Source organism: Thalassophryne amazonica, chromosome 15 (assembly GCF_902500255.1).
Source record: "Thalassophryne amazonica chromosome 15, fThaAma1.1, whole genome shotgun sequence".
NCBI lineage: Eukaryota > Metazoa > Chordata > Actinopteri > Batrachoidiformes > Batrachoididae > Thalassophryne > Thalassophryne amazonica.
Genome location: NC_047117.1, coordinates 6,085,943 through 6,229,640, shown reverse-complemented (window position 1 = coordinate 6,229,640; position 143,698 = coordinate 6,085,943). Strand labels below are relative to the sequence as shown.

The 143,698-nt window shown below is 41.2% G+C and overlaps 4 protein-coding genes and 1 long non-coding RNA gene across 9 annotated transcripts; 3 read left to right on the top strand and 2 right to left on the bottom strand.

Annotated features, from left to right (window-relative positions):
- The first annotated feature begins 22,122 nt into the window (after window positions 1-22,122).
- On the top strand, window positions 22,123-28,003 carry atpv0e2 (ATPase H+ transporting V0 subunit e2). Its single transcript, XM_034188617.1, has 4 exons — window positions 22,123-22,336; window positions 23,680-23,727; window positions 25,807-25,905; window positions 27,833-28,003. Exons 1-3 carry the CDS (start codon window positions 22,233-22,235, stop codon window positions 25,898-25,900), a joined length of 246 nt encoding a protein of 81 aa, XP_034044508.1. The 5' UTR covers window positions 22,123-22,232; the 3' UTR covers window positions 25,901-25,905; window positions 27,833-28,003.
- A 10,736-nt stretch (window positions 28,004-38,739) lies between these two features.
- LOC117526021 (CREB3 regulatory factor-like) lies at window positions 38,740-88,847 on the top strand. 2 transcript variants are annotated; one of them, XM_034188011.1, is made up of 10 exons: window positions 38,740-38,966; window positions 42,461-42,537; window positions 55,091-55,155; window positions 55,235-55,351; window positions 59,037-59,511; window positions 76,112-76,285; window positions 77,692-77,881; window positions 80,530-80,603; window positions 86,060-86,188; window positions 87,118-88,847. In XM_034188011.1, exons 3-10 carry the CDS (start codon window positions 55,147-55,149, stop codon window positions 87,234-87,236), a joined length of 1,287 nt encoding a protein of 428 aa, XP_034043902.1. In that variant the 5' UTR covers window positions 38,740-38,966; window positions 42,461-42,537; window positions 55,091-55,146; the 3' UTR covers window positions 87,237-88,847. The 2 variants fall into 2 exon arrangements, with proteins under 2 accessions (XP_034043902.1, XP_034043901.1); XM_034188010.1 differs by lacking the exon at window positions 42,461-42,537.
- On the bottom strand, window positions 80,345-94,660 carry LOC117526025. The gene is made up of 4 exons (XR_004565194.1): window positions 94,190-94,660; window positions 90,284-90,289; window positions 86,154-86,160; window positions 80,345-80,356 (listed from the first exon to the last, which is right to left on the bottom strand). It is a non-coding gene; the product is annotated as an uncharacterized LOC117526025 (long non-coding RNA).
- An 8,319-nt stretch (window positions 94,661-102,979) lies between these two features.
- LOC117526020 (ectonucleoside triphosphate diphosphohydrolase 7-like) lies at window positions 102,980-114,466 on the bottom strand. Of its 4 annotated transcripts, none has more exons than XM_034188007.1 (14): window positions 114,276-114,466; window positions 113,128-113,233; window positions 112,746-112,931; window positions 111,352-111,557; window positions 110,296-110,446; window positions 110,069-110,172; window positions 109,852-109,911; window positions 109,234-109,382; window positions 108,470-108,636; window positions 107,360-107,561; window positions 107,004-107,123; window positions 106,717-106,802; window positions 105,246-105,407; window positions 102,980-105,143 (listed from the first exon to the last, which is right to left on the bottom strand). In XM_034188007.1, the coding sequence occupies exons 2-14, from the start codon at window positions 113,133-113,135 to the stop codon at window positions 104,927-104,929; spliced, it is 1,818 nt and encodes a 605-aa protein (XP_034043898.1). In that variant the 5' UTR covers window positions 113,136-113,233; window positions 114,276-114,466; the 3' UTR covers window positions 102,980-104,926. The 4 variants fall into 4 exon arrangements, with proteins under 4 accessions (XP_034043898.1, XP_034043900.1, XP_034043897.1 ...); XM_034188009.1 differs by having other exon boundaries at window positions 113,128-113,229; XM_034188006.1 differs by having other exon boundaries at window positions 114,296-114,466.
- Window positions 114,467-118,035: 3,569 nt separating this feature from the next.
- LOC117526022 (mitoferrin-2-like) lies at window positions 118,036-131,566 on the top strand. The gene is made up of 4 exons (XM_034188012.1): window positions 118,036-118,424; window positions 126,345-126,573; window positions 126,818-126,874; window positions 129,174-131,566. The coding sequence occupies exons 1-4, from the start codon at window positions 118,113-118,115 to the stop codon at window positions 129,758-129,760; spliced, it is 1,185 nt and encodes a 394-aa protein (XP_034043903.1). The 5' UTR covers window positions 118,036-118,112; the 3' UTR covers window positions 129,761-131,566.
- The last annotated feature ends 12,132 nt before the right edge of the window (window positions 131,567-143,698 follow it).

The following is a 143,698-nucleotide window of genomic DNA, read 5'->3' as shown; positions in this document are numbered from 1 at the left end:
AGACCAAGCAGAGGAAAAAATATGGAATCACTCAATTCTGAGGAAAAAATTGTGGAATCACCCTGTAAATTTTCATCCCCAAAACTAACACCTGCATCATATCAGATCTGCTCGTTAGTCTGCATCTAAAAAGGAGTGAACACACCTTGGAGAGCTGTTGCACCAAGTGGACTGACATGAATCATGGCTCCAACATGAGAGATGTCAACTGAAACAAAGGAGAGGATTATCAAACTCTTAAAAGAGAGTAAATCATCACGCAATGTTGCAAAAGATGTTGGTTGTTCACAGTCAGCTGTGTCTAAACTCTGGACCAAATACAAACAACATGGGAAGGTTGTTAAAGGCAAACATACTGGTAGACCAAGGAAGACATCAAAGCGTCAAGACAGAAAACTTAAAGCAATATGTCTCAAAAATCGAAAAATGTACAACAAAACAAATGAGAAACGAATGGGAGGTAACTGGAGTCAACGTCTGTGACCGAACTGTAAGAAACCGCCTAAAGGAAATGGGATTTACATACAGAAAAGCTAAACGAAAGGCATCATTAACACCTAAACAGAAAAAAACAAGGTTACAATGGGCTAAGGAAAAGCAATTGTGGACTGTGGATGACTGGATGAAAGTCATATTCAGTGATGAATCTCGAAACTGCATTGGGCAAGGTGATGATGAAGGAACTTTTGTTTGGTGCCTTTCCAATGAGATTTATAAAGATGACTGCCTGAAGAGAACATGTAAATTTCCACAGTCATTGATGATATGGGGCTGCATGTCAGGTAAAGGCACTGGGGAGATGGCTGTCATTACATCATCAATAAATGCACAAGTTTACGTTGATATTTTGGGCACTTTTCTTATCCCATCAATTGAAAGGATGTTTGGGGATGATGCAATCATTTTTTCAAGATGATAATGCATCTTGCCATAGAGCAAAAACACTCCTTGCAAAAAGACACATAGGGTCAATGTCAATGAGCAGATCTGATTTGATGCAGGTGTTAATTTGGGGGATGAAAATTTACAGGGTGAGTCCATAATTCTTTCCTCAGAATTGAGTGATTCCATATTTTTTTCCTCTGCTTGGTCTAAAAAGTAACTGTTACTGACTGCCACAATCTTTTTTTCTTGATTTCTTATAGTGTTTCTTAAAGCCAGAAAGTTGCCATTTGAAATGACTTTAGTTTTGTGTCATGTCTGTGATCTGCTTTTTTTCTACAAAATTAAACAACTGAATGAACATCCTCTGAGGCCGGTGATTCCATAATTTTTGCCAGGGGTTGTAGGTGTCTTTGAAGGGTCTTTGGGTCCCACTGGACTGACTTTGTGTCAAATGAGTGGTTACAGAGAGAGACAAGGATGAGGAGGATCACTTGCATTGTGAGGGAGCGTCAGCTACAACATTTTGGCCATGTGACCTGTTTCTCTGTGCATGATCCAGCACGCACGCACCTGAGTGTTGTGGACCCCAGTAGACAAGGGGATGCCCATGTTTCACCTGGCTGTGGCAGATGGATGGTTATTTTGGAGATGTGGGAATGGACATTCTAGGACCCAAGGCTGTTCCCTCATTTCATGGATCCGGCAAAGCACAGCACCAGCGCATGCTCCCAGAATTTACTTGATTGATTCTGTTGCAGAAATGAACAAAATCATCAAAAGCCAGATGATTACAGGAATATTTATGTCCATGACGCATGTATGTAAACATCTGGCCACAACTGCATTTGGGAAAACGATATAAAAATAAAATTAGTATTATATCTGATGGAAGGTAAAAAAAAAAAAATCCCACATAATCTTCATTAACCTCTGTTGGTTACTGGCAGTAATAATTGTTGGTGATTCGTGGAAGTCATTATGACTGACGGCTGAGTGGATCCTTGTCATTTGATTGGTGGGTTGTATGTCATGTGACACTGTTTATTCGTACCAATTGCCATTGTGTTTCATTGACCGTGCAATAATTATTTTTTAGCGTACAATTTTGGTCCTATATGAAATGTGCTATTGCACACCCCAACCACCGCGCATGGTCACACTACCGGGGGCAGCGTTTAGCTAAACATGGAGGAGTTTGTTTTGCTGGCGGACAATTTGAAGGAGCTAACTGACGCTGCTCATTCTTCTAACATACACACACAAAAAACAAATCCACCAAACCGTAAGCTGTCTGGAGGCATGACATGAAGTTAGGATGAAAAGCTGGACAAGTTTCTGACACGATTTTTCGCTGGGGTGAGAATTGATTGATTGATTGATAAGAAATTAACGACACTACCAACAAATAAATGTCATATAAGTGTCAAACAGTTGCCAAATATTCACTTGGAACATTATCTATCATCATAGGTTAAACAGCAGGTTATCAGTAGTTTAGGAATGCGACTACTTCACCGGGATAATTCCCTACCCTTTACGACAAATGAAGCAGGTACAAAAGGTGTGTCTCACCCTACATGGGCCTGACAGCTGAAAGTCTCCTCCGAAAAACTAGGCAACTGGAATAACATACCTTGCCCAAAGATATAACTGGTGTGACTGGGAATTGAACATTTTCCAACTTAAAACCTAATAAAAAGATTAATCTCTAAGAAAGCTTACAAGGCGTGATCATGAAACATCTCTAAATAACGTCTTAAGATCAGGAACGTCATAAAAATTCACACGAATATGAGCAAAACCAACACATTCAAGCAGGACATGTTTCACTGTAAGGACGCAATTACACAGTATACAAAAAGGTGGGTCGTCTGCTGCAAGAAAATATGCATGTGTCAACTGTGAATGACCTATACGAGCAATGTCTTCCCGCCGCTTAGCTAGTGGTCGCTGGGGTGAGGAAAGCAGACGGCGGTCTGTACACGAAGTCAGTGGACGGCATCAGGGACGACTGAGAACAATTCTGGACTCCTATTTAAAGTTCATGTTGGACTGTTTAGCAGCAGTTGAACACCAAAATGTAAGTCCCTTTTCTGTTGTTAATAAATTAATAAAATATCAAATGACACAGATCTATTTTCACCATTATATAAGACAAATAATGAATGTTTTTCCATTCTTTTAATGGAATGAATATTTAATTTGGATGCAAGATGTAACATATAGGTTCCAGCTTTCACCAAATTAAATATTCATACCACTGAACTCATAAGTATTCATTATTTGTATACGATTTCAATCCAGTCCAGATCCCACTGGAAATATCATATATCAGTTCTTCATTATTGATGATGAAGGGTCCAAACTCATCAAATGGGCAGCTGTGAGAAAGGTTGTGTGTTAGTTTAGAACTTCATGGTATCACCTGCTCTGACACGTCCTCCATCCTCTCCTCTCGCTCCAGTTTCTTCCTTTCTTTCTGCCTCTGAAAGCAGAGCATGGACATGGATGGTAGCGAGGCGTGTGAGGACACACAGGTGTGAGGAAGGCTGGGTGTGGTCAGACAGGTGTGCAGGAAATGGCTGATGCAAATTTGAGTTAACAAGTGTGGAATGTTGAAGAGAAACTATCAACTTCGACTGGCAGATACGTCCTGAAAAAAATCATTTAGCTGTGTTTGATCATTTTGTGATTCAATGTGGGACAAACAAGACAAAGTGAAGCAGGTTTTGGCACCGATTTTGCAGCCAAGGTGCAAAAGCAAATACTGCAGAGAAAATCCGAATCATAATTTTAATGAAGCACAAAAATTTGTCAAACATGGGCTGAGTCTCTGAAACTAGACCAAAACTTTAATTTGTCCTAGTGATACTGATCTTTAAATAAATGAATAATTCTACTTCTAAAACAATCATCAAATAATTGACCTCATGCAAAAATCACTGGTACAAATGGTTTAGTTCATCAGTGGTGTCTATGAATGATTTAAGAGAATCCACCAATTTTCTCATATTTTGAGTTTTCTCAAGTTACAAATAAAATCTGTGGTTGGCGTAATAAAGGTTCCGAACAGGTTCTCTGGGCAGTGCTCCCTCTCATTCACACAAACACTCAGTCTTGCGCCGACTGATTTTCATTCCCCTTCTCTCCATAGTGTATCTCCACCTCTTCAGGCTAATCTCAACCTGCTCTGTGTTCCCGCTACAGATCACAGTATCATCTGCAAACAGCACAGCTGATCATTACTAATCCCACCTCCACTATGAATCATCTGACCACTGTCACTGTCCTGGCTTCACATACTTCTCTTTGTGCGCGTGTGGTATTTCTATGATATTTTGTCATATGTGACTTGCAGTGTATTTATATACAGAAGACGTGCATCTCTTCTTGCTTACTTTCCTTCTGGCTCGCCTTCTCTCTGCTCTCCTTCTGGATTTCTCCTCATAGTTTAAGTCGTCTTCAGTGCTCATCATGACCTGTACGATACAATATCACACATATATTAAATGCTAAATGGACTGCATTTATATAGTGCTTTTCAAGAGTATTCACACACACACACGCACAAACACACACACACACCCTGATGTCAGGGTGCTGCCATGCAAGGGGCTCACTACACAACGGGAGCAACTTGGGGATCAAGGACCTTGCCCAAGGGCCCTTAGTGATTTTCTGTCCAGACGGGGGTTTTGAATGGAGGATCCTTTGGTCTCAAGCCTAATGCTTAACCACTAGAGCACGTGTACGTCTCAATCATTTCATCTCCACGCTCAGAAACGATAGTGACACAGTAATATACAGAGGTGGGAGTAAGTCACTGTTAAGTCATTCTCAAGTCATCAATCTACAAGTCTCAAGTCAACTTGCAAACAATTGGTGGCCTTTATGACTTGAAACTTGACTTGGGACTTGATGCATGACTTGAGAGTGACTTGATGGCAACTTACTCCCATCTCCGGTAATATTACTACAACCCCTGGCAATAATTATGGAATCACCGGCCTCGGAGGATGTTCATTCGGTTGTTTAATTTTGTAGAAAAAAAAGCAGATCACAGACATGACACAAAACTAAAGTCATTTCAAATGGCAACTTTCTGGCTTTAAGAAACACTATAAGAAATCAAGAAAAAAAAATTGTGGCAGTCAGTAACAGTTACTTTTTTAGACCAAGCAGAGGGAAAAAAAATATGGACTCACTCAATTCTGAGGAATAAATTATGGAATCACCCTGTAAATTTTCATCCCCAAATCTAACACCTGCATCAAATCAGATCTGCTCGTTACTCTGCATCTAAAAAGGAGTGATCACACCTTGGAGAGCTGTTACACCAAGTGGACTGACATGAATCATGGCTCCAACACGAGAAATGTCAATTGAAACAAAGGAGAGGATTATCAAACTCTTAAAAGAGTAAATCATCACGCAATGTTGCAAAAGATGTTGGTTGTTCACAGTCAGCTGTGTCTAAACTCTGGACCAAATACAAACAACATGGGAAGGTTGTTAAAGGCAAACATACTGGTAGACCAAGGAAGACATCAAAGTGTCAAGACAGAAAACTTAAAGCAATATGTCTCAAAAATCAAAAATGCACAACAAAACAAATGAGGAACGAATGGGAGGAAACTGGAGTCAACGTCTGTGACCGAACTTTAAGAAACCGCCTAAAGGAAATGGGATTTACATACAGAAAAGCTAAAAGAAAGCCATCATTAACACCTAAACAGAAAAAAAACAAGGTTACAATGGGCTAAGGAAAAGCAATCGTGGACTGTGGATGACTGGATGAAAGTCATAGTCAGTGATGAATCTCAAATCTGCATTGGACAAGGTGATGATGCTGGAACTTTTGTTTGGTGCCATTCCAATGAGATTTATAAAGATGACTGCCTGAAGAGAACATGTAAATTTCCACAGTCATTGATGATATGGGGCTGCATGTCAGGTAAAGGCACTGGGGAGATGGCTGTCATTACATCATCAATAAATGCATAAGTTTACATTGATATTTTGGACACTTTTCTTATCCCATCAATTGAAAGGATGTTTGGGGATGATAAAATCATTTTTCAAGATGATAATGCATCTTGCCATACAGCAAAAACTGTGAAAACATTCCTTGCAAAAAGACTCATAGGGTCAATGTCATGGCCTGCAAATAGTCCAGATGTTTCTTAAAGCCAGAAAGTTGCCATTTGAAATGACTTTAGTTTTGTGTCATGTCTGTGATTTGCTTTTTTCTACAAAATTAAACAACTTTTTTTTTTTTTTTGCCAGCTTGCACTCTCTCGAGACGGACGCACTTTTCTCTTCTCCCTCCCTCCTTATCTCTCCCGCTTCTGTGGCATGTTGTCTGTGAGGCTGCAGCTTTGCTCTTCTGGAAAACGACAAAAATGGATCTGTTAAAGTGGTCTCTGAACGTAATTGACACTATTTTTTCTACAAGACATTAGGGGGCGGAGGACCCGACCTGTCCTGCCGGGACGCATGTGATGGGTTACGTGATGGACTCGTGGAGGAGATGGCAGGTCATGTGCCTTTACATGCTTTCTGTGGAGGACGTCGAAGATGTGTACATATTCGGCTTGATGGTGACCGGCTTTCTGCTGTGTGGAGCGGGCACTCTGCTGGTTTACCGGAAAATCAAGAAAGTGGAAGCAGCTTTGATTGGTCCTTCCAGGCTGCCCTACATGATTGATTCGATTGGGAAGGCAGTGGCTGCGCAGTGTTGGAAAACATCTCGAATAGAATCGCAGCCCTGGAAACCCGCTCTGACCGTCTGAAGACCACATTCTACATTCAGATGCATTGAGAGCCACTCTGTTCTCAGAACTGTGGAATCTTTCAGGCGTCTGCTAATCTGGCTATTCATTTGGCTTCCCCAAATACAGCTGCACTTCAAGGTCGCTGTGATAAAACCTCCTCAGAAGATCAACACTTAAGCCTCGCTCCCTGGTCTTCCCCCCCTCCCCTCAGCTTCTCCAGCTCTGACGTTGACTGTGCTCAGGACTGCTCAGGGTTGCCCCTCCCCCTCCAGGATTGTCGGACAAGGCCGTTGACGGCTCCAAACAGGCTGCCTCCGGAGTGTTCTGCTAAACTGGACCTTTTCAAATCTCAGTTGTCGTCCTGTGTCCTTGTTTTTGTCTGTGTGATTATTGTTTTCTGTGCTGATGGGGATTTTTTTCCTCATTGCTGCTGTGTAATGCAGCGGCTATGAGGTTTTTTTTTTCTCCTTTTCCCTCGTGTTTTGCTTTTCATATATATGTTTATGTACCGGGCCGGCCTATGTGTTGTGTGTGTGTTGTTTGTTATGGGTCGGTGTTGGTTGGCCAGACAAACAGACAGTGCTTGAAAGGATGTGCAACAGGTTAGGGTGGTAAAAGATGCACATGGTAATGTTCTGACAAGTGAGGTGCCTTGTGAAGGTGGAGGGAATATTTCAAGGAGCTGATGAATGAAGAAAATGAGAGAAAGAAAAGGCTGGATGATGTGGGGAGAGTAAATCATGAAGTACAAGAGATAAGTAAGGATGAAGTGAGGACAGCTATGAAGAGGATGAAGAGTGGAAAGGCAGTTGGTCCAGTTGACATTCCAGTGGATTTAATTTAATTTATTTTCATTTATATAGTGCCAAATCACAACAGAGTTGCCTCACGGAATGAACGAAAAAAACTATACCAGTATGCTACCCATACGAAAGGGAAAATAAGTGCGTCTTAAGTCTGGACCTGAAAGTCTCCACAGAATCCGACTGTTTTGTTGATGCAGGGAGATCATTCCACAGAACAGGGGCACGCTAAGAGAAAGCTCTATAACCTGCAGACTTCTTATTCACCCTAGGGACACAAAGTAGTCTTGCACCCTGAGAATGCAAAGCCCAGGCCAATAAGTAAGGTTTAATTAGGTCGGCTAGGTAGGGAGGTACCAGTCCATGAACAATTTTATAGACAAGTAGCAGAACCTTAATATTTGATCTCACTGGGACAGGAAGCCAGTGAAGAGATGCCAAAATGGGTGTAATGTGGTTGAACTTTCTGCTTTGTGTCAAAAGTCTGGCTGCAGCATTCTGAACCAATTGGAGAGCCCTAATGCTGGACTGTGGTAAACCAGAAAATAGAACATTGCAGTAGTCCAATCTAGAAGAGAAAAACACATGGATCAGGGTCTCAGCATCAGCCATAGACAGGATGGGACGAATCTTTGCTATATTTCGCAGGTGGAAGAAAGCAGTCCCCGTAATATTTCTAATGTGGAGGTCAAAGGACAATGTAGGATCAAAAATTACCCCAAGGTTCCTCAGTTTGTCAGAGTGATGTATGACAAAGGAGCCTAGGCTAAGCGTTAACTGGTCAAATTGATGCCAGTGTCTCACTGGACCAAGAACCATAATTTCAGTCTTAGAGTTTAAAAGTAGGAAGTTTCTAGACATCCAACTTCTCACTGATGCAAGGCAATCTTCTAAGGATTTTATGTGAACGAGATTACCAGCAGTTATTGGCATGTATAACTGAGTATCATCTGCATAGCAGTTAAAGGTAATCCCAAAACACTGCAAATGTGCCCAAGGGGTGCTATATAAAGGGAGAAAAGCAGGGGGCCTAAGACAGACCCCTGTGGAACCCCAAATTTCATGTCACTAAGGTTAGAGGTAGTGTTACTGTACAAAACACAGTGAGAACGACTGGTCAAGTATGACGTCAGCCATGCAAGAGCACTCCCAGTAATCCCAAAAAAAATTTCACAGTGGAGGCATGGAAATATTGAGGAGACATGGCAGTGGAGTTTCTAACAGATTGTTTAATAAAATCTTGGAAAATGAGAGGATGTCTGAGGAGTGGAGACAGTGTGCTGGTTCCTATTTTCAAGAACAATGGTGATGTGCAGAACTGCAATAATGACAGACAGGAAGCTGCTCAGCCACAGCATGTAGTTATAGGAAAGAGAAGTAGAAGCTAGGCTGAGCAAACATGAAGATCTGTGAGCAGCAATATGGTTTCATACAGAGAAAGCGCACCACAGATGCAATGTTTGCTCTGAGAGTACTGATGAAGAAGTATAGAGAAGGCCAGAAGGAGTTACACTGTGTGTTTGGGGATTTAGAGAAAGCTTATGACAGGGTGCTTTTTATATGTGTTCATGTACCGGGCCGGCTTATGTGTGTGTTATGTGTGTGTTGTCTGTCGTTATGAGGCCAGTCAAGGTTTGCTCAGCCCTGCTGTTGACCTAAGGCAGGGATATACATCTGGAGCTGGTCCCCGGGCGCCTAAAGGCGACTTCTGCTCCTAACTGGCAATTAGGATGGGTTAAATGCAGTAATCACATTTCATTGTGCAGGGAACATGTTCCTTTGTGCATATGACAATAAAATTCTTTTGAATCCTTTGAAGAGAAGAGTTGTGGTATTGTATGAGGATGCCTGGAGTGGCAGAGATGTATGTGAGGGTAGTGCAGGACATGTACAAGGACAGTGTGACAGCGGTGAGATGCGCAGTAGGAATGACATTCATTCAAGGTGGAGGTGGGATTACACCAAGGATCAGCTATGAGTCCTTTCTTGTTACAATGGTGATAGGCAGGTTGACAGATGAGATCAGACAGGAGTCTCCATGGACTATGATGTTTGCAGATGACATTGTGATTTGTAGAGAGAGTAGAAAGCAGGTTGAGTCTAGCCTGGAAATGTGGAGATACGCTCTGGAGAGCAGGGGAATGAAAGTCAATAGTAGCAAGACTGACTACATGTGTGTGAACGAGAGGGAGCCCAGTGGAATAGTGTAGTTACAAGGAGTAGAGGTGGAGAAAGTAGATGAGTTTAAATACTTGGGATCAACTCTCCAAAGTAACGGAGAGTGTGGTAGAGAGGTGAAGAGAGTGCAGGCAGGGTAGAGTGGGTGGAGAAAGGTGGTAGGAGTGATCTGTGACTGAAGAATATATGTAAGAGTGAAGGGGAAATTCTACACGACAGTAGTGAGACCAGCTATGTTGTACAGACAGTAGGCGGAGCTGAAGATGTTGTGTTTCTCTTTGGGAGTGACGAGGATGGACAGGATTAGGAATGAACATATCAGAGGGACAGCTCAGGTGGGACGGTTTGGAGACAAAGTCAGAGAGGCAAGATTGAGATGGTTTTGACATGTGCAGAGGAGGAACCCAGGGTATATAGAGAGAAGGATGCTGAGGACGGAACCATCAGACAGGAGGAGAAGAGGGAGGACAAAGAGGAGGTTTATGGATGTGCTGAGGGAGGACATTCAGGTGGTTGGTGAGACACAGGAAGATACAGAGGACAGAGTGAGACGGAAACAACTGATCTGCTATGGCACCCCTAACAGGAGCAGCCAGAAGAAGAAGAGGAAAGATCCAACTACTTGTTGAATTGATGCAAGTTTTTGTTTGTTTGTTTGTTTTAATTTGGAGGTGTTCTGGCTTTGCTTGGCCACTGCACAAAAACAGACAAGAATGAAATTATCAATGCATTAAAAGTTAAATCCAGTAATCATTTATTGTTGCTCCGACTGACTGTAGTTTCTGGAGCCCCTCAAATACTTCACATTTTGAGCAGGAACATAAGAACAACATCAACATGACAACACAAAATGAGCGCTCAGTCAGATAAAAACTATTTCCTTCATTTTGAGAAGAAAATAGAACAGTGGAGCTCGTGGCTTTAAAAGATATGAGGTTTGCGAGAAAAATAACGTACCTTTTTATTTTTTTCAAAAACTATATGGATTTGAATCACGTGCGATTATGTCAGCCAACCTTGAACCCTCGTGTGCATGCGTGAGTTTTTTCACGCCTGTCGGTTACGTCATTCGCCTGTGGGCAGGCTTTGAGTGAGGAGTGGTCCAGCCCTCTCGTCGGAATTCCTTTGTCTAACAACTTGCTGAGAGACTGGCGCTTTGCTTTATCAAAATTTTTTCAGAACCTGTGAGGCAGATCAAAGTGGACACCATTCGAGAAATTCAGATGGTTTTCAGTGAAAATTTTAACGGCTGATGAGAGATTATGGAGTGTTACTGTCGCTTTAAGGACTTCCCACGGAGCGGGATGTCGCGCAGCGCTCCGAGGCGCCGTCGTCAGCCTGTTTCGAGTGAAAACCTCCAAATTTAAACCTCTGTTGACCCAGGACGTCGTGAGAGAACAGAGAAGTTTCAGAAGGTGCTCAGGATCAGCAGTTTATCCGGACATTCCACTGTTAAAGGAGATTTTGTAATGAAAGACGTGCGGACGGATTGGCGCGTTGGCAGGCAGCTGGCGCGGCGCGCCGCCACAGGAAAAACACCTCTGTGTTGATAACCATTTGTAAAAACCAGGCAGCTTTTGATGGCTTTCAGTAGAGTGAGTATCTGAGAAATTGTTTAACAGCTGGACATGTTCCAACTTGTCCTTAAGGCTTCCAACAGAGGTTTTTTTCCTGTGGCCGGCTGCCTGCCGACGCGCCAATCCCTCCGCACATCTTTCATTACAAAATCTCCTTTAACAGTGGAATGTCTGGATAAACTGCTGATCCCGAGCTCTTCTGAAACTTCTCTGTTCTCTCACGACATCCTGGGTCAACAGAGGCTTAAATTTGGAGGTTTTCAGCTCGAAACAGGCTGACGACGGCGCCTCAGAGCGTGGCGCGATATCCCGCTCCGTGGGAAGTCCTTAAAGCGACAGTAACACTCCATAATCTCTCATCAGCCATTAAAATTTTCACCGAAAACCAGTTGAATTTCTCGAATGGTGTCCACTTCGATCTGCCTCACAGGTTCTGAAAAAATTTTGATAAAGCAAAGCGCCAGTCTCTCAGCAAGTTGTTAGACAAAGGAATTCCGATGAGAGGGTGGGCCACTCCTCACTCAAAGCCTGCCCACAGGCGAATGATGTAACCGACAGGCGTGAAAAAACTCTTGCATGCCCACGAGGGTTCAAGCTTGTCTGATGTAATCACACGTGATTCAAATCCACATAGTTGTCCGATACTTTTCTCACAGACCTCGTAAATACAGAAGAAAAGCTGTTTTCCTAAAACCTGTTTCACCGCTCGAATTGCTCACATGCACAGAGCCGCCTGAGGAAACAATAAATCAAAAATAACACCTCATGACTGATTCACTGTTTTTAAGTTGGTGCAAAAGCGCCTGAATAAATATGTGTGCCCTGGAGAAACGCTGATAAGTTTATCCTTCAGAAGTGATGCTTGTCCATAGACTTTTACAGAATACAGTTCAGTGATTTTGACCTTTTGACCCTAAAATCAATAGGCCTCTTATGGTTGATATGACAAACACACGTACCAAGATCAGTGACAATCAGGCAATGAGGAAAGACGTTACTGCGCTCACAAGATTTTTGCAAAGTACGCTCCAGTGACCTTGACCTTTGACCACCAAATCAGTAGGTGTCTTGGGGTCACGAAGTGTACTCTGATTCTGAATTTGCACGGCTTCAAATTAAACACCAACAGGAGACAGATTTTGATTTTGATGGTGCACCAAAGCGATCTGAAGCCGGCAGCTCCTGATTCATCACCGTGTGAGTTCCACTTCCCAGGAATCTCATTTCAAGTATAAATATTGGCTTAACATGGTTTTGTTCTTAAGAAGAACATCAACAACCAAATTTGTATTATTATTATTATATTATTATTATGTGTCAGGAGGTAACTAGTTCAAACAGTGATTAAACCATTGAGCCTACACTGTAAAAAAAAAAAGTGTGAAATTAAAACTGAAATCCTGTAAAACCTTGACATAAAAAACTGAGAAAAGAAAAAACAATGGAGTAGAGTTTAATTTGTAAAATGTGGAATGAACCTGAATTGTGAATCAGTACAAATGTGTTAAAATAATCATATACCACTGTGGAATTTACAAATGACTGTAACTTTAACTTAAACACAGAAAAATTGTATTACCAAAAACACAGCCACAGCAGATACAACCAGATCCGCATTGATATTTGGCACAGGTTTACAGATAATAATTTTCACAAATATGGTAAAACACTGTAAATTAAGGGTTTGAAAAAAGCTGATGTCTGTTTGACTTCATTTTGAGGATATTTAAACATAAAATGACCTTTCTGCAGAGATTTTATCTTCTAAATAGACAATTACTAGCTTATCTGTTCCATATATTTGCATTATAATAACTAGCAAGCAAAAATAAAGAACAGGTTCATTCTGCATTGTAATTATTATTTAATAAGCGATAGATAGATAGATAGATAGATAGATAGATAGATAGATAGATAGATAGATAGATAGATAGATAGATAGATAGATAGATAGATAGATAGATAGATAGATAGATAGATAGATAGATAGATAGATAGATAGATAGATAGATAGATAGATAGATAGATAGATAGATAGATAGATAGATAGATAGATAGATAGATAGATAGATAGATAGATAGATAGGACTGTATTTGTTAGTAAGTAACATACTTTTAAACATGACAGTAACAGAATTAAATCTGGAGGCGCTCATTCTCCTCAAATCTCTGTGACGTGGACTATTTCTGTTCTCTCAGGCCAAGTGGTTAGTGCACTTGGTTTAAGTGCGGAAGGTTCCCCGTTCAAACCCCACACCTGCCACATTTCTCCATGTAATGCGGAGATGCATCAGGAAGGACATCCGGCATAAGACCTGTGCCAAATCAACGTGCAGACCCACCTTGGATCGGCTGTGGCGACTCAGAGTGAAAACAACAGAGCTGAAGGGTCTTACTAAATGTGTAAATATTACAGATAAAAAAATATTTTAATAGCAGCATGGCCATGCTAATTCAGCAGGAAAGGAGCATTAAAATTACAGTTTTAAAATTGATTTTTTTTTTTTTTTTGTAAATCACAGGTTTAAACTGTAAAATATTTTATGTAAAACCATTTACATATTCACTGTAATTTTTACAGAATTCCCCCAGCAACCACAGCTGCCAGAATTTTTCAATAAAAACAACTGAATTGATTTATTTATTTAGTTACTTTTTTTTTTAACAGTGCATCGCCAATAGATATGCTTGTAACTGGAGGTCTGGCCCTCTGTGCAGTTAAATATCTGGTAGATATTAAAGCTAAAACCAAAGTTTATCTTCCAGCTGCAGCCTCAGAATTGAACTCCATCTCATCAGCAGATGGAAGACTGGAGCCTGGAGCACACCTGAGGTGTGTTTAGTCAGCAGACGCCTGGCTGGCGTTTGGCCACAACTGTTGGGAAAGTGTAGTGACACGGACCCACAACAGGGGGCGCAAATGAACGGTCAATAGATGAGCCAAAATATAACAATTTAATGTTGTGAATGTGCACAACGAACATACAGACAATCACAGAATATCATAACAGTCAATACACAGAGGTGACGTGTGGGCAGGCTCGAGGATAGAAGACGTCTGTCCTGAGAAGAGCCGGAACCACACGATTTCCGCTGCCACAGAACCTGGTGAATACTGGAGCCGCCAAGTCCCCAATTCCCAGGTGATCACCGTCCCCGACTGTCGGATCTGGTACTGCTGGCGAAGAACAAAGACAGTCAAGTGTGGGTGTGTGTACACCCAGTAACAACAACGGTGGGAATGCCACCTTCACCTCTCACTCAACACGTTGCAGTGGTCTCAGAGGAAAAGGAGCGCCGTCATGCACAGCCTCCACCAAAACGACCGGTTCTCCTGCAAACACTCACAATCACAGATTTATAAATCTCAAAAAAAAGGCTGAGAGTAGTACCTCCTATGAAGTATGATATCTCGGCAACGAGGTGGAGATGACGTCTGGTCTTTATGGAGTGAGATGATGTTGAGTAGATGGGTGACAGCTGTGTCCGTGGCGGCAGCGCCCTCTCGTGCCTGAAGCCCGCACTTCAGGCAGGGCGCCCTCTGGTGGTGGGCCAGCAGTACCTCCTCTTCTGGCGGCCCACACAACAACTTTTTACCTTTTGAACTCCGTGTGAAAAACACCATCTGTGCTTCGGCGTTTTCAGCCAAAATCTTCAACCTCCAGCTGTCTGTTTGTGTTTGACTATGAGGAGATATGACTACAAAACACCCTTTTCTCTTTCTTTTTTTTTTTTTTTAGCTCTAAAACAAGCTAAAAACTTAGAACTTGGACTTAGAACCTGACTGATGTTTGTGTTCTGTACTTCCCACGAACGTTGTTCGAACTGAAGCTGAATTTAGGAGCTCAAGGATGTCGGTCCACAAAAATATATAAGATCCAATAGTTTATCACATTTGATTGTTTAAAGATATTCATGCCGGATTATTATTAAGTTATGAAGATTGACTCCTTCTGTGTCTCGTTTTCAATTAACTCATTTTGGCTTCATTTAAACAAAAATATTTGCTTTAATGCATCCTATTTATTGCTAACTGAAGGATGAAAAACTTGAATAGCACTTTTTTTTTAGCTTCCAGACTGAGCTACTTTATCAGGATTGACTCCAATGTTTAATAGCATCTTTTCTCAGCCAAGTTTCTAAATATTCCTTAGCAGTGTTACCAGTTAGCCATCACTAATTTGAAGTAACAACAAAACGTTTTGGTACCGGTTTTCCTTTCCCATTCTGTTGTATATTTTGGATTGTATTTACCCACATAGAGAGTAATCACAGCGCGTATCACAATATATGGTGAATCTGGAAAAATTCACAGCGCTTCACTTCTTCCACATTTTGTTATGTTAAAGCCTTGTTCCAAAATTGAGTAAATTCATTTTTCTTCAACTCACAACACGCCATAATGACAACATGAAAAATGTTTTTTGGAAATTTTTGCAATTTTATTAAAAATAAAAGCTAAGAAATCATGTGTACATAAGTATTCACAGCTTTTGCTCAATACTTTGTTGATGCACCTTTGGCAGCAATTACAGCCTCAAGTCTTCTTGAATATGATGTCACAAGCTTGGTGCACCTATCTTTGGGCAGTTTGGTCCATTCCTCTTTGCAGCACCTCTCAAGCTCCATCAGGTTGGATGGGGAGCGTCGTGCCGTGGTTTGTCTTTAGTCTTCTCGGGATGTCGTCTTTTAGATAACACAAACTAATTGCAAGTGATATGCTAGAAAAGGACACAACACTTTAGAATAATTCAGCCTTAAGCAAGATAAAATGCACAGAGTTTTTAAGTTTATTTAAGCCTTCGACACAGAGCTTAGACAAACTGAGTCCTCTAGAGAGACTGAATATGTGACAACCGCGCTCATCTATTTATTGGAGACCCGCGGGCATCGCTCCTCCTTCGACTTTTTTATTTATTTCATTCCCAAGACATGGTTTTCTATTGGAAGCGTCCTCTAGTGAACCCTAAGCAGGTGTTAGGCCATTATTTCAATGTGACAAACGCTCCCATTAAAACGTGAAGGATTTACAACTGATTTTTTTAAAAGACCTTCAGCCACAGGTGCAGCTGGCCTGAGGCCCCCCGCACGTGGCCTCAGCCACAGGTGCAGCTGGCCGAGGCCCCTCGCACGTGGCCTGCGGGAAAGCACCTAAGAGGCCTTGGAAAGCCCCTGACAGACTGAATGACTAATAGAGCCCCTTTTTTTTGGGGTTGAACACCTGCTAGTTCAACCAGAGGACATACAGTTCGGATCAGGACACTTGATAGTTCATCATAGTTCAAATAAGGACCTAAAAATTCTTCTACAGTCGGTACACAGACATTTTCAGATCTCTCCAGAGATGTTCAATCAGATTCAGGTCTGGGCTCTGGCTGGGCCACTCAAGGACATTCACAGAGTCATCCTGAAGCCATTCCTTTGATATCTTGGCTGTGTGTTTAGGGTCATTGTCCTGCTGAAAGATGAAGCATCGCCTCAGTCTGAAGTCAAGAGCGCTCTGGAGCAGGTTTTCATCCAGGATGTCTCTGTACATTGTTGCATTCATCTTTCCCTCAATTCTGACTAGTCTCCCAGTTCCTGCTGCTGAAAAACATCCCCACAGCATGATGCTGCCACCACCATGCTTCACTGTAGGGATGGTGCCTGGTTTCCTCCAAACATGGCGCCAAAGAGTTCAATCTTTGACTCATCAGACCAGAGAACTTTATTTCTCCTGGTCTGAGAGTCCTTCAGGTGCCCTTTGGCAAACTCCAGGTGGGCTGCCATGTGCGTTTTACTAAGGAGTGGCTTCCGTCTGGCCACGCTACCATACATGTCTGATTGGTGGATCGCTGCAGAGATGGTTGTCCTTCTGGAGGGTTCTCGTCTCTCTACAGAGGAATGCTGGAGCTCTGACAGAGTGACAGGTTCTTGGTCACCTCCCTGACTGACAGGTCAGTTTTGCTAAAAGGTTCGCTCTCTGTTAAAAATTCATTCAAGTTCAAGGAATTTCATTTCAACCCCATCTGGTCCAAAAGGTCGGCCAGAGGTCAACCATTTGGCTGACCTCTGGCTTTCATTCACACACTGCATTTTCCAGGCTGCTTGCCTGAGCTTTTACCATCATCTAGAAATAAGAGGCAAAGGCTGAACAATCACACAAATTCTTAAGTCCGTTTAACTGTGCGTGATCTTTCATATGGTCTTTTAAACTTTAAAGACAGGACTGATGTTCTCACTAAAGGTTGATCACATGACAAATGCTGCTTTGGTCAAACTCGTTTCTGAAAATTGTTGTTGAATTAGTGCACACTTATTTACCAGTCAAATTTTGATGGTCTGGTGAGTTCACGCCCAGTCCTGCAGCCAACTTACTGCTGTCAAACAAACAGTGTGAGCGACAAGGACAGAAAGTTAGGGCGGTGATGGCGGTGGGCTTGAGACCTGAGGATGCTCGGTTCAAATCCCTATCAGACTGGGAAAAAAATCATTAAGGCCCCTTTGGGAAAGCTCCTAAACCCTGAGCTGCTCGTGGTGAGCATTTCAGCACTTTGCATGGCAGCACGCTGACATGTGACTGGGCGACTGTGAGGCATCATTGTAAAGCACTTTGAGCATCTGCTTCAGATGGAAAAGCGCTACAGGAATGCAGTGCACATAGCCCCTAAAGTTTAAGGTCAAACAATTTCCTTTGGGATTAATAAAATTATTCTTAATCATGCAGAGAACTTCATCTGTCTTTCTGAGGTTTAATTTGCATTTCAGAATGTGACGCATTCGTTTATTGTACCAAAAACACTGACTCTCTGTAAAAAGTCAGGGTAAGCTAACAACAATTAGCCTCATGGCAAACAAAAGCTCCCTCATTGTAGATATAACTTGAATATTTAGAATGTGCTTGAGTCATTCAGTGTCAGAACTGTTGCCAGATCACCTCAGCTTTGACAGATACATTATTTTGCACCAAAAACTATGTCAAACATTTTGGCTGAATTTTGAGCATTTAAAATTTGTTCACTCGTGGAATTTTAATATTTCCTTAACTTTAATATCTCCAGAAATACAACCCCGACAGATGTAAAAAGTTGATGAAGCACAGCAGAGACACAAATGAGTCAAATGTCCAAACACAATCCAAATTTTTTAATTACTAGCCCTTAAAAATTAAACAACAAAATAAATAAATAAAAATACAAATTCTTTGTACATTCTGAAAGAATCAGCATCTCAAATGCAAGAAACTCTTCAATGGTGATGCATCTTTAATAGGAAGACCATATGTGATATTTTCTTGTGGCTCAAGAATTAATGAAATTTTTCAGGACTTGTTTTTCTAAAAACAACATGCAGGCAAACTCACGTTAACTACAACCTCATTTCCTCTGAACAGAGTGAAGCAAAAAAGGAGATGACAAATTAACACTGACATACTCCAGTTGCAATTCACCCCATAATTTAATAATTTTACATGAATGCTGTCATGCTTTCAGTTTTATTTTCAGTAAATATCTCACACTCCACTATACGGTTTAGTTAATAACCTCCACACACAAGTCAGACTGAGTTACACAAATATCACATTAAGTATCGACAAATCTCTCACTCAGGTATCGGTAGAATTCAGCAAAAATATCTGATGGCAAGTTTTACTCACAGCCTGTTAAACCCAGCAGCCGGCAGATGTTTCTGGTGAAATTCATCAGGTTTTACTGCCATCTGACATGACAGCTGCTTATTTTAACTAAAATTATAGCTTTAAAAAACACAATAGATTACAGGAGTCAGTCTTCATAAAACACAGAAGCGCACCAGTGAAGCAGCAGAAGTTTCTTCTGCCCAGTCACCACACTTATTCCTTTCAAAATAAAGCACTGACGGCCACAATGACTTGCTTTTAGGACCTTCAAAATAAAAGTATTGCCTTTTGGAACTCTATTTAGTTGTAGGCCTCCTGAAATTCAGTTTAACTAGTTATTATGATTATTAAGTCCATTATATCACTTAGCAAAAGTATTAGGCCCGTTAAACTAAATGGGGACTCAGAGATCACGTGTTTCTGTCTAAGTGCTTGTAATGTTGCATTTAAATGAACTACAGTTAATGCATGCTTGTTGTCCTGTTTCTTACAATACAAATACTGACATCACTGCAAATGTAAATTTAAATGTATCAGATCTGAATCCGAATCCAGATCAGCCCAAAATTTCAGTTATGTATTGTGTGTCGTAACTTTTATTTGTATGTGTGGTTTCATGACGATCATCAAGTTATTTTTAAGCTTAATCAAAATATTGAAAAAATATATATTTTTCATCACTATTTACAAGAGCAAAAATAGATAAAATGATCTACAATCCACATCCAGATCTTGATTACCACTGATATTAAAGCATTATTGTGAATATTATCAACTGATCAAAACTAAAGTATTGATTTCTCTTTATGATGTGTTTCATAGCTCACACAAAGCCAGATTTTGACTATAATTCTGTGGTGAGAGAGCATTTGAGTTTAGATACACTTTGCTTCTGAAATGGGCCTACTTCAAAACGTCTACTTTTATTTTGAAATAGATCTTCCTTTTATTTCTGACTTGTTTGCCTTGTGGCATCACAAAGAGCAGTGCTGGTACTTCCTGGTTTTTGCTTATATTTTAAAGTAAAAGTCCTACTTTCTGAGTCTTCTGTCTCCTGCTGTGTCTGCACCTGAATTTGATTGATTGATTGATTTTTTTATTATTATAATTTTATTTTATTTTGCTGCAAATTAAATTTACCTTGGAGCAGACTAAAGATAAACTTGCCACGTCACTTCCACCTGCCCCCAACTGTTATCTGACTCTCAGGAGCTGCAGATGGGCCCTGAAGCTTTGAGAAGCCAGGTGTAAGACCCTCTCACCTCTAACAAAAAGACACTGACTCGTGGACATCAGGTACATCTCTGGCACGCTGATCAGATAAAACCAGCACAAATTCCAGGAAACTGCAATGGGAATGTAAACATTTGTCCACTGAAACATTTCCCAGTCTCATACAAAACACTTTACTACATTCATTTATTTAAAAATGTAGTACTGTATAACAAAGTGCTGCATTTTTATTTTTAGGTCGACCTACATTCCTTTATATATACGAGGGCTGTCCATAAAGTATAGGTCCTTTTAATTTTTTTCAAAAACTATATGGATTTCATTCATATGTTTTTACATCAGACATGCTTGAACCCTCGTGCGCATGCGTGAGTTTTTCCACGCCTGTCGGTGACGTCATTCGCCTGTGAGCACTCCTTGTGGGAGGAGTCGTCCAGCCCCTCGTCGGAATTCCTTTGTCTGAGAAGTTGCTGAGAGACTGGCGCTTTGTTTGATCAAAATTTTTTCTAAACCTGTGAGACACATCGAAGTGGACATGGTTCGAAAAATTAAGCTGGTCTTCAGTGAAAATTTTAACGGCTGATGAGAGATTTTGAGGTGATTCTGTCGCTTTAAGGACTTTTCACGGTGCGAGACGTCGTGCAGCGCTCTCAGGCGGCGTCATCAGCCTGTTTCAAGCTTAAAACCTCCACATTTCAGGCTCTATTGATCCAGGACGTCGTGAGAGAACAGAGAAGTTTCAGAAGAAGTCGGTTTCAGCATTTTATCCGGATATTCCACTGTTAAAGGAGATTTTTTTAATGAAAGACGTGCGGACGGGTCCGCGCGTCGGGACGCAGCCGGCGCGGTGCGGCGGCACAGGAAAAACACCTCCGTGTTGATAACCATTTGTAAAATCCAGGCGGCTTTTGATGGCTTTCAGTGGAGTGAGTATATGAGAAATTGTTTAACAGCTGGACATGTTCCAACTTGTCCTTAAGGCTTCCAATGGAGGTGTTTTTCCTGTGGCGGAGCGTCGCAGCAGCTGCGAGCCGACGCGCGGACCCGTCCGCACGTCTTTCATTAAAAAAATCTCCTTTAACAGTGGAATATCCGGATAAAATGCTGAAACCGACTTCTTCTGAAACTTCTCTGTTCTCTCACGACGTCCTGGATCAATAGAGCCTGAAATGTGGAGGTTTTCAGCTTGAAACAGGCTGATGACGCCGCCTGAGAGCGCTGAGCGACGTCTCGCACCGTGAAAAGTCCTTAAAGCGACAGAATCACCTCAAAATCTCTCATCAGCTGTTAAAATTTTCACTGAAGACCAGCTTAATTTTTCGAACCATGTCCACTTTGATGTGTCTCACAGGTTTAGAAAAAATTTTAATCAAACAACGCGTCAGTCTCTCAGCAACTTCTCAGACAAAGGAATTCCGACGAGGGGCTGGACGACTCCTCCCTCAAGGAGTGCTCACAGGCGAATGACGTCACCGACAGGCGTGGAAAAACTCACGCATGTGCACGAGGGTTCAAGCATGTCTGACGTAAAAACATATGAATGAAATCCATATAGTTTTTGAAAAAAATTAAAAGGACCTATACTTTATGGACAGACCTCGTATATATATATATATATATATATATATATATATATATACTTAAAATTAAGAAAGTCCAGTATTTTTGAATGTGGTGGGGAAGTGGGCAGCTTCATATAATAACATATATATTATATGATAGATGTTGATTTTGTGATCCATTGATGGAAAGTTAATATACTGAATTATAAAATAACTTCATTGACTTGCTGAGTTGAAAGTTATTGCACTGAATTTTAACATAATCTAACTTTAGTGATTTGCTGAGGGAACGTGTATTATAATATTTATAGCAATATTTTTTAGTTAATTCATTATTTTTATGATTAAAATATCGATTAAACGAGTTTCATTGTTTGGGTTTCGTTCCTCATCAGCCAGTCTGTAATAATGAAAGACAGCTGGCTGAGCCAATCAGATAGCGCTATATGATGGATACGGACCAATGAAATGGCAGATAGGCTGTGTTGGGCGGGAGCAGTGCGGAAGTGACGGGCTGGCTCAGCAGCCATTGATGCGTTTTATTTTTCACGGATAGAATTCGTCCTGAATTAATATATTTGCGGTTGTGTGCGGCTGAAATCATGGTGTCTCACTCTTTGGCCCTGCCGATGATTTGCTTCACTACATTATGGGCGCTGGTGGGGGTCGTGGGACCGTTTTTGGTGCCCAAAGGACCAAACCGGGGGTAGGTGGCTGAGATCCGTTAATTAACTCTTAATGATCGGCGATGGGTTTTTCCCCTTTAAACCCGTTATTATTATTATTTTTTTCTTCTGTGTTAACTCACAGGACAAAAATAAAAACGCCCTTTAATGGACTCCCGGCTGACTGTAGATGTTCATATATGTCTAATATGTTGCTACAGAAGCATCTTTAGCTGTTCAAGGCCTCTGCATCCATAAATGGCTTTGTATGCTCATATTTTTAGTTTATGTTTGAGCGTTATGATTAATTTCTAATTAATGGCTTTTTGAAATATTTGCCAAGTATTTTCTCCTCTTTGTAGGGAAAATGCGCATATGCAGGTTTTTGCAGATGTATGTGTACAATATCAGAATTCCAGTCTCGTCTCAGACTTCCAGAAGTGCATAAAATGAAGTGGCGTTTTTGGAAGCTGTGCCATATTCAAATGGTTGGATAAAGATGACTTCTGACAGTTATTAAACCTGAACACTGACCTTGGTCCGTTTCAGAGAATGTGATTTTGCAGCGACGTTAAGCAGGTTAGACTTGTTTAGAATCCAAACTTGTGCAGCACACATTTGGAAGTGGCAGCCAAATTCAGAATCATAAAAACTACAGCAATCTTGTGCAGAACACCAAGAGATTTTGTAGGAAAGATATCTGGAGAGGTTTGAGTTATTTGGAACTACCTCTAAATGTTTGCTGTTATCTCATTTTAATTTGAATCTGTGTGTTGGCACTTGTGATGGAAGATTGCACTTTTTTTTTACGATGATCCTGATTTCACATTTAACCTTGAGGATCTTCGGGGAATCCTGATGATGCCATTGGGATTCCACAGCAACAAAAACAAAAAATATGTCTGCTTGAGGAGAGATGACTGAAATTGCTTCCATGTCATGTCCCAAAAAACCCCTTTGTATCATGGTAATACCTCAGCCAAATCTAAAGGAGGTACTTTTCCTAATAGTTGTCACTTATTTGGAGAAAGAGGGGCTTTCTGCAGAGGATTTTTATTGAATTTTTACATTGATAAATAATTAGAATATGCTTCTTCTTTGTAATGCATTTACAAAGGATGTGAAACACGAGGCTCTCTCAAAATGAAGCATTTTGAAATGTTGATTTATACACTGAGATACTGTGAGTCTGGTTTCATAACCCTTTTTTTAATTGCTTCAAACATCTTCTCTGCTAGTGAGTCATTTGACACGTCTTGGTCTGGATTCAGATCCAGATTAAGAAAACACACATTCAGGCAGCTGTATATTAAGATGCAGTGATAAGTTTCTGCTCGACGTGCTCACGTAGCGTTACTCACTTCATTTACTTTGTTTTTAACAGTGTGATTGTCACCAGTCTGATCCTCACAGCCATCTGCTGCTACCTGTTGTGAGTAAAAACGGTTCTGCTTCTTCTTCTGTGGTGGGACTTTGGTGCCATAGTCCTGTTGAACTGATTCTGTTTACACTGTGATAAAGTAAAACAAATCTGTTTTGCACAGATTCTCAGCACACTGTGCAGAAAACCATAACTAAGCGATGGGTGAATTAAGATTTTAACTATATGATTACTCCATCACATGGTGTTCCATGGTATTGCACATCTCCATGAACAGTTCTTTCAGTTTTGATGCATGCGTTCTTTCCCTCCTTCCACCCAGCCACAGTTTGTCACTGTTGGGTAAACCCATCTTTTTATTAATGCAGACTCACTGAGCTAAGCACTGAAGTTTATCTTTAAGTAAAAGCAAAGTGTCGTATTGCAGCATAAATCCAGTGATCTTCCTGTGCCTGCACATAACTATAATTCATTTTGAATGTGTCTCGATCCAGTGGACTTGTTCTGACACCAGCAAAGACAAAAAAAAAATTTATAGATCATACTATAAAATATTAAAAAAAAAAATAACTTAAGGACTGAGAAGCTTTTTTTAGGAAAACTTAGTAATCATCCCCCCCCTTCATCTGTGTATTTTAAAATGAACAAGACTGATGGGAAAATATAGCGTAACGCCACTGTTCTCCCAGTGAACTGAGCATGTCGCCACCAGGGGGACCCAAACCCCACAGAAAGATCACAATCTGAAAACAAGAAATGGATTTCATTCACGTCTGCTGGGTCAGTCGTTTCAGAGGCCCTTTTTGTGTTCAGTCCTTTTTAGTCAACTTGGCTCATCGAGTGAATTATTTTTAATTGACTTAGCTCCTCCCATTTATGTGCATCAACTGCAATAATTACATTTCTCGTCCAGTTTGTTCATTTCTTATACTAAAGCTAAACATAATGGTATCTCCTCCAGGCTAGATCAGGCCTTTTCACCACATTTTATGCACTATATACACTCACCGGCCTCTTTATTAGGTACACCTTGCTAGTACTGGGTTGGACCCACTTTTGCCTTCAGAACTGCGAAACTCTGCTGCCAGAGTTTTGACAAGAAGCAGAAAGTTTGACTACACTGATTTTTGGTGTCTCTTCACTGGCTTCCTGTATCTGTGAGGTCAGATTTTAAGGTTCTGTTACTAAGCTACAAAATAATTCACGGACTCGCACCTCCCTACTTATCTGACCTAATTACACCCTGTGTATCAGCCACTGATACACAGGGACAAAGATTCACGACTTTGTGTCCCTAGGGTGAATCAAACGTCTTCTCTTATCATGCACCTGTTTTGTGGCATGATCTCCCTGTGGCGATAAAACAGATGAGAGACATTGAAGTCCAGACTTAATCTGTTCTCCCTCTTGTATGGCTAGCATACTAGCATAGTCTGGAACTATGCGTCTATCCCTTTAACTCATGTTATTAGCAATGGAACAGGTCTCTGCCTCACTTCATCTAAATTCTGGGTCTATTAGTGAAGCTCAGTTCTAGCTGCTGGCGATCACCTTAGTATTCTCCTCGGACATCAACCAGGCATTTTTGGCAACATAACTGCCGCTTACTGGATATCTTATTTTTGGACTGTCCTCTGTAAACCCTAGAGATGGTTGTGCATGAAAATCCCAGTAGATCAGCAGTTTCTGACATACTCGGACCAGCCCGTATGGCACCAACAACCATGCCACGTTCAAAGTCGCTTAAATCCCCTTTTTTCCCCATTCTGATGCTCTGTTTGAAATTCAGCAAGTCGTCTTGGACCCATCTAGATGCCTAATTGCATTGAGTTACTGCCGCGTGATCGGCTGATTAGCTATTTGTGTTAGTGAGCAATTATACAGGTGTACCTAATAAAGTGGTTGGCGATTGTACACTATTATAATAAACTCCATTTTTAATTTATTCACGCAATCCTGGAGACGGTCACAGGTGATGACACAAGTTCAATTGCAGAGCCTCAGAAAAACTCTGGTCTGCTAATCTGCACCAGGATGCTGCTGCTTTTGGATAAGAACTAAAATCAGTTTTGCCATCAATAAGAAGAATATTTTATAGCATTTACCTTCTCTCTCTTTCTCTGTCTGCAGTTGGTTGATAGCCATTCTGGCTCAGGCTAACCCACTTTTTGGTCCTCAGCTGAAGAATGAGACTATCTGGTATCTACGTTACTTCTGGGAGTAAACGAAGTGAGTTTGTCATGGCAACCCTCAAAATGATAAGTGACCCACCCACCAGCAAGCTCTTACACTCCTCTGTGGAAGTGAAGCTTCAGTTGGTGTCGGTGGCCCGTCCTAATCCAATAGCCAAATCGCTGAGAACCACTTTGTTGAAAATCAACCTTCCTGGATAAATTCAGAGACAGCTTCAGGTTCCAGAACTGTTCAGAGAGTTAAAGGCGCCATTGACTATATTTTAAAAATATTTTTGATGTAAAGATTTAGTGCCGTAAAGGTGTCTTCTGCAGAGAATGTGGGTGTAAACTGAGCTTTTCTGTTCCTCCTTTTCATAGACTGTCAGCGTGTTTACGTTAAATGCATGCGAGTTCTACCCTGCAAAACCGTCGTCTCTCATGATGTTCATACGGAGCTAGTAGTGACAGATCACATGCTGCTGTGTGCGCAAGAAGGCAGAGAGTAGTGACTTTCCAGAAATTCTTTCCACAAGAAACCACATTTAGAGGCTAAATGGGCCTGGACCAGAATTGGGAGTGGTCTTGGGGATGCTGGTGCTTTAGAGCGACATCTAGTGGTACTAAATATTTGTTGGTTCGATGACAAAAAGAAATAGTCCAGCACCGCTGTCAGATCAACATTTGTCCTACATGCATGTAAGACAAAAGTTTAAAATGTTTCACTTTCTGCAGTGACGATATTGATTTATTCTCAGCTGTTTTTTGTACAGATGCACCAAACAAGCATATGAAGCATGCAAACTAAATCCACATTTTATTTCCTGTTAAACAATATTCTATGTTTGACGTCTGCTAACATTGCTGCTGCAAATTGATTCTACTTTAAATGTTGTTGTTGTATTGTTTTTTTTGTTTGTTTTTTCTTCAATCTGCATGTAAATGCAGCATTCCGACCTCGGTGATCCTGCCACTCATTCCGGTCATAGCAGAGAATGTTGCGTTGTTATCTCTGACCACCGTTTATGTTCATGCTCCGAGACCTCGCTCAGTGCGGTGATGAAATGTTTCTCCTATCTGTCCCATGTTTGTACATTTCTGTCATTTCTGAGCATTTAGAACATCGTTTGTGTGTTTGTTTTGGGTTATCTCAAAACTCAGCCTTGTTAAATATCATGCTTGGAGAGTCTGTTTTTAGAAATAGATTGTCGTTACAGTGAGTGATGCTGTTCTGAGGCACTGGAGGTTTTTTGGCAGGTTGAAGAGGAATGTGACTGTTCCACTTTGACCAGCTTCATCCAGTGCTTCCAAACGTGGGGGGTCAAGACACATAAGAGGACTTAAAAAATAAAATAAAAAATACACTAGAACAGTGGTTTTCAAACTGTGAGGCGTGTCCCCCAGGGGGCGCCAGAGTTATTCAGGGGGGCACAAAAAATAAACAAGATGTGAAACTAAATATGTATAAGTTTAATTAGCATTTATGTTAAAATGTTTGTTATGCCAAAGGTTTTTAAAAACACAGAGAATTTTAAATGTCAAAGATGTTTAAAATATGACAAAAGGTAAAAATTGAAGTTTTTAAAAACATGTTTGAAAAGGGTGTAAAATGTGTGAAAGAATGGAAAGTTCTTTAAAAATGTTTACAAAGGCTGTAAGGTGTGTAAATGCATAGACAGTTCCTTAAAAACACATAAATATATTTAACATGTGTAAAAGAATGAAAAACACACGATGTTGAAAATGTGTGTCGTGGTGGGGCCTCACTCTCCCACACTTTGAAAACCCCTACACAAGAAGGATTGTATGATGACTGTTTAAAAGGCATCAAAAGAAACACTGCATTTACAATGAACAAAAATATAAATGCAACACTTTTGTTTTTGCTCCCATTTTTTATGAGCTGAACTCAAAGATCTAAAACAATTTCTATGTACACAAAAATAAACCTGACACTGCTGACGCTCTGTTGTTTTCTCTTCCAGGACTGTATGATGTCACACCTCATCATTCCTGCCCCTCAACTTTCCTCTTAACTCAGATCCAGTAAATCCCCAACGGGAACCCGGACACAGTCTGCAGACTGACGGGAACTCGGGCTGCTGCACTTTGAAGCTCAGAAATCAGTTCTGTTTTTATTTGTAACTTTGGGACATAATGTAGATGTTGGTCATAATTTAAATATTCACGAGGCTCAAATGGAGCTCGATTTCATCTCGGATGCGCTCACAGTTTAGCTCGCTGTGTAAAATGTTGTTTAAACATTGTGACTATGTGTAATGAAGGAATTTAGTTTGTGCGTTTGCTGAGTTTTTGTTCTTGAGGAATCTCATCTCTGACATGTGCAATCCTTAACCACTCAGGGGTTCCCCCCGGTGCTGGTTACATTTCTAGTTATTTATTTTGTTGGTCTCATTGTGTAAAATTAATTTTGTTGTTTATTTTGGCCTGTGGGCCTTGATATCATCATCTCAGCATCCACACAGCTTCTTATGTAACTGTTATTATCTGTGATGGTGTGTGTGCTGAGCATTGACTCTCTGGACCGCCGCCGTGAGAATCTCTCAAAAAAAAAAACCTCTAACATGAAGTGTGCCCCCCCCCCCGCCTCCACTTCAACCAAAAACTCCCTCCTACATTCCTCTCTGGAGGTCCTCGTTGCCATGGTGATCTCAGTCCCTTTCCACTCGACCCCTTTTGATGAAATCTGGCCCGTTCCAGCCTGCTGGTGTGCAGCCGTACTGTAGTCGGTCCACTTTTCCACCATAACATTTTTGGATTGAAGTCTTTGGTGGGTTTTGTGTCTGTGTTCAGTTTTAATTTTATTATCACACAATGTATTCCACTTCTGAAGTACAAGTGAACCCAGTTAACTCACACGTGTGTAAGTCGTGGTTCAGCTTTACTCGTGGTCTATTTGTGGACCCCGAAAATTTAGACTACTGTATAAAACACTGTATATTTGTTTTATCAACTTCATTAACTCGTGGTCCGATTTTTGTGGACCCCAACTTGTGAGTTCACACGGCTCACCTGTATCTAGTGTTTACAATTGAAACAAACAAATTTAGCATTTAACCTTTAAAGAGTTCTTTGAGGTTTTGGAGCCCTGGCATTTGTTCGATAATAACAAAACAAAAATGTCATTTGTTTCAGTTTCTTTCAGTAGCTGTATGGAAGAAACCTACAAGTCGAGTATTGAACCACACACCAACAAAAGGTCAGTTCCTATGTCGTAAGGCTGTAGAGCTGTGTATAAATATTTATCTCAGTTAATTTGTAAAAAATATTGAACTTGTTCAAACTGAAAGCATCAAACAATGGCGTCTTTGCTTTAAACTCACTTTACTGATCATCAAAGTATTCATCATCATTAACACCGTCGTGCATTTTCAGTCTTCTATTTCCAAAGATGTCCACATGGGATCAGTTTGACCCGTTATCAGCCTCCTGATGGCGGTTGACATGACGAGGCTACTAGCCGCCACCACAACTACGCCTCCCCGTCCCCTCCCCCGTCGAGCCCAAGCCGTCCTTTCTTCCCTCCCTCCCGCCCCGTCCTCTCTAAATCCACTTTGCTGCAGCCAAAAATAATCTAAATCAATATACAGCTACTTTTTAGAAAGACCAAATTGTGTTGTATCTTTTCCTTCAGTCTTCTTCGTAGCTGTGGTGGCGGTTTGAGCTCGTAACAGGACAGTTGGGTCGAGCGGCTGGAAATTTGTGAAATGACACATGAAAAGTTTGATCACAAAACACTGTGAAGAAGTCAGGAAACAGTTACCGTCTGAACGACTGACACCAGTTTCGCCAGCAAGAATCAGAGAGACGGTGACGAGATAATACTTATCCTCAACGTTGAATACTAGCCCCATATTCAACATTTTTGGTGTTTAACCCGTTTGGTTCAGGCACTTTGCATTCATTTTGCCCGTATTTGGGTCCGTTTTGGATGAAATGTAGTCATACCACTGGAAATTGGGGGATGTAACCAAAGTTCAAGCTCAAATATGACCCTAAGCAAAAGAACGCAATGAAGACTGTTAAGTATGGTGGGATTTTTTTTTTTAATATATATATTTATTTAGTTTTTACAATAGTTTATATATAATATGCGACAGCAACATACGAGCTGATGATGGTGCTCAGACTTCAAAATCAACAGATGTGATCAGATCCAGCCCTTGTTTTAGTGGGTGGAGTTAAAGAGGCTAGACGCTTGAGGCTAGCATATAATCTTGTGAACTATGCCGTCTTGACCGCTGCATGTGTTTTATGGTACAAAATTTATTACAGCTTCCGCTATCATGTTTGACGTTTGAAACTTTCAAGAGGGTCTGCAGTGCCCTCTAGTGGGTGCTTTGCTTAATATGCACACCAATGTAAAGGATAAATGGAACGTGCATAAAATGCTATCCCACCCATTTAAAAAAAAAAAGTGGACATGAGTTCAGAGTCTGTCTGAGGTTGTAACGATGGTCACATTAGCAGCTGAAGGCGTTTGACGTTTGTCACTAAGTTGAAAATTACATTCGCTGTGTCTAAAGGCTGTCTGGTTTTCGTCAGCGAAGGTCAACCCAGACTTAAATTCTGACTGTGACGAAAACGTGCTTGAAAACTCATAAAACCCATTTTAAGTTTCCGCGACTACAAGTGTGGAATTGTTTTCTCTTGAATAAGATGGATGACCTGAACTGAAGGAAGGGAAGCGTTCCAAACTCCCTTGGTGTGAACGCACCACACAAATGAGTGAGGGGGGGAGTCCAGTTTTTCATTTCTGGCAGATTTGTTCTGTTGATTGGCTGCTGTTTATCTGTTAAATGTTCCTGCCAACACAGACGGATCTTGGTTTATAGACTAATAGAATTACCATGGCAACGTGACTCTTCTTCACAGCTCTCATTGTTGGTGTTTGATTGATATGGAATCCAATGTGACCTTGTGTTATTATGACATAAATGCTTTTATGTGACTGACAATATGTGAACAACCCAATAAAAAAGATACGCCTCATGTTCTGATGTTATTAATTATTAGCATACATCCCGACACCACGGAGACACGTGGACATGTGTGGGGTTTTTTTGGTGGGGAGGGTGCTTTTCTTGAAAACATAAGGGTGATTCTTTAACTACGGGCACTATTGGCCTTGTAAATGTAATTTCCACCACACCATTGTCTTACAATATAAAGCGCCTTGGGGCAACTGTTTGTTGTGATTTGGAGCTATATACATGTGCTCTGATGTCACTGTTTATCTCCATAGAAACTACCCAAACAATCTTTCATACAAACTGTTTAAAGGGACATTACAGTGTTGTGGTGGAAATTACGGCAATAGTGTGGGACAACTACATTTTGTTTAAAAAAAAAAAAAATCACAACAGTTGTATGACATTGAATACCCCAATTATGTTTTGATTATTTTACTGATATTTTATTGAGATATTTTAAAACATTAGAAAAAACGGGTTTTTTTTTCTAAGCATTCATTTTTATCATTGAAGATCAAAAGTCTGGGTGTGGGACAAGCACAAAATGGCAATATTTGCATATAATGATGCTGAAAAAAGGTGAAAAAGTCATCATAGACTACTAGAACAAATTTCTTAACACACTTTCATTGTAAAGATAACTAAAAGTGTGAAATTTCCCCTTTTTTCTGTTTTTCATACAATATGATCAGAGGACATAAGTGCCCGTAGTCTAAGAATCACCCATAAGGTGGAGTCGCTTTAAAAGCTAAATACAATTTACTCATTGGTTTAGGCCTGCAGGCGCGCACTTGCGGTTGGTTACATGCTAGCATGTAGCCAACCACAAGCGCTATTGTTAGCATGCTCTAGATGTTATATTTGGAAGCTGGCATATTCAAACTACCCTGTTTTTGTCATGTAACTTGAAACAAAAAATATGTCCCAGTAGTTTTTATTGCCACTGTGCACATTGTTATGCTGAGAGGGTCTTGTTTAAATGTTAAAAAATGGTGAATTCTTTATTTTAATCTATTTACACCAGTATCCTTTTACTCAACAATGTGGATTTGTAAATGGGTCCATCCTGCAGAGTATGACTACGAACAGTTATGATGCTAGCTAGCATCAAGGTGCGGTCACGTTAGCTACAAGCAACTGAGGCAAAGTGGTTACTTGCCATTAATTTCAATCATGGCAGGTGGCAAGAGACAACAGTCGCTCTGCCGCCAGCTAGGCGGGGCCTAAATAGACCAGAAGTCAATACTCAGCGATGCGACACGGGTACTGCTAGCCTGAGTGAAGAGGCAGCGTGATATCAGCTGGCAGCTTAATCGAGTAAACTATTCCAAGATGGTGGAAAATGCTCCAAAACAGCTTATTGCTGTATAAATCTAACATGCTTCTCATATTTTTGAAATGCTGGTGAGAAACACTTCTAAATCTAAAAATTTTGTTTTTGTAAACAAATAACACCTCTGAAGTTATTTACAAGAGATCCTATGGAGACATTAGCGGGCACACCCAGGAACGCCCATCAATCTACAAAGCCAACTGTATGTCGCCGTTGTAGCTAATGTGACTGTAGCATTAGTGCTAAAATCACCACCACCACCCCCATCTTTATCCCTCAAGTGTTAGCATGTTATAATGAATTGGCAAGTTTATTTCCATAATAGTATTTATAATGCAGCTCACATGTCTGCATTAGCTTTTAGGATTTCTCTTTGCATGCTAACGTTGGCAAGATTCAGCTGTCCTTTGAGCTCTGACGTAAGTATTACACTCGGATTCTTTCTCCAAACTGACTTCAATAAGTCATGTGACAAAATGTTTGAGAGACATAATTTGCGTCAAGGAAGAGTTGAACAAAAAAAAATTGATCATTTCTCTTTTATTTCTTCGGTTTCTTAACATTTTTTTCCTTTGATCTCATATTTACCTTTCTGTCCGATGACATCATAAAGGTTGGCAAGGGATGAAAGCCAGAGTTGTGACCCTCCATTTTATTGTTGCCCTGGTAGTTATGCACTCTGAGTGCATCTTCTAGTTTATGTTGAAGACAAACTGTTAAATACAAATTCAGCTCAGCTGTAACAGAGTAATGATATTTCACATGCTGGAGTACTGCAGCTTCTCTTTGAAATGGTTCTGGTTCAAGCTGACAAATGGCACAGATCTGCTGTTAAAATGGGTGGAATTGTCCTTTAACTAGAAATCCTGGCCCATGACCTAGATTTGACTTCAAACGGATGAAGCTGAATTATTCCACAGTATAGAAATGCACACAGTCGCCTGCAGGCCGACATGTATGAAAACAACCGGCTGTAGTGCTGCTGCACTAACCTACTTTCTGCCAGCAGTACATTAACATTTAATAACCACGTCTATATGCACTGGCCTAAATACCACGCGGCTCCTCCAAACCTGCTCACACACATTCTTCACACTGTTCTCATCACAACAGAGGACATTATACACACACAGATTATGCAAAATCCACAACAATACCTTCATAATAAATCCAACTGAGGTCGACGGTCATCACAGCGCAGACACACCCTCAAAATGTGTTTTAGATTTTTATCATCTGAAGTTCAAAAACTTTTTAACATCCGGGTTAATCGTCCCATGTTTTATTATAAAAGTAGAAAAACGTAATTGTCACATTCTCATCCTTAATATTAAAATACATAAATTCTGATTCCAACATGTTACTGAATCATGACCACAGCATAGTTCTTATTTCTGTGTTACCAATCAAAAACATAAAATTAACAACTGTGAATTCATATTAAGTCATGACCACAACATAATTATCTTGTTAAGTCATCACAACAGAGATCTCATTACCATATTATTAAGTCATGACACGAATCAAATATCTTATTAAATGTTATTATCCCATCATCACCACATTATCTTATTACCATGTTATTAACTCATCATGACCACAACATGATGTTATTACCATGCTAACTTCTCATGAGACAACATAATTCTCTCATTACCATGTTAAGTCATCCTGACCACAACATAATCTTATTACTATGTTAAGTCATGACTCCAACATAATCTTATTTTACCACATTACCAAGTCATCATGACCACAACATTGTGATCTTATTGCCATGTTATTACGTCTCAACACAAGATTATTTTATTACCATGTTATTAAGTCATGACTTGACAATTATTACCTTGTTTTAAATCACGAGGTGACATAATTATCTCATTATGTTATCAAGTCATGATACAACATAATAATCTTATTACCATGTTATTAAGTCATGACATAATTATCTCATTACCATGTTAATAAGTCATGACCATGACATTATCTCATTGTCATGTTATTAAGTCATGACTCCAACATAACCTTATTTCCCCAAGTTACCAAATAATCATGACCACAACATAATTATCTTATTACCATTTTATTAAGTCATGATTCCAACATAACAATCTTATTTCTCCACTACCTTATTCCAACAATATTAAGTCATGATGACAACATACCTGTCTTATTACCATGTTAATGACTCATTAATCTTGTTTCCCCACACTACCAAGTCATCATCGCACAACATTATGTTCTTATTACCATGTTATTAAGACATGATGTGACATAATCATCTCATTATTAAGACATTATTAAGTCATGATATTTCCCCATGATACCAAGTCATGATCACAACATAATTATCTCATTACCATGTTATTAAGTTATGACACTGACATAATAATGCTATTCTCCCATTATCCCATTCCCACATTAATGCATTACAAAAACATAATTTACTGATTACCATGTTATTACGTAATAAGTGACAATCTCCTTCCCATTCACAATTTTTTTTAACATTTTATTAAATCATGATTACAAATTAATAATCCCACATGATTACATTATGACCGTGTCTATGACATAATAATAATAATATCTTTCCTATATGTTATGTTATGACTCAAACATAATTCATTTGTTATGAGTTATTAAAATGCAGCAAAACGTGTGTCCCACATTGAAATGTTTTTCGTGTGTGTGTGTGTGTGTGTGTGTTCCCTGCTCTCTTATTACTGTATTCTGTCGTTATATGGAAATCAAGTGGTTCCAGCTGGGCCCGGATCTGGATCTAGATCCTGTTGGGGTTACTGAGTTTACGGCCTCGGTCCTCTCGGTGTCCTTAAAGGAGGGTCGTGTGACCACGCCCCCGTGACGACACTGTGTCGTCAGTACGAACCGTGTCTGTTTTCACTGTGTCAGTTTGACATACTGAGCTCGTGCGCCACCGGAAACACGACGCAATAAAACAAACCAGCAGAACCACAGAACCCGGTCTGAAAGTGGATTCAATCCACAAACTGATAACTTTATTCTATAAGAACAGTTCCTGTTGATGACAGAAAACTGTGCAGAACCACACACAAAAATACAAAAAAAAAAACCTCCCACAAAACTTTGAACCATACTTTGTTTTGCCTGATTCCTGCTGGAAGATGCATTTGATTTGACTGAAATGAAACTGAAAGCAGACAGTCTGTGGGCGTGTCACACAAACAACTTAATTATCTGTGCGTGTGTGTGTGTGTGTGTGTGTGTGTGTGTGTGTGTGTGTGTGTGTGTGTGTGTGTGTGTGTGTGTGTGTGTGTGTGTGTGTGTGTGTGTGTGTGTGTGTGTGTATATATATATATATATACAAAAATATAAACGCAACACTTGGTTTTGCTCCCATTTTGTATAAGATGAACTCAAAGATCTAACACTTTTTCCACATACACAATATCACCATTTCCCTCAAATATTGTTCACAAACCAGTCTAAATCTGTGATAGTGAGCACTTCTCCTTTGCTGAGATAATCCATCCCACCTCACAGGTGTGCCATATCAAGATGCTGATTAGACACCATGATTAGTGCACAGGTGTGCCTTAGACTGCCCACAATAAAAGGCCACTCTGAAAGGTGCAGTTTTGTTTTATTGGGGGGGGATACCAGTCAGTATCTGATGTGACCACCATTTGCCTCATGCAGTGCAACACATCTCCTTCGCATAGAGTTGATCAGGTTGTCAATTGTGGCCTGTGGAATGTTGGTCCACTCCTCTTCAATGGCTGTGCGAAGTTGCTGGATATTGGCAGGAACTGGTACACGCTGTCGTATACGCCGGTCCAGAGCATCCCAAACATGCTCAATGGGTGACATGTCCGGTGAGTATGCCGGCCATGCAAGAACTGGGACATTTTCAGCTTCCAAGAATTGTGTACAGATCCTTGCAACATGGGGCCGTGCATTATCCTGCTGCAACATGAGGTGATGTTCTTGGTTGTTGGCACAACAATGTGCCTCAGGATCTCGTCACGGTATCTCTGTGCATTCAAAATGCCATCAATAAAATGCACCTGTGTTCTTCGTCGATAACAGACGCCTGCCCATACCATAACCCCACCACCACCATGGGCCACTTGATCCACAACATTGACATCAGAAAACCGCTCACCCACACAACGCCACACACGCTGTCTGCCATCTGCCCTGGACAGTGTGAACCGGGATTCATCCGTGAAGAGAACACCTCTCCAACGTGCCAAATGCCAGTGAATGTGAGCATTTGCCCACTCAAGTCAGTTACGACGATGAACTGGAGTCAGGTCGAGACCCCGATGAGGATGACGAGCATGCAGATGAGCTTCCCTGAGACGGTTTCTGACAGTTTGTGCAGAAATTCTTTGGTTATGCAAACCGATTGTTTCAGCAGCTGTCCGACTGGCTGGTCTCAGACGATCTTGGAGGTGAACATGCTGGATGTGGAGGTCCTGGGCTGGTGTGGTTACACGTGGTCTGCGGTTGTGAGGCTGGTTGGATGTACTGCCAAATTCTCTGAAACGCCTTTGGAGACGGCTTATGGTAGAGAAATGAACATTCAATACACGAGCAACAGCTCTGGTTGACATTCCTGCTGTCAGCATGCCAATTGCACGCTCCCTCAAATCTTGCGACATCTGTGGCATTGTGCTGTGTGATAAAACTGCACCTTTCAGAGTGGCCTTTTATTGTGGGCAGTCTAAGGCACACCTGTGCACTAATCATGGTGCCTAATCAGCATCTTGATATGGCACACCTGTGAGGTGGGATGATTATCTCAGCAAAGGGGAAGTGCTCACTATCACAGATTTAGACTGGTTTGTCAACAATATTTGAGGGAAATGGTGATATTGTGTATGTGGAAAAGTTTTAGATCTTTGAGTTCATATCATACAAAATGGGAGCAAAACCAAAAGTGTTGCGTTTATATTTTTGTTGAGTGTATATTCACACGCACACACCTAAATGTTGCTAAACATGAATGCATGAGTTTCTAAGTGCACAAACGCAGAATTAGAGGACTTTGGGGATATTAAGATAGAACCATAACCACATTAACTGCAGGCAAAATTTTGCACATTGTGATGCAAAGGCGGTTCAAGCACATTTTACCTGGGGGGGGGGGGGGGGGGGGTGCTGAAGGAACTGCTCAGATATGCCACTGACTGATGCAAGCTAAATTATTGGGTAGATTCTGAATGGGTTTATTATTTGTGTATGTATTTATTTATTTGTTTTTGGTACTTGGTAGGTTTAATCATTTTTTATTTATACATTATTAACTGCATCACTGTTTACTTACCACTCAATTTTGTAGCAAGAAATACACAAAATCTGACTTTTGTTTCTGATTGTTTTGTATTAGAGGTGCAAAAAAGAAAGAAAAAACATGAAACTGTTACACAATATGTTACATGTACCAAAGAGTGGACCATTTAAACTCTGACTCACTCACTCATCTTCAACCGCTTATCCGAGATCAGGTCGCAGGACCATTAAAAAACAAAACAAAACACTGCAACACTGACTGTTTGACTGATTTATTTATTTAGGTCAAATGTGTGTTTTTAATGTGGTTCCATGAAATGTCATGTAAAAATGTAGAACAGTGCTCAGTATATAGAAACTAGATCCTCTAGACAGCTGTCGACCATTTTAAGTGATATTATTACATTTTTCCATTCTTTGTATGATATATATATATATATATATCAACATGAGGAAACCTGACAAGAATGTATGATGACTGTAACAGTACCATGACCTCAAAACCGTGTTTTCTACTGACCTGTGAAGGATGTTTACAATACACCCCCACTTCTTACAATATTAAAATGTGGACTGTTATATCACTTCCCCTGTGATAGACCGGCGTCCTGTCTAGGGTGTAGCCCACCTCTCGCCCCATGTCTGCTGGGATACAGACTCCTGCCCCCCTCGAGCCTTAAATGGACTAAGCGGTTGATGATGAGTGAGTGAATGGATGTTGGCTCTTTTGATCAGCAGATGTGGTGTACTCAAATTATTTTCTCTTTCTATTAGTCTTGAAGAACAATGTGGAAAATTTCCCCCGCCACCACACACGTCTCGTCGCTGCTTTTATTTTGAAATCTCCGTGCGGAAGCTAACTGCCCGACCTGTCGTCGGTCTTGACACGAGGTTTCGTGGATTATACCCAAACTGAATGTGTCTGTGATCCGTCTGTGAGACTTGCAGCTGTTTTTATGGAGCGGGTCAGTTTCTGGAGCCGTGCGTAAAACCGGAGCGCGCAAACGGTGCGTAAAACCAGCGAGCTGCGCCGACACCAAACAACAACAACAACAAATGTGACACAGCTCTCCGCGCTGATCCACGCCCTCCTTACGCACAGTGTGTTTTTGTCACGCAAAGTGTCCTCCCGTGCTGCTGCTGTTGTGTGCACGGCACCGCTTGACGCACGCGGATCGGCCTCTGAAAGTTTCTTGTTGACATGAGCGCAGCTTTTGCTGTGGCACAGTCTTCATCTCCAGAGGGGAGCGCGTGGACAGGGGTGAGGAGGAGGGGGAGGGCAGAGTCCTGTCGCCTGCGTCCCATTTATCCGCCATATCTTCAGACTCAACCAACTTCCTCCATGTGTCGGTAGCCGAAAGCGCGTTTGCAAAGCGCTGCTTTTGCTTTGCGCGGCTTTTGGTTTTCCTCGTCGCATGGTGCGCAGTTTCACCCAGAGAGGCTGAGGCCGACATTTTAGCCTGGGCTCGAGGAGCCCAGACGGCGAGGGGACATCCGAGGACACGCAGTGAGGTAACGCACTCACACACGCACAGCCCAAATAAGTTACTGTTCGAGGAGGAAAAAGCGCACAGAGAGCCTCTTCAGCAGGATTCTGTCACCGAAAAACGACAACTTTTACACGATTTCCTCCCGAGGTTACGTCATAAACGCACCATGTTTGTTTTATTATGACGCAGAATGGTCCCAGTGTCTTTAATCCACTTACTGTGTGGCAGCAGGAGCGGATGGTGGAAATGTTTACCAGGAGGGTTGTACAACATTTAAATACAAACTAAAAGCTTTTAAAACACAGCAGTTTGTTTACATATTTACCACTTTATTTGCCAACATAAAACAAAAATACATTTAAAATGGAAGGTCTTAAAGTCCATCACGCTGATGTTAACGCTGCCTTCGTGTTTGTTTGTGAACCGGGGCAACGTGTTTTTGTTTGTCTTCTCTCCTGAATGTGGCTGCCATTTCTGGAAGTGCTTCCGGTGTCATAATGAGAAGCTAAACGTGTCTCATCTGCCTGGCAACTTTGCAGATAATTTTATTTTAGGATAATTGTCTGGATGAGGGTTTAAGTTTGTAAAATACTTTAAATGTTTTAGGAATATGAACAACATGCTTCTTTACGGACCGTGGCTTTGCACACTTCTGAGAGTCTTACACAGGAGCACAGTTCCAATATGATCCAGGGCCCATTTGGGAATAGTCCTAAAAGTAAGACCCTTCAGCTGCTCTCTTGTTTTTCATTCGGGGTCACCACATGCAGATCCAAGGTGGGTCTGCATGTTGATTTGGCACAAGTTTTACGCTGGATGCCCTTCCTGATGCAACTCCACATTACATGGAGTAATGTGGCAGGGGTGGGGTTTGAACTGGGAACCTTCCGCACTGAAATTAAGTGCACTATAGTCCTGGGCCTGTATGCATGAAGCATTTCAAAATCCTCTCAAAGGAATGTTAGCCTAAGAGTGAGCCAGGAGGTGTTTCAACCTGTAAATTCTTGTGCTGCAATGCATTGTGGGAGTTCTGGGTTTTGGGGTTTTAAATGTTGCTATTGTTGTTCATGTTAGTTTAAAAATGTTAGTGTTGTTGATTTATTGTGTTTTTGTAGTTCAGTTGGTTAAGTGTCACCATGTTGTCACCATAAGTGAAAAGTGTATCATGTTTGATGGTGTCCCTGTGTTGTTTTAGCTGAAAAATAAGAGCACCTCCTAGTGGCAGAGTGCCAAAAAGACAAAAGCTCTCTCCTGTCTTTCATTCCACGTAGCTCACAACAAAGTGAATTGTTACACAGCTTCAAGATGTTTGAACATATGTCATTCACATGCCGATTATCTACAAATTAAAAGTGTGTGTGAGTTTATAAATAAGTTCAATGTAAGTACATAATATAATTGTAAATACGTTAAAATTGCATGCATGACACAAGAAAGTGAAAACACTTATTTCCATTGTTCATTTAAAAATCAAATGACAATATAGAAGTAATAATAAAATAAAATATCAATAATACTGGTAATAATAATATTGATGTGTGTGTATATGATAACAACAACCTAAACAATTTATAAATACATTAGGACAATAAATTAAAATAATTACGTAGATCAAGCAAGTAGTGTGTTGCTGACTCACTGTTATCCTACATACGGAGAATATCTCTGCTTCCTCTCTGTCTTTTCCACCAGCTTGTCTGTTTAAGACTCTCTTAGGCTTCTTAAAAGTCCTCCTCACTACTCTTACCAGTTTGGCGCCTTAAGAGCTCTCTTAAGGCATAAGGTGCGTTGTGGACAACTTTCATTTTACCAAGGGAAAATTCTAAGAACTGTCTAAGAATTTGACAAATTTTAAGTTTTTTCTTAGAATAACATCACTAGGAGCTATTTTTAGCCTTAGGATGTTTCGTGCATATGGGCCCTGATTTGTAAAAAAAAAAAAAAAAAAAAAAATGCAGAACAGTCACACTGTAAACAGTATGTTAAACATTGAAGGTAGTGTGGCGTTACTTCTTAAACACCTGTCAGTACAACACACAAACAGGCTCAACAGGTTTATTTATAAAACTTTAACCAGCAATCATCAACGGCCTTTGTTCTGCATAGTCTGCAAATCTGAAATATCCTACAATTGAACCTGGACCATAATGGAATTCTGTGATTACACAATACTTCTTGAAATCCAAAAAAATACGATCCAGAAGCGGAAGCATTGTTTAAATTTCCAAACCTTTGGTGCATTTCAGAAGAATTAAACCCTTGTCCTATTCCATGTAAAATAATTTGCATGGTTGCTTGGCAGCTAAGACGTCGGGTTTAGTTTCTTGTTCTGTTGCTGGAAGCATGTAATGCCCTTCTAGAAATTGCGGTTACAAAATCATACTGTCATGTGTGTGTGTGCGTTTGTTTGTTTGTTCGCTCGTTCTGCACAATATTGAAATTGATCGACATCCGAAAAGCTGTTTCACAGTTGTTACTATTGTTCAAGTTAGAAAAACTTTTTTTTTTTGCATTCCAGATAAATTAAAGCCAAAGTTATTTCAAAGAAAGTGATTTGTGACTTGGCTGCATGGTGGCTTAATGGTTAGCACGGTTGCCTCACAGTAAGAAGGTCATGGGATTGATTCCCGCCTGTGGCCTTTTTGTGTGGAGTTTATGTGTTCTCCCTGTGTCTGTGTGGGTTCCCTCTGGGTGCTCTGGCTTCCTCCTACATCCAAAGATACGCACGTTAGGTGGACTGGAAACTTTAAATTGTCCGTAGGTGTGCGTGTGAGTGTGTATGTGTTTGTCTGTGTGTGAGACCCTGTGACAGACTGGCGTCCTGTGCAGGATGTACCCTGCATCACACCCCTTGACTGCTGAGATAGGCTCCAGCCTCCCGTGGCCCTTATTATTTGGAGTAAATGATTGAAGATGAGTGAGTGATTTGTGACTTTCAGCAGTTTAAACGTCATCTTAGATTCTTGTTGTGATTCCAGAAAAACATGGTGCATAAACTTCCAGTTTTGTCCACCTTCTGATAGTGTGCAAAACAGCTGTTTTATAGGAAAGCAGGGATGCAGTCAATACAATGAAAAGATTGTAAATATTATGGATGTAACTATCTAGTCAATTCACGATTCGATTTGATTCATGATTCTGAGCTCACAGTAAGATTTTCTCATGATTTTTTTTAACAGAACGCGCTGCAGACAAATTATGACTGAAAACAATTCCTTTATTTCTGTAAACTGAAAAACAACACAACATCTTGAAATTGCAAGTGAAAAGTATATCTTAAATAACACAAAAGAACATTAGATTTTTAACTAAAATCAACACTGAAAAAAGTGAATCACAGCGCACTTCATTCAAAGTACTTATTTACATTGGTCTAATGGAAAATTGTGGTTTCCAGTTTAAATCTGCTGGAATCACTTTACAAAATCATAAATATACATTGTGAGAAACTAAAAAAATTAGCTGTAAAATTACATCAATTTTTTTTAAGTTGATCCAACGTATCATTTTTTTCAGTGAAATATTGCTGCGTTCAGAACCCTTGGAAGCTCGGAAAGACCCGATGTTACCTGATGTCCCTACTTCTGGAAAAGGTGCGTTCATGAGATTACCTCAGAGACAAATATGGATCAGCTCCTTCGCCGAGCTCTGCTGCTGTAAATGGTCTGCATTTATATAGCGCTTTTCCATCTGCATCAAATGCTCAAAGCGCATTACAATTATACCTCACATTCACCCATTCACACAAACACACTCACGCCATGCAGACAATGAAGCACCAGCAAAGAGTCCAGTTACTCCTTTGTTTGGTTCATTCAACGACAAGAAAAAGTGTCTGAGCTTCGCTGATAAAAAGTGGAAAATTAAAACAAACACACACAAAAAAAACAGTGTCTGAGCTTCACTGATGAAAAGTGGAAAATTAAAACAAACACAAACAACAAAAAACAACAGTGTCTGAGCTTCACTGATGAAAAGTGGAAAATTAAAACAAACACACACAAAAAAAACAGTGTCTGAGCTTCACTGATGAAAAGTGGAAAATTAAAACACACAAACAACAAAAAACAACAGTGTCTGAGCTTTACTGATGAAAAGTGGAAAATTAAAACAAACACAAACAACAAAAAACAACAGTGTCTGAGCTTCACTGATGAAAAGTGGAAAATTAAAACAAACACAAACAACAAAAAACAACAGTGTCTGAGCTTCACTGATGAAAAGTGGAAAATTAAAACAAACACAAACAACAAAAAACAACAGTGTCTGAGCTTCACTGATGAAAAGTGGAAAATTAAAACAAACACAAACAACAAAAAACAACAGTGTCTGAGCTTCACTGATGAAAAGTGGAAAATTAAAACACACAAACAACAAAAAACAACAGTGTCTGAGCTTCACTGATGAAAAGTGGAAAATTAAAACAAACACAAACAACAAAAAACAACAGTGTCTGAGCTTCACTGATGAAAAGTGGAAAATTAAAACAAACAACAAAAAACAACAGTGTCTGAGCTTCACTGATGAAAAGTGGAAAATTAAAACAAACAACAAAAAACAACAGTGTCTGAGCTTCACTGATGAAAAGTGGAAAATTAAAACAAACACAAACAACAAAAAACAACAGTGTCTGAGCTTCACTGATGAAAAGTGGAAAATTAAAACAAACACAAACAACAAAAAACAACAGTGTCTGAGCTTCACTGATGAAAAGTGGAAAATTAAAACAAACACAAACAACAAAAAACAACAAAGTGTCTGAGCTTCACTGATGAAAAGTGGAAAATTAAAACAAACACAAACAACAAAAAACAACAAAGTGTCTGAGCTTTACTGATGAAAAGTGGAAAATTAAAACAAACAAACAAAAAAAAAAACCCACAACAATGTGTCAGAGCTTCACTGGTAAAAAAGTGGAAAATTAAAAAACAAAACAAAGTGTCCAAGCTTCACTGATGAAAAGTGGAAAATCAAAACAAACAAAAAAAAAACACAAAGTGTCTGAGCTTCACTGATTAAAAAGTGGAAAATCAAAACAAACAAACAAAAAACACAAACAAAAAAAGCAAAGTGTCCGAGCTTCATTGATGAAAAGTGGAAAATTAAAACAAACAAACAAAAAAGCCCACAACAGTGTGTCAGAGCTTCACTGGTTAAAAACAAGTGGAAAATTAAACAAACAAAACAAAAAAACACAACAAAGTGTCTGAGCTTCACTGGTTAAAAAAAAACAAGTGGAAAATTAAACAAACAAAACAAAAAAACACAACAAAGTGTCCAAGCTTCACTAGTAAAAAAAAACAAGTGGAAAATTAAACAAACAAAACAAAAAAAAAACACAACAGTGTGTCAGAGCTTCACTGGTTAAAAACAAGTGGAAAAGTAAACAAACAAAACAAAAAAACACAACAAAGTGTCAGAGCTTCACTGGTTAAAAACAAGTGGAAAATTAAACAAACAAAACAAAAAAACACAACAAAGTGTCCAAGCTTCACTAGTAAAAAAAACAAGTGGAAAATTAAACAAACAAAACAAAAAAACACAACAAAGTGTCCAAGCTTCACTAGTAAAAAAAAACAAGTGGAAAATTAAACAAACAAAACAAAAAAAAACACAACAGTGTGTCAGAGCTTCACTGGTTAAAAACAAGTGGAAAAGTAAACAAACAAAACAAAAAAACACAACAAAGTGTCTGAGCTTCACTGGTTAAAAAAAAACAAGTGGAAAATTAAAACAAACAACATTAGCTGTTGGGTTAAACGATGTTTTTGCTGATGTGTGCTGCTGTTAATTTAACTAACTGTACATAGAATGTGAATATATTAACAGGAGCATCTTGTTAAAAATTCATTTTAAAGATGCATTTTCAACATTATTAACACTGTTGTCTCAAACGCAGCTGCCTTGGCTGTGACGTCAACTCAGATACGTCGGATTGCTCAATTTCTTTACGAGTTTCCAAGTGAAAATTCCAGCCCGATGGAGCATTCAAGGCATTTTTCCCAGAGTTAGAATTGGGAATCTTTTTGAGGGTTTTGAATGCAGCATATCCTGCTACCCCACTAAGTTAAAGAATAAAAGCAAATAATGATTGTTTTTAAATAAAATATTATATAAATATAATTCCTATTTTTATTTTTCTTGTCGCTCATTGGTTCGACAGCGACACATGTTTAAAAAGGTGCAGTCTGATTGGCTGTCAGCTGATCCTGGTCAGGTCAGGAAAAAAAATGTAACGTTTATCACTTCATTTAGATTACGTCTTGGAATTTCATGTTATTAATGCTTTAAAATATCGTCTGTCTTGTGCTGGAATTCAGTGCATTATTGTTGTTAAAGCGACACACTGCACAACCAAAGAGATGTCTGGTGAACCGCTGTGAAGTTGGTTTAAGTTGGTTATTTGGCAGATGTTTGTGTCTGATGAATAACCAACCTAAAACCAAGTTCACCTTGGTCTCTGGCGTGTGAGTGAAAGAGCCAGGGCTGGTTTAAAAAAAAAAAAAGTCCTGATTTTTTATGTTTTCGATTTAAATAGACTTTTGATTTAAATTGACTTTTTTCATTTTTGTTTCTTTCACTCTTCTAAATGAGACTCTACAAATAATATCATTAGTTATAATCGTTATTGGCACGTTAAAACATAAAGGTGCACATACAACATGTACAAGTACCATTAATTAATGGTACTGATTTCATATTCAGTGATGTTTTAAGTACTGATTTTTTTTTTTTTCTTTTTACAGCAATTTAAATCAGCTGATTTAAATCATTCCAGTTCTGGAAAGAGCATCACGATACATTTTTTTCATTTTAATTGATTTGAATCGTCACACATTTCTATCAAATTTTTTTAACTAATTCACAATGTATTGTTACGTCCTAAGTAAACGTCATGATTTCCATTTAATAATGCATTAAAGAGTAAATGTGACTACTGTTTATCTTTTAAGCCTGAACAATGTCATGGTTTTGCAATATTATGTTGACCAATAGAGTATTCATTGATTATCAATTGACATTTCCTGTAACAAGCTGTCTTTGTTAGAATTCATTGTTTTCATATTTAGTCTTTTATTGATATATTAATGATGAAAGTCTGAAACTCTGGAGTGTTTCAGACTTAGTACTCCTTTAAAAAAAAAAAAAAACATTAGTTTATCATCCTCGCCCGCATGCCGAAATCAGCCCGCATCAGTTTTTTTTTTTTTTGGCAAATTTCATTGACGGCGGTACAGCTGGTGCAAGAACCGGCACGTCCGCTAGGTGGTGAGTGTGCTTTGGTTAAAGACGGCTGAAGTTTACCGTCATTGACAACCGCACAGTCAGTTGCTCCATGTCGCTCACACACAGTACGCATGTTTATCTCGCTATAATGTCAGTACACAGACTATTCAACACGGAAACAAGATTTACTTTAAATAATCTGATATTTTCAGTTCCTCACTTGGTATGCTTCTGCTGTATGTGTCATCTTTTGGGTTTGAATTGATGTTGTATGCACCTGTTTCTAAAAAAAAAAAAAAAAATTACAAAAAAACTTTTCACTACTTTTTTTGTGATGTCAAGGATTTTTTTTTTTTTTTTTTTTTAAGGGACCTTATTTATATTTTGATAGTGTAATGTGCCCCCCCTCCCCCCCGCCGGTCATGGCTCCGCCCCTGCAGGCTCCGTGCACAGCGCTGTGATGGTGCAGCAGGTGGACAAAAAGTTCTCTTCTGGTTTATTCTGGCCGTAAACTTTCATGTGTGAGAAACTTTTAGGCACCACGGGACACGCGTGGATCTGCTCCACACTGTGACCGCGGATCTAGCCCACGTGTTCAGAAACCTTATTAATTATTAATATTTGTGGACATCCGGTGGCAGTGCCAGCTGCGCCCTCCTTTTTTTTTTCTTTTTTTTTTGTATTGTTGTCTGCGCGCGCGCCATCTGTCTGCGGTAAGAACTCAGCTGATTTGATCCGAAATGTCTTAAATGTGCTGCTGGAAATGTTCGGTTTGTGCGGACGGACCAAACGTCGGGTTCCGTCGGTTCCGCTGCAGCGGCTCGCTGGCACCATGGCAGCGCACAGATGTGTACGCGCACCGCGTGTAGAAGGAGGCGACACGCGGAGCTCCAAGGACGCGGAGAGGAGACCATCCGTCCGTTTTCTGTCCCAAGTTTCCTTTTTGTTTATTCACAGGACAAAGGTTCCCCACGCGACACGCGGATCTTTGTGCGCCGCGCGTGGGGAGGTTGGAGGCTGAAGCCGCGCCGTGTCCTCCTTCACGGCTCCGTGCGTAACATCCATCCGCCCTGCGCCCGCACCGGAAGGTTTTTTTTTGTTTCTTGTTTTCCCGAGGAGGCCTCCGGCTGCTGAAGGTTCATTGTCTGGTCAGACTAATCCGGATCCACACGAGCTCGCGCTCAGCTGGATTTGGACTCATGTGGACGAAGCAGAAACTTCAGTGCGCGTTAAAACATCCACGACTGAATCACTTCACCCGACACGGAATCATCAAGTGATTTTAATGAGCGCGTCGTCGTCCCTGAGGCCTCACTACGGATCCTTCCAGGTCCCCGGAACATCTGGTGCTTTTCTCTTTGGACTTACTTTTTAAAATGACAGTCTGAAACTTACCTCATTATAAAGTAGCATTTAAGATTTTAAAAGTACATTTTAAAACTTAAAGATTTAGTCCCTCAAATTTCCAGAAAGTTGCGAAAATTGACTTCACGTTGAAATCTAGTTCTTATAGAGTCCGACCGATACGGATTTTTAGGGGAGCCGATACCAATATTAGGCAGTAAAAAAATTAAGATGCAGATATATCTGCCGATTGTTGTGGCAAGGAAGGTTGTTGATTCCTGAACGTGGGAATGTCGCTGCACACCGACAAACACACGGTCTTTGACAGATCTTCAGTCTGGTCTGGGGTCTGAGGACCTGCTGCAGCCTTCATCCGCCTTCATAGCCGCTGGGTTACAAACCGTCACCTCCTCTGCTGGATCATCTGCTGAGGGCTTCTTATCTCACCAGATCCCTGTTAGCTGTCTCATGTTCAGGGTTCCTGCTGGATCTTCATGGCTACTGTAGTTGCCACGAGGCACATGAGGTGTCCGCCGTATTTCACCCCAAGAGGCGATACCCCACTGGATGTGTTACCCCGGTGTCACGATACAGACGAGGGGTTGGCTTTTGATGCCCATATGTGTGTTTTCATGTTGGCATGAATAACACGGAGTATTATTCCATTGCAAATATGGAGATTTTCTTCCAAGATTTGGCAGACGGCATGAAGGCGGAAGCGTGTTGTTTACTGTCGACTCTTCTCATTGGCTGATTGGCAGAACAGTGTGCGGTAACATGTGCAGAAACATGTGTTCATTTTGTCAGTTGGTGTGATTTTGTATTTATACTTGTTTGAACTGAGCGTCTCTGCTAGTTGTGTGTTTAAGCTCCGAGATCGTCAAAGGCGCTGTTGTCGTTGTGGCGATCGATGGTATTCAACAGAAACTGGGAGTTCAGAACTTCTCATTTAAAGTTCAGAGAAATGAGAGTCTGAAAATGTTGAAGAAACATTAAGACTCTCGCTGTCTAGTTTGCAGCAAAACGAGGAGAAACGTAACTATTGTCAGCTGGCACAGCGGGTCTGTGTGACTGGGGTCTTACGTGTCCAGCAGATATCCAACAAAGCTGTTTGGAATGTGTCCAGATTTTATCCAGAATCATTCCCATCAGGATCTCTCTGGCCTACGTTTCCGACCTGTGGCTGCTGTCTTTCCGTTTCTTTAGATGTCAGTTGAAGGTCATCTGCATGTCTCCAGCTCCATGAGACCTACATTAGCATTATGTAGCATAGGAGTGCTGTTTGACCTTTTGAATGGCATGCTGGGAAACTGAGTTTCCCAGTGTGGCATGTTATCTTGTTGTCGTTTTGACCCACATGATTCAGAGTTTTAATTTATTTCCCCACAAAAGACTAATTTTGGATCTTAATCCGCATTACCATCACCAAGCACACTTTAATCCACATTATCATCATCAAGCACACTGTGATTGAATTATCATCACCAAGCACACTTTGATCCACATTATCACTAAGTACACTGTGATCCACATTATCATCATCAAGCACACTGATCGAATTATCACCGAGCACACTTTGATCCACGTTATCACCATCACCAAGCATACTTTGATCCAAATTATGAAAACAGTTGTGTTTTATATGTTTATCCTCTAATTCCTGAAAAGAGAATGTGTGTGTGTGTGTGTATGTATGTGGGTATCAGGCGATTGTGACAGAATAATTTTGACAGTGGCTCTGAACAAACAGTAATGTAGCGTCAGTTTTGTGCTCCTCTCCGTTTTCCACAATTCGTCCTCACCTGCTGATCGCTGAGAGAGTGACAGCATCCCGTTACTATGACGATACATCTTCAAGGAGGTCCACTGTTTCCCAACACAATCCATTTTTTATAAACACTGACATTTTTGTGTTGTTACTACAGAGATAAATACACATAAATACAGGCAGTGAAGGCATTCTTCAAAATAAAATCACAAATCAGAGTGCTTTTGTAATTTTTGTGTGTGTGTGTGTTTTGCGGTTGGTGGAGTTTTGTAAGGAGTCGTTACAACAACATAAAGTCAGTTTCATCAGCTGTCCGCACAGCGGCAGCTGGATGTAAACAATATTTATTTTAAGCGTACATTTTGTTGACATAAGAAAAACGTGACCTTACAGAAACACGACACACACAGAGACCCACAACCTGAGTGCACATCAGCACCGACACTGTGCGTTCTGCCATATGAGCCCCGTTTACCCGTGGAGTTGTTTGCTCGGTGTCAAGTGTCGGCGGTTATGCCTGGTTTTCACTGTGAGTGGGGTTTTTTTTGGGGGGGGGCATTTGGTATTTGTTGACGACTGTGAAGAATCTGAGTGTTTTGTCATGAAGAACGATGAATGTGGATTTGTTCCTGTGATTTGTCACTTTTTTTGTTTTGCATCATTAGGTCTTAAAGTTCCATCAAAGGCCAACAAGCTGCCAGATTGTTTGGCAAACTTTTTTTTCTCCCCCTCCCCTTTTTCAAATGATATGCATTTTTGTGCCGGTGACAAACGCGACCTCAGACCAGGCCACAGACCGCGCACCGGTGCTGTGCACGGGTGCATCCAGCATGCTACGGAACTGCTTCAGTTTCTGTGTGGTAATGACGCCCACAGACAGACAGACGGTCCTCCCATCGCACTCAAATGGTACCTGCTACCTGCTGCAGCCAGGTGAAACGTGGGCGTGTCCTTCTCCAGCTGCTGGGGGTTTGACACATTCCAGCGGTACCCAAAGAGTGACACAATGGTTAACAGTGGTGGATCTAGATGCAGGGGGGTTGAGGGTTGCAGCTCCCCTCCCCCCGGTGCTGATCAGAGGTGTGATAAAGTATGGGAAAGATTGATTGATTAATGCTGCTGCATGCAGAATTAGATGATTTCCAGTGTTTAAAATAAAAATAAATTGTGCATTAAAAGTCAGTATTTGAGTTGCCAAATTGCCTTCGAGTGCTGGAAAAAAGCTACAGATTTTTAAAAAATTTCTGGGGGTGTAAGCCACTGGATGTCGTTCAGTGCCCAACTTCTCTCTGTGGAATTTGAATGTTCCGTCCTCCATCAAAAAAAAAAAAAAAAAGGGTCGGGTTAATTTCTCTGGAGTTGGTCTCTGGTGCTCTTGCTGGTTGGTTTGTGTCTGGAATTAGGATGAATTAAACATGGGTGGTGCCGGGGGGGCTGCTAGAGCTCTCCCTGGATTTGTCATAGCACCCCCAAGAAAATAATTCTTCATTTATTATTTCAATTTAATTTCATCCCATGTTTTTAAGGCCTTGTCCAGACTGAAACTGAACTTCTATACAATCTTTTTCTTTGTCATTTTTAAAAAAGTGTGTTCCATTCAAGAAATATCTCTATTCTCACAGATCTTGTGAAACCACTTGAAAACGCTGTAGTACACATGCCAGGCCTGTATGTAGCACTGTAACGCTTCCACAAAAAGTGGAGAAGAAGATGTGGCACTAACAACAAAAGCTAAAACTTTAGAAGGCGGCTAACGGATTAATAAAGTCTTTTAATCTGACCTGTTGCCAGGATGAAAACTGTTCTCCACATGACACCCTTGTTTTGGAAGATGACGTCTGGAAAAGCGTTAATTCCTTATGATGGCAGTTACTAGTTATGGGTTTTTTTTAAAGGGGTTTATAAAGAGGTCCCTCAGTGTTTGTCTGCTCTGGGTGAGTTTCTCAGACTGAGCTGGAGAACGCCGGCACTTTGTTCCACCACCAACTAGAAGAAAAAATAATAATATGCTAAATTAGACTGTTAACATGTTACAGAGGCAGGACAATGACATCATCCTTTCAGTTTTCCACAGTAAGACACGTCTGGCATTTTCAGATTTGTGTGATTAGATAAATATTTCACTCATAAAAGAACATAAACCATCAACAGAACTGATTGTTTTACGTAAAATGAGTGTAACGTGATGTTCAATGACATCACGTTCAACAATCTCATAATAATAATAAATTTAATTTATACGTAATGCACCTTTCATGAATAAAAATCTCAAAGTGCTACAGGGAAAAAAACAAACTAAAAGGATAAACAAGAGAACAAAATCAGAAAATCTTAAGATTAAAAACAAATAGTCAGCAGAATAGAATAAAACCAAAATAAAATAGAATAATAAGACTAAGATGCAACACATTGAAATTATTGAGACCTGTGATAGTCCTGTCTAAGTAGGTATGTCTTGAGGCTTTTTTAAAAGCATCCACAGTTTGTGGAGCCCTCTGGTGGTCAGAGAGGGCGTTCCAAACATGAGGGACATCTGAATAGAAGGCCCCGTCTCCCATGGTGTGATGTTTAGTGCGAGGGGGGCGGAGTAGATTAGTGTTGTATGAATGGAGGGAACGGGAGAGTGTGTGGGGAGTGAGGAGGTCTTTCAAGGTATGTGGGGGCATTGCCATGGATGCATTGGTGGGTGATGAGAGCAATTTTAAAATGGATTCTGTAGGTGATGGGGAGCCAGTGAAGGTTATGGAGTATAGGTGTAATGTGCTCCTGTTTATGTAGTCTCATCAGAACTCTAGCTGCAGTGTTTTAAATGTATTGGAGCCTTTGAAGGTTTTTTCCAGAGATGCCAAAGAGCAGGGATTAGAGTAGTCATGCCTAGAGGAGACAAAGGCATGGACAAGTTTTCCAGCATCATTGATGATGTCGCACTGCAGAGAGTGTAGTTTCAAGTTGTTGAAATGGTTCAGTTTTTGCTTCCCAAATATCCATGAGTGGAACTGGAAAGAAGTGAAGACTGTGTCACCTAAAGAACTACCTGAGGAACAGCAGTAGGCACAGACATATCACTGACCTGGTGTCACTCGTGGCAATTAACCCTCAGAGAACACGGCCTCTGGACAGGAACCAAATCATTGATGCTTTTGCTCTCAACCACAACAACATGTGCATTGTGCTGTTATGAAGACATCAATGGTAGGGGAAAGATCTTCTCTCTGCCTGCTGTTGGCATTTTTTCCTTTAGGCTGCAGGCTACATGTGTAGGTCTGTGGATATTTGTACTGAACAGTAGCCTAGGTTTGTGTATGTGATTTTTAGTTCAGAATGTGGCTATTGTGTATGCATGTACGTGAATGTGGCAGAGGTGTAGCAGAGAGCCGTCGTGCCACACGAGCACTTATTTCATAGCACCCTCATAAAAATGCCAAGCTCCCCCAAAACACCTGCAGAAAAAAATCTCTGGAGCCGCCACTGGAATTAAATGAAGAAGACACATTTTCTTGTATGATTGCTGTTCTTCTTCTTAAGACTTGGACTTTCCTCCACCTGCATCACGAGACACCTCTGTCCAGAGACCTCGTGGCTCCGTGAACTACGTATGGCTCCTCAGTTTTGGAGGACACAATCAAGGATTTTATTTATTTTAATGCAAATGATCACTTCTCCAGCCTGTCTTCTTGAGATATGTCAGGCTGTGGATACAGGACATATTTTCAAATCACTGCATTTGTCTTGGATGTCATTTCCTGGTAAACATGTGTGGATTAGGAAGTCCTCACAGACCTTCAGGAGGCCAAGTTCAGAATTTGGCGCATTGTTTTAAAAATGAAAAAGGAATGCAGCCGAGAGCTGAGCAAGAACAGAAGGTCAAGAAGACCAATGAGGACGACACCAGCAGAGGGAGGCAGGATCGCTGTATTTCCGCAGTGAAGAAAAACTCCTTCAGAACATCTCTCCAAACCAAGAAGACTCTGCAGGAGGGGGTCAGCATAGGCTGAATGTGTGTGGCTGCTGCACCTGTATGTAACCTCACGGTCTGGAGCTGAAGTCATTCCACTGGAGCTTTAGGATTTGCTTCCATGAGCTCGGATTCTTACATCAGATACGGGAAAGCTGTGCACGCTGCCTGATCTGTGTGTGCGTGCACGGCGCGTCCACTCCGTGTGCCAAGCAGCAGTTTTCCACACAGCGTGCCAAAGCAGTCGCCCAGACGATCGTTGTTTCCTCATTCCTGCGTGCCTGAGGTCAGACCGCGGAGAGCGCGCGCCGCGCTGTTCCTCTCAGGTCCGGGGTCACGCTGGGCTGCGTTCCTGTGCAGGTACAGTGAGTTTGTGTTCTTCCTGTGCTTGTTGCTCGGTGTTACATCACGCGGCATTCTGAGCCAGTGGATCAGGACTTTGTTCTGGAAGCGCTGGAATTTTGGTTACACAAACACGACCTGATGCAAAGCTGCTCTGCAGGAACTCATCTGAAGGCTGCGTTTGTTTTTTAGCTCAACTTGGACTACGAGTCAGAATCTTTGTGGTCTAAACTAAGTCTTTGTTTCTGACCGCTGGCTGCTGGATAACTCCTTACTAACTCATTAAGGTGAGCGCCACAAAACTATCTTAGCATAGCTAAACTCCATTCTTTGGCAGGCCGCAGGGCTCATGATGTTTTGCATTTTTAACCCCCATGTGCAGCAGTTGGGCAAGCCGGGAGGTTATTGTGTTCAGTCCCAAGTGTGTGTCTGTGTCTGCGTAAAAGCATTGTAACTGAAAGGGTTTTGATCCAATGTGGACCAAACTTGGTGGAAAGGTTCAGGGTCAGCCGAGGACAAAGTGATTTTAATTTTGAGAAGAATCCCTGAAAGATCAAGGACAGGCCAGTGTCAAAATGTTGGTTGCTGTGACTTTTGACCTTAGGCAACTTTGAAAAGTCAAAGTCAATTGGCGACACAGACCTGCGGTTACAATTAAACATTAATAAATTTGTGTATCTTCTGTTGGTCGCATGACCTTTGACCTTTTTAAAGGTCAGACTCATTTTGATCGGCTGTTCCAATGAACTGGTAAAAGATAGCAGTCGTTCTGAAGCCACGAGCATGAAGTCACACACCAGCTTTCTCTTGGTCGCATGATCTTTGGTTGACCTCAACAGGTCAAACTCGAGGTCGTAACTGTTTAACTGAAACGGTTTGGAGCCTTTATTGATAAAAGATGGTGGAAAATGGTTACATTTGGGAATTGATCAGATATCAAGATGGCACAGAACAAGATATTATATAATAATATATATTATAATATATTAAAGTCTTACTGAACAACAAAGAAATTGATCATCAGTAGTAATAATAATTGATCATTTTAAAAGTGAAATGAGATTAAATTACAACTTTGTGTGTATTTGTAGCACAAACACCAGTTTTTACTTATGAGAAGTTGAACCAGAGACTATTTGGAATTTTCTGTTTTAATAAGTGATTTAAGTGACTCATTGAATAATCGGCTTAATTGGGAGATAATTAATCATCAAAACTGGTATTAATTTCTTCCCTCAGATTTGGGGGGTAATTTTTGGACGTTCATTCATTTGTTTTCAATATGTTGTTTCAGTTCTTTAATATTCACATTTCGTTTTGGTTTTGAGCTGTGTTTGATCCATTTCTGGCACCCCCACCCCCAGCAGACATTGAGACGTCAGAGCTGCACGGTTCTGTCATGTGAAAAGGGCGTGACTTTTGACCTTTGGTAACCCAGAAGCTGGCCTTCTGCTTTCTGGTGTGCGTTTTCGTGCTTCTTATCTTCTGCTCCACTTTGTGTTTTCTGCAGCAGAAAGTGTTTGACCTGGTGTCGTGAACGTGACCTGACACCCTCCTGCCTCGGGCATGCCTCAGGTAAAGCTGGAACGCCACCGAAACACTCCGTCGGCTCGGAGCCTGATTCTGAATCTCATTTTGTGTTTGTGTGGTTTAGCCGGGAATGAACGGGATGGAGCCTGCGTTTGGCGAGGCCTACGGGGGCCATAGGGCGCTGCTGAGCCCCTACCCTTTGGCCATGTCGCCACAAGGTGGCAGGACCGAGTACGACCAGGTGAGGCAGCACCTGATGAGTAGAAACCTAAACCTCAGCAGTCACATGGTTTAAAATGTTAAAAAATGAAAATACTTGTTGATTGAAAGGATGAAGTTTTTCAGTCTAGTGTCCAGTTGTTGCCAGTTTGATCTCGATGCCTTTAACAGCCATAATTAGGATTCATCAAATTTAATACAGTTTATGTGTAACTCATGTAAATCTGATGATTAGACGTAACAGTCTATAGTGTGATGTCATCTGTGTAAATTAGACGAACACAACATTCAGCAGTTATGAACCATGTTTCTATTTGGAATCTGTGTAAATAATTAAATAACAATTGTGTATAAGAAAAAAAAATGAGTTTTGACATTCTGATCTAACAATCTTTGCTTGTTGTTTATCATTTATATATAGTAGTGTTCAGAATAATAGTAGTGCTATGTGACTAAAAAGATGAATCCAGGTTTTGAGTATATTTCTTATTGTTACATGGGAAACAAGGTACCAGTAGATTCTCACAAATCCAACAAGACCAAGCATTCATGATATGCACACTCTTAAGGCTATGAAATTGGGCTATTAGTAAAAAAAAAAGTAGAAAAGGGGGTGTTCACAATAATAGTAGTGTGGCATTCAGTCAGTGAGTTTGTCAATTTTGTGGAACAAACAGGTGTGAATCAGGTGTCCCCTATTTAAGGATGAAGCCAGCACCTGTTGAACATGCTTTTCTCTTTGAAAGCCTGAGGAAAATGGGATGTTCAAGACATTGTTCAGAAGAACAGCGTAGTTTGATTAAAAAACTGATTGGAGAGGGGAAAACTTATACGCAGGTGCAAAAAATTATAGGCTGTTCATCTACAATGATCTCCAATGCTTTAAAATGGACAAAAAAACAGAGACTCGTAGAAGTAAACGGAAAACAACCATCAAAATGGATAGAAGTATAACCAGAATGGCAAAGGCTCACCCACTGATCAGCTCCAGGATGATCAAAGACAGTCTGGAGTTACCTGTAAGTGCTGTGACAGTTAGAAGACGCCTGTGTGAAGCTAATTTATTTGCAAGAATCCCCCACAAAGTCCCTCTGTTAAATAAAAGACATGTGCAGAAGAGGTTACAATTTGCCAAAGAACACATCAACTGGCCTAAAGAGAAATGGAGGAATATTTTGTGGACTGATAAGAGTAAAATTGTTCTTTTTGGGTCCAAGGGCCACAGACAGTTTGTGAGACGACCCCCAAACTCTGCATTCAAGCCACAGTTCACAGTGAAGACAGTGAAACATGGTGGTGCAAGCATCATGATATGGGCATGTTTCTCCTACTATGGTGTTGGGCCTATATATCGCATACCAGGTATCATGGATCAGTTTGGATATGTCAGAATACTTGAAGAGGTCATGTTGCCTTATGCTGAAGAGGACATGCCCTTGAAATGGGTGTTTCAACAAGACAATGACCCCAAGCACACTCGTAAACCAGCAAAATCTTGGTTCCAAACCAAAAAAATTAATGCCTCGCAGATGTGAAGTAATCATGAAAAACTGTGGTTATACAACTAAATACTAGTTTAGTGATTCACAGGATTGCTAAAAAAACAGTTTGAACATAATAGTTTTGAGTTTGTAGCGTCAACAGCAGATGATACTATTATTGTGAACACCCCCTTTTCTACTTTTTTTTTACTAATAGCCCAATTTCATAGCCTTAAGAGTGTGCATATCATGAATGCTTGGTCTTGTTGGATTTTTGAGAATCTACTGAATCTACTGGTACCTTGTTTCCCATGTAACAATAAGAAATATACTCAAAACCTGGATTAATCTTTTTAGTCACATAGCACTACTATTATTCTGAACACTACTGTAAATAATCAGATTGACACCCATGTTAAAAAAATTAAAATATGAGTTTAGTTTTGACATGCTGTCTTGACACACAAAAGCCTAGAACTCTTTCAGAGTTGTCATGGGATGTCTTGGTGGCTTCCCTCATGTGTCTTCTCCTTGCGTGATCGCTCAGGTTTTGAGAGCCTCCTACTGTGGCTGCTTAGTGAAATAAGCAGTTTGCCTACCAGTATGTAGATCTAGGTTCGATTCCCACACCACCTGTCTGTGTTCTTGGACAACACGATTCATCTGCACTGTCTCAGTCCACCCAGCTGGAAAATGGGTACCGCCCTCAGCTGGGGAAGTAACCTGGGATGGACTGGAGGAGTCGTAGACGCTCGTCCACTTTATGACTTCTCAAAATTAGACTGTGTGTAAAAATAGCAGTTATTCCTAAATGGCAAAGCAGTATTTTTGTTAAATGTCGACTCCTCAAGAACATCCTGGTGGTTTTGTTTCGTCTCCACTGTGATGGTGCACAAAAAAGCAGTTTCACAATTTCATGGATGCTTATTTGTCGTCTTTGGATGGATTTCCGTCTTTTTGCAAAATCTCGCCATCTTAAAGAACTTGCAAAACATTAATTTTTATTTCATCAAATCCATACATGTCAACCTATACGGATTGTCTGTAAATTATACAGATTTTTCCAAGTTTCAGAGTCATACGGACATACAAATATAGTCTTACGGATATTCAGGGGTTGGCCTGTAATCAACCGTTTCTGCAGCGCGACTCCACTTTGATGTGTGAGCCATTGAAGCAATGCTTCGAACCACTGGATCGTGGTTCTTTGATTCGCTGCTCTTCAGAAGCGATAAGTCCGCTTCTTAACTCCCCTCAAAGCCATTAAAATATCGTGAGTCGCTTTTGTGTTGATTAAAGTCATTAACTGGGACTCTTGTCATGTTGTAGTCAAGAAACGAGAATCGTCCTCCGTTCCGTTGACACAAAATTGCTGCTTTAAATAAAATGACACCTCTTTCCAAACGCTGTAATACAGAAAATAAACTACAATCGACTAAAACTTTTTTTTTCTTCCCAAAATGAGACGTCCTGTGTTCTTTATGAATTAAACTGATGCTGACGTGAAGCACAGCCAGCTGTAAGAGCTCAGCTCAGATATATTGAAAGACATTCATGCCAAAATGTCTGAAAGGAAATGCTTTTGAAAAAAAAAACTACAGATTGTTTATTTCTGTTTATGTCCAGAGATCAAGGATCCACCATGTAGAGTTTATTATGTCCAAAGTTTAAGGATCCAGTGACCAATTTCATATTTATTTACTTTAAGACTCAATAAAATGTTGTTCAATTCAATTTCAATTTAATCGGCTTATACAGCGCCAAATCACAACAAAAGCCGCCTTAAGGTGCCTCACATAGAACAGTTCAACATAAAAAATTTAAATAAATAAATAAAAATTAAAATACATAATTAAAAACAGAAGTAAAAGAATAAAACAGATTAAAAAATAAAAACTATTCATAAGAAAGAGAATAAAAATAGGCTTTAAGGTTTGACGCGAATAGTTGCTGTCTTTTAATATACCAAGACTTTGGATTGCTGTCTTTTTTTTTTTTTTTCATCCTAAGCATCCATGCAATTGGTTCCTGTTCAAATACGTATGGATGCACCAAATTCTGTTTTACTTCATGCATATATTAAAAAGGTTCTACTTTATAATTAATACCAAATTGCGTTGTTGTTTTTTCCCCTGAAATCCTATTTGAAAATATAACATTTAATCTGTAAATGTGAGGTTTTGGTCCAGATGAGGCAGATTAAAGCTGGTTTCTGTCCTCTTGCAGACTGTACTCCTCATGCTGGGCTCCCCGGCATCGCCACGGAAACGGCCCTTTGAGTTGCTGAGCGACCTGGTGGACGATGGCGGCTTCGGCGAGGACTTGCACCCGGAGCGGTGGGACGTATCTGCGCTGGACGAGATGGCCCGCTACACCAGGCTAGGCCTCGGGGTTGGCGGGGACCTGGCGTGTTTCGAAGAGGCTGTGCTGATGGGCCACTGGGGCCGGAACTGGGAGGAGGAGGAGGACGAGGAGAGGAGGCGGGGCAGCAAGGCGCAGACACACCCAGCACCTCCTGTTCTGGGTGCCGCCAGCCAGGAGGTCCACGCCGCTGCCGCGAGACCGGAGGAGGGGCGTGTCTCTGTTGCCACAACAACAGAGAGCCAGTTAAACTTTGCTGGGGGACAGGGTGGACAAGCGGTGAAGGAGCGTACAGTGGAGGTGTATCAGGTGGCGCAGGAGGAAGAGGTGGAGGCGACGGGTTTGGCTCTCGAGCACTGCAGCGAGGAACACAACTACTCCCTCAGTCAGGGAGGGGAGCTGGGGGCGGGACCTGGACTCAACTCTCACGCCCAAACCGAGGAGGTGAGGGCAGGGGAGGCGCAGCAGGAGGTGCAGGAGAGCGAGGAGAGCCGGGACGAGGCTGAGCTAAAGCTGGAGGACGATGAGGAGCAGGAAGACGATGATGTGGACGAGGGAGCGGAGGACACGGCGGCGGAAGCAGAACTGTCCAGCTCCTCGGAGACGGAATGTGGTGAGTTCGAGGTTTTTTTTGTCTCTTGATGCTCGATGACTTACTGAAATGCAGTTGGAGGGTCAGTTCTGCTGTTATTGTTTTCCTTTTTTTTGTGCCTTAACGGGAACTTAACACTTCAGTTTCAGACAAAGTTCCGTGACGTAGACATTTGCATCTTGTCAACTTATTTCCCATCACATTTCAGATGGTTCAACCAGCGTTGTTGACACATCGTGAGATGTGGACAGACGGTTGGACAGGAGGCTCGTCTTATCGGGCATCGCATTCTTTGGTCAGTTAAATTAGTTCGGGCAGTTGAGCCAAGTCAGTGTGACGGTTATGTTACACAAAAAAAGATAAAACGTGTAATAATGTAAACAGTAATGATTTTATTTACTTATTCTTTCCGTAATAAATAAGAGATAGAAACACGCTTCTGCTCTGTTGATGACGACTGATTGATTTATTATTTATCATCGGGGGGGGGGGGGCTTTGAAACAGAGGATTTGAGTCATCAGACAGAAAAATCACTGAGGCGCCTCTGAACAAGAAGCTTCATCTCCAAGTTGAGTCCAGTGCACATTAGAGCACCTGGTGTGTGTGTGTGTGTGTGTGTGTGTGTAAAAGAGGCAATGGCTGCATGTGGCATTTTTCAAAGCAGTTTGAACTCCTGTATTTTTATTTTAGTTTTTTAATGTAGTCTATACAACATCATGGAGCTAAATAAATAAAACGGACAAATTAATTCTGAGGACTTTTCAGCCTGTAGAGCAGGTGGCGGAGTGGATAAAGAGCTGGTCTGCTAATATGTAAACCTGGATTCGAATCTTACTCATGCTGCCTGTCTGTGTTCTTGAATGAGACGCTTCATCTACATGGTAACAGTCCACCCAGCAGTAAAGGAGTTCCAGCTTCAGTTGGGGAAGTAACCCAGCGTCCCGTCCAGGGGGAGTCGTTGGCCTTAATACATTTGACGCTGTGGAATCCGGAGATAAACCAACAGGTTTTAGGGTCTTTTTAGGATGTACTTCTGTTTATAAGGCCGAGTGAGGAATTAACTGCAGAGTGAAACAAATTCTCAAATATTATTTTGATGAATCACTAATAACATTTTTGAGAGCAGCAGATGAATCTCTACATTATCCTGAATTATTAGATATGGTATCATTGTGGTTTTATCAGTATCTGAACTGAAAGTGTACCAAACCCTGATTTTTGTGGACTGATACACCCCTATCTTTTTTTTTTTTTTTTTTTAGATACAAGTTGCTTTGGAACATAAATCACGGTCACTTCCAAACTAGGCAAAAACTTTGAGTTATAGACTGAAAAATATGATACTTACTTACTGATACTTATCGATATTCCTGTTAGTGCCAGGTGGCGCTAGCACCACGGTCTACAACTTTAAATTATTGAGCGCTAATTTAAAGCTGTAGACCGTGACACGAGTGCCACCTGATTCTTCAGCTTCAAAGCTTTTGAAGTTTCGATTTGAAGAATAGCTGACGGCTGATAGTGTCGTTATCAAATGCTAAAACGCTAACGTTAGCATGGGAAGGAATGTGACTTGTTTTAAGTGCATTGTGTTTGTAATGAACTTTGCTAGAAATATTTGAATGTGTTGACAGCCGATTGACGAGTGTTACTTTGAGGTTTCAGGAGTTCAGTGTCGCGATCGCTCGGACACGATTGAGTGAATCATGCGATGATGCACACCGTGTTCACAAACGAGCTAAGCTAACTCGATGAGGAGAGACCGGGTCGTCATGTGATTGGTTGAGTTTTCGGACAGAGTGAGTTGCTAACATGATGTTAGATCGTGAAGTTTTCAAATCAAACACTGTTTTCAGTTTGGATCAATCAGGAAGCTGTTCCTGTTTAACGTGACATCTCTTAGAGATGGTCCTCTTTTCCCAGGCTCTTCCTCTCCCTGAATGTTACATAAACGGTGTGAGGCATCTTGTTTTGAGGTCGTGCAGAGGTCACCGGAGCGCAGGCTGCTCAGATTTCGACTGTCGACTCCCGTCAGACATGGTCGTTGCTCCGCGGCAGAGTCAATGTCTCTGTTCTTCCACAGTTCGGTGGATGGAAAAATACTCCGTGTGTCTTCTTACTCGTGTGAACTGCTGGTTTATATTTGGTCACATTTGAAGATTCCTGTTTTCCTGAATGCAGCTTTTATGCTTTACATCTGCAACTCATTGGACTCATCATATTTGGGAAAACTGTAATTTAGTTTTAGAAAATCCGCAGTGGAAGTATGTGAACAGTCTGTGTTAGATTTATTTTGTGTGTGTGTGCGTGCGTGTGTGTGTTGGATCTTAAATAATTCATGAACTAGAAGGGCACTCAGGGGTCACGCACCTCCACAAGCTGCCAGAGAGGAGCAGTAGTTGCAGGTGGTCCAGTGGATAAAGAGTTGGCCTGCTAATATTGACCAGGATTCGAATCCCACTCACACTACATGACTGTGTTCTGGGGCAAGACTGTAAATGGGCACCAGCCGTCCCATCCACCAGGCGTCCCATCCAGGGGGCGGAGTCATAGACGAAGCCCGCTGCCGTACAGATTCAAATATGTTCTGCTTTATTACAGCAGCCTCAGTCTGACCTTGAATATGTTGAAGGTCATGTAAACCCACATACGTGTCTCTTCTTATTCATGTGTCATAGTTCGGTAACCGCGGTCCAATCTGTCACCGTTTAACCTCAGTAAATTATCAAGGCCTGAGCGACCTTGATTGTGACCCTCAAGGTCAAATGCAACAGTATATTTTGAAAGTACATGTATGATGTCCTGTGCAGGGGTGGTGGTGGCCAAGTGACCAGTGCGCTTGGTTTCAGTTCCTGCCCTGCTACATTTCTACATGTAATGTGGTGTTGTGTCAGGAAGAGCATCCGGTGTAAAACTTGTGCCAAATCAGCCTGCAGATCCACCTTGGATCTGCTGTAGTGACCCCGAGTGAAAACAAGGGAGCAGCCGAACGGTCTTAGTTTTTATGTGTGGCTTCCTGTCCGTGTCTCATAGGAACCATCGGTCTGTCTGTTTTAAGTCGTGAGTTACAAGCCTTTTGAAAATCTTCTTGCACTGTGAATTTGATGTTTGACCCTGGAACCTGAAAAGGTCATGGGTTCACCTTTTGGTGTAACTTAACTAAGGTACAAAATTTGGTTCTGGTGGTCAGTGAGCAAAATAAAAGCAGATGTGCGATTTTAGAAATGCATTAAAACAATTGTCTGACCTGTAAATGGTATATTTTAAAATAGTTAACAGTTTGAACAAAAACACAGTTTAAAACATTGAAAATAAATTCAGGATGGAAGCAGCTGTGTCACTGTGGCCTTGGGTCGGGTTGTGATTAGTGATTATTTTGATTTATCAATAATTCTGCTGATTTTTACTCATGGCCATCAAAATATGGCCATCGGTATTGTGAAGGCTTTGCGTCCGTCCGTCTGTCTGTGCTCAGCATAGGTCTAGTCCTCTTACTGCCAGAGTCTTCAAATTCACAGGGAACATTCTTGGATCACGGACCTGGGACAAGTTTAAAGATTGCTAACCTTGACTTATTTTAAGATGTTAAAAAGTCACATTCGCTTTCTTATTTTTATGCTATGAATCATGCAATTCCTTTATTTTTTTGTTGTTGTTGAAGGGCAGAGGTGACAGCCAGTAGAGTGGCACTGTGACATCACTGGCTGGTCTCTCTCTGGCACTTTAAAACTGCTTCGTTTATGTGTAAATATAACATGTTTCTCATATATTATGTAAAAGCTAGCAAGAAATAAACACTTCTAAAACTGATAACACTTGTTTTTATAACTTGATAACACGTCTGGAGTGATTTACAAGACATTTTGTGGACATTAGCATGTAGGGCTGGTTACCGAACTTCGGTTCTTTTGTGGCACTGACTGAAATGCTTCGGTAGTACAGAGTATCGAAACATGCCTCATCTTTCGCTGCCAAGTTTCGGTAACCCAGAGGTTAATCACGTGCAAGAAGATCGGTTTGCAGCCGTCGTCAGCATTCAAGTCTGCTTGTGGACGTTACAGAGTACGAGCAGCCTGATTCAAAATCTCCAGCACTGGACTCCGCTTCATCTGAGAGTCCCGACGACGTGCATCGGTTTGAAACTTGAAGGAATGGAGTGCTGTTCCGATCCACTGCTTCGGTTCTTTGCTTTGCTGCCTTTCAGAAGCGGCAAATCCGCTTCTTAACCCCTCTGAGCCATTAAATATATCAGTCGTGAGTCACGTTTGTGTGGATTAAAGTCACTAACTGGGACTCCTGTCTTGTTTTGAGAAAGGAACGAGAATCATCCTCTGTTCCGTTCAAACAGCTCCAGACGCAGCGCGGCTCTCTCTCATCTTAGAAAGATAGACTCCAGTCGGAATTAATAACGTCAAAATAAATCACCGTTTAAATCAAATGATACCTCTTTCCAAATGTTGTAATACAAACAATAAACTGCAGTCGATCAAAATGTTTTTACTCCCAAAATGAGACGTCCTGCGCTGACATGCAGCAGCCGGCTGAGCTCAGCTCTCAGGTACGGAGAGACATTTATGCCAAAATGTCTGAAAGGAAATACTTTTGACAAAAACTACAGTGTTTTCAAGTGTTCTTTTGCACTGGAAAATAGTATTTGTTTATTTTTCTGTAAGAAAACTGCTTGGAGTGGAAAAATATGAAAGCTGAAAAAATAAAACTCAAGATTTGTACAATGTGTAGTGTCATTTTGTTATATTACATTTTGTGTCACTTTTTGTTATAATTGATCTTATAAAACTGGTATCAAAAAAAGTATTGTTTAGGAACCGTTATTGGAATTGGTACCGTATAGGAAATTTTTGATTGATACCCAGCCCTATTCAGGGCCGTATATAGGAATATGAAAGGGGGGGTTCAAATCCTTGAGTTGGGGGTCCAGTGGGCCGCAGGGCCCCGTGGGGTAGAGGGGCAACGCCCTCGTGGGGGGCTCAGGGGAGCGAAGCCCCCCGAAGCAGAAGCTTTTTGAGGATTTCAAGGGGTAAAAAGCTACATAAATTTAATTTGAAACCCAAAATGTATCATTTTAGGAAATACATTTTTATATACAAATAGTCCTTGCTTGGGATTGGATCAGTTGCCATAAGAACCACCCAGAAAGAACCAAGATAACATTGATGCAAACTTTATACCTGCCTGTCGGTTGCGAATGACGCAACCGACAGGCGTGAAAAAACTCACGCATGTGCACGAAGGTTCAAGCTTGGCTGATGCAATCACACATGATTCAAATCCATATACTTTTTGCAAAAAATAAAAGGTTGGATAGTTTTCTAACAGACCTCGTATTTAGCGGTATTAATATTCGCATTTACATTATGAATATGTACGCATATGTATGTTATGTATTAAAATAGCGGTATTTAATTTGCCGACCTTGTTTAACTCGCGAAATTCGCATAATAAATCCCACGTCAATATTTGCACCTTTACAGTATTTGCAACAGGAAGGAGAAGCTCCCTTTATTTCTCAGCTTATACATACAAACATGTTTTTACAAAACAGACAAGTGTAATTGTGTGTCTACATGGTATTTACAAGCCTACTAATCTGTTTGATATCAGAGGAGGATAGGGACCAGGGAGCAAAAATTCTCAGCCCACATGGGAAAAGTTTATCTAGCAATTTCCCCTTTCATCGCTTAAGGGATTACTCTGGCAGAGGAAATTGAAACTTGAGGGTGTTTGATAATAGCTGTGTAACAGTTAGTGCTTGTTGCTTATTATCAATGAAAAGAAAATACATAACGTTGATATCCAGATCAGAAAAAAATCAGCAGAAAAAAATCAGCAGAATTCTCGGGGGGGGGTTCCGGTTGAATACAGGCATGCTATTAGCGTGGTGACATCACTGGTCGCTGGTCTAGCTAGATGCTAACTTCACTTTGTTTGTGTTTCAATCTAACATCTCTCTCATATGTTATGGAAAAGCTACAGACAAATAAACCATTCTAAAACTGAAAACACTATTTTTGTAACCTGATAACACCTGCAGGCATCACACACGGTAAAAGCTAACTTCCGCCGTTTTCAAAAGCTCATGTATGCACACGTACACACCCTCCTACAGATGCCGTTAAAAAGTAAATAAAATATTTTTGATTGATTGATTGAGTTTGTTCTGCAACATCAATATAAACATACAGAGGTGAATACGAGGTCTGTCTGTAAAGTATAGGTCCTTTTTATTTTTTTCAAAAACTATATGGATTTCATTCATATGTTTTTACGTCAGACATGCTTGAACCCTCGTGCGCATGCGTGAGTTTTTCCACGCCTGTCGGTGACGTCATTCGCCTGTGAGCACTCCTTGTGGGAGGAGTCGTCCAGCCCCTCGTCGGAATTCCTTTGTCTGAGAAGTTGCTGAGAGACTGGCGCTTTGTTTGATCAAAATTTTTTCTAAACCTGTGAGACACATCGAAGTGGACACGGTTCGAAAAATTAAGCTGGTTTTCAGTGAAAATTTTAACGGCTGATGAGAGATTTTGAGGTGATTCTGTCGCTTTAAGGACTTTTCACGGTGCGAGACGTCGCTCAGCGCTCTCAGGCAGCGTCATCAGCCTGTTTCAAGCTTAAAACCTCCACATTTCAGGCTCTATTGATCCAGGATGTCGTGAGAGAACAGAGAAGTTTCAGAAGAAGTCAGTTTCAGCATTTTATACGGATATTCCACTGTTAAAGTAGATTTTTTTAATGAAAGACGTGCGGGCGGATTGCAGCGTCGGCTCGCAGCCGCCGCGATGCTCCGTCACAGGAAAAACACCTCCGTTGGAAGCCTTAAGGACAAGTTGGAACATGTCCAGCTGTTAAACAATTTCTCATATACTCACTCCACTGAAAGCCATCAAAAGCCGCCTGGATTTTAACAAATGGTTATCAACACAGAGGTGTTTTTCCTGTGCTGCCGCACCGCGCCAGCTGCATCCCGACGCGCGGACCCGTCCGCACGTCTTTCATTAAAAAAATCTCCTTTAACAGTGGAATATCCGGATAAAATGCTGAAACCGACTTCTTCTGAAACTTCTCTGTTCTCTCACGACGTCCTGGATCAATAGAGCCTGAAATGTGGAGGTTTTAAGCTTGAAACAGGCTGATGACGCCGCCTGAGAGCGTTGCACGACGTCTCGCACCGTGAAAAGTCCTTAAAGCGACAGAATCACCTCAAAATCTCTCATCAGCTGTTAAAATTTTCACTGAAAATCAGCTTAATTTTTCGAACCATGTCCACTTCGATGTGTCTCACAGGTTTAGAAAAAAATTTGATCAAACAAAGCACCAGTCTCTCAGCAACTTCTCAGACAAAGGAATTCCGACGAGGGGCTGGACGACTCCTCCCACAAGGAGTGCTCACAGGCGAATGACGTCACCGACAGGCGTGGAAAAACTCATGCATGCGCACGAGGGTGCAAGCATGTCTGATGTAAAAACATATGAATGAAATCCATATAGTTTTTGAAAAAATAAAAAGGACCTATACTTTATTGACAGCCCTCGTATATCAATTGATACACAAATAACACAATGAGGTGTGAACGCTTATTTCCATTGTGGTTCTTGTGAAATTATCACGTGACAAAATAGAGGGGTTTGATTGAAGATGTATGAATTGTACAATAAGACAGTAGGATCGGATACTGTGGGGACTTTTAAATCATGTTTAAAGACTCGTTTGTTTTCCTTGTTTTATCATTAGTTTTACTGTATGATGTGCTTTTATTCTTGTGTTCTTTTATAGTTTTGTCTGTTTATTGTGTTTTTACATTTTTAATTCAGTTTTCTCTGTTTTTATTATGCTGTGTGAAGCGCCTTGAGGTGATCTCATCGCAAATTGGTTCTATATAAATTAAGAAATTTGAATTTGAGTAATTAATGTAAATAACAGTAAATGTATAATTAATTTTAACTATATATATATAAACGCAACACTTTTGGTTTTGCTCCCATTTTGTATGAGATGAACTCAAAGATCTAAAACTTTTTCCACATACACAATATCACCATTTCCCTCAAATATTGTTCACAAACCAGTCGAAATCTGTGATAGTGAGCACTTCTCCTTTGCTGAGATAATCCATCCCACCTCACAGGTGTGCCATATCAAGATGCTGATTAGACACCATGATTAGTGCACAGGTGTGCCTTAGACTGCCCACAATAAAAGGCCACTCTGAAAGGTGCAGTTTTGTTTTATTGGGGGGGGGATAACAGTCAGTATCTGGTGTGACCACCATATGCCTCATGCAGTGCAACACATCTCCTTCGCATCATCCGTGAAGAGAACACCTCTCCAACGTGCCAAATGCCAGCGAATGTGAGCATTTGTCCACTCAAGTCGGTTACGACGACGAACTGGAGTCAGGTCGAGACCCCGATGAGGACGACGAGCATGCAGATGAGCTTCCCTGAGACGGTTTCTGACAGTTTGTGCAGAAATTCTTTGGTTATGCAAACCGATTGTTTCAGCAGCTGTCCGAGTGACTGGTCTCAGACGATCTTGGAGGTGAACATGCTGGATGTGGAGGTCCTGGGCTGGTGTGGTTACACGTGGTCTGCGGTTGTGAGTCTGGTTGGATGTACTGCCAAATTCTCTGAAACGCCTTTGGAGACGGCTTATGGTAGAGAAATGAACATTCAATACACGAGCAACAGCTCTGGTTGACATTCCTGCTGTCAGCATGCCAGCTGCACGCTCCTTCAAATCTTGCGACATCTGTGGCATTGTGCTGTGTGATAAAACTGCATCTTTCAGAGTGGCCTTTTATTGTGGGCAGTCTAAGGCACACCTGTGCACTAATCATGGTGTCTAATCAGCATCTTGATATGGCACACCTGTGAGGTGGGATGGATTATCTCAGCAAAGGAGAAGTGCTCACTATCACAGATTCAGACTGGTTTGTGAACAATATTTGAGGGAAATGGTGATATTGTGTATGTGGAAAAAGTTTTAGATCTTTGAGTTCATCTCATACAAAATGGGAGCAAAACCAAAAGTGTTGCGTTTATATTTTTGTTGAGTATATATATATATATATATATATATATATATATATATAGTTTTGCACTGGCAAACCAATTAAACAACTGCAAATTATAAAGAAGACGATGCTCATATGGTTGAGAGTATTTTAGCATTGCGTTATATTTGTTGACAGAATTTGATGACAGAATTGTGACTCCTCTGTGAGCTTGTGCAGTTTTTAGAGGCGTCTTCAAACAGTGACTGTTTATCTTTGGACCTGATAAAGTTGGTCTCAAATCCAGCCATGATTCTCCTGAATCCTGCTGAGGTGGTTGTGGCTGAACTATCGTAAGAAACCTTTTAAATTTGAGGTCAATCTTGCAAAAACAACACAGAAATTATGGACCAGTTGTGATTTTTGGATGTCTTGTTCAAGGTGTTTTTGTTTTTTGTCCCCAATCTGACTCGTTTAATATGTACTGATACTGATTCTGGGCAGCACGGTGGCTTAGTGGTTAGCACTGTTGCCTCACAACGCGAAGGTCATGGGATCGATTCCCGCCTGTGGCCTTTCTGTGTGGAGTTTCTATGTTCTTCCTGTGTTTGCGTGGGTTCTCTCCAGGTGCTCCGGCTTCCTCCCACATCCAAAGACATGCAGGTTAGGTGGAAACTTATATAAACTATATGTGACCCTGCGACAGACTGGCATCCTGTCCAGGGTGAACCCCACCTCGTGCTCGCTGTGATTGGCTCCATGACCCTTAATTGGAGGAAGCGGTTGAAGATGAGTGAGTGAGTGATACTGATTCCAGATACTTGTATTTTCTTAGATATTGCACTTTAAGAAGAGAAGCTACCTTCAATATAAGATCCTCCTTGTTTGTGCGTATTTGTGCGTCTATTTACTTTTAGAAAATAATAAAGGAAACAAATGGAATTTTTAACATGGCTTCTCAATTCCACTTAGTGTAGAATTGTAGTAGTAAAACTAGAACACTGAGTGATATTGATTGACTGCTGTTAAAAAAATAAATTCACATACAAAAGTATTATACTTAAAGCTGTACGGCCTTTGGGTTTTTATTAAAGATATATAAAAAAAGAATTTTATTTGCCATCACTATCATCTTATTTCTTGGCATTTATATAAGACAGGTCATCTACAAGTGATTTAGCATCAGGTTGTCCACAAACATGAGATGCGAGGAAGGAGAGTGGCTCAGCTCACCCCACAAGGTAGAGGGGTGCCAACCGAAAATCCACGATACTTCGGTATCGCTTCGTCTAGGCAGGATTCTGACTTAGAAACATAGTATGATATTGCTAATATGATCAGATTTTGCGCTGTCTGGAAACTGTTTTGAATTCCAGCCCCTAGCGATCAGGCGCTGTGACCTACGTTTGGTATTGACGTCATAGATCACGTGGGGGCTTCCTCCGATCTGCACAAGGATGGTGGGAAGGACACGCCGACTGCCAATCAGAGTAAAGAAAGGCAGCAAAAATGCTCTGAAACAGCTTATTTCTTTATAAATCTAGTATGTTTCTCATATAGGGGAGGTGATGGTCCAGTTTAAGTGTTGGGCTTCAGACCAGAAGAGCCTGACTGGGAACCTGCGAAGGGCCCTTGGACAAGGTCCTTAATCTCCTAGTTGCTCCCGGTGTGTAGTGAGCACCTTGTATGGCAGCACCCTGACTTCAGGGTGAATGTGAGGCATTACTGTAAAGCACTTTCAGCTTCTGATGCTATATAAATGCAGTTAATTTACCATTTTGTAAAAGTTAGCAGGAAATAAACTCTTCTTAATCTAATCATTTCTGAAGTGATTTCCAAGACGTTTTACAGATTTTAAGGTGCACGCCTCGTGCACGCACATCAAGCAAGTGGGTCAGGCCACAAGTGATCTCAAACACTCAGGCTTCCTCCTGCAACCCGTCTACATGTTGGCGTGAAAAGGAAAAGGCAATATAATCTTCATTAAAATGAGCTGTAATTTTGCAACATGTTACAAAAATAAACTGACATTATAATACTTGGATTTCAGTCGCAACAAAATTTTGTCCATTTTCTGAGATTTGAAAAGCCATACAGCTTTAATAATAATATTGTTGTTGTTAAAGATATTATAACAAAAAAAGCCTTTCAAATACATCTTCACATGGGGGGGGGATGCACCGATCAACAGTTTTTCATTTCCGATCCCAATACTTGAATTTGGATATCTGCCGATACCGATACTATTTCAATACCAGAGCTCTGTTTGCTTTAATATTATCATTATTGTTGATTTTGTATGAGGATCATTTGTATTCCCAGTTATACAGCTTCATGATGAAGTGTTTAGAGGAGGATTTTCTTAAAAAGAAGACCTGGAAGTTCAGCTACAATCTGCCAGAAGGTACTTCTAAGGTGCAAGCATAGATGTGATGTTTTTGGTTAAAGAATTAAGTACTTTTATATTTTTATAGACCTATTTTTATAAACTTAAAGAGAAAAGACGGCGTTCGCTCTCTCTCTTTCTCTGACTCCCTCTCTGTCTTTCTCTCTCAATTTTCAATTTCAGTGGAGCTTTATTGACATGGGAAACATGTTTACATGTCAAAAAAAGTGTTGGAGTAAAAATTAAGTCCTTTCTCCTCCTCTGTCCCTCTCTCTCTCTGTTTCTTGTATTTGCCGATACTTGAATTATATTGATATCAGAAGCCGATACCGATACTGGATGGTATCGGTTGCGTCCTTAGGGTGGGGTGGGGTTGGGGTGGTCTTTCCAACTCCTCGCCCTTCTGGCTACGGGCCTGTACGGTGCCTGTTAGCAGACAAGATGATGAGGAAAATGTGTGTATTTGTGTTGAAAGAGCAACCTGATTGGGTGAGAAGAAGTGTTTTGCGCACTCCAGCTTGGTGTGTATTTGAAGAGAAGCAGGGCATTGATCTGTTTTTAAAATGCGCACCGCAGCGCTGCTGACGGGAAATCAGAGCGCAGTGACAGAGCGGTGGCTGTTGGCATCATCAGTACCATGCTGAGTGATTTGTACCGCTGTTCACTATATCTGATAGCAATCAATCAAAAAACTGCTTGATATTGATCATTGCGATGGAATCAGGGTGTTTGTGGTTTTGATGAGACTTTGATGTTTTCTTTTCGCTGGAGGTTTGTTTGCTTTGAGATCATCTTCTGTTTGATTACATCTTCTGTTTGATTACAGTAAAATTGTTTCATATTTGCTGATGCTCACTGGCCAGATGTGAGTGTTTGGCATTTTTATTTCTTTTATTGGATTGATTATGTTTTGTTTGCTCTTGTATTAGCATAATTTTCATAAATATTTGAATTTAATTCCGTAGCTTTGTCTCTTAGAGAGGCAGCGTTTTGACGGCTGCAGATGATGATGATGATGTCTGCAGGACAGACTGCATGATGTGGTGTTACATAAGCTGTGTGTGTCTGCGTGCGTGTGCGTGCAAACACGTACATGTGCTTGTGAACCCGTCTGCTCAGTCTAATGCTTCAGCCTTCATGGATGCTGCCTTCCAGTCTAGATAATTAATGAGCTGTCTGAGAAAATCACGCGGGGGGGTCCCGACGGCCTGACTCGGATTTTGATTAAATTTTCACCAATTACCCTTCAAATAGATTGATTGGATATGGTCAATTTTGTTTTTTCATCAGACCAAATGTTACCCCATTTTTGGTCAATTTAAAATTTGATGCCACATTACCCCAAGAATTCGTTACATTAAAATATATCGTAAAAATGGCCAACTTTGACAAAGTAAGTTTCAAATCCAAGCATGTGGTTAGAAAAACTGAGCATGAGGCATCATCAGGGAGGCCCTGAACCTCTGTAAACCACTGTTCGTTCAGTGAGACGATGAGCCAGTGGTCGGTCCAGCACTCAGCGCCGCACATCGACTTGGTCACCCGCACGTCCTGCCTATCCCTCTTCCTGGTGATGACATAATCGATCAGATGCCAGTGCCTGGAACGCGGATGCATCCAAGATGTCTTGTTGCGGATGGGGAGGCGGAACAGGGTATTGGTGATAATGAGGTCGTGTGCAGCACAGGTTTTGAGAAGCAGCAGTCCGTTGCTGTTGCACTTGCCAGTGCCATGTCTTCCAATGGCTCCATCCCAGGTCTGGTGGTCAACCCCTACTCTAGCGTTGAAGTCCCAGAGGACAAAAAGTTTCTCGGACTGTGGGACTGCTGCAATAAGGGTGTCGAGTTCTTCGTAGAACTTGTCCTTGGTGTCTTCAGAGTTTGTCATGGTGGGGGCATATGCGCTAATCAGAGTCGCATTCTTCTTCCCCCCCCAGCGGGAGCTGAAGAATCATCAGTCGTTCATTGATGCACTCTGGAAGCTTGGCAAGTTTCCTTGCGAGATGGGACTTGATGGCAAAGCCAACTCCTGCTTCTCGTCGTTCAGCGCTGCTGCGCCGCTCCAGAAGAATGTGTATCCGCCACCTTGCTCTGTGAGCTGGCACTTGTCCGCAAGGCGTGTTTCGCTGAGTGCCGCTATGTCCACATTGTAGCGAGCTAGTTCCCTGGCCACTAGCGCCTTTCTTCTTTCTGGCCTGTCTGCCTTGATGTTATCCAGCAGGGTTCGCACATTCCATGTGCCAAGATTTAATACCTTCACTTTCTTTTTTGCTGGGTTACGACCGCTGAGTGGGATCCCCCGCAAGCTTACCGGGGTGAGTTTGAAGCAGGCTATGTTTGAGGCACCTTTTCTAGCCCCTTCCTCCGTGGAGGTGAGCAGAGCAATCCTAAACAGGGCTGCTCAGTCGCCCAGGGGGGCTGCCGAACTCCACTGCTACTTGAGCCCAATAGAGAGCGACCCTATGCCCTGGGCCACCTGTGTGCAGGTTTGTGACTACAGCTCCCAGTGTATCCGCACCTGCTGCTTCGCCACTCGCCCATTGGCAAGACATAGTCAGGACGGCTGGAGATGGATCGGGATGCAGTGAATGGCCAACGGTGTCCTTAGTGTCTCACTGTGCCCTGTTCGCGCTCCACAGTGCTTTGCTGGGTCCGCCTTTCTGCCCGTTGAACCAGTCAGTTGGTTTCCTCCGCACAGTCCACCGGATACAGTCTTCGCATGCAAGGGTAGACAAGCCCAAATTCACTGAGGGTTTTAGACCTGTCAGCTACCCTCCGCCTGGTTCAGCCAGCCAGTCGAAGGCGTTGCCCGGGGTGTGGCCGTTGTTGCATGCTAACAGCTGCTAGGAGCCACAGGGGAGAGCTGAGTGCATGGTGAGGACCAAGATGGATGAACTACTCCGAAGAGCACGACATGTCCCCCCAACAGAGGTACTACCTCTACCATACACCCCATAGACGATTACACACGCACACACACACACACACACACATACACCGACATTTACAGCAAGCAAATGTCTGGATACCAACAGTGGACTGAATGGAGCAGCTGACAGCGCTCAGTTTCATTATGGACATTGTCCAGTATATGATGTCAATCAAATAAAACAACAGAATTATATATGATGGATGAATACATAATGAACAGAGTTATTCAGTTAAGTTATGTGAAATATTTTTGAACAACTTTTGCAAAAGTCTTAAAAAAAAACAAACTGGCAAAACAATTTCCTTCAGGATCAAGAATAAGAAAGGACTTTATTTATCCTGAAAGAAATTATTTATTTAAATGAAGTTAATCTTATTCTTAAACCCTCAGCAGCTTTTTTGTTCCTTAAATTCAATTTACGTCCTATAAAAATCCAAAAGTATAGTAAAAAAATTTAGTCTATAAATGTATGTTTATACACTAATATCACTACGTCTGCCACTTAAATTCTTTTTAAAACTTTCTCATGACAGACTTACAGTTGAGTTTTGGACACCAGACGTTTTGGATTTTAAGCTCCTCCTCCCGCGGTTTCCACTAACTGATAAGTTTTGTTTGAGACCAGCTCTTAGGAATCAAGGAAGGAAGTGTTTAGAAATTACAGCAAACTCTGGAGTCCAGAACTGAGCTAATCTTGTGGCTGTGGAATGTGTTTTTGTCACCGGTAATGTTTATGGAGTGACATAAGTAATAATAATAATATTAATAATAATACTTTTTTACTGTGTTTACGGCCGGCTGGGGGAGAGCGTTAATATTCCGAGTAAAAAAACTCAGAATTTGGTTTTAATCCAGAAAACAAGCTGCGATGCTTCACACCACAGACGCTGCTACACACCAGCGTATGACTGTATTACACACACACACACACACACACACACTGCAGAAGATGATGTGTCAAACCCCAAATTCTCCCAACAAGTCATTAAAATCCAAAATTTTGGTCATCTGCTGGTTTGCACTGGGAACAAATATGAAAAAATTCCTGGCGTGCAGAACATAAAGTGTGTGATGATGTCATACTGATGAGGAAAATGTGGTCAGTTTAATTTGCAACATTAAGAAAGGGTGGGGGGGGGGGGGGGGGGAAATCCCTGCTGTAAATCGCTGTCCGCTGTAATTACAGCTGTTTCATGGAGAAAACGTTCAGATATTTTACTGAAGTAAAAACCTGAGTGAGGTGAGCTGAAGCCGGTGCTCTTTTTTCTTGTGTGTCTTTTAATTTAAAAGGGTAAAAAAAAATTTGTATGTGTGTGTTCATATATACCACATGCAGTATGTTGGCTCGTCATGACAACCAGGCCCCAGTGTGTGTGTGTGTGTGTGTGTGTGTGTGTGTGTGTGTGTGTGTGTGTGTGTGTGTGTGTGTGTGTGTGTGTGTGTGTGTGTGTGTGTGTGTGTGTAAAGGAGTGTTGACCCTGAGAAAAACCCTGTCAACTGCGGCTAATTAAATCCTCTGTGTGTTTATTCATAGAAAAATGAAGCTCTAACTCGTGACAGCTTCGGGTATTTTTTACTGTTGTAGAAGACCAAAAAAAAAAAAATACAATTTTAGGAAAGTAGGGAAAAAATTTCTGGATCTTCCTTTGATGTTGGTCCACCCTCCCAGATCCTCCAAGGTTTTCCATGTTACAGAAGAGCTTTCAAATTGTGAGATTTTCCATGAAAAATGCAAATGTGAATATTCACAATGCATGAAACAAACTGGAATGTTTTTGATGTAACAAAACATCATCCTCCAGTTAAACACTCGGGTCATCATACTGTGTGTGTTGGGGGGGGGCACATAGGATTTCCTGCAGATTCATTCCAAGGTAAAATTCACCTCATACATAAATTTTGCATAAATTTGTTGTACTTAATGTAAAAAACAAAAAACCCTGGACCGAGTCCTTAACCCAGGATGAGTTCTCCCAGGGACCGAGTTACCTCACTGAGTACCCGTGTTTGTGTTTGCAGAGGTGGAGGCGGAGCCAGCCAGGCAGGCTGGCGAACGGCCGTCAAAGCGTCGTTGCTTCTGGGAATACCGACGCGCTCGAGAGTCGGCCACAAAGAAGAAGCTGGGCGGAGACGTCCACTGGTCTCTGTCGTGGAGCTCCAGCACGCTGCCCAGCACGCTGTACCGCCGTGAGGGTGAGGACGCTCTGCAGCCCAACACGCCGTTAACGAGATGCTGCGTTATTCATAGGACTGTGCAAAAAAATATTATCAAGCAAAAATCCTGCTAAAAGACCTTTAAAAAAGAAAAAATAATAATGTCTTTAGCAACAGCTTCTTCCCCCAAACAATCAGACTCCTCAACAATCAGAGTCTGGTCTGAACAGCCACACACACACACACACACACACACACAATCTCATCTTTTAAGAGTGCAGTGTTTATGGTCAATAACTGCTGCCACACTTTTCACTTTATAAAATGGTCACAACCGCACTTTACTGCTTACCTGTATTTATTATTGTTTATCGTGATAAACAATAATAATATTCTTTGTAGCACCTTTGGTCCTGGAGGAACGTTGTTTCGTTTCACTGTGTATATGGTTGAAATGACAATAAAACTACTTGAACTTGAATAACTAATTGTTTGCAGCTAACTGAGTAAAAGTAACTATTTAACTGAATGCCTGAGAGTAGCTGACGAACTTAAATTATTGAATAACTAACTAATGGTTCATCTGATAGTAACTAAGTACCTTTTACTGAGGGCAACTGTTTGTTGTGATTTGGCGCTATATAAGAAAAAAGTTGATTGATTGATTGATTGATAAAATAAGACTCCTGTGATCTGACCTGAGGTGGGATTTTAATGATCTGTGATCCTAATTATAACCTCAGCAAGGATGAGTGATCAAGATTAAAGGTCAGCAATCAAGATCAAAGTTTAGGATCAAAGATGAAAAATCGGAGGGGGTCAGCAGTCAGGGCAAAAGAATTGGATCAAAGGTCAGAAATCAGGAACAAAGACCAAGAAAACAGGTTAGCATTCTGGATCAAAGATGATGATCAAAGGTCAGAAATCAAGATCAAAGACCAGGATAACAGATTAGTAATCATGCTCACAGAATAGGAGCAGAGGTCATCATTAAGAATCAAACACCAGGATCAAAAGTCTCTTATCAGGCTCAAAGAACATGATCAAAAGTTAGTGAGCAGAGATTAGTGAGCAGGCACAAAGAATAGGATCACAGGTCAGCAGTCATTGTAACAACGCAGAGACAAATATGATGTAAAAATGATTGTTTTATGCTTTTTTTTTAATACAAATAAGAGTGGAGCCAGGACTTGTGGACCTTCTCAGTGTGTCTGGGAGATTTCAGGTTTAAACTAAATGCGGTGGAGATGAAGACAAAGAATTAGATTTGTGGCGGTCACGGCTCTGAAAATCAATCATTTAAGGAATCAGGCAGCAGTTTGCCTTCAGTGGTGATTTATTCTCATTACTCTGGATAATCCGCGTTTCGTATTGTTTTCACCCATAAGAAGAAGACATAAAAAACAACATATTTACTTTAACTGCAAGATTTTGACTGCGTGCAGGTAAAAAAGGACGACGCAAAGCTCGCAAGACGGATGCCAGTGACCTGACGCCAAACCCGCAGAAGCTCCACAACATCGGGGAGCAGCTACAGAAGCTGAACGCCGCCATCGATGGCATGGGCCCGGTCAACGAGCTGCCTGCCATGGCCCGAGCCCGGTCCAGAAAAGAGAAGAACAAGCTGGCCTCCAGGTATTTTCTTTATTTTTTTTTTCCCCCCTCGGTGTGCAGGGATTAAATTTGTGGAATGACTGTGTGTATTGTTACATATTACAATGATATAACATGTTTGACTATTAGCAGACCGTATTTAGGAAAATGCTAACCGCGTATAGCGTTAGCATGTGCAGTCACATGTTAGTGGTTAAGATTAGCACATTAGCTCATGATAACTTCCGTTATTGCAAACAGTTGGCATTAGCTTAAGTCTACGCTAACCATTAGCATATGCTGATGCTAACCACTTTTAGTGTTTTCTTTAAGCCGTTATGAACTAATATGGCTGTTTGTTTTTTTTTTTGTTTTTTTTCCATCTCAATGACACAAAGGCCATGTCTACAATATAAAGGACTCACCTATGTTGCACCAACTGGGTAAAAAAAAAACCTTAATCACTAAGATTTAGCATTCTAATAGAATTAATTTAGCACTAGCTGTGCTATCAATGGGACAATGCACTCCTTGCAGAGGTAATTTAACCTTAAAAAATTCACTATAATTCTTTTTTCTTTTGCTTTATAGACAGTCTGGTATTGCACGATGTGAACAGCCATTTAGCATACAAAAAAAACTGTGCCTGTTGCCATGACTAAACAAAAGCTGATAGAGCCAGCGTCCCCAGAAGCTGTCATACTTTTGTTGAATTTATCTCATGATTGCATTTTCTTGAAATGTCGTGCTTGGGTTCATTTTGGTCCAGACAAAATACACTTTCTGCAAATTTTCATATATTACCATGTTGTTAAGAAACTGTTATTATAAACGACTGTGAATGCTACTTTTAGCAGTCCCTCCAGAAATTTGCAGTGCTAGGATTTCAACAGTTAATTCTACCAAGATGTCTGTGTGTATCTAGATATATCTATGAATATGAGCGACAGATTGCTCATCATGTCCCACAGCAGCCTGTAATCAGAGTTCTCGAAATGTAGCAATATCTCCACCTGGTGGACATTTACCATTTATATATTAATATGTTGAATTAATTGTTGAAATCGTGGCTTCGCAAATTTCTGGAAGGTCTGCTTCAAAGATGGCAAAAAATGGTCCTAAACTGCATCAGTGCAGGCAAATGTCTGAAAATCTAGTTATTACCGGAAAACTTTCCACACTGATTCTAGGATTTATGGAAAGCAAATGTAAGGTGTAATCTGAGGAAGTACTGCAGTGCTGAGTTTTTTTATAGTCATGCTGACATCTGATTCTCAAATATCTTGTGCGTTGATTTTTTTTTTCTTTTCTTTTGTTTAAACAAATGTCATTTCATTTGTTTAGTAGGACCCGTTGTAGATGTTTGCATTTTAACCATTAGCATGACAAAGTGAAGGAAAGATAAAAGGAAGCATGGAAAAAGAGAAATGATTCCATGCTGGGAAGCGGCTGATGAATGAGAGGAAACCGGTGTCGCAGACTGAATGGTCCACCCCTAAAAATCGGTCCACCTTTTGCATCTGCACATGCATCATTTCAGACCACGCCAGCATGTCTGAGACGGAGTCTCTTCACCCAAAAACAGTCAAATTGATTAATGGGACTATTAACCATCAAATGATAAAGGTAAAACCTCTTAAATCATTCTAAAGTCAGCTTTAAGCAGAAACAAGACCATTTTATGCAGAAACTCTGCGAAATTCCGTGATGCTTTGAAATGTCTGACACACAGTGAACGCATCAGCTAGCTGCTCGTTGAGCCACGGTGCTCTGATCACTTCCGCCGCCTTTTCTGATGAAATAATGCTAACTTTATGTGAAATGATTGTTGCTGAGATAGATGATGACTGGAGGCAGTTTGAAGCAGAATTGAGGTAATAATCTGTGAACCGCATCATCAGGGGGGCCGATTTTTAGGGGGACCGTTCAGTCTGCGACACCAGGACTGAGGAGGCAGACGGAGTTTAAGGAGGAGAGGCAGGGTCGGGAAAAGTTCAGCGGTGGAGCGGAGGGAGGAGGAGATGACATTATTCAGGCACATTAAAAAGGAGAGGGATTGTGGGAATTTTTCTGATGCTGAACATGTATTAAACACAGTCGGTGCTGAGGTGGAGAGAAAACAGAAGACGGGGTTTCTGACTGTTAAAGTCACAGTGTCCGTCACCTGCTTCAAGTAATGAAGCTTTTGTTGAATCCGTTGGCTGGTCAGCTTGTTGAAGTGTATTAAAGTTAGAGTTTAATGCAATATTATTATTATTATTATTAAACCCTTTAATACTTAAAGTAGATTCTACGAGTTCATATTGACCATATTGTTTTGGCTCCAGTGTGTTGGTATACAGAGGAAAAATTACACAGTTTGCAGTGTTGTCCACATACTTATGGACCCAGCTGTAGTACCAGAGAATCAGACTTTTCTGTCCGACGCTTGAGGTCTGAGTAGAAAGAGAAAAGCTGCTGTGGTGAACGGTTCTCGTGAGATGCATACATTCTGAAAATGTATTGATTGATTCCAGTCTCAGCTTTCTTCAGTCCAAAGTACCCTGAAACCAAACCGGCTGGATCCATTTCCAGTCACTGCATCACATCGTGGTGAAGGAGAGACGGGGGACGTTCTCACCATGTGCAAATGTATCCTCCCGTGGATGGCAGGAAACAGATTGACCGTGATTTCTTTGCTTTGGTTCCAGGGCCTGCCGGCTGAAGAAGAAGGCCCAGCACGAAGCCAACAAGATCAAGTTGTGGGGCCTCAACCAGGAGTACGGTGAGTACTGTCCACCTGCCGCACTCCATCCCGCTGCAAAGCCTTTGTCCAATCACAGATCACTACAAGAAGCTACAATGTGACTTATGGTCACAGTGGAATCGTACTTACTTCTTTAAGGTCCTGCAGCCGCTGTTTTAACTTCAATATGGAGCCAATCAAAAGTACAGGCACAAACAGGCCTCAGGGCCCACAGACGACTTTCTTCTTCTTCGTCTACAGTTCCAGTAACAAGTTCAATTATGTTGGATGAATCCCTGATGGTTTTCCATAAACACGTGTTAGCCTAACACAAATAGTTAGCGAGCTACCTGCTAACTGTTGTAGTGGTTGGGCTAAGTTAGCGAGGCTGTCACGATCTATAAATGATCAATCAGTTGACGTAAATGTACAGGGTTTGTTTTTGTTGTGGGACATTGTTAATTCCAACTGAAGCCGGTGTCTCCTACATGAAAAATAAACAACAACAAAAAATAACCTGGCTATTATGGAATGATGGTGGAAAATACAAAGTCATAATTATGAGCTGAAATGTCAGAATTTTAACTTTTGCAGTCATCATAATGAGTTAAAGGACGTCACACCAAAATCATAGTGACCATCCGATGATCCACCGGGATTACTTTGTGCACTGCCGTGACCAATTTCAAAGTATACGACATTCACAGCAAACAGCTACGGAGACTTCTGAAAACAAAGTAATCATGTGTTTCCGACAGCGGTGACGTGACCATTAGAAGCGTCTCAGTGTGAGTGTGAATGGGAATGTAGCTGCTAATATTAAGAACGGACGCACAGATTAATTACAAAGTTTACACAAGTGTGATTTCGTGTTATGACAACTCGTTTTTAAGTGATAACTGTTCATTTTGATGCAGACGGGGTAAAAGCAGCAGCCCTGAGAAGGTTTAGTGCACCTGCACAGCCACGAGTCATAAACGCAGCCTGTTAAAATCAAAACAAAACGCTTGTAAGTGTTGTATATAACTGTGAAAAATCAAAAAAGTACATATCTGTGTGATCAGCCTGTGAAAAACAACATCGCGGAGACATTCGTGTACATGTACACAGTGGCAGTAAACAGCGCGCTGCAGCTGTCAGCGAGTGCGAGGATTTACACAAACTGACCCCAGACTGACTCCAAATGCGAGTAAATTAAGTACTTTTATTTATGTTTTGGTGGTTTATGTGCTCTGTTCACAAAACGGTGCAGGAAAAACAAACGGCACTCTTTCCGGAAGTACAGCGAGATGCAGTGCTGCCTCGTCAGTTATCTGATTATTATGGTCATGTAAACATACTCATCCTGTATCATTTGTCCCAGTGCAGCCACCAGTATGTGATCTGGCTGTGCCAGGGGAAAAAAACAAAAACTTTATTTCTAATAGTAACACAGAACAAACCTGTGGGAGTTTAATTAAATTTGATCGGGCCATACTAAAATACGAAATGGACAAAATGGGGCAAAATGGGGGCTGATAATCACAAAATGGGGGTAAAATGTAATGAAATGGAGCAGAGTGACCCAGACTGATTCTAAATAATTACTTGTATTTAATTGTTTGGCTTTTGTTTTTTGTGAGATGTGCTTAGTACATGTAGTAGGGGCAAGTGCGCCATCTGGTGTTCAAGAGATGAAACGTCATTCAATGGGTCTGTCCGCTGCATTTCGCTACATTTAACTCCCGTTTTGTTATTATCAGGCCCCATTTCGCTCCATTTCGCTTCAAAATAATTAAATAAAAGTACTTAATTGAATCATATTTACTCATATTTGGAGTCAGTCTGCTTCATTTTGTTACATTTTACCCCATTTCATGATTATCAGGCTCCATTTTGCCCCATTTCGTATTTTAGTACAGCTGAATTTGATCCTGATAAGTGACACCTGTAGTCTGCAAATCTGGCACCGTCTACCTTCACCTCGTCGGTTCTCCCGCTTTGGATTTTTAAATTCTGTCCCAGCTGTGTCCAGCTCCTTTTGTCTATCTGCTTTTCTTATCCTCCAACATTCCAGTCGTTCCTGACACCAGCGTAGCGTTATTTTTGTTGTCTTGGCAGGAAGCTGAAACGCACACAGACGCCCTCGCTTCCTCTTCTCCTCCTGCTCCCTCCCTGCTGGAACTCTTTTTTAATTCCCTCTCATTCACGCTCTCTTGCTGTAATTTGCATCAGCACAAAACGTGTTTTTGTACACTTGGCTGCAGATTTCACAGAACGCTTCGGAGCAGGCTGTTGGCGCTCTGCTGCCACCGCCGCTACACGTATGTGTAGAAATGGAGATTCTGGGGCGGACTTCCAGGAGAAACACAATGGTCAGGGCAACTGTGGTCCTTCACCCACACTCGCACCCGCCATGTGCTGCTGCACAAAAGAAAAATCACAGGCAGGGAGGCTACAGTGGCCCTGACGGACAAAATACACCCATTTTCAGGACATTTTAAATAAATCCGTGGTGATGCATCTCTTGTAGTTTATAATCAAGACACCAAGCCGGGTACATAAATATCTTGACATGATGATTTTTGTTTTCTCCATCATGCTGGAGATTCCATGAATTGATAAATGTGAGATTATGATGAAGAATAGTCATGTTCTAGTAACATCACCACCGTAACACCAGCGGTTCTCAATCTGTGGGCCCGTGCTCAGCACAGAATCACCGCATGAGGGACGCGCAAAACTGAGCGGAAACAAAGATTCACCTGATTCTGGCACAATATCAAACCTGGAGGTGAGACCATTTACTTATACAGTACATAGATGTTATGGTGGCCTTCAGGCGTCATGTCCTGAGCTCTTCTTTGTCACAGTGACTATGTTTGTATGTGAATTGTTGACTTTGATGTTGAAATGCAGAGAAGCTCCGTTCGGAACCATGTGTGTATGTAATGTTTGAGTTGGTGTGTGGTTAATTAAAAGGCGGGACTATCGTGGTCGTGAAGTGTGTGAGCTGTAAAGAGAATCTCTGAGTGCTTTTGGTCCATTCTTATGGTGAATGTAGAGTTTTGATTACTTTGCTCTTTTTCTGATGTTCACAGGTTTGCGGGGGGGAGGCTAAAACCTAACAGTCAGACGGCTTTGATAGCGTGTTCACCCCCGTACACAGCGACACGTGCTACCTGATCCTCACACAGCCACCGAGATGCACTGATTCCAGGAAATAGTCCCTGTGCGGACATTTCTGAATCACATTTCAGCCCTGATCGATATAATGGGCAGTGATCCTCGCGCGGCTTTGCTGCTCACGCAGACCTCATGGCTAACAACTAATGGAAACAGAATGCAAATGCAAATTTTAACAGGTGAAATCAGTACCAGAAAATAAACAGTTGAAGTCAGTGAACCAATCAGCTTGCAGTAATATGGTTGCATCAGGTGACCTGTGCCACCCGGGGCCGCCACCTTGACTCGCCCATGAAGAGTACTTTGATTTAACTGATTAGATGTTGGCTAACTTTAATGCACATGATCAATACAAAAAGTGATTTTTTGGGGGGGGGGGGGGGGGGTCAACATACCATAGATCTGTCTGCCACCTACTGGATGCCTGAAGGATGCTGATTGGGTGATGGAAATTAGGAGCGGGTGTGGTTGTCTGCCATCTGCTGGCCATGTCTGTGCTTGTTGCAGGGAATAATCTTATCACGTACATGGTAGAAATTAGGAGCAGGTGGTTCCCTTCTAGCTTGTCAGTTTCTTTAGTTTCATAGCCTAGCATATTTACATGAAAGGTATATCTTCTATTATACATTCCAATTCTAAGGTAGAACTCTGCTAGTGTATACTAAGGTATATCTACATATCAAAAAAAAAAGAAAGAAGTGTAGAATAGAGTACAGTTGAGCCATTTAGGTGCCTGGTCTTGAGATCCAGGGATGGTTTGAAAAGCTTTTTTATCCCATGGGAACTCTCCCTACCCACCCAAGCAGCTCAGGAAAATGGACATCATGTATATAAGTGATATTTACACAGTAAGGGTAATAAACAACATATACAAGAAATATAGGTACTTCATAATATTATAGGAGTTAGCTATTAAAAAACCTACATATTAATACAGGAGAAGATTGTATTATACATATACCTAGTATGTAGACTTGTTGTAAAACTAAATTATAGCTAGTAGGCTAAGCTATAAATATGGTTATTTTATTATAGAAACATGATGTAATATGTTTTAGGTATCTATCTAAAGTTCGCGCTACTAGCTTACTATAGGAAGACAAAATACATATTATATATGCTATCTAATGGAAACCACAAAATAGGATACTATATGTTAATATCTATTAAATAAACCCATAAACTGAAGAATCATTAAAAATCTACATCATGTAAAATAAAAGTGTAAATCATGAAAGTAAGCTAACTATAGCTAGATGAGCTACCGTTATGTTAATTAGCCAACCATACCTTGCTAGCCAACAAGGAAAAACAAAGCGGGTAACTAGCGTATAAAGTACAATAGCATTGTTGAACCCTACAATAACGGTATTAACAAGTACATATAACAACAAATGGAAACAAAAGTGTATATTAACGTTAGCTAACCAAACAGAACAGAACCGACTATATTGTTAGCTATGACAAACGGTGCTGCAGCCGGTTCAATAAGCTAACGCTAGCTGTTAGGTTTAACTAATTGTACCCGACTCCTACTCCTAAATGTTTGCTACGAATCCCATTGTTCTAAAACTACACTGCAAATGATTTGCTTCTTACCAAAATAAAATAAAAAAAACTTAAATTTAGAAGTGTTAGATAAATTATCTTGTTATAAGAGTTAATTTCTTATTTTAAGTGTTCAGCTTTACAATCTAATCTTCATTCTAGTTTTAACAATCTTGATTCAAGAAATGTTGTCAAGTGAAATTATCCTGGGCCGCATGGACAGATCATTTCACTTATTTTGAGCACCTTTTCCCTCAGATTTAGTGCTTTTATCTTGATTTTGGACACCCCTTTTTTGCAGTGTAAAAACAGCCCCACCTAAACAAAACCGACCGGAGCCACCACTGCCTGAAACCCCGCAACATCTATTGTGTGATTACATTCGGTCCCTTAAAATCAGGTCCACGTGCAAAACATCATGTGTATCATTCAGGCACATTAATTTAGTTCTGAGTGCACGCTGCACGTAATAAAAGAACGTTTTAGCGGTTTCAATTTTTAAAACGAATATTTTTGGCTGAAGCTCTGTGAACTGAAGCTGCACCCGTGCCGACTTCTTCGCACATCTGACTTCATTCAGGCTGCAGCACAAAAACCCAAAGAGACTCAGTTTGAACTCGAAGCAAACCAGCTGAACTCTTTGTTCTCTATCAATCGGCCGATCGTAGCTTCAGTTCCAGTGGCCACGCCCCTGTCTGAGCATCATCGTGCTGATTTTACAGTTGTGTAATCGCCCCCCCACACCCCCAAAATAAGCAGCTGATGGTGTTTTTCTTGGACAGAGAACCTGCTCGGCGCGCTGCTGCAGATAAAGGAAGTGATCCGACAGCGAGTGGAGAGCAGCGAGGAAGAAGACACAGACGAGCGAGGCATGACGCAGCGCCTGGAAGACATCCTCCGAGAGTCCAGCGGTGAGCGCGACACAGTAAAATCTCTGCCAAAATACACAGTGGTAATAACTGACAGTTGACGGGGAGTTTGGCCATTCATTAAAGACTATTTTTTATTTCAAACGGGTGAAATTCATCTGCCTCGACCTGTTGGCCGTGTGGGCCGTTTCTCTGTGTGTGATCCGGCATGCGTGTTGAAGGCCGGGGGGTGCTTATGTTGCCGTCGTGGTGTCACAGACGCATCAGTGTGCGTTCCCAGATTTGACATGGTGAAACTCAGCCTAGAGTCTCCCATGTGCCTTCTGGCAAAGCGGCGCTTCTACATTGAATGTGTTTTTGTTTTTGTCCGTGCAGTTCTGTTGAGAAGCAGCAAACGTCTCTCCGGTCAATGCTGCTAAAACCTGGACGTCGTCCCTGGTGTCTTGGTGGCTTCCCTCGTTTGCCTCCGTCGTGCACGCTCAGTGTTTGTGAGGAAAGCCTGCTGCAGGCCGACCTGCTGATTCTACCGAATTAATGAACAACTTCAACCGGTCAGGGTTTTGATCTGTTACAAAAACAGACTCACACACACAAGGAAGTTAAAATTCTGCACTATTGAACCAATTCGGCTTTAATTACCTCAAACTAAGTCATGAGACTTCATAACTCCTCCCTCTGCCACCCCGCGTTACTGTGTCTCATCAGCGCACAACAGCGCCCCCATCAGTACTTTTGTTAATGGTACTAAAATGTGCGATAACAGCACATCTGCAGACTCTCATATGTGCGAGAACTCTCACATTCCCGGACTGAGGAGTGAATCGTGTTTGTGCGATATTTTCATCACTGTTGGCTGCAGTGATTCAGACTTTGTGTTTAATGTGGTTCCGTTCTTAAATCTCTATAAATATATGTGGATCTAAGGAGCTTGTTGTTTTTTTTTTTCTAATTTCTGTCCATAATAACTGCAGGCCCCCTAGTGGCCGGACGGACCAAAGACTTCGTGCAGAGGATTTTGGCGGCCAGCGCAGGCGGTCAGACCCAACGCAAAGAGGCTCCGCAGGGAGGAGAGGAGGAGCGGATACAGTGACCCGGCTCACCCACCTGCCCCCCTCCCCTCCCCCTCCATCAGTACCGACTGCCACCACCCGGGCCTCTCGACGCCAGACGGGCGCTCTCGCTGAAGAGGCGGCGCCAGTGGGAATGAGGAGGAGTGGCGCTAACTTGGCGCTTTCTGACCAGCAGCCCTCTTCACCGCTGCACCAGTCTGCACCAACCCAGAGCTGCTGCTGTTGCCGTGTGTGTGTGTAATGTGTGTGTGTGTGTGTGTGGGCGCGTCTGTGTGTTGTGCATGAGCACGTGCCCCTCCCCCTCTGTGTGCTGTATTTGTATCCCGTTGTGCCTATGAATAGACATTGCACTGTTTTGTAGATGGCCGTAGTCATCAGCAGGGGGGCCGCTAGCGAGCTGAGGGCAGGGGGGGCACAGAGGATGGAGGAAGTGGGAGGAGCTTGGGCCTGACAAACAAAAAGGTGGGTGTGTTTAATGTGGCTCCTGTAGCTGCACCGCGTAGCGTGTGAATTGAACCGGCGTCAGAATGTCGGTGTTGACACCCAACAAGCCGCGCAGCAGCCCCGAGCAGTCAGCAGCTGTTGGAAAGGGATTGTTGTGGGAAAAGCCCCACCTCCCACCCTGCCACGCCCCCAAAGCAAAACAAAAGAGAAAAAGTGCACCTTAATTCAAACTGACCAAAGAAAGTCCAGAAGCGTCTGGACTCTAAAATGCTGCCAACTCGTTTTATTTTAAAACAAATGAAATGTGAGAGATTTTTTTTGTCATTTTTATCCATAATTAATTTTTAAAGACGCCGTGAAGCAGCGGCTCAGAACATTAGAAAACCAGTTGACTTAATGCAGTGCTGCATGTGTCACCAGTAGGGGGCAGTGTAAAAGCCATTTTGTATAGCACTGGTTTGATTGGTCAACTTGAAAGTGGGCAGAACTGCAAACAGAAGAAAATCATTTCCCACACAGTTTCAAGCGGCGGCGTAGCATTAGCTACTCCGTGCATGCGGGACAAGCAGTTACGACTGCGGCATTATGGGAAATCATCCTTCTCAGTAATAATGGTCTGTGTTTACCCCTCTAGCTGGTAAAACTGACGCGCTAACAGAGTATTAATGTTTCAGGATCTATGACATAGAGCTGAACACTGACATAGGGGGCGCTGCTGCTGAATTGGACTTTAGAATGACGGGTCTTTGTCGTGTCCCAACAAAGCGGCACTTTAATCAGGAATAACACCGTCTGTTTCACGGTGTCTTTGAAGCATGCGTTGATTCCTGAGCGTCGTCGACCTGGCGGCGTGACGGACAGCTGATAATTGGGTCAGCGTTTGGCTCCGTGGCTTCTCCTCAGTGCCCCCGCCCCACCTCGACCTCCTCTCGACCCCTGACCTTACTGTGTAGCGCACCTTCCTGAATTGCAATGACAAGTAGAAACACTTGTAGATCTAGAAAGCAAATAAGTTAAATTTTTGTTGTTGTTGTTGGCGATGCCACAGCCCACATAGTGGGCGCCAGTCTTTAAACGCTGCCTTTCTTCTTCTGTGGTCTTTGCTAAAGCTACAGACCAAGCTGTCCAAGGTCTCTAAATGTTATTGGACATAAAAAAATATATAGTCAAGGACCATTTGAATTGCACTGTGGTAAGAGCAACTAAGCACCTTCGTAGAGCTGCAGATCCTCCAGAATACACAAAAAGACTCCTGGAATCATTTGAGAAGTGGTTGGTCAGGACTTTGGACCCGAGCTGTGATCTCGGTTGTTTCACTGTGGTGCTACTGAATGATGGGGGGTGCAAATCTGACTCTGCATCCACACTAAGCCAGTGTCGTGTCGGGTTTCTGGCTTCACACCGGCAGCAATTTCTGCACTTGGGGCAACTCGAAGGAAATAGAATCACAGTGACAGAAAAATCTGGCTGTATTTTAGATTACCATTTAAAAATTTGCTGTGATAAGATACCGTAGAATTGGCTGCTTCAGACCTGATCTATATGAGGAAGATATCCTGATGTCAGTCATCTGGTGACTGTCAGATTAGATTCTTTAAAATTTGCAGCACACGGATGACATCGTTGAAAAAGACCAAATTTACCGTTTCGACAACAACTCGTGTGTTGATCCGTCCACTGGGTCGGGCACATTTATAGTCTTCCAGGCCGGTCTGGAACTGAATTCATGCTTTTCTGAATAATATCAATGAAAAATGGATCACAATGATGCAAAAAAAAAAAAAAAAGGATCCTGATGTAATATGATCTGTTCCATTCGGAAAATCTACTTCCTTTTACTCTGGAAGTAAACATAAAGAATCTTTCACTGGGTTTGAACCTGAGTTTTCATTCTCACAGAATCCTGGATCCGTGAACTTGTTAAGAATGCGGTTCAGAAGTCGAGATTTGGCAGATATTGTTTTGGTGTTTTCGTGTGGGTGGAGGTCTTCAGGCAGAGGACCTTAAATCGTGGATGTGGGCGTCTAATCGTTGAAACAAAAGCAGCTGGACTTCTCCTTTTGGTCTTCAAGACTTTTTTCACTGTGGACTTCGAGTATAAAAGCAGATTTTTACGTCCGTTAGCCTAGCATAGCATAACGTGTTAAAGTCCCGTTCTCAGTGTTACACATGTGCATCCTGGAGGGTCTTGGTGTGAAGCCCTGGAAAAGCTTCAAGGGCTTTGTCATTGTGCTGAAGCGCGATTTTGAAAATGTTTTTTCCATCGTAAATGTTGCCATACTTTAATAATCCCTTACATTTGGATCCCATCCCATATACACGGAGCCCGTAACGTCGTACGCACTGTCACCGAGTGGTTTTCAGAAAGCACCAAGGCTGTGCTAAAGTTCTTCTACGGGCAGGCTAAAGTTGTGCTGTGGGCGTGCCGCTTCATGATGCACACATCATCATAAAATGATGATCTTTACACGCTGGTTTGTCACAGTTCTGGGTCGTGACCTTCAGGTGTGCATAACCATGACGATGACACCTGGGCTCAACTCTGGAAGGATATCATGTTTTTCTAATCTTGAGCTTCCCATGTGCTGAAATTACTCTGCGTTCCTCATCAGTTAATATAAACAATCTGCTTTTTCAGCTGCTTTGTTGTGGTTTAGCTTGTTAGCTAGCAGAGCAGGTAGCGCTACGCTGGTACCCAGTGGTACATGGGTACCAGCCTTGACTGGAGAAGTAACCTGCTACAGACTGGGGTCCCATGCAGGAGAAGTCGTAGACTCTTACAGTAGTGTTCAGAATAATAGTAGTGCTATGTGACTAAAAGGATTAATCCAGGTTTTGAGTATATTTCTTATTGTTACATGGGAAACAAGGTACCAGTAGATTCAGTAGATTCTCACAAATCCAACAAGACCAAGCATTCATGATATGCACACTCTTAAGGCTATGAAATTGGGCTATTAGTAAAAAAAAGTCAAAAAGGGGGTGTTCACAATAATAGTAGCATCTGCTGTTGACGCTACAAACTCAAAACTATTATGTTCAAACTGCTTTTTTAGCAATCCTGTAAATCACTAAACTAGTATTTAGTTGTATAACCACAGTTTTTTATGATTTCTTCACATCTGTGAGGCATTAATTTTGTTGGTTTGGAACCAAGACTTTGCTCGTTTACTAGTGTGCTTGGGGTCATTGTCTTGTTGAAACATCCATTTCAAGGACATGTCCTCTTCAGCATAAGGCAACATGACCTCTTCAAGTATTTTGACATATCCAAACTGATCCATGATACCTGGTATGTGATATATAGGCCCAACACCATAGTAGGAGAAACATGCCCATATCATGATGCTTGCACCAACATGCTTCACTGTCTTCACTGTGAACTGTGGCTTGAATTCAGAGTTTGGGGGTCGTCTCACAAACTGTCTGAGGCCCTTGGACCCAAAAAGAACAATTTTACTCTCATCAGACCACAAAATATTCCTCCATTTCTCTTTAGGCAAGTTGATGTGTTCTTTGGCAAATTGTAACTTCTTCTGCACACATCTTTTATTTAACAGAGGGACTTTGCGGGAGATTCCTGCAAATAAATTAGCTTCACACAGGCGTCTTCTAACTGTCACAGCACTTACAGGTAACTCCAGACTGTCTTTGATCATCCTGGAGCTGATCAATGGGTGAGCCTTTGCCATTCTGGTTATTCTTCTATCCATCTTGATGGTTGTTTTCCGTTTTCTTCCACACGTCTCTGGTTTCTTTGTCCATTTTAAAGCATTGGAGATCATTGTAGATGAACAGCCTATAATTTTTTGCACCTACGTATAAGTTTTCCCCTCTCCAATCAACTTTTTAATCAAACTACGCTGTTCTTCTGAACAATGTCTTGAACGTCCCATTTTCCTCAGACTTTCAAAGAGAAAAGCATGTTCAACAGGTGCTGGTTTCATCCTTAAATAGGGGACACCTGATTCACACCTGTTTGTTCCACAAAACTGACGAACTCACTGACTGAATGCCACACTACTATTATTGTGAACACCCCCTTTTCTACTTTTTTACTAATAGCCCAATTTCATAGCCTTAAGAGTGTGCATATCATGAATGCTTGGTCTTGTTGAATTTGTGAGAATCTACTGAATCTACTGGTACCTTGTTTCCCATGTAACAATAAGAAATATACTCAAAACCTGGATTAATATTTTTAGTCACATAGCACTACTATTATTCTGAACACTACTGTATTACAGGTTTTTGAAGAACCCGGACCTGTCTCCATATGTGGCGTTTTTTTCATGAACTCAGACATGAGGTTACAGATTGTTTGACATTATTATACTTGTCATTTGGGTGACAGTCGGTTTATTCATTTTCTTATCAGATATTTACAGACTTCATCTTAAATATAATATGAAGACTTCAGTGTTGTTCTGTCGGGTGGAGACCCCCAGATCACCTCAGACAAGTCCCGAGGGACCCTGGAGCCACAGGTTGGACCCCTTTTTTCTCCTGAATCTACTGAATCTATTGGTACCTTGTTTCCCATTTAACAATAAGAAATATACTCAAAACCTGGATTCATCTTTTTAGTCACATAGCACTACTATTATTCTGAACACTACTGTATATGCTTCATGCTAGTGTCTCGGGGTTTATATAGGGTAACGTAGCCGGTTAGCTGACTGCAGCAGTAAATCCAACCAATGGGCAACCTTAAAATCAATGTCACTCTCAAACGTGTTTGTTCAGCTGAAGAAGGTCGTTGGTGTTGAAACGTCTTTGAGACCAAAACACTAAGTTCAGCTGTGTTTCTCCACGAACACTCGCATCACTACCGCGCGTTAACACTCAGCCGGCTTAGTGTGGATGCCGCACTAGAGGAGGCATCGGAATTGAACTACTGACTGCATTTGGCTTGTGAGCGCGTTCTGGTGTAATGGGCTGTTTGTTTGCATAATGATGCCTTTCTGAAGTGCCTGGAGCTTAAAGCTGCCGGGACCTGTGTTATTATCATCACCCCTGTTAGACGGTAACTCATAACCGCGACTACGGCGCCCAGGCCAGCCCGACTCCACGTTACTTGGAAGAAGAACTGCAGGCCTGTGTTGGGTTGTATCACATATCCAGCTCCAAAAAAAAGTTTTGTCTCCAGACTGACGTCTTCACGTGGAAACAGTAGCTGCACTGCGTTCTGTGAACATCGTTTCTGGGAAATATAAGGAGCGGCTGTGAGCAAAACTATTCACTGTTTTTCAGCCTTGACAAGCTCTCGTCTGGGCTGCGTTCCAAAGCTGCTGTTGTAACACTGTTTTCCACTCCGATTGGAAACTCGCAGTCTGAATTACAGGAAGAGCGTTTGGCCTTCAACTCTTCATGGACACGTTGATTTCAGGCCCTTTTTCTCCTTGTAGTTTCTGTGTCCTTTGATTTCTGGGAATTGTATGCTGGTATTGTAAACACGGAGTTCCTGACGTTCCACTGCAGCAGTCACAGTTTGGAACGTTGCTGCTGGTGAACGCAGCGCTCAGCGCTCGCGTTGTCAATCTGACACCAAAGACCTGACGAAATCTGGTTCAGCTGCACCTTTACAGGGTCCAATCCAGTCTGGTTTTGGTTATGAATTGTTTTTTTTGTTGTTGTTGTTTTTAAGAAGAAACCTACAGGATTGGACTTCATGAAGGTGATCAACTCAACCTGCACAGATTGGACCTGATACATCCTGAGTTTGAGTGCGTTCAACCAAACTTTCCCATCAGCCTGACGTGGAAACAAAAATGAGGTTGTGCTCTTGAGCCAGTTCAGATGGGTCGACAGCAGCAGCGCTGTTTGGACATTTTTAGGTTTCAGCCTCACACACGTTTACCATAAACACGACCTCAGAGTCCTTTTTTCCAAACAGTAGAACTGGAAGAGTGAAGTTAAAAACACTTTCTGTGCCCTTTCTTGGGCTCCACTGAATTCAATTTATTCTGGTGATCGGTTAAATTCAACTTGCTGATTGTGGAAACAGTTTTTGGATAAGACCCCCCCCCCAACACACACACACAAAGACAATTTAACATTTATAAAGTAATTACGTGGTTGAGTAATACAGACAGTTGCATGCTGCCATATCATTTTAATTTTCTTTGCTGTCGTGGATAAATAGTTAGTGGTTACATAAAATTCCCAAAGCCAACTGCGTAGAAACGGCAGCATATTCAATCCTGAAATCTTGGATTCTGATAGATTCAGGTGAGGAAGAGTCAACTTAATTTTTTGGGGCCATCTTTTAACACGCAGTAGCCACAACATAAAAATAAAGACAGACAGGTCTGTCTGTCTGTCAAATTGCTTGTGAAGCCTTGTTGCTGATCGCAGGGTTCGTATTGCCACTAGGAGGCGACGCTGTCAGCATTGCATTGCTTTCACTGTCCATTTTTTTCTCTGAATTTATGTTTGATAACCATTTTTCCATCCCTGTTGAACTTTCCAGGATGATTGCAGCGCGATATCAGTGTCCAAGGGTTTTTTTTTTTCCTTTTTTTTTAACGGACACCAGATGGGTCGTTCTGCATTTTTAATTAAATTCTTCTTTTGTTTGCTCTTAAATCATCCTTCTCCATCTCACCTTGTCTTCTCCCTCAGTGAATCCATAAACCTTCTCTTTGACATTAACTAGCACCTCCATCCAGGGGCGCCACCAGGAATTTTGGGCCCCATGAAAAGAAATCTTACTGGGCCACACCCCATATTTTTTTGTCAGTATTATAATTGTATTTGGGGCTTTAATGGGCCCCTAGAATCCTTCGTCTTATTCTCCCCTTTTCGGCACCCCTGCCTCCATCCTCAGCATCCTTCTCCTGACATCCCCACATCTCTCCTCTCTGCACAGGCCAATTGCAGCAAAATTCCAAAATTCTCTGAATTTAAACAGAAAACACACAACAGATAAAGTATGTTAGATTATCAGTTGTAAGTTGGTTTTTATAGTCTGTCAGAACAAAGTGAATCCTTCCAGTTATGGGTGATTCTTTAACTACGGGCACTATTGGCCTTGTAAATGTAATTTCCACCACACCATTGCCTTACAATATAAAGCGCCTTGGGGCAACTGTTTGTTGTGATTTGGCGCTATATACATGTGCTCTGATGTCACTGTTTATCTCCATAGAAACTACCCAAACAATCTTTCATACAAACTGTTTAAAGGGACATTACAGTGTTGTGGTGGAAATTACGGCAATAGTGTGGGACAACTACATTCTGTTTAAAAAAATCACAACAGTTGTATGACATTGAATACCCCAATTATGTTTTGATTATTTTACTGATATTTTATTCAGAGGTATTTTAAAACATTAGAAAAAACGTTTCTTTACCATTCATTTTTATCATTGAAGATCAAAAGTCTGGGTGTGGGACAAGCACAAAACGGCAATACTCGCATATAATGATGCTGAAAAAAGGTGAAAAAGTCATCATAGACTACTAGAACAAATTTCTTAACACACTTTCATTGTAAAGATAACTATAAAAGTGTGAAATTTCCCCTTTTTTCTGTTTTTCATACAATATGATCAAAGGACATAATAAGTGCCCGTAGTCTAAGAATCACCCTTGTATGGTTTGAAAGTGGTTTTGAGTGGCGCTAATCGTGTGTTTATGGCTGAAACATTGAAATGTCCGCTGCTGAGAAACACGTTCACCGTCTTAAAGTGAGGGAAAACTGTCAGCGCTGCAAACGGAGTCTCAGGATCTCGTACAGTAAAGAAGCTCTTCACAAACCACAACAAATGGAGTTTGAAACCTCGAACCATCCATCTGACAATGAGGTTGTTAGTTTGATTCCAGTTTGAATGTTTGTCCTGATGTTTCCTTCCTGTGAAATAACACAAAGAACATCTGCTGTGTACATTCTGCACCCCCCCCCCCCCCCAAAAAAAAAAAAAAAACCCCGTAGTGACACTGCTGTTGAGTTCCTGTTAAGGGCTTCAATTGGTAGCATTTAAAAGCTTTTTGTATCATCGGTGTGTTTCCCTTTAACTGGAAAGCTTTAATGAGGCCGGCGTTGGCGAGACCATTTATCCCAGCCTCACATTCCTGATTCTGTTTCCCAGAAAGTTTCCGTTTGTTACCTGGAACCACCCGGCAGCTATGTGCGGGGGTGGAACCGAAAAAGCTGGACTCGGATTGTTTTGGGTTCCGTTTCTGTGGCTTGACTCACAATGACTCGGCAGAAACTGGATGGTTTTCATCCAGTTTCTGCTTCCTCACTGAGCGACGCTGCCAGTGAAAAGTCAACGGTCCAGAAAGTTACTTTTGTTTCCTTCTTGGAGAAAGTTTAGAGACTAATTCCACTTTGTCAGAAGCTGCATTTTGTAATTACAGTTTAAATACTGTATCATTAAAGCTGCTTATCGTTGGAGTGAAGTAATCAGAGTCTCTACTCTGTTAGCGTGGATCAGGTTTGATTCCGGTTCACACATCTAACTCTGGTTCCTGTTTTGGGCCACAAAATAGTGGAACCAGAAATGGAACCCACATGGTTCCACCCCAAAATGTGAGAACATGAGTTGGTTCCATAGTTGGTGCTCTATAGATACCAAACTGAAGCCAGAACGTTGGCTCTACAGCTAAGACAACTGGTTAATTAGATCAGGTAGCATCGCTGTATCCACCACATACACCATGGAACCATCTTGGGTCCTGGATGGCAACCACCCAGGCAGGCCACCGGAAAGTACATATCCATCTTCCATAGGCAGGTGGACTGTGGGCGACCACTTTCCCTTTTCCAGTTGTTGGCGTCCTCTATAATGAGGCACCTGCATGCTGGATTATGTGAAGGGAATTATGCCACATGGCCGCCGTGTCGTAGCAGAAATGATGTGATAATGCAAGTATTATGCCTCATCTGAGTCTCCCTAACTAACTGCGCATTTGACATAGTCATTCCAGTGGAAGCCAAGAATCCTCCAGAGAGACCCTCTACCAAAGACATCCAGTCATTATGTTAGGTCACAGTTGAGTCTCACAGTAAGACTAGAAGAACCAGGACCTTATGGACAACTCTGCCCGGTCATGACTCTATAAGGGCTTCACCTGGTAGACTGATAATGAAGCCTATCTTCTTCGAAAAATCAATTAAACGTGGACAAATGTTGTGTCAGATTGAAGTAAAACTACACTGGTTGGGACAGTGTTGACCTCTGGGTGTCTGTCCCCACTCTGCTCTGATGCTCACATTGTTGAAGACACTTGGTCTTCTCTGGTTTCAAAGGCGCTAGGCCTCAGGGAGGGAGGAGGCCAGGGGACAGAGCACTTAGCAGGTCCTTGGGGTAGTTTATCTGAAACCTTTTAATCCCCCTCCACCACCTCCTCTCTCCTGTCTCACGCTGACAACTGCAGGGGAGGACTACAGTCGAGGCTTTTCCACATCAAGCATTTCGATGTCACCGTAAAAGGAATACAGGTGTCATTAACGATATCATCACGACTTCGTGATGTTCAGGCGTAGCACTTCCAGAACCCTGTTACTGTGCAGGTTGTTTCCATCAGAATGTTTGCTGCAAAAACAGCCGAGTGTCACCGCTGGCTGCCTCCTACAAACCTTCAGGTGGATGAAGGTGTGAGAACAAATCAGCTGCTCATTTCTGACGAGACAAATGAGCTAAAATGAAGCCAGTGTCGCTCTGAATTGTGTTTCCCTGTTGATTTGTGGTACCCAGCCCTGTACTTTTTTTTTTTTAAATCTACAACTCTGCATTCAGCTGTACTTGGAACTTGGGGGGTGGGGGGACAAGATCTCCGGTACTGAAACAGTCAAATCTGACAGAATACGAGTACAAATTTCCAAAATTAGCCGACAGGAACGTGTTTGCTGTTACAACAGTCGGACAGCATATGATCAACAATATTATTAGTAATACAAACTTACCCGTGTTTTTCCAAGAAGATGCACTAAAAGAAATTTAAAGCGTTCTTAGACCTGGGCGTGTTTGGCTACATTTGGCAACAAGTTACAGCTCTCCTGCCTGGTTGTGTTTGACGCCATGTTTTTCCAAGCAGGTCCACCCCTATGCAAAAGCCAGGAAAAGTTGTTTTGTTTTTGTTCCAGAAGTCAGTGGACTACAAGCCTTCATGGCCCCGCCCACGCTCTGGTCAGGCTGACACGAAGGAGGAGCGGCGCACATTGTGTCCTCACCTCCTGATACCTTGGAGTGATTCTTTCTGAAATTGGACACTGACATGCTTTGATCCTGCGCTGACCCAAAGACGAGGCAAACGCGGTAGCTGTGAGATTGACTGAACTCCAGAAAATTTAACATGTTCAGACGTGGCACAGGTTTAAGTGAGTTACTCCAAGTGGTGTCGCGCATCAGACCAACTTTCCCCCGAGACACAAATAAGTTGTTTCGTATCGTGCTCGAGAAAACACACAACCAAACTCTGTAAGGTATAAAAGGTGCTTTACGGTGGAACTTAGGAAAACAGAATTTCCAAGCAGAAACTATTACGTAAGCTGGAATTGAGTCTTCAGCCAGAAAAATACTTATGTTGAAGATTCTGCCTTCAGAAGTTTGGGCAAGTTTCCTGGTACCCAAATTCAGTGGTTCTCAAACCTGCTCCTCAAGTTAGCACAGAACCTATACGTGTTCTAGACATGGAAAACCTAGTTAGCCGTAGTTAGGCACTGCTATCAGATTCAACACGTTGAGAGTCTGCAACTGTAATAAAACGGTATATTTCTAATTTTAAGTATGTAGATATTTATGTTGTTAAAACATTAATATAGAGATGTAGAAGCTGGTTAAAGCTAAAACCTCATGGTAAAACAGTCAGATTCTGTAGAGACTTTCAAGTCCAGACTTAAGACGCACTTATTTTCCCTTTTGTATGGCTAGCATGTTGGCATAGTATGTTACTATGCTTTTTACTCTTTTAATTCATTTTATTAGTAAACGGAGCGTGCCACGGCCTCAGCTTTACCTAAATTCTGGGTCTTTTAGTGAAGCTTAGGGTTAGTGGCCAGCGATCACCTTAGTATTCTGTTTTTCTTGTTGCTTAATGCTAACAAATTACACTGCATTTGTTGTCTTTCCGATGCTTGATTCTGCTTTTTTTTTTTTTTTTTTTTTTATCTCTCTGTTTGAGGTGCAGCTCCATCCAGAGATGGGTGTGGTGTCTGTTCCGGAAACCGTCCTGTGCACCGGCAACATTTCCTGTATATTCGTTTTGTGAATTGTTCTGTAATTTGTGTCTGTATCGTGGCCCAAGCCAGAGGGTCACCCCTTTGAGTCTGTTCTGCTTGAGGTTTCTTCCTCAGAGGCAGTTTTTCTTTACCACTGTTGCTCTGGGGGTTAATAAGGTTAGACCTTACTTGTGTGAAGCACCTTGAGGCAACCTTGCTGTGATTTGGCACTATATAAATGACAATGAATTGAAAATTTGTAATTTTAGCTATTTGAAAGCTTGTACATGGTAGGTAATGAGCTAAAAAGATAGTAGATATAATAAAGGTTCCCACTAGCTGTTCTCTAGTTTTCTTCCATTAGCTCAGATGTGTAAAGTTAATTGGCACAATTTCACATTTACATTTCCCCGTTTCTGACCTACGTGAACATTATGCTGCATTCCTGTTAAAAATTCAGACTTTATGCCTGCAGGTTTTCTGTATGCCCTCAGGATAAATGGACTTGACAAGTGTCATCGTAGTCCATGCTAGCTAACTACAGTAGCATCATTGATTTCATTCTGCATACATGAGATATTTCGTTGTATTTGGAAAGCTTAAATTCATTGTAACACTGGGGGAAAAGAATCTATGCAGCAGTTATCTGATTATGACAGTGCTTCTGAATTTAAGTCAGAGCATCATACAATTTTGAAGTAGAATATCAGAAAATTGAGTTCTGGATTTTCTGGAATGCAGCGTAACAGCAGCTGAGCTAGCAAGCTATCTGGTTAATTGCTACAGTAAATGTTATTTACAAAAAAAAGTCTTTGTTTGGTAAAACAGATTAAATAATCCGTCTGCGTTTTCCCATGTTTATCTCACTCGGAACAGAGGATATGAATGACACAAAGCTGACTTCTGATTTTTGAGTTGCAGCAAATGGCAGCGTTAGCGTTGATGTCTACCATGCTATGCTACGTTAGCTATGATGTTTACCATTTTTACAATGAACCAAAACCGCAACTTTGGTACAAATGTCAGGGCTGTGGGAAATAATTTGACAGGGAAACAAATTTTTATGTGGCTTTAGTCATGAATGTGAGCCTGAAAAGGAAAGATGTTGGATCACAGATGAAACTAGTAAAGACTGGAGGGGGGAAACAAATGCATCCAAAAAATACAAATCGGAGAATACTAAGAGATTCTAGAACATTCCACACAGTTGTGTTGTATACTGTGTACAGCAACCTGCCTCCCCCTAACCTCCTGTTCTACCCTCTGTTGTTCTCTAACCACAATAATACTATGGACCTGTTAACGCATTAACACATCTTTATGTACAACTCCTTTGTCAGTAAGTAACCTTTAAGAAAATAGTCCAAAAATAAAAGAAAAAAAAATTCAAGAAGTGCCGTACAAATAGAATCCTAATATTTTCTTGTTTTGGTTTTGTGTGAGTGTACTGTACACCTGTATAATGTATATTTTAATATTTATATGCAGCTGTTGTATTAAAGTATATTTTTAAAATAAAATTAGTCTCAGTTGTGCTTTGAATGTGGTTAACAAAAAAGTAATCTTGCCTTTTTGTCATTAAACTTGCAGCAAAAATGTCTTTCCAGCTCCACAGCACCACCTGCCAGCGGGCATATTAATGACGTGCATATTCTCCAGGGTAGTTCTTAATTGAGAAACAGCACCGCCTAAAGGTCAGTCTGGGTTAGAGCACTACGTGGCTCCACTGATGTCACATTGATTGATTTATTTATTCAATAAATAAAACTAATGAGCACATTTGTTGTGAACTTTGAGAGAAGATGGAACCTGGTGTACATGTTAAAAATTTGGGGTGGACACAAACGTTTGTAACAGTAAAACAGAAGAGGCCAAACCAGTTTGATTTTAAAAACATTGTGACTTTATTCTTCTGAAATGATTCCTTTTCACATTAATTACAAACATAAAAAGTCAAGTTTCCCATTATGTGAATTAATATTCAGCATTGCACGATGCCCAGATCTGAAGAGACTCGCTCTAAGGTCGGTCCCGTCTTGGGTATGAACTCACCCAGCAATGTGTTATTGTTGGGTTTTGTGTTTTTAAACCAGTGCTAAGTTTTCATCCTCGTGTATTTAATAGAAAACCAAATGCAAATATGTTTTACAAAATTTGCTGCTAAGCGTGGGTGTGGCCTGCCACAGAACGGGTATTGTAATCAGTGGTGTGTGTCTATGTAGAAAATAACAAACACGTGAGCAGATTTTCTCCAAACTTGGCAGGAATATTTCTTGAGTGAGTGTCTCCAGATGACTGACTTTTGGAGCAGATCGGTCAAAAGTCGTCAAAAATATAGTCTGAAAAACATTTTCCAAGATATATCTCTGACCAATACGGCTGGAAAGGCTATGTTAAGCTCATATCAGCTGGTATGCGTGATGTTATGACAACATCAAAGAGATGTCATGAGTGTCTGCAAAAATACATTTTACAGAATATCTTCGAAAACAGCAGCAGTAGAGAAGTGATTCAATCACAATGGTCCCAAAAGAAAAAAAGAGAAAAAAAAATGCATGCACATATTGTGGAGAATCGCTCATCTAATGCCTTTGTTTATCTTGGGAGCATTTTGTATTTATATTTTTTTAAGTTGAAATGGAAAAACAAAAATTTGGCCAGTGTTAAGTCAAATTCTGAGGTACTGAGTCAAAAGTCAAAAACTGAAATCTGTTTTAATTTAGTAGTGTCTTTAATTTTTTAAATACTCGCGGTTAGATTTGTATTTTTAAAACGGTTGTTTTTATTTCACTAAAGTTTGATTTTTTTCTTTTCTTTTCTACCTCAAAGGTGAGCAGTAGTAGGGTGGCTTCTGATTGATCATCGGCACAACGCTTAAAATTTGCACTGGGTACCCAAATATATCGCCACCTAGGGGCAATCTCTGTGAAAAAAAAATTTATCACAGCCAATTACAGTAAAATATGGTGTGAAATTCTGCAGCTAATTGCAATTTTATTGGAAGAAAGATGAGAAAAAAATTTAAATAACCAATTTGGAGAACTCTGAATTTTGCCGTGAAATCAACATTACAGATTTGTTGTGAGATTTCTTATAAAACAACTTTTTTTTTAAAGTCACTGGTTTCTGGACGATATTTTGCAAACAGCTGCTAAGTTCCCATTTTTTACATTTTAAATGAGTTTTGGTGTTTTTAGCCAATTTAAAACTACACAATTCCATCCTCCCATTTTATGTACCTGCTTACTCCAATTAAGGGTCATGGGGGGGGGCTATCCAAGCTGTCATAGGGTGTGAGACGGGGTGCACCCTGGACAGGACGCCAGTTTGTCGCAGGGCCACATACAGACAAACAAACTTAAAATGTCCAACCCACCTAACCTGTGTGGATGTGGGAGGAAGCCGGAGCCCCCGGAGGGAACCCACACAAACATGGGGAGAAACTCCACACAGAAAGGCCACAGGTGGGAATCAAACCCATGACCTTCTTGCTGTGAGGCGACAGTGCTAACCACTAAGCCACCATGCTGCCCAACTACATAATTCCTTTGTTGAAGGGAAAAATTCCATTGTTAAAGACAAAATTCACTCTTGCAACATATAAAGTTAAAATCAGTTAAATGACCTTTTGTACGATCCTGTGCACAGACAGGGTGCAGAAGATCATTATTATTATTACAGACGATCTCACACATAAAACTCTCACAATCAGATGCACAGTTGCATCGTCACAGTTTCTGCAGGCAGCAAACAAAAACGGCAGACGATAAAAGAACATTTTCCTTTGTGTTGAAGGTTTGTGTTGCTCAACAACGGCTTTAAAGCGTTTCACATATATTGGGATTTATTTTTTCCATTTTCCAACATCCATCCATTTAAAAAAAAAAAAAGTTCTTTTCTTTCATGTGTACAGAAATCCAACTGCTTCTGCCTGATTTGGGCTTCAGGGCCTTCACCTGCTTTCATCTAAACACAGCGCTCGGCTGATTTTCTTTACAGCTAAAAAGCCTCCTGGCTGCTCCTCGGCTGATAAATTCCGCCGTGGACGAGATTTTTTTGGCAGGACAACAGTAGAATTCAAATATCAAAGCTCCTCCGGAGGCCGCGGCTTTAAACCTGCAAGAAAAATCATCCTGAGAAGATGAACCGTTTTTAGGACACAAAGTACCGACTGTGTGGTTAAAACTTTTCATCCTCTGTCTCCCTGCGATTAATCTCTTTTTCTACATATAATTCACAAACAGTAAAGAGAAACGCGTTCATGTTTTAAAGCGATGAGGCTTTGAAGCGCCGTCATGCACGCTAACAGTGACATGGAAGTGTCTTGGCAATATTACGGGAATATAAAGCCACAGTGTGTGTGCTTTAGCGTCCTCTAGTGGTGAGACTGCAGACTGTGTTTTGTTGTTCCAGATTCTAATTTTGTTTCCGTTCACTTTTTTGTGTCTTTGGCGACGAGGGTTCCGGCTCTCTGGCATTTTCTTGTGATAAGGAACATGTATGAGTCTCCATTTGACTAAAACGGTTCTCAGTCGTTAGCCCACACTAGCAACCAGCAAAAAGCCATATAACTATGTCCCTTTTGGGCTACTGTATCAACACGGTGGCCTCTATGAGGGGGAACTCTCACGTGTAGACAAAAGATTAATTCTAAACTCAAGAAACAATAATAATTGTTATGAATTCTATACGACATTTCTGCTAATAAAAGCCCCTGAAACACGACACACTGTAGCTTTTAACAGTACGGCTGTGGAATAGATAACTGAAAACAGCTCTAAGTTTACTTTGATTTAATTTTTTTTTGAAAAAGAGAGACCACTGATTTAGCTGAGGACAGGGAAGCGTGGGATGAGCTGCTTCGTCTAATTCCACTGCAATCTGGATTTAGATAAACGGCAGAAAATGAGGAAGTAGTGCGACCAAATGGGCAACGTCAACTTTTTTAAATAAAAAAAACTGCTGCACTTGAAACAGGTTGTATTACTAAATGCAGTAAAATATTTTCGAATTTTGTTCCAGTTTAATAGCAAAGTTCTGCCGTCGATTTTGAAATATTTGTCTTCCCAAACATGCACAACAGATTTACAAAGTTTTTGCACAGACGAACATTTTCCAGTTCAAATTGTCGAGAAAATCTACTTTCATCTCAAATCCATTTGTAGTTAAATGCTGCTAGTGAATTTATTTTCATAATTTTGCCAAGATAAATTCATGTACTGCTTTTTGCATTGTTGGGAAGCACATCTGGACCTGAGTGATGCCTGATGGCGCCACCTGGTGGCAGACTTATGATACGAATGCGTTCTATCATGAGTCGGTGCTCTAGTTCTTTCACAAGCACCTCGAGCGGAGTCTGTGAGAACTCCACTGGAATCAGACATACCACCACACCACCAGAGGGCGCTGTGGTCTACAGGAAGCTGCAACAACTGAGCAACAATTTTCTCTGGTTTTCAACAATAACCACAACATCTAGCTTTTAAAATATTCCATATTTGATGATTCTTCCAGTTTTCATGGCCAAAATAATCTTGTACTCTAAGTGCGACAATCGCATCACAATTGTGGCGCAGCAGCTCTCAGCCAATCAGCTGCCATTGTTCACGTTTAGAAATCCGTGGCTCGGTTACCGCCTCCTCACAGTCGATAACCAAACATGGATCCAGACCCTCTTTTCAGAGGGCGGGGCTGGATGATTGAGTACTAGCATCTGAGCAATCGCTGGCTTTCACCGCTGCAAGCTCCGCCCCCCGCAGACCCAGAACCACTGAAAAGTATGTCCACTGATGAAACCCACAAACTACAGATTGCACGCTGAAAACATGAACTAGCGCAAAGTCCGTTAGACTCAGCAGGTTTACTTGAGCAGAATGTTTAAAGAAACTGGTCATGAAGAGTTTGTAGTGCAGAAGGTTTTTTTTTTTTCCATCCAAAGTTCAAACGAGTTTTGAGCTTTTCCCTTTTCTGTCCTCAAACTCTCAGCTGCCACACACATCATTAAATAAGACCATCGTGTTACCACGATGACAGAAACTCCAGGGCTGATCTGGACACGGACCCTGCAGGTTCTTGTCGTTGCACTCGCCCAGTGGTTCAAGCGAGGAGACTCTCTCCCTCCTCGGCCCACAGGAGGTTGAGGGCCTCGGCTTGGCGCTGCTCCCTCTGGTGGATCCGCCGCAGGCGCAGGATGTAGAGCAGGATGGCGAGCACCACCACCAGGATGCAGAGGGAGAACAGGTGGTGGTTGTAGACGAAGGAGGAGCGCAGCCAGCCGTGGTGAGTCTGACGTAACGTCTCCTGCTGCAGGTCTCTGGAGACAACCGGTGAGACGTCAAACACTCAGAACTGCACTCTGGCACTGAGATAACATGCCTGTTATGTGTGGCTCTGTGTGGTGCAGCGGCACCCTCACCTGAGCGGCAGGAATCGGGTTTTGTACAGGATGGCTCCCAGCGTCCACTGGACCTCCTTGTCGTAAACGAGCTGGGCGGTTTGCAAACTTGAGTAGTTGGTGGGAAATCGAAAACCCGAGTGTAAAACCTCGTGCATCCAGGCCGACTTAAAGCACTGGAACCTGTGCAGGGCAACAAGTCGCAGAGGAGAAGGTGAACAATACGTCCAGACAAATGTCCTTCCAAATTAGCAGAATGACTCAAAAAGTAATGAACCCATTTCCATGAAACATGCTTTGGTTACACCAGTCAAATGCAGTTTAATCACCCAGACGAAGCTGGTCGAGTGTCTTGTGCCTGGACCGCACACCTGAAATGGAACCCCAGTCTATGTATATACAGACAGACCATCTCCTACCCCACAGAACCACCTCCTGACATACACACATATACATCAGCTGCTACAAGAATTCCTCAGACAGCTGAAGACAGACGGTGACAAGGAACACAAGGAAGACCAAGCCCCTCCGTTGGATGTACCATCAACAGATAGAGGAGGTGCCTGACAGCAAGACACCTTACCAGTGGCTAGAAAAGGACAGCACAGAGGCTCTGATCATGGCAGCACAAGAACAAGCCCTAAGCACCAGATCCGTGGAGGCAGGAGTCCACCACAGCGACAGGACCCAAGTTATAAACTGTGCAACTGTGTCCCAGAGACATTCCAGCACATAGCAAACTGGGACAGTGATCACCAAAAGGCACAACCAAGTGGTGGGAATAGTGTAAAGCAGAGGTCTCAAACCGGTTCCAGATAGGGCCAAGAGGGTGCAGGCTTTCTGTGCAACCACCCACTCCAGCAGGTGATTTCACTGATTAACTGATTTCACCTGCTCAAAGTGATGTTAATCAGTGAAATCACCTGCTGGAGTGGGTGGTTGCACAGAAAGCCTGCACCCTCTCGGCCCTTTCTGGAACCGGTTTGAGACCTCTGGTGTAAAGGAACATCAGATTCAAAGTCCCCAAGTCCTGATGGGAGACGACCCCAAAGGTTGTTGAATTAAAGGTCCTTTAGGACTTCAAATTCCAGACAGACAAGCAGCTGCTGGCCAACCAACACAGTGGGAGATCATAAACCAGCTTTAAATTTTCCAGAGGTGAACATGGACCGGTTGTCTACCTGGGTGATTGCCATCCACAACCCAAAGTGGTTCCATGGTATGGTGGATGTGGTGACACACAGCACCAGCACGTGCTCCCTGACCCGACCATCAGAGGTAATACACTCAAATATACCGAGTTAGTTTCAATCCACACAAGATTAAATCTTCATTTCCAGTTTTAAGTTGCTGCATCACACATTTAGCCAGAGAGAGCATTAATTGTCATGACTGAAGTAAGAAAGCTGAACAGCGCCGCCTACAGGAGCACAAATTCCAACAGAAAACACAAGAAGCATGTAGGATGAAGACTGCAGGATGCTGATCTTACTTGAGTCTGCTGAAATCAGCCTGCTGGGAGAAAAGCTTGTTGTCCAGCCGCTGTTTCAGAGTTGACCACTTGGTGGCGCAATACTCCTGAAGAACAAAGCAAAATCACAAAGTAAACCTTTGACCAAACAAAGAGAAACAATGTGTTATGCACAGAATGCTAACGGGGACAAACTCCCAAATGTGACCATTTCTGGAAGAGCAGCAGCAGATTTACGATATAATCCAAAACCAGTTTCAGAATATCTCCGATTTGCATGCTGTGCGGAACAGATATGTAATTATTACCGTGGCTGCTCGGGAGTACTTCTCGCTGTGGTACTGCCCTCCAATCCGCAGCACGTCCTCCATACAGTAATAAAACTCAGAGAAGCCGTAGAACTCGCTGTTACTGAAATTGATTGGAGCCTGGGGGGGGGGGGCACAATAACAGCATAAAGTTACAATAACACGTCTCAGATTGAAGACATCATTTAGAAGATAACAAAATAACCCTGGTCAATCTGGGATTCTGCATTTGTGAAGCTTCCTGGAACTGAACACCGAAATTAGCCTGAGAAAACTGGTTTCCTCTAAGCTAACTGAAGCACGTTGGAGCTAGCTTGGGCGTGAGATCAGAGACAAGGACGGGTGAAACCTGGTACCTGGTAGAAGCCGCGTGGTGCCATGGTGCCGTTGTGGAGGCCCAGGAAGGGCCGTACAGCCTCCTGGCACTGAGGCCAGTCACCCTGACCCCTCAGGTACAACGTGACGTTGTCCCGGACTACCGTGTCAGACAGACCGACAGGCAGGCAGGGATCCAGGTACGGTTTGTCCTCACTCAGACCGCTCTGTGTGGTTAGCAACCTGGACAAACAGAAACATTTAAGATAAACAGACTTTAGCTTTTAGCTCCAACTTGGTGAGCTGTGACTGACTTTGCAGATGACGCTGTGATGTTTGTGGAATCCATTGTGGTACTTGGAATGCTGAATAAGGATTCAGAGTCCGACATTTGCCAAATCCAGGAAGTCACTGATCTTATTTTTAGTTCAGTATTTCAATAACTTCCTGGATTCGGCCCTCAGACGGTTATCTGTATGGGGCAAAAGTGTTGGTCTTGTAAAGACATTCATGTCTCTGCGTCCTCAGACACTGAGGTTGAGATACACCTGGGAAGAGCTTATGGGGTCACGCGGTGACTGGACAGAGGTGTTTGGTGATGCCCAGAATGAAGGTCCAAGTCTTTAGGTTCCTAATTCTTCTTTTCTTAATGTATGATTGTGAGACTTGAATGCTAACTAGTGACCTCAGGCAATGACTGGATGTCTTTGGTACAAGTGTCAGGATTTACTGATATGAGCCTGTCACAAACCTATCAGTGGCTCTTATTTTTGCAGCTACAAAAAATTTATTTTACAGTGTAAACGAGGCAAAAATACTTTTGCTGTTGGAAATGGTGTCATCGTGCAAAGGGTGCTTCAATGGTACTGTTTACAATGCTGTCAAGCATGGCTGGGACCCCATCACCCCTTGGACATTAACAATAAGAACAAGAGGTGAAGTGATGTCATCGTCATCATAGTTTAAAATTAGGGAACATGTCACCTTTAAGTACGTGATGCTGCATAAAACACTAAAACTGTACGCAGTATTATAAACACCTGGGTTCAGCTTCAAATGTAGTTCCACGTGTTTAAGAAGATAAAACTGGATCTCCACCATGAAACAGAGTTTTCAGACACTATTAATTCCAGCTATAAGTTAAGTTCTACCTGTTCTTGGTCATTGTGTCGTTGAGCAGCTGGTCCTCGTATCGCTGCCGGGCCATGTTCCCTCCAAAGCCCAGGAAGGTGGTGACGTAGACTCTGTAGACGTGCTGTGTGTGCTCCACATCACAGCCCAGATTAAACTCGGCGAGCACGCTCTTTGCTGCCTCCTCCTGCAGCGACAGAGCCAGACGTCATGTGAAAGAACAACCCGAGCAGCAGAGTTCCGACTGGTTCCCACTTAACCCTTTCATATCCTCACGTCAAGGTCAATGCGCTCCACCAAAAAGGTTACATTGACCATTAAAGGGTCAAGCTTTAGTACTTTTTATTTTTTCATGCCTGACGTGAATTATTAGATGCAGCTAATCTGCTCGGTGCACGTCCGATCCCGTCAGATCTGATGAATTATTATCACATAATTATTTTCAGGTTGATTCACGAGTCAGTTGATTCACTAAAGGTTCATCTCTCAAAATGATTAACGTTGGAGTACTTTTTAAAATCTATTTAATCTTTTACGAAACGTAAAAGTCTCTAAGTTTTAAAGGGATTCTTCTGGATCAGTCTGATGGTAGAGAGCGCCACCTGGTGGTGCAACTCTTATTGTTTCAGCTCTTCTTTGGATTCTTTTCACTATGACAAATTTCTCCACTGCCGTCTGATATTTCAGCGTGTTTAGAAATGTCAGAATTTAAAGTGCAAAAGAAATATTATAAATAAACAACACGTTAACATCTTAGCTCAATTACGTCGACATGCTTTCTTACTTCTTGGGGTGATGCGAACGTGATGGCACTGGGCACCTCGTAGGCAATCTGCAGGGAAGCTCCGCCCATATCCATGATGCCCACTGTGCGCCTCCTGCTGATTGGCTGCTGGTTCTGCAACCCTGTTGTCACCTCAACTGTGGCGTCCGCTGAGAAACGCACAAGGAAGTATTTTTTAATTTGTTATGACATCAATTTTTTTAAATTAATTCATGCTCCTTCATATTAAATTTTCTAAAAATAAATCTCTACATTGAGAAAACATGCAAAACATTCTCTTTGGTTCCACCTTCTGACATGTGACAATTTGTTGCTTTTCTATGTATTATGTCATTTTAAATTAAACATTTGAGAATGTTTCATTAGGTTTTGTAAATTTTTGATGAACTATTTCTTTATTTTGTAAGATTTTACAGAATAACTCATTAATGACTCCAATCATTAGTTTGTAGTTTGCAGTTTGTCAGGTTCGCTATCAGTGTTGCTATGGGATTAAATTTGTGTACTTGTCCTCGAAGGCAGAATAAGTCAAGCACATTTAAACATTGAGTATAGCTGGAAAAAAGACATGAAAAAGAATCCTTCAAAAACAAAAAGAAAATTTCTAAAAGAACTCACCCTCATCAGCATGATCAAAGCGGCCCAACACAAAATTGATCCCGATCCATGCGTACACACCTGAGGGTGGCAGGAACATGGCATGCCAGTGACAAACAAAAACAAAACAAGAAGTGAGCTCATGCCATGTGTTTTTATTCCCGACACACTCTGCGTTTCTTCAACTTAAACACTCAAAACCAAATCAGTAACTAATAGCAACAGCATGTCACCTGACCTTCCTGTTTTCCAGAGATGACCTCAGCATGTGAACGGGAAAACAAGAAGTCAAACTCCAGAGCAACGTCAGTGACCAGGTCCTCCAAGATGGCCGCCTGCTTGCTACAGAAGCACAGTGACGAAACATGAGACTCAAACCAGAACGTGCACACTACACACTGCATTTACAACTATGCTACTAATAGCGTTTACAACTATGCCATTAATCAGTTCTTCGGCGCCTACCTCTCCGGCAGCAGCCTCATGCCAGCAGTGCACAGGATGTAGAGCGGCGTCTCCTTGTGCTTTTTGGGGGGGACGTGAGCAGCTGCAAAGCTGAGGAGAGGATGGAGGTAGTCATTTGCCGACGCCGGCGCGTGGGCTAGCGTGGAGATACCTGGAACAAAATGAGATCAGGAATATATTACAAGATGCAATTAAACTACTGTGTAACATCAGATATTTTTATTATTATTCTTGAGAAATTTCACTTTTGTTTCCACTGACGCAAGAAACACAGTGTCACTATTTGAGGCAGTAACACAACGAACTAAGACCAAATCCAGGTTGCTTCCACTAATGTGACTTGAACCCTGAATGCACTGCTGGAATCCTAATGTATCTATAAAATACTTCTCCATAATACAATGACAGGTCGACCACAGTGGTTACACTCATGCATCATTATACAGCTGTATATCATCAGCAAACAAACTGAGAATAAAAAGAACTCAATCGGAATGAAAAACTTGTTCAAACTTCAGCTTTTTGGTGTATCATGACTTTGTATTCATGGCTTTATTTTTAAAGTCCATACATGTTCTTTCCACATAGTTACATTATCATGAGATGGTTAAGATTTGCACAGTACATGATGTGCTCAGCTTTATGTGTGTGCTTGTGTGCACTTTTTGCACTGATGAATATTTATGGGTCTGCCACACATGCACCAAAAATCTTGCAAGTATTTACCGTATATAAACTGTAATAAACACAAGTTGCATGCAGCAGGTAATTGTTGACAATGAAATAAAACCACAAGAGGTGCAGGGTTCTCGTCCCACTGTGGAAGTGTTAAATGCTGCACACTGTTGGTGCTTATTGGTCGTCTCATAAACTACGACACTATCAACGGTTACAACCTGCAACAATACTGCACTGACTGTGTGATTACAAGTGTTACATATGAAAATTCACATTTACCCAAGAAACAAATCCGCATTTGGCGTTTTAACAAAGAGAACAAGTGATAAAATATGATGACCGCTGAAAAAGCACAGTGCAGACTAACCAAATCCTTACCAGGTTTGATCTTCTTAACGACGGGCTTGTGGTCGCGGTCTCTCATCTGTCTGATGTCCAACAGCGTGTGGGGGTTCCCGCTGTGGGGGGCCCAGTAGTACACAAACACCCGAGAGCCGCTGCTGCCACAGTCCACCACAATCCCATAATTCAGAACGGGATTTCTGACGTCAGTCGCCTCCATGGACTCCGCTATGGACAGGTACCTGCAGACGAACAAACACACAACAACAAATTACAGGTATCCACAAAAAATACGGAATTGAGCCACGAAGCTCTTTTCTAGCTTCTTTTCACATTTCCTCTTTATATCTTTTACTTTTAAAAGCTTTTTTGCTTCATTGCTTGTTTGTTTTTCAGCAGGATGGACCAGGCTGATTTTCATGAAACGTGGTGCAGCAGTGGCTCAGGGGCCACAAAGAACCCATTAAATTGTAGAGTGAATCTGGATCAAGGACCACTAACAGGACATTTTCCCCTTGAATTAATTATTAGCTTTGATGGAGTTCTGCACATTCTAATTAACAGAAATGTGATAAAACATCATGCCACTTTTTACAAAGTAGTTTTTACAAAAGTAACATCATAACAGTGACTGATGGTTCTCATGCTGTTGATTTTATTTTACAACCATAAATCATACAAAATTGGGTTGATATTGAAAATACAAAAAAATAAAAATACAAAAAAACTGCAGTGATACTTGCATTTACTTTACTTTCTTTTCTATTTCATTGCAGGAACAGATGAATATAAACAAATGAAATGATGTTGACCAGGAAAAAAACAATAAACGAAATATCGTGGGTTCATACTGTCTGCAATGAAATAATAAATTAAATGCAAGAATAACTGTTTTTTGTTTTCTTTTAGTTGTATTTTCCATATAGTCTCAACTTTTTTCTGATTGGTAGTTGTACTTTATTTGTTTGACCATGTAAACAAACGTTACTTTGTAACCAACATACAGCTGTTCCACTAAACACTTAAATGATTAATTAACAAGAAACGATGATCAATTATCTTCAAACGTGATTGACAAGTGATGCTAAAAATTTAATAATTTATGGAAAGATCAAAAAGAAACTGCAGCTTGACAATGGCTTAAATTGTTTTGTTTTTTTAATGATTTTAAGTACATTTTAATCTTATTTTGAATGGGTTTTAAAATGTTTTAAACAAGGAGAAATTTCAATTTGAAATCTCATTTTAAACCATTCATTGTGATTATGCTGCTTTAAAGTCATTTTAAATAGAACTGAAGTCAATTTAAACCACAATTTGTCTTTTTTTTAGACATCACTAAATCAAAACAATCTGTATTGTATTAATGTTTTTAAGATTTCTGGGGCCTTTACTTGAAGCTCTTTTCTACCACCATAAGATCTGCTCACTTGTTGCCTCTGGCCCCTGGGAGCCGCTGAGGTGCCCACAGCTGCTTCTGGTAGGTTCCCAGGAGCAGGACAGTGGAGGTGATGAGCAGCAGGAGCAGCAGGATGAGCCTCTGCCTGGGAGCACAGCCCAGAGAAAAGAGGGACACGCTGCACCAACAGGAGGCCGGCAGGCAGGACAGAGTGATCCTACGACCAACACATGACACGTTACAGGCAAATCAGTAAACACAAATCAAACCAGGAGGTGCACACCTGAGCATTAATGACATTAATGCCTCCTTCTTTCTTCCAATGCAGAACATCTGTTGAGGTCTGAAACTCGGTGCACACTGCGGTGCTCCAAACATCAGGACATTTCACACGCAGACTATCACTTTCTTACCTTGCCATGTGTCCACATCGACAAAAGTACAACACACCACAGTCGTCACCTCATGGTGCCAGAGCTCAGGTTGTGATCCCACCTACAGTTTGTGATGCTTTTCTGTCTGAAAGGAAATAGACGTAAAATTACTGCAGGTTTCTAAAACCTTGTTCCCAGAACACAACAAATGGACAAACTGGAGCCAATCGCATCATCCAGTGTACCATTATCATGCCTCTGATTGGCTTTTCCTTTTAAACAATAATTACTACATATGACTAGATATTAACAGGACAGATGTGCAGGTGAATGAGTGGGTTCAACTTCAAGATGGAGAAATTCTTCACAGGCTGTGATTAAATGAACTGTTGCTGCCTGAATAGCAATTAAGGTGCTTTGTTATGGAACTGAGAGAAACAAAAAAAGAATAATATAGCGACACCTGCATGACAGTTTTATAACTGAAAATTGAAGGTTATCTGAAATAACTACAAATAAACAGGTACAAAATTAATTTTTTATGACAAGAAGAAAAAAATCCAACTGCTGATCAGTGGAAACCTCCCTCTGAAAACTGTGACAGACTGTATTTTTCAGATTCGGGTCAAAAGGAAAAGTATGTTTTAAGTACAAAAATGTTGTCAATATGTGCAAACTAACAATCCTTTGATGGAAGTAGAAAAACACAGGCCAGAGACATTTAACAAGTCAGATTAATGAACTGACAATCATCACCAATTATGATAAACTAACTCATCTTGAAAGATAAGACTAAGAGTATTTATTTATAAAAATTTTATATTAAAGATGCCTCAGATTTACTGTTTGAACTACAGCATAAAATAATAATAATAATAATAACACATTTGCAGTCACTGAATGTTTACATGAGAGAAGCAGGAAGAATAAATCAATTCATCAAAACTGTTTTACTGATATAATAATGGTTTCAGCTCTACATTCTGTTGTAGCATTTTCATAAAATGACATTTTATTTTCCATTTAACCGCCGTTATATCAGCTAACACCGTTCAGTAAAACAACCCTGACGAACTGAACACGTCACATGGACAATAAATTAATATATTAATGATGGTCAACATCAGCTGATTTAATAAAAAACCGTGTTATTTTACAAACGTCGGGGTTTTTTTTCCATATGTTACCGTGTGTGAGATAAAGTCACCGAAAGACGTCGTTTCTGCTCCACGATTAAACTGATCTTCCTCGGCAGAATAATGATCCAATATTGTAAATTCTCACGAAACGGACCGAAGATTCTTCAGTCTTTAAAAACGTGATAATAAATAAAAGGAACGTGAGAAAGACTACGCTTCCGGCAGCCTGTCTACGTTATGACGTCACGACAACCGTAGAACGGAAGTAGCTTGTTGCTGCGTTCACGTTCTGTTGGAAAATTTTCATCAATCAACTTTCTTACCTAATCCACTGGTTATACAACATGATAATAAACTTTCAGCACGACTTTGATCCATGATTCCTTTTTTTCCTCTCAAATGTACGTGGCTAATTGCTTCATATGATTGATTTTGATGTCTGTTTAGTTCACTACGCTAAACTGTTTGCTAAAGTTGCCGGTTGCCGTGTTTACTTCGCAGCAGCAGCATCTGTCGGCAGATTCATCACACATTTAAGTAAACATCTCCGGCAGTAAATTTGATTCTTTAGTGAGCACTACATTACAGATATTTCCAACGAAATCATGGAAATAAATAAATTTTAAAAATTTGCAAACTCGCGTGGAGTTGGATTCTATCTGGTGATAGTTTTGTAACTGGTGTTGCAAAAACCAGTGCAGACTTCGTGCCGTCCCAAGCCCATAATTGGGGAGGGTTGTGTCAGGAACAGTGTTGGGGAAAGTAACTTTGGAAAGTTACTTCATTAGTTAATCTATACAGTTATATTTTACAGTTACTTCTTACATTTACTTCATTACTGAATGTAATTAATAAAGTTACTCATAATCTAATTTGGTTATTTTTAAGATTTAGTACTCAGAAAAGTAACTATTAGTTACTTTGCTGATTAGTTACTTTTCTGATTGCTCAATTTTACGAGTAACCAAGTTAGATTACTCGTTACCTTATTAGTTACATTACTTATTAGTTGCAAGTTTTCTGCAGATTCTAATAAAGTAATTGCATAAAGCTGCTAATGAAGTAACTGCATAAAGCAACTAAAAAAGTAACTAAAAAAGTAACTTGTCAAAGTTACTTTCCACAACACTGGTCAGGAAGAAAAATTGGCATAAAAACCTGTATGAAATCATGAATCAAATGTCCACACAGTATCAGCCCTTACCTGTGTGAAGCGCCTTGCTGCAACTCTGTTGTGATTTGGCGCTACATAAAGGAAAATAAATTGAAATTGATCAGCTGAGGCCCAGGTTTTATCTCGTTGTCGCCATGGCAATCCTTCAGTGGCGAGGAAGATCATCTCTTGATCGATTCCTGGACTGGATGGTGTAATTCTACATCCAGGCTTGAGTTTAACATGGGAATGTCATTGCACGCCCACAAACACACGGTCCTTCACAGATCCTTAGCCTGGTCTCATGGCTGGGAAATCTCAGGCGATCGTGGTCTGAGGACCTGCTGCAGCCTTCATCTGCCTTCACACCTGTTGGGTTACAAGTCATTGCCTCCTACATCTGATCTGCCATTGAGGTCTTCTTGTTTCACCATTTCCCCATTACCCATCTCATGTTCAGGGTTCCTGTTGGCCTTCATACTTACTGTAGCATCCACAGGGCACAAAAGGTCTATTTATTTTATTTATATAGTGCCAAATTGTCAGGGTTTGAGTTTTTGTTTGCCAGTCTGTTTTATTTTCCTTTGGTCTGTTTTATTATTTTCCTTGATTCATTGGTTCTCTGTGTGTTTACTATCTTGCTTGGTTTTTCTGCTTGGGTCTGCCTGTCTCTATCGCTCTTGTCTGTCCCTGGGTTCTTGGTGTTGGGTGTTTCTCTCTCTCTCTCTGGCCACTCCCTTGTTCTGGTGCTTTCCACGCACACCTGTTCCTAATTTGCAGCTCAACACCCGCGGTCATATAAGCTCACTGGGTGCTGCTAGTCTTTGCCAAATTGATGCGCCTTGTGCCTTCTCTCCAGCTCTTGTTCTTATGTTCCATAGTCCTGCCTGCCTCAGTGTGTTTCTCAACCTCCTGCCTGTTTTCCAACCTCACCAAAGCCTGATGATTTTTATACTGCTATTGTGTTTTTTGGACTGCCTTCTTGTGCACCGACCACTGTTATCCTCATCACTAAAGTCTTTTTACAACCAGAGCTGTTTGTGCGAGCCTTGCATTTGTGTCCAAACGTCCTTGACAAACCTTGGCAGCTAGTCGGCAACTCGCACAGCAGGAAGACCAGCTCACTGCGCTTAGCTCCAGGTTTAGTGAACTAGCTAAACGCCAGGATTCCTTCATGACATCTGTAAGCGCACAGATGACCTAACTACTGACTTTGACTTAATCCTCAGGCTACGTCGGACACGGCCACCGGTATTTCTAGTATACCTCCACCAGGACCGTCAGCAGCCTCACCGATGTTGCAGACCAAACGGTCTGCCCCTAAAAATCAGTTCACCTTTTGCATCTCCACATGCGTCATTTCGGACCACAGCAGGATGTCTGAGATGGAGTCTCTTCACCCAAAGCAATCATATGGATTAATGGGATTATTAACCATCAGATGATAAAGGTAAAACCTCTTAAATCATTCTAAAGTCAGTTTTAAGCAGAAACGAGGGCATTTTAAGCAGAAACGCGATGGAATTCCGTGACACTTTGAAATGGCGATGTGCATTGAATGCATCAGCTAGCAGCTCATTTAGCTGCGGCACTCTGATCGCTTCCGCCACCTTTTAGGATAAAATAATTCTGAATTTATGTGGAAAGGGTTGTTGTACAAAAGCTTCAGATATCTGTCGCTGAGATAGATGATGACTGGAGTGCAGTTTGAAGCAGAAGCGAGGTTTTAATCTGTGAACCGCCGCTAATGACGCATGCACAGATGCAAAAGGCAGACCGATTTTTAGGGGGGACCATTCGATCTGCGACACCGTCCACACTTCTTGACGTCTTTTTCCAGGGGCTGTCAGCCGACATTCAGGACCAGCTCATCGCCATCGATCTCCCGGAGGACCTGGACGAGATCATCGTGCTGGCCATCCGCACCCACCGACGTTTACTGGATAGTCCTCGCCGAGAGAGCCGTCAACCGGATCGCCGGTGGGACACGCTTCGAAGCTGCTGCTCCTCCTCCACTCACGCTCGGTCCGACTAATCTCTGCACAGGGCAGAAGAGCCCGTGGATGTTTATAATATGCAGCATAACCAATCTTTAAGGGATTTACACCTGGTGGTAAAATTAAATATAATAGGAGCCGTCATAGCACATGGAATTGTTAAAGTACATTACATTTTGGACCAATGAATTCTAGTAAGAAAGTCAATGACACTGTTACTGGAAGGAAGAAAAAAAACTTCCTTATCCTTATATTGTAATATTTGCATCTTCTAACTTCTCATTCAAGAATGACCTTGTAACCCCGCCTTGAAAATGTATTAAATTCTAAATACGCAAAGTGTGTATTGAAAATTAAACATCTCTGGAAATAAAAGCACAACAAGCACACTTTTTCTTGTTGTGGTTGTCTTTACTGTACCAACACCACGTGGACTTTTTAATATTACGAAAACTTTTCCGCTAAAGTCCCGCCCACTTTGTTAGCCCGCCTTACTTGATGAATATTTTAAAACACGATTGACCAATCGCATGGACGCATGGCAGGTCTACTGATGATTGACAATGAGAATATCAAACCATGATTTAAACTATGACGTGGTGAATGAAGTCCCACCCATCGAAGGCGCGCCGCTGAAGTAGGGGTCGAGTAACCCGTCGCCAGTGTTCCTGTCCGGCTGAGTGGTTTCAGTTCCCTCGGTGGATTACAGGCGGGTCTACCTGCACCAACAACCGGATGGAAGCGGACGGTTTCGTGTACCGGCGAACGTCCGTTCAAACTGCGGGTGTCGACAGCGCTGCAGCCGGTGCAGACATTCGATGGCTGGGCGGCAGGTTTTTGGAAGCAACGGGAGATTTTGTCAGTGGGATTTCACCGAGGATGATGGCCGGGGAGCAGCAGGACTGTAGCCCGGCGGTGCTGGACTCTCCTGCGGAACCAGACTATGAAGGACTGCCTCAAGGAGCAGCCAGCGGCACGCACATGCTGGCAGGAGCCGTGGCTGGCATCATGGAGCACTGCCTCATGTACCCCATCGACTGCGTCAAGGTATTCGAGAAAACCAGCGCCACAAGCCGCTTGGTTTGAGCCGCAGTCCGAAAGTTTTTCTGGCTCCAGCAGACTCGGGCCCGCTGCCAGTGCTAACAGACTCATCATGCTAACTGAGGTCAGATAGTGTTAAGTAACTAAGGAGAAACGACACGTAAATCTTCACGTTACTGAGTTTATTTTACATTCAGGCGGTCAGTCTCATACAGGTACAGCGAGACTAGATATACTAGTAATAATAACTTGTCTGTTTAGTTTACTACGCTAAACTGCTGAAGTTGCCGGTTCCCGTGTTTACCTCGCAGCAGCAGCAGCGTCTGTCGGCAGATTCGTCACATATTTAAGTAAACATCTCCGGCCGTAAATTCGATTCTTTAGTAAGCACTGCATTACAGACACTTTCGACGAAATTATGGCAAAAAAAAAAAAAAAAAAAATGCAAACTCGCGTGGAGTTGGATTCAGACGAATTACAGCAAACTTACTTTAGCGAAGTGTTGGCATGCCCCCCCTAGTGGGCTGTGAGAAGTCGAGAATGGTTTCGATTTACAACTTTTGGTATTTTATTTATTTATTTTGCATATATATATATATATATGTATATGTGTGTGTATATATATATATGTATATGTGTGTGTATATATATATATATGTATATGTGTGTGTATATATATATATATGTATATGTATATATATATATGTGTGAGTGATGTGGAATAATTTGTAATTTAGACAGCCAATACACAGATACTGTCAGTGCTGCACATAATTGAGTCAGACACTCCTGAGTTTTGCCCCCACCCCATTGAAAACTGGTGTTCCTCAGGGATGCGTTGGGGCTCCTACACTGTTCAGTACTTTCATGGACTGGGTCGAGTTGTGGAAACCAGTGACTTGGGTGCTTTTGTTGGTGAGGAAAGGCTGACTGACCTTGACTTCACAGATGAAGCTGTGATCTCTGCTGACTCGGTGGATACCCTGATTGTAGCGTGTGAGGAATCGGAGTGTCTGGGTTTGCGATTGTTCTGGGCCAACACTAAGATTGGGCTTTTAATGACTTCCTGGGCTCAGCTATCAGAAATGTATCTGTATGTGGTGAAAGTGTTGAACTTGTATAGATATATGTAGAATAATCCCACATCAAAGCTATATTGCTTTTGTATTTATTCACCATGCAGTTATTCAAAACCATATCTTTGCAGACCCAAGTATTTGGGATTACATGTCCATCCTGCAAATCTCTTTCGTGACAAGAATGCCTCATGAGTTACAACCTACTTTTTCTGGATCAAATTATCAAGGATTTAAATGTCACTTAATGTCCAAATACCCATCCATCTTCTCTACTAGAGCCCGACCGATATGGATTTTTTTGAGGCCGATGCCAATAACAATATTTGGATTAAAAAAAATGCAGATAATTGATAAATCGGCTGATTTGCCAATAGCCGATAAATCAGCTGATATGATTATTATTAAATTTTTTTTTATGAATAAAATGTTCTTTTTTGGACCTTTAACAAAAAAGGTATGAGCTAAAAGCTGAAGCTTTGTCCTCATATTGATTAACTTTATAACAGAGAAGAATTTTCAAGTTCAAAAACTGCAATTGGAGCAGTTAGGGGGCTATTCGGGCCAAATAGTAAGATATCACTCCTGAAACCGATCTTTGCCATATCATGTGAGGTAAATCTGTCCTATGATTGGATTTTGGAAAACCATGTGGAAAACCGATTGGACACTCACATTGCGCATGTCATCACACATCTTCTGAGGAGTACCAAGATGGCTGACAGTGGATCGAAAGTCCGCGGAGTTAACTTTTCAGCAAAAAAAAAAAAAGTACGTTTCTATCTCATATCATTAAAAAGTTATTTACAGTTTAGTAAAGCTTGGTCCCAGCCCTCGTATAAGACGGCGTCGGCCCCAGAGGGTTAATGGCGAACGGCATTCCCAGAACCCTTCCTGACCAGTTAATCTGAATGTTTCAACCTCTTAGCAGTAAATGAAAGTTTTTCATGCTAGAAATAAGGTCTACACAACGTGGGCTTAATAAAAAGCGTGACCGACTCGAGCACATTTGACACATTACTACATAAACTGAGTTAATCAAACTGAGTTGAACTGAAATGGGAGAAATGTGGGGTGAATGTAATCGCAAAGTTATTACAAACAACATCCTTAGAAACTTACTTGTATGCTTTTGTCAGCCGATCAGTGCAGTGTGACGGCGAACTACGGGGGCCGGTGATGAACACATTTAAGCAGGGGTGTAAGCAGCTCTCAGTTGAATGAAGTCAGAGCTCCATCTAATGGACAAACAGTGCAAGGACATTTTACATTGCCGACACAAACATTATTTCAGTAACTGTTCTGTTTCTGAGAAATTAACAGCGTTATTTCGACCGATAATATCTGGCTCTATTCTCTACATTACTAATTAGGAGGGAGCTACTAGTCACCTCTGTAGTTTTGTATTGTTTCTCCTATAAAGTACCATATATTCTTGTACACTATAGTACCAGTAAGTGACTTCCCCCATTTTCTCACACGGGTTACCACAGCAGATCCAACACGAATCTGCATGTTTATTTGGCACAAGTTTTACGTCACATGCCCTTCCTGACATGGAGAATGAGCAGAGGTGACCTTGAACTAAGAACCTCCCACTCTGGAAACTAGCTTGACCCTTATGCATTCCGCACTGCCACATTCTTTGCACACTATCTTCTGAAAAATATTCATAGAATGTACTGTGGTCTACTTAGTTGGTTAATTTTACAACACTGTTTTAGTTTTGCTCCTGCAGTTTCTGTATTGAGCTCGGAACCATTTACAGGCCTTGGAATATGAACTACTCAGCCTGGTTACTCACTTCTCACATTGCTGTTATTAATACATCGTCACAAACATTTGGCTTTTAAATCACATAGCAAATTGTCAACAGCAGAGTTTACTGCCAGCAACAGTAATACTGATACTGAAAGCTTTTTGTCATAAACAGCCGTGAACCCCCCCCCACAAGTATGAAGAGTAACACCAAATTGGAGACTTTTCTATAATAGTACAGTTAATAACTCCAGTTTGAATTATTGGGATTTTTCAGATGTGGTCATGTAAAATAAAGTCTGTGAAGACATGAAATTAAAAAAGTAGGACTGCCTCAGTTTGTGTTACTCAGATGTAAAGCAATTGCTTATTTTATGTATTATGTAAAACTATGTCCACATGTGTGTCTGTCCATGAGTTTTGTCAGTACAATTCCAAAACCTGTTCATGGATTTCAGTTACTGTATTTTCTGGAGTATATTTTTACTAGTTTGGGAGGTCCTGGGACTTGTATTTTTGTGTGACATAAATATTGAAAAATTGCATTCAGTATTAATAATAATTATGAGGACCATTTATCTAGAACTTTCCCAGCAATCAAAACACAAAACAAAATAAACTCTAATAAAAGAATAAATGCTAATTTAAAAAAGCACTGCATAAAAATCCCAAATTAAAGAGCTGATAATACAGTAAAAGGGTGCGACTTGTATGCCAGAAAATGTGATAAACTTCAAACAGTATGAAGATGTGCATGAAGAAAAATAATTCTGGTCCATTTAAAATTTGTCACGTCAACTAAATGTAGTGGAGTTGAGTCAGGAAGGACATCTGGTGTAAAACTTGTACCAAATCGATATGTAGAGCCGTATCTGATCTGTTGGGGTGAGCAGGAGAAGCTGAAAGAACCTAATTCTTAATAATTATATAAAAAGAACTAGTGTGCCAGATTTGGTGGTTTCATTTTGGGAGCTTTCTCACAGATGTCTAGGTTTTATTGTTGTTTTTTTTTAATGAGTTGCACATATTGGAATTGTGTTTTTGGACAAGTTGCCTCTAAATTTTTGACCTGTGCTGTTTTTGCCGTCTCTGCTGTTTCTGTGGTTGGGTGTTGTCAGTTTGGTTATGACAGTAATTTTATTTTTTCCCCAACTTCCTCTTTATTTTTCTCAGAGCAGATTGACCAACTTGTTGATGTTCTGCTTTACTTGATTTCTTCCTGCAATTTTGTTGTTTCCTCATTTTGGGGAAAGTCTGATTTTTGTAAAGTTTTCCAGAAGCAGTGAGGTACTGAGGGCATTACATAATTCTTTTTATCACGTTGGAACAAAGTTAATGGTTCACTTTTTATGCAGCCAGATGCCAAACATTTATCAAAATCCAACTTTGCAACATCTCAGGCTGCTGCTATCCAAGTACACAGCAACTCGTTATTTTCAGAATTAACTGAGCAATTAGTGTGCTGATAAGATGATTTTATCACCAGTCATTTCAGTTTGCAGTTCAGATTTTTAGCGTTTATGTAATAACTGGTTGTGTAAGAACGTAGAAGTCACTGTGTTGCCAAGGTTCAGGCCCCGCCCACTCTGCTACAGATCAAATAATGCCACCGGAGACGAGCACATTATCTGGTGAAGTAAGCAGGGGCCCAGTTAACCAGTGAATCACTTCACTTTGTCAGTGTGGGTGAGGACGGATTGGTAGATTCTTTCTGGTGGCGCGCTTTAATCCTCTTTGTGCTCCAGAAGAGAAACAGAAAAGACTCCCATCCTGTTGTGGATGGATGACAGGACATTCCTTTGGATGCGTCACTTCCCAGAAACGGTGACTGGGAGTTTCCACGTGGAGGCAGTCGTGCACACTGGACTGGGGTGAACATTTGCCCCTGAGGGGAGGGTGGAGGAGGCGCAGCTGCTGCGCCGATTACATGTTAGCAGAAGTTTTAGAATTGCATCACGTTTGTCTGGAGATGATTTGAACCTGGAGGTTTACTGGATTGGAGTTACAAATTTTCTTGTGCAGCGGTAAATTAGAAACCAGTTGATGTATAAATTGTCCAGTGAAATCCGACATTATAATACTTGGATTTTGGTAGAAACTAAAGTTTGTCAGTTTTGGGAAATTTGAACGGCTGTCCAGCTTTAAGTGTCCCACAAGGAAGACAGATTTAGGTTTTGGTCACAGTCAGCCTGACCACAAGGACAACACAATTCCAGAAGAGGAAACATTTATTTTTGTAATATGTTGTGAAATTACAGCTCATTTTAATGAAGAAACCATATTTATCTTGGGGGGGGAATTCCATGGCGCATATTGTCGTGTCCTTCTTCACTGCAGGAGGAAGTGTGTCTGCGCATTGCGTGAGGTTTTCAGATTACCTGTGACCTGCCCCACTTGCTTGACGTGTGTGTGTGTGTGTGTGTGTGGTTATAAATCATTTAAAAAATGTTATCTAGTTTCAAAAAGTGTTTTTAGATTTAGAAGTGTTCATTTCTTGAAAACGTTTACAAAATTTATGAGAATCATATTAGATTTATACGGAAATAAGTTGTTTCAGAGCATTTCAATTTATTACTTTTATATCACAACAAAGATGCCACACGACACTTCACACAAGTAACATCTAACCTTACCAACCCCTAGAGCAAGCACACAGGTGACAGTGGTAAGGAAAAAGTCCCTCTGATTATATTGAGGAAGAAACCTCAAGCAGATCAGACTCAAAGGGGGTGACCCACTGCTTAGGCCATTCTAACAGTTAGAAGGCTTTTGCAAAGTTTTACAGAGTTGAAGAAATTTAAAGCATTTACTGTATCAGCTTCAGGAATGGCATCGTGCCGTCAGTCCAGCATCCCGTTGTCTACAGACGCCAGTCAGCCAGAAAAAACACACCTGAGGTATAATTCATCAATATTTAATCAACAGGAAAGCAGAGAAAATACTAAGGTGATCGCTGGCCGCTAGCTCTAAGCTTCACTAACAGACCCAGAATTTAGATGAAGTTGAGGCCAAGAGCTGTTCCATTACTAATAAAATTAATTTAAAAGGATAGGAAGCATAGTTCCATGCTATGCCAGTATGCTAGCCATATGAAAGGGAGAATTAATACATCTTAAGTCTGGACTTGAAAGTCTCTAAAGAATCTGACTGTTTTATTGATGCAGGGAGATCATTCCACAAAACAGGTGCATGATAAGAGAAAGCTCTGTGAACCGCACACTCTTTATTCACCCTAGGGACACAAAGTAGTCCTGCACCATGAGAACGTAAAGCCCGGGCCGGTACGTAGGGTTTAATTAGGTCAATTAAGTAGGGAGGTGCTAGTCTGTGAATAATTCTTTAGGTTAATAGGAGAACCTTAAAATCCAACCTCACAGGGACAGGAAGCCAGTGAAGAGATGCCAAAATTGGTGTAATGTGGTCAAACTTTCTTCATGTCAAAAGTCTGGCAGCAGCATTGTGAACCAATTGGAGAGCCCTAATGCTGGACTGCGGTAAACCAGAAAATAGAACATTGCCGTAGTCCAGTCTAGAAGAAACAAATGCATGAATCAGGGTCTCAGCATCAGCCATAGACTGGATGGGATGAATTTGGTTTGCTATATTTCGCAGGTAGAAGAAAGCAGTCCTCGTAATATCTCTAATGTGGAGGTCAAAGAACAAAAGATTTTTGTTTTTTTTGTTTTGCACTGTGTCAACTAATGTTGTTTTTTGTTTGTTTTTCTAGTTTGAGAGGTCCTGTGACCTATAGTCCAGTTCGACTTATGTACAGAAAAAGTCACGATTCACAACCACAAATTTTCTTTGCACTTAAAAAGAAATGAGAAACACCATTAAACTGCCTTTTCCTTAAGAAAAAAAGCGAGACGTGTAAATTTCTTAACAGGCTTGATTACTTTCGGCAAACATTTAAAACACTCTGGTCACACTTAGAGCATTCTTTAAACAAGTGATCATCATGGTGTTACTATTTTGATCTTTTCCTCATGTCGGCTCCAGTGAAACCAGTTCCTGTTCTCGATGACACGTGTGCCTTTATAAATGAATAATACAGCGATTGAACCCGTTTTGCTTCTTGCTTGAAGTGATAAATGTAACTTATTACAAGGGGAGCTACTTACACACCCCCCCCCCCCCCCCCCCCCCCAGGACTAAACCAAACCGACTGTTTAGGCACCTTAGATGACCCCAAAACACATTCAGGATGTTCCCAAACATAAAAACTGTCCTCAATGCAGTTATCCAAGATGGCTGCCAAAATAAGTTTTTTTTTTTTTTTTTTTTTTTTTTTTTTTTTTTCTCTCCACTAAAACACCTTTACACAACATATAAACAACTTAAATATCACAGAGATTCAAGGGGAAGACCATTGCAGGTCACAGCAAACTCATTTGTGCCTAAACTAAATTCATTCATGGGTTTAAGATTCAAAATGGCATCCAAAATGGCCACCAATAGACCCTTATTAAAATACATAGTAGGAACAAACAGTAGACTTAATAATGACAGAAATCATTGGTGTTTTGGGGGGGGGGGACTATTTTGGCAGCCATCTTGGACGCCATCTTGGATAACTGGCTTGAGGTCAGGTTTTATTTTTGGGAATATCCTGATTGTGTTTTGGGGTCATCTAAGGAACCTTAAAGAAGTTGATTTGGTTTAGTCCGTTTGGGGGGAGGGGTGCAAAGGTAGTGGTTGTAACTCCCCTAGTATATACTCTGGAGTGACTTGTATACTCTTTTTTTTTTTTTCTCTCTCTCTCTCTTAAAGAGGCATTGTTGGACCAGTGCGGTTTATACTCCGGAAAATACAGTAAATAATGTTGCTACTGATGCTGTTTACATTGTTATAATCTTTATTTATTTTTTAAGTAACTTTATTGTTTTGGGTCTTTTTAGTTTTTGACTTCAGTATTTTTATTTTCAACCTATATTTGTACAAAATATGGGCAGAAACAAGCCCATCAACAAAGACTCAAACCTCGTGATATCTGCCTGAAACCTGTAGTCTGCTTGGATGCCACCAAAACTAGAACCCTTGTGACTCCGCCCATGATGTTTGTTCATTTGTGCATCCGCTCGTGTCCCTTCAGACTCGTATGCAGAGCCTGCACCCGCAGCCTGGAGCACGCTATCGTAACGTGATAGACGCCCTGCGGCAGATCGTGCGGACGGAGGGCCTGTGGCGTCCCATCAGAGGTGTGAACGTGCTGGCGGTGGGGGCGGGGCCGGCCCACGCGCTGTACTTTGCCAGCTATGAGAAGCTGAAGTTCTCACTCGGTGATGCCATTCAACCTGGTGCCAACAACCACTTTGCTAACGGTACGATACAATTTATAGCAGACACATATGGACAGAAAATTAGCGACCTCATCATCACCGGAGGTTTTTTTTTTTTTTTCAAATTAACCTTCTGCTTCACCTTTTAATCTGCTTTTAGTGATTCTGTACTAGATCATAAATGTCTTTGTTTTTTTACAAACGCTGTTAATTTGACTTTCTGTGTTGGTGACCGTGTCAGAGGGTGCGCGTCCTGGAGGTTTTTAATTCCTTTTTCTATTTGCAGGCGTAGCTGGCTGCGTGGCCACATTAATACACGATGCCATCATGAACCCAGCTGAAGGTAAAAACAGTCTTTTCTTCCTCCCACAGAACAGTCACGCTAACCCTGAACTTGTGATACTGCTTTGAAACATATTTTGTGTATGTTCTCTGGAACCGCCAGCTTGTGACACTACGCTACATCCAGACTTTAAATCTGCACCGTGCCTACTTTTGTGATTGTGGCTGACAGTTGAAGAGATTTTGAGAGAAATCTGTCTGCTGAGAGCTGAAATCTATAAAACCAGCCCTGCGTCTGAATACTTAGTATGTTCTTGATGTGGGTTAGTCTGTACTACTGTAGTACGGACTTGAAGTCAAAGTGAACTTTATCATTCAGACCCAAGAACATGAAGTGTTACAGCTGAACGAAATTTTCTCCAAGTTCAAAGTGAAACATAAACATTAAGTCAAACAATAAGTTGAGCCCAACTGGTGATATCGGCTGATGTGAGCTTTTCACAAACATTTAGGTATCAGCATTATTTTTGTAGATATTAAATCTTTTCTTTTACAGATTAAACAATGGGGAAAAAAACACTTTGGCTGTTGGAAATTGTGTGATTTCATAATTTTTTGAGTAGAGGGTGCTCCAGTGGCACCCCCCCCCCCCCCAATCCAGTATAAAATACAGGGGGATATAGCGATCAGTCCATCCCTTTCTGCTTGTTAGCACGATATCTCAAGAACCAGTTGATCAGTTTCGTTCATATTTAGCACGAGGGTATACTTGGGTGATTAACAGGTAACGTTTTATCAACACATTTTACGTCAGGCCGTTCTCAGAAAAAGAATTTAGGTGCATTTGGGGTGGGGAAAAGGTGAAATGAAAAGTGTAAAAATGTCTTGGTGAAGCTCACTGCAGGTGTGCTGCCGTCACTGCGTTTTGAGACACACCGAGAGACGGGGACAACTGTTTTTTCAACCCAGAGCTGCTGCACAAAACAGTGGATGACGCCAAAAGTGGGCGGTTCAGCCGAACCCCAGACCTTTCCTTGACTACGCACCAGTTTTAAAGTCATGTGATCTAACTACACTGTCTTTGCAATTGGATTATTGGGCACCCCTGTAGTACATCATCTGGGTTCTGCTCACCTACTACTAGATGCATTCTGAGTGTTTGGAGACCCTACATATTGAGCATATTACTTTTTGCACACTGTAGTACGTGTACATATTCAGCTGTAGGGTTGTTAAAACAGTCTATTAAAAATTAGTATCTGATTAGATACTAATTTAGAGTCAAATTGATAACAGTGTTGGTAGGTTTTGTTGGTTGGTTGTTTTCAGATATTGAGGCAAACCTCAACTAACCCACAGGGGTGACCATTTAAAAATGTTCCAATCATATTGAAAGATATAGCGTATTATTTGTCTGATTATAAAAATTCAAAAAAGGTATAGTTTGGACTACCTGTGACTGCATGTTATGGGGTAAAAACTACAAAAATGCTAACAAAGGTCAATTTCAGTTTGTACAGGGGTCAAAATGCTCCCATTTTAGTAAAAGGTGATCCAGATTATTGGTTTAGCAAATGGAATTAATAGATTAGTTTTGACAGTGTTGAATGTTTGGTCTCCAAATTAAAGGTCAAACAAGGTCATCATCCATTGGATTCTCCGACATGTGACATATGTTACCCTGTAATGTGATAACTAACCATGACCGACGATGCAACCTATTCCTTTTTAAAACCCTATTAACTCAACCAATAATTTAATTCACGTATTAAAATTGGAGCAACTTTAACCATTGACCCCTGTACAAACTGAAATTGACCTTTGTCATCCTTTTTGCAGTTTTTACCCCATAACTCCATAACATTCAGTCATAGATAATCCAAATTATATATTTTTAGAATCTTTATGATCAGTCGGATATTATGGTATATCTTTCAATATGATTTGGAACGTTTTGAAATTTTGACCCCTGTAGGTCATTAGAGGTCAGCTCCAGGATGCCTTGACATATGAAAACAAATTTAGAAGTTGATTTAAAATACATGTGCCAAACGTGGTGCTTTTATGACTAAAATCGCTTCCCATTTATAGCCAGTTGGACTGGGACAAAACGGATCATGTGTTTTGTCACAGGACACAGACTGAAACACACACACTTGGAATGAGAACCTCGTCTGTCGGTTGGTAGTTAAATGCCTGTTGTCTCTGGTCGTAAAAGCTGCAGCCTCGGTTTGTAGGAAGTACACACGAGCCTTGTGTCGGATATAAGCTCGGACCTGTTCCGCTGTCTTTGTTTCTCAGTGCAGTCAAACGTTTCTCTTACTTTGTGTTTAAAAAGAATAAACTGTTTTTATTTTCAGTTGTGAAACAGCGTATGCAGATGTTCAACTCGCCTTACCGTGGCGTTCTAGAATGCATTGGGCATCTGCTGCAGCGCGAGGGCCCGTCCGCATTCTACCGCAGCTACACCACCCAGCTGACCATGAACGTGCCCTTCCAGATGCTCCACTTCATGACCTACGAGTACCTCCAGGAGCTCCTCAACCCCCACAGACACTACAACCCCTTCTCCCACGTCGTGTCCGGTGCGCTGGCCGGGGCGCTGGCTGCCGCCACTACTACACCTCTCGACGTCTGCAAGACTCTCCTCAACACGCAGGAGGTCCAGGCCATCCACGTCGTCCACGCTGAGGCCGCCACAGCCATCGGAGCAACGGCCACTGCGGCTGCACCCGCCAGCCAACGCATTTCTGGTCTGGGCGAGGCGTTTCGGACAGTGTACAGAACAGGGGGCGTGTCAGCCTTCTTCAAGGGTGTCCAAGCCCGCGTCATCTACCAGATGCCCTCGACGGCCATCAGCTGGTCCGTCTACGAGTTCTTCAAATACATCATCACCAAGCGCCACCGTGAGAGGCAGCTGCGTGGTGAGCGCGACGGGGACAGATAAAGAGTTGGAAGCACGGAGGGTTTGTGTTAGAAGTGCAACTTCCTGGGTAGTTTATGGAGGAGCGGACAGTGGTCAGGTCATGTGAGCGGGCGAGGACGCATACAAAACGTTTAGAAAGTCTGAGCAAAGAGGGCATAGAAAAGCTGCTCTTGAGATTAAATCCTTTCAGTGCTCATTGATTTTAGTGTTACAGTTGCAAAACGATTTTTTTTAAAGGAACATAGGGTCTGATGTTTTTTTTGGGGGGTGGGGGGCGTTATAGACTACCAAAATAATAATAAAATTATGCTCGTGGAGGCTTTTTTTTTGTGCCAACTCATTTTTTCCCACTAAAATGTTAAACTGTGACAGTCGACCGGAAACTTCATTTTAGTGAGGAATGTGTGTCACTGCACTGTAGTAACAACCCTCAACTGCTCTCCTGCTGTCTTCCAATAATCCTCACAGACCACTTGGGGGCGCACTGACCACCTGTAGCAGTTCAAAGATGAGATGAGCTGCTTTGACTTCAGTGTCAAGAAATCAAAATAGTTTTTGTTTGTAAAAATTCACAACCACTTAAAAAATAGATGTAAGAAGCAAATCTAATAGTTGGCTTTAATTTTATGACAGTAAATTCAGCTGTTTAACAGTTAGTTAGTCACTTCCACGTTAACATTTTTGGAACTGTTATAACCGTAACTAGACAGTAGAGGGAGCTGTTTTTAAAGAATTACTAAAACTGATTAAACCAGGTTTAATCAAAGCACCTTAAATGTTTGCTGAAATTTCTCCTTAAACTGCTTCCATTTGAACACATACTGCTTTATAGCTGCTAATGAGGTATTTTGATTTAACACATACAGATGTTTGAATTCTACTGGAGCTAACTTTTAAAATATTTTAAGCTGATTTTCCTCGAACTTTATTCGTTTCTCAAAGATGACTTTTTGCGTGTTAGTATGTTTTTCAGAATCATCTTTATCATATTCCAATAATCAGCTGTGCAAATTAGAACTTGAAAGTGTATTTATATATGTGTAAACTTCTTTTAATTCTGACTTTACAAAATTGATGCATCATTTTTAAAATGTCAGCGTGTCAGTAGTTAAGACCAGAACTATTTGACCCAAACGTTTCAGATGGAGAGAAACCTGTCCTCTTTATGCCAATGCGTTAATTAATTTAAATACTTCAGTGTTAATTCATGAACTGCTAGGAGCACAAAACAAAAGTATAATTTTAAACTAGTTTTTCATTTAAATTTTGATTAAAATGATAGTTTATACTATAATTTATTTGAATTCCCAGCTGCCTGAAAGATTTTGTATTAAATAATGCATCTTTTTTTTTTTTTTTTTTTTTGCTGACTGCAGCAGGTCTGATCAGATTTGGTCAAACATTTGTGCACACACTTGCTGATCAGTGATCAGCTCTAAGAGAGTTACATTTTGCTGCCTTCACTTAGCCGCCATACGTCAAACGTACAAATACTGCAGAGACGAGCCGTTTCTGAGGTGTGAAGTAAAACTTATATACGTGAAATGTACATAAAAGAAACAGCAAGTCTGTGCTGCAGTGTTTTGTTTTTTAACTTAAAAAAAAATCACCTGCATTCACTTTGTTTTTGTGTGTGTGTGTGAGAGATTGTAGTTATGCCAAGTTTTTGACATTTGTAAAGCCAAAGACTGAAAGCAATAGACAGGAAGTGCGTCTGTCAGCCGACTCCGATGTGAAACTCTTTTTTGTGAATTGTAAATAAATTTGCTCGGGCAGCTCCTCGCAGAAGCAGGGTCTTCTCTTGGGGCTGACTCTATTCAACCTGTGGCTTTTTTTCTTCCCCTCCCACCTTCATCCAGCATTTGTGTCGTTTATCTTTGTGTCACTCCATCAAGAAGAATAAATCATTTTTTGGTCCTGTGTGATATTGCATCATCAAACTCTACTTCCATCATGTCAAGGTATCAAAGTGCAGTTTTTATTACATTTGTGAGCAACATGTTCTTCAAATGCCACTGTGATGTAGGTGAGAACCAGCTTTAATACACTTGAATGTGGTGCGTTGAGGTTTTCTGGCCAGGAAACACATTTGTGCACAAACCGACAGCGCCCCCTGCTGTTCCTGACCCATCCTGTGGTTAACCCCCTGTCTTAGTGAATCTTGCTCAGTGTCTGTAGCAGAAAACCTGCTTGTCTTTAGACCAGGTTTTTATTGGTTTATGGTGCAGTTGCTTTCTGATGTCTCACAGTAGCCGTGCAGTAGTACTTTACCTGACCACGCCTATTCTAAGACACCAACACCGCCCTCTGTCTGTGCACAGATGGTGCATGTACACTTGCTGCATAAATGAGGGTGTATGCTTGAGTACTTTATTATTGCATAGTTCGTTTCTATCCCTGTTATTACCCGATGCTAAAATATGGCCATCGAGTATTGCAAAGGCCTTACGTCCGTCCGTCTGTGCTCAGCATAACGCCAGTCTTCTTACTGCCGGGGTCTTCAAATTCACAGGGACCATTCTTGGGACGCAGACCTTGGACAAGTTCAAAGATGGCTAACCTTGACTTAGTTTAAGAGGTCAAAAGGTCACATTCTGTTTCCTATTTTTAAGCTCATACAGCTGAGGGTATTTTAGCATTTTGTTACTTTTTAATTTGTACAACATTGCGGAAGCTGACTGTAAAGCACCAGTTAATGAATTTTAGCCAGTTTTAGACCACTTCCTGTCTGCCCCCCCCCCCCTTTTTGGGGATGCATGGTCAGTAGAACTATTAGAGAAAAGCTCATACGAGTTTATGCATCCTACAGTAGTGACCCGTTCCCTGTTGGTCAGTGTCCATCGTTTGACTCATTTAGTGGTCATCCTTCACTTCTGGGTCTCCTAGTTTAACATCTGCAAAGTGACACTGCTGACAGAAAGCGCTGCTTCCACACTGGGTCCGGTTTCACTCGACGCCCTGTCTGTTGTTACTTCCCGCTCTCTACAAGCTAAAATGTCGTCTTTCATGTCTCTCATCTCCCTTTACCTATCTCCGTCCATGCGTCTTCCTGTTGTTCTTCAGTGTTGGTATTGAGACGCGTAAGGTGATCCGTTTGTGGACAGGAAGGTCTTGCTCTGTGAGGCGAGGCCCTTGTCTGGAGGTCAACATCAGGCGTGTTCTTGCACGTGGAACAAAGTGACAGATGTGAAACAAACCCGGATTGTCCAGTGTGACACGTTTATGTGGAGAAAGTGGGAATGATTTGAACTCACCTGTTGGGTTTTGTAATCACTTCACCTGTAGGTCACTAGAATGCAGCTGATGACTCTTCCTGAAGTTGAGATTCATATGAACAGAATTTATCATGAGTCAGTCTGACTGCACAAAAACAGTTAAAGTTGCTCCGATTTTTTTTCTAACAAGTGATGTGAATTATTGGTTGGGTTAAAAGGGTCAATTAAATGGAAAAGTTCTGCCCGTGTTGAATGCTTGGTCTCCACAGCAACAGTCAAACTGTGTCCGTTGGGTCCTATGACCTGTGTTACCCTGGTAATGTGATAACGAAACACAACAGATGGTGCAAACTTCCTGTTTTTATTTTTTTTAACTGTTAACTAATAGTTTGTATCACTTCTTGCTTTTGATCCCTGTACAACCTAAAATTGACCTTTGTCACCATGGTTGCTGGTTTGATCCCATGAGATCATAACGTCCAACATCTGTGGTAGGTTTGGTCCAAATCTATAATGCTAAATTTGGAGACAAAATCTTGCTGTTCCATGTTGAAAATCGCTGTGCTTGTCCTTGGACAGATTGATCTCACCCTTCAACCACATTGTTTGGCAGATCTGAGAGAAACAGACCAACAGACAGATATGACCTTGACACCAATGATTGACCTTTGGCGAATTTGACCTCATCTGGACAGTTCAGTAAACTATCTCCTTATATGTCCCAAGAGTGGTGGAAAACAAAAGTTGAAATTGGAACATGACCTTTAACCCCAATTCCATTGACATTTGCCAAAACAAATCTACGGAGGACCGTTCTAGGTCAACATTAATCCACTTTCAGTGTTTGGTGGAAATCAGCCAAAGGAAGTGGGAAGAGTCAGGTAACAAACAAACGGAATACTTTCATTGTTTCATTCTAAACTACTCGACAACAAATGATGATTAAATATCAAGAAAACATTCATTAGACTCAGATTTACCAGAAGATGTATGAGGATGGTGAATGTAGGTTACAAGTTTGTTTTTATGCAAAGTGCTTGAGTTACGCATTACCACGATGTTGTGAAGTAATATCCAAAAGTACGTGTGGTCTCTCCAATCACAGCCACTGAAGAGTGGAACTCCTGCAGAATTATCATGAGCGTCTTTCTGTGGACAGATTCACCACACCTACATGTAGAGACAACTTAGTGCAGCAGATAACAGAATATCTGCAGAGGAATCCTTCAAATCTGGTTACAAGCACCAAAGTTTGACTGTGTATACCTTTTGGTACATATTTTAGAAAAATAACGTTAGCCATTTGAATTTTCAGTAGGGGGACAAGTAGGGGTCAAAAAAAAAAATGTTCCAATCATATTGAAAGTTATACCACATTATGTGTCTGATCATAAAAATTCCAAAAAGGTATAGTTTGGACTATCTGTGACTGAATGCTTTGGAGTTATGGGGTAAAAACAGCAAGCATGGCGACAAAGGTCACTTTCATTTTTGTACAGGGGTCAAAAGTTAAAGTTGCTCCAATTATTGGTTGAGTTAGTAGGATTTTAAAAAGGAATAGTTTGCACCATGTGTCATGCTTAGTTATCATGTTACGGGGAAACATATGTCACATGAAAATTCAGTAAGGTATATCTTATATATTCCAATTCTAAGGTGGAACTATGCCAGTATACAAAGGTATATCTAAATATCTAAAAAGGAAGAGTAAAATAGGAGAATAGAAAAGAGTAGACTAGAGCCATTTAGGTGCCTGGTCTTGAGAACCAGGGATGGTAGTGTAGCGGGATGAAAGTCCCGGGTCCCAATTGAAAAGATGTTCCCGCTAGCTTGGCTAACGGGGAGTTCCCCTTTGGCTGACCTGGTAGAGGAACGGTCTTTTGTGCGAGCCGCGTGGGTTCAATCCCCACCGTCGTCCCGGCCACGAAGGTCCTGCTGCATCAATCTGGCGTCACGAACAGGATGTGGTTCACAGAGTATGCTAACATGCACCTGTGACTTCAGGACGAAGTCTTTTGTGCGAGCCGCGTGGGTTCGATCCCCACTGTCGTCCCGGCCACGAAGGTCCTGCTACTTCAGTAGGTTTGTCATAGAATCCAATGGACGTCGACATTGTTTGACCTTTACTTTGGAGACCAAACATTCAACACAGTCAGAACTATTCCATTTGTTAATCCTATTAGTTCAACCAGTAATTTGCACCACGTTTTACCAAAACTGGAGCAACTTTAATTTTTGACCCCTGTACAAACTGAAACTGACCTTTGTCACCATTCTTGCTGTTTTTACCCCATAAGTCCAGAACATTCAGTTATAGATAGTCCAAACCATACCTTTTTGGAATCATTGTCATCAGATACATAATGTGGTGTCACTTTCAATATGATTGGAACATTTTTTAAATTTTGACGCTGTGCAATTCTTCAGTTGACCCCTACTTGGCCCCCTATTGAAAATTCAAATGTTATTTTTCTACAATATGTACCAAAAGGTATACACAGTCAAATTTTGGTGCTTGTAACCGGATTTGAACAATTCATACAGTTATCTGCTGTACTAACTTTCACTGTGCTGAGTTTAAGCCGAAATCCAGTAAACGCTGATATTTACAGCTGTAAGTTTTGCAGTTGCAGAGGAAACACGGCATCTGTAGGTTCTGCCACATTTTCAGCAAGACTGAGTCCTCTGCAGAGAGATGATCAAAATAATGCAAAAAGAAAACAGGAAATAAGTTTAATAGAGAAGAAACACACACAAAAGAAGGATAACTGACATTTTTCTGAAGCAGGAAGGAATGTGTCTGATTTAATGGTTATAGTTTGTCCAAAGTGCTCTCACCAGGATGAGACATTTAATAAATCCTGCATGATCCACCTTAAGAGTTCTGCACCGTATGTGAAGTAGACCTGGAATAATCAGGAGTTGTCCACAAGACTTCCAGAAGTGCCCAAAGCTGTGATCCATTATACATTTCAGAGATGTTAAACCTGAAATCAGTTAAAATAATCTGTAAGGCTACTTTAAGGGACTTGGGACGAGTCGGCCAACAGACAGGTAGGCACGACCTCTGGCTGGGAAATGCTGGAAACTGCCTCCATGTGTGCACCAGATTTGTTGCAAAAAAACTTGCATGTTGACCTTTGTCACATTGACCTTGACCCCCAACAGTTCACCTTTGACAAAACTGCTGAGTTTAGTGCTCATCACAGTGGAAAACTTAGTTCGACCTTTTGACCCCACTGACCTTGATGTTTGCTCAAACAAACCCTGAAAGAGCAGGTTTGGGGTTGAGTGTCATCGACATGTTAATTTGAGAGAAAAAACCAGAGAGGTTTATGGGAACAAACAGACAAGTGAAGCTGATTCTGGTCATTTTGGTCATCAAGTGTTGCAGGACTCGTGTAGCGACGTATGTATGTATGTGTTGTCTGCGTGTTGCAGGTTTGCCCACAGATCATTAATCCACTCCTGAAACTTTCTGGGTGCTCGGTCGTAAAACCTTTTGGATGTAGAAGCTGAATAAAGGACCGATTTGTGCCGTTGGCTGACTGAGGGACCACATGTGCACGTCCTCTTCAAGCCAACATGTCTCTAAAGCACGACGTGATGTGACGCATAAAAGTTGCTTCTTTGCTGCCAAAAAAAATCCTGTTTGGCCTCCTGCAGGCACTGTTCTGATTTATGGTAAATCAGATATCGTGCACGTGACTCGTGGTTTGTGTGGGAAGCACGTGCGCTTATATTAAGATCTGATTCAGAAGCTTCATTTTTATTTTGTAGAAACAAATGTTTGGATATTTGAGTAAGACACATTTTTTTCTATCAGTACTTTGGTTAATATAGTGTGCTATTCTGCTTTAAAAAAATCTTTTTAAATTTTATTCCTTTAATTGTGTTTTTAAACTTGTTTTTAATTAATTTTAAACTGTTTTTGAACTGTTTTGTGTGAAGTGCCTTGGGGCGATATTGTCGTGATTTGGCGCTTTCATAAATTTAATTGAAATTGAACATTTCTGTTTTTCCCTTCATTTTAGCAGAGTTACAAAAATGACCATAAATCTTAAAGCAATAATCAGAGTGTCATTGGATCAAAGACCAGATTAAATTTTGGTGCTGATCTGATTTGTCTATTATTATTATTTCTTTTTTGACTTTTTATTTTATTTTATTTTTTTGCTGGATAACAAGCGGTGATGTCAAAAACAAATAGCTTGTTGATTTTTCACACTTACTTTAATTTCATGAGATTAAATATTGTGACCAAACTCTACAATGACCTCAAAGAAACGTGTTGGCAGATCAGGATCAGGATCCAGATCTGTTACACTGAGATACGACTTTAAACAAGAGTTGTGTTATTGAAGTTTGTAATAAACAAATGACTAAATCTGGCGGTAAACATGGAGAAATGTTGATCCCAGTTCAAGCTTTGAGGATTGACTTTGCAGAAGTACGAAGCGCTTATTGTTCTTGTTGAATCTTTTTTTTTTTTTTGTAAAATGTTTACCCTTGTAGTTTTGTGGTAAATGTAGTTTTCATGGTGTTTATACCTTGTTATTCATCACTAATATACGGTGGTCGAGAGAAGCACAACACTTCCAAATTAAGTCAGTGCAGCACTGAAAGAAAAAAAAAAAAAATCAACAGGTTAATGCATCAAAAAATTCTAACAAATGCAAATACAGCAGTTTAATTTGATTACAATCTGTAAATTTACACAACGCACCCAAGAATCCAGGTGGTTTGTAAAACTCCACAACACAACGGAAGCACTAACAACACATAAAATGTTTTCTGCTTTCACTTGAAAACTGTTGGATGCATCTCAGAGCTCCATCATCTCTCCATGTGCTGTAGAACTGAGCTACTTTTATTTTCTTCATTGATTAATAAGTTAGCTGTATTTTCACATTTTAATTGTATTTGTGATGCACTGAACGGTTGTCCAGGTAAAGCTGTGATTATTTTCAGAATGCCCGTTTTTGCGCATATTCTCGAGGTTGATCATCCGTGCATGTAACCTCTAGGGGCGGGTTTTGTCTGTGAAAACATTGCTGAGCTCAATACAAATAGATGTAATCTGGTCACTTTTCAAAGGGGTCAGACTCATCAGTAAAGTCAATTTAATGTAAAATGGTTCATTTCAGGTCCGCTTGGTGTATAAATCTCAGCGTTTAAGGCCATGAGAGCTGTCAGCTGACCGATAGAAGCAAGTTAGAGACAAAAGCAAACTGGATGCGTTCAACAGAACAACATACAGCCTAAGCGAGTTTTCACCAAGCGGTCAGTCACGGAAGTAGGAATTCTTGCCTCCGGACTGGCCACATCATTGGAAATGACGTGACGCTGACCTCGAGAGTTGTTTGCATTCACGTGTCATTATTTTATTACTGCACATGCTGGAGGTCACAGTGTGTAACTTCTTTTTTTTTTTTAATGCAACTACCTGTTAAATTGTTGCACTTTATTTTGTATTTGCATGCATTGTGGCCTTTATTGGTCTTCGTACTAAGAGGATTATGTTGCGTTATCATATTTAATACCATTTTAAATGAAAAAGTTATCGCTGAGAATATGAATGTTTTTCATGACTGTTCAACCAGTCTGACCTTTGACATCTTCAGATTTAGTGTGCTTTGCTCAAGCGCACGTGAGTGTCACACAATGTTGTGTTGACTTCATCAAGCTGCGTCAACTGGTGCCACAAAATTTGGTTGTTTAAACTACAAAAGCAGATTGTTAGAATTAATTGTTTTTTTTTTTCTCCCCCTGTTTAAACAACCACATTATGTGTAACCAGTTGACGTAACCAGACGGTGTAAATACCACATTTCATTTTTAGAGTGCAGTTGCTTTACTCGTTTAGTTTTCCTGTTGGGATTTTCCCAGCTGGTTCAGGTCTGACGTTATTGACGCTAATGATTTTTCGTGCGACGCACTCTGGTATTTATGTGTGTTATTGTAAACGCTGACAGTTCGGGGTAAATCTTTGTGGATCTTCCCAGAAACATAATGTTTTTGACCCAGAAAGCTGCAGCGCTGAACGCTTAAATGTGGACCTCAGTATAAATATTTGGATATCTGGGGCTGATGGACGAGCCAAAGCCAGTCTCCTGGCCGGTCTTTGTCCCCGTCTCTCACCCCTGGACACGGGAAACCAGTTCAAGATGTTTCCAAACATCCACATCCAATGCAAAATCTATTGTGTTCATGTCAGCGGGTGTCCAGGGTGCACTGAGACACTGTGCAGGCCCTAAAGCGCACTTAGTCACTGAAGCTCGGAGGTGTCAAAGGTTCTTTAAAGACCAGACGGCAGCAGAGCCGAGCTCACGCTGTCACTTAGCACAGACTTCATCACCAGGTACACTTATAGACCCGAGATACGAAGAATACTAAATGTGTCCTGTCACCCAAGAAGAAGAGCACCCGTTACCCCCAAAAAACATACACACACCCGTAGGTGGAGGTGGATCTTCAACATCTCAAACATGCCACAAATTAAACAGAAAATGGAAAAAATAGAGCAAAATGAATGAAAAGGACCAGTTGGGAGGGACGCTAGCACACACCCAACAGTTCCTGAGGAGGATTGACAAAACACCTAGGAGCTGCTGTCCCTCCATCTCTATTTGAGTTCAAAACAGCACACGGTGTCCAATCAGGAATAGCTTTCCAATGAAGGGGCGTGTCCATTTGTGAGTCACTTTTCTTTCCAAGAAAACCTCTGAGATCTCCTGAGAATAAATTGGACAGTTAAAAATGTGGAACCAGAGGGTCATGGGTTTAATGCCCTGACCACTAAATTTTGGTGAGTGATATTTCCTCTGCTGGCTCTGCATGTGGTCCCACTCCAAATTATTTTAAGTCCCATACAGGCCCTGAAGCCTGCTGGTGCTTCTCTCTGGATTCTGTAGTGTGGAACAGATGAGTGTGTGACTCGCCCTGGACCGGACACCAGTTGCTCCCAGGTTGCTAAGGGAGATGAAGTGTCGTATGACTGGGAATCAAACCCAGATCTGCTTAAGGGTTGCTCAACTTGTTATTCCGCTGATGTTCCTACATTCTATAAAATCAACTGTCACACTGCTAAATCAAGTAATTTAACTCAAATGCGAATGTATATTTTCTTTGTTTTTCACTGATAGTTTAAGTAACTTTTTGGCATAGAGCACAGTGGATAAAGACCTAGCCTGCTAATGCGCAGACTTGAGTTGGAACCCCGCCAGTGCTGCCTGTCTGTGTCCTTGAGCAAGACAGTCTGCATTGTTCCAGTCTACCAGCTGTAAATGGGTCTTGGTCTTGCCTGGGAAAGTAACCTGCACTGAGCTGGTGACCCACCCAAGGGGAATTATAGACTCTCATCCACTTCATGCTACGGAATGCGGAGATAAACACTCACATGCCCTAGGACTTACATAAAACTTATTTTTAGGAGTGGGACCAAATGTAGTTTCGTCAGAGTAAATTTTATTCTGAAGAATTTCCAGTGCGACCAGACAGAAAAATGTGGGTGTGGTCAGTGAAAGAACAGCACTAGTGTCAGCCTATCAATGTCACCAAGGTACCCTTAAGCAAAGCCCTTAATCCTCAAGATGAGGACCGCGACATGGGTTTGTGTGTGAACAGGTGACTGTGACAGAGGCTAAAACCATGATGCTCAGAACATGTGCAAATACAGGCTGAATTATACAACAGAACAGGAAAATAAACCTGGAGTTAAAGAATAGATAGAACGTGTGGCTGGGGATGGTGATGAAACTTTCATGTGTGTTTTAAATTAGTGATAGCTTCCTCAAAATGCTTTGTAATGTTTTGAATATTGTGCCAGTCTGCCACCTGCTGAACACTGGCATCTGCTGGATGGTTCAGAAAAGTCCTTCTATATCAAATTATGAGTGCACAGGCTATACATGCACTAGCATGTATACTGACTGTAAAAACATCTGATAATTTTGTTTTTGTAGCTCAACATTAGATTCCTCAATTAACTTAATGGTTCCACTTAAGAGGGAGAGATTGAATCTGCCTGTAACAACATGCAGGTGTGTAAACTGAAACATGAGCCAAGAAACAGTCCACACCCTGATGACAATTATACACATTTTCTCAGAATCACATAAACCAGTTTATATTGTCAGATTAACCCTCAAGTGGCCAAGTTAATTTAGTGACTAATATGACTGAGTGGGGTTATTTATGACCCCAATGACTTTATATTGGAATACATCTATATAAATGATTGTTTTAGGGTTCTTCACATTTATTTCAGTCTCTAATATATTTTCATCCTCACTCTGGGCATCAAGAATCAGTCTGTGCTTGTGCAGCTGTAAATCTTGCTATTCTCGATCTGTTGGCTTCCTTGTAAAACAGTAAAACATGATTGAAGTTGGCAAATTCCAATACCATCTGAAGTTATAACATCAAAAATCTCATAGAGCTTCCCGGGTTCATAAGTGACCCCGCAAAAGATTGGAATATATTTGCCACACGGATCAGCTGATCCTTGCACGATTCTTAGAGACTTCTTAAATGCATCAGACAAATTGATGTTTGCAAACCCTCTGTGGTCCTTACTGGATAGTTTCAAGCTCATGGACCAATTCAAACTCTCATCCCACCCGTTTGAGCCCTCAATTGTAACTCATATGTTTGTCTGTCTCATGTAAAATTCTCTGTCAGAGTTGGATTGAGGTAATAAAATGTCTCATTTCCTGAACACTGGAAAACTGGCTTTGACCACAACATCTAACAAACAGGTGCTGTGGTCTTTTTTTTTTAAATAATACAGTAATTAAAAAAAAACAACAAAATGCATTTGCATTTTTTGATGATGAAATAAAATATGGAGAAATGTCCAAAAACAAAAGTTGAAACTAATCAGTGACACACTTTGCACTGTGTATATACAGAGCGTGATGAGTTGATGACTGCTGTGTGTTTCGGCAGCTAAAAACATCAGGTGACTCACACTGAGACATGGGTTTACAGGCATCCTTTTAACAGCTCTGTTGACTATTAAAGGGCCTCTAAACCTAAATCCGGCTTCTGACAATATGAGAACTTTAAGTGGTTCACGTGTCTGCACAAGAAATTCGATTGTGGAGATTGTAGTAATATAGTATACTGCACTGCTAATGTATGTAATGCTATGTATACAGGGGTGCACATAACTGGTACTCATGGTGCTTGTGCCTGCTAAAATAAATGATGCACAGCAGAAAACACAAGGGAAGCACTCCATAAGAGGCAATGACAGATTGTAGGAAAAGTGTTTCCCCTCTGCTGTGCATCAATGATGTTTCATACACACAAGTACCATGAGTACCAGTTATGTGCACCCCTGTGTGTGTATACAGTATATATGTATATAAGAACAAGAAAGATCTTTATTAATCCTGAAGGAAATTGTTTTGCCAGAGTGTCTAAACAGTAAAGCATTGCTTTTTTTGTTGATGCAAAATGAGTGAAGACACTTGCACAAGATGACAGTATTGCACATAGTTCTGAGTAACTGAAAAACATATACGTATATATAAAACCAAAATGGAAAGGTCACAAAGTTAAGTGTAACTGCTAAAAATTACACCCCCCACCCCCCACTTTTTAATCTATAATGTTCTGTGAGTGAACAAAGTACTTCCAAATATGTAGGTTTTTTTTTTGTTGTTGTTGTTTTTTGTTTTTTAAGCGCTGAGGTCATTGTCTGTGACCATATCTTAAATGTAAAGCTGAAGGTATCAAAGTCTCTTAGAAGTGTAACATTTGAACTCCCTTATTTTATGTATGTGTCCTACACTGATAATTATTTTTAAAAATAAGACTTTATTGAATTTATTGACGCTCAGTGCTCCTGTAGAAGTTCATAATAGTGTAACTGTCGTAGTTGATCCACCCTAACTGTTAATATAAATTATGATTATACATTTTCACCTCAAACCAACATAAGCCACTAGCAATACGTATAAAAGTCTGGATTTACATATTAATATGTACATCAGTTGCACAAATAATTTTCTTGTTTTTAATTATGAAACATAAAAAATGTTTGTTGCACATATTTAGAGCATGTTTCCTGTTTTCAGTGTACTAATAGTTATTAAAACTCTTGTAGTTAAAACATATTAACGTTTGCAGCTTTTAAAACTTAATGCAAAAAGGGATTTTTTTTTCCTAATGTCTCTAAACAACAATACAACAAATAATAATGACAATAAAATTCTCACAATCTAAAACACTTATATACACTCTCACCTCTTTCTCGTGAAATAGTGCATGGATGGATGGAATTTTACAAGGAAAAGACCCGTTTTTCCAGACATGCAGCATGTTTGCGGTTATGGAGTTTTTAGATTGTTATTATTAAGTGATAGTTGCTGATGCGTAACAGGATGAATAAATATCATGTTTGGACCCTTATCAAGCTAATAAATTCTTTCCTGACTACAGAATGACTTTTGTTGTTGTTGTTCTAAAGTGCTAAACAGTAAATGTTTGCTTTGCGGCTGTTCAGCTGCCAGACGCCGCAGTGTCTGCGGCTGTGTTTGCGTCGTGCGTCCCGGCAGCACCTCGGGGCGCAGAAAGTGTGTGTGTGTGTGTGTGTGTGTGTGTGTGTGTGTGTGTGTGTGTGTGTGTGTGTGTGTGTGTGTGTGTGTGTGTGTGTGTGTGTGTGTGTGTGTGTGTGTGTGTGTAATCCTCATTAGTGACCAGGGACCCTGTTTGGTTCCAAACAGGTTCACGGCTC

Bases quoted from the DNA above. Each gene is read 5' to 3' on its own strand.
- atpv0e2 (XM_034188617.1), top strand. From the start codon at position 22,233: ATGGTGTCTCACTCTTTGGCCCTGCCGATGATTTGCTTCACTACATTA. The intron at 22,337-23,679 runs GTAGGTGGCTGA...TGTTTTTAACAG, and splicing joins CCCAAAGGACCAAACCGGGG to TGTGATTGTCACCAGTCTGA. The intron at 23,728-25,806 runs GTGAGTAAAAAC...CTCTGTCTGCAG, and splicing joins GCCATCTGCTGCTACCTGTT to TTGGTTGATAGCCATTCTGG.
- LOC117526021 (XM_034188010.1), top strand. The intron at 55,352-59,036 runs GTGAGGCAGCAC...GTCCTCTTGCAG, and splicing joins GCAGGACCGAGTACGACCAG to ACTGTACTCCTCATGCTGGG. The intron at 59,512-76,111 runs GTTTGGCTCTCG...TTGTGTTTGCAG, and splicing joins GGAAGAGGTGGAGGCGACGG to AGGTGGAGGCGGAGCCAGCC.
- LOC117526020 (XM_034188007.1), bottom strand. The intron at 110,173-110,295 runs GTAGGCGCCGAA...GTGCTTCTGTAG, and splicing joins ATGAGGCTGCTGCCGGAGAG to CAAGCAGGCGGCCATCTTGG. The intron at 108,637-109,233 runs GTAAGAAAGCAT...CTGTCGCTGCAG, and splicing joins CGTTCGCATCACCCCAAGAA to GAGGAGGCAGCAAAGAGCGT.
- LOC117526022 (XM_034188012.1), top strand. From the start codon at position 118,113: ATGGAAGCGGACGGTTTCGTGTACCGGCGAACGTCCGTTCAAACTGCG. The intron at 118,425-126,344 runs GTATTCGAGAAA...GTGTCCCTTCAG, and splicing joins ACCCCATCGACTGCGTCAAG to ACTCGTATGCAGAGCCTGCA. The intron at 126,574-126,817 runs GTACGATACAAT...TTCTATTTGCAG, and splicing joins CAACAACCACTTTGCTAACG to GCGTAGCTGGCTGCGTGGCC.